The sequence below is a fragment of the Chenopodium quinoa genome, unplaced genomic scaffold (assembly GCF_001683475.1).
Source record: "Chenopodium quinoa cultivar QQ74 unplaced genomic scaffold, ASM168347v1, whole genome shotgun sequence".
Lineage (NCBI taxonomy): Eukaryota > Viridiplantae > Streptophyta > Magnoliopsida > Caryophyllales > Amaranthaceae > Chenopodium > Chenopodium quinoa.
This window is the reverse complement of record NW_018743252.1, coordinates 8,246,619-8,390,797: the sequence shown is the minus strand read 5'-3', so window position 1 is coordinate 8,390,797 and position 144,179 is coordinate 8,246,619. Positions and strand designations below refer to the sequence as shown.

General features: G+C 38.3%; 3 protein-coding genes and 2 pseudogenes across 10 annotated transcripts in view; 3 read left to right on the top strand and 2 right to left on the bottom strand.

The window, feature by feature from the left end:
• The first annotated feature begins 31,299 nt into the window (after positions 1-31,299).
• On the top strand, positions 31,300-45,867 carry LOC110735169. 5 transcript variants are annotated; one of them, XM_021915341.1, is made up of 10 exons: positions 31,300-31,605; positions 31,954-32,188; positions 32,351-32,437; positions 32,577-32,746; positions 33,992-34,128; positions 38,805-38,982; positions 39,149-39,752; positions 40,984-41,096; positions 41,884-42,127; positions 45,469-45,867. In XM_021915341.1, exons 1-10 carry the CDS (start codon positions 31,457-31,459, stop codon positions 45,499-45,501), a joined length of 1,950 nt encoding a protein of 649 aa, XP_021771033.1. In that variant the 5' UTR covers positions 31,300-31,456; the 3' UTR covers positions 45,502-45,867. The 5 variants fall into 5 exon arrangements, with proteins under 5 accessions (XP_021771033.1, XP_021771032.1, XP_021771034.1 ...); XM_021915340.1 differs by lacking the exon at positions 45,469-45,867 and adding an exon at positions 43,522-44,115 and having other exon boundaries at positions 31,301-31,605; XM_021915342.1 differs by lacking the exons at positions 31,954-32,188; positions 45,469-45,867 and adding an exon at positions 43,522-44,115 and having other exon boundaries at positions 31,512-31,605.
• Positions 45,868-45,883: 16 nt separating this feature from the next.
• Positions 45,884-48,548, bottom strand: LOC110735171 (annotated as a pseudogene).
• A 1,132-nt stretch (positions 48,549-49,680) lies between these two features.
• Positions 49,681-61,672, bottom strand: LOC110735168 (SART-1 family protein DOT2-like). Of its 4 annotated transcripts, none has more exons than XM_021915337.1 (14): positions 61,533-61,651; positions 60,441-60,679; positions 57,026-57,996; positions 56,704-56,845; positions 56,541-56,595; positions 56,199-56,312; positions 55,997-56,093; positions 55,356-55,422; positions 55,196-55,255; positions 54,468-55,083; positions 53,160-53,569; positions 52,453-52,673; positions 52,060-52,144; positions 49,681-50,022 (listed from the first exon to the last, which is right to left on the bottom strand). In XM_021915337.1, the coding sequence occupies exons 3-14, from the start codon at positions 57,937-57,939 to the stop codon at positions 49,948-49,950; spliced, it is 2,856 nt and encodes a 951-aa protein (XP_021771029.1). In that variant the 5' UTR covers positions 57,940-57,996; positions 60,441-60,679; positions 61,533-61,651; the 3' UTR covers positions 49,681-49,947. The 4 variants fall into 4 exon arrangements, with proteins under 4 accessions (XP_021771029.1, XP_021771030.1, XP_021771028.1 ...); XM_021915338.1 differs by having other exon boundaries at positions 60,441-60,566; XM_021915336.1 differs by lacking the exon at positions 60,441-60,679 and having other exon boundaries at positions 61,533-61,672.
• A 16,542-nt stretch (positions 61,673-78,214) lies between these two features.
• Positions 78,215-96,690, top strand: LOC110734923 (annotated as a pseudogene).
• Positions 96,691-136,900: 40,210 nt separating this feature from the next.
• LOC110735167 (cystinosin homolog) overlaps positions 136,901-144,179 on the top strand; it is an 11,028-nt gene continuing 3,749 nt past the window's right edge. The window contains exons 1-4 of the mRNA XM_021915334.1: positions 136,901-137,154; positions 137,278-137,410; positions 140,720-140,809; positions 140,924-141,048. Of these exons, the coding sequence (XP_021771026.1) occupies positions 137,039-137,154; positions 137,278-137,410; positions 140,720-140,809; positions 140,924-141,048 (464 nt within the window). The 5' untranslated portion in view covers positions 136,901-137,038. The remainder of the gene's footprint in view (positions 137,155-137,277; positions 137,411-140,719; positions 140,810-140,923; positions 141,049-144,179) is intronic.

The following is a 144,179-nucleotide window of genomic DNA, read 5'->3' as shown; positions in this document are numbered from 1 at the left end:
CTGGTATATTTAGGCCTCAGTTGAGAAGCAATATGGATCTATGGCTGTGAAAACTCTTGTTCCAAGGCATACTTGTGGAAGAGTCCCTAAAGTGAAGAAAATAAAGGCTAAGTGGGTTGTTGGGTTGCTGAGAACTATCACACAAAGTTCAAAGTTAATCCTTACCTTAGATGTCAAGAGATTATTGACACAATTTGGAGTGAATTTGGGATTAAGGTGAGTCTCTGGTTGGCACTCAAAGCTAGGAAAATAGGTAAGAAACTCATCTTAGGGGAGTACAAACAACAGTACTCACTTCTGTACAGATATGCAGAAGAAATCTAAAGAGCAAACCCTTTGAACACAATCAAGTTTGGACTCAACCAGGGCCAGTTTCAAAGGCTGTATATTTGCTTTGATTCAATCAAGGGCTTCTTAGCAGGTTGCAGACCTTTTTTTTTTGGGATTGATGGTTGTTTTTTTGAAAGGGCCCTATGGTGGCCAACTACTTGTAGTTGTGGGAAGGGATGGAAATAATCAGATGTTTCCTATAGCATGGGCTTGTGTGGAGATGGAAAATACAGACAGTTAGGAATGGTTTTTGGAGCTGCTAGCAATTAACTTAGGGACAATGAATGGATATGGCCACACAATTATGAGTGATCAACAAAAAGGTTTGCTAAAGGTTGTATCAACAGTGTGGCCCTGTGCAGAAACAAGACTTTGTGCTAGACATGTTTATTGCAATTTTAGGAGCAAATTGGAGGGGGGAGGGGCTTGAATATAGAAGGGGCTTTTGGAAGGTTGCAAAGAGTACTACATAGAATGATTTCAATGCTAATATGGAAACAATTTATAAGATAAATGCTGAAGCTGGTGAAGATTTGCTGAACATGAACTACAAGAAATGGGTAAGGGCTTACCAGACACAACATGAATGAGGTATTCTATGCATACATTCTCTCATCTAGGCATAAACCTATAATAGCCATGTTAGAGGACATAAGGGAGGGGATTATGGAAAGATTGCATAAGAAAAGAGAATTCATGATTAGAAAAGATATCCCTATTTGCCCTAGAATCTAAAAGGCATTAGAGAAAGCAAAGGTGGCTGCTAGGGGGTGGGTGGCATACTAGGATGGTAACTTCTCATATGGTGCTAGGGAGGAGGGCACACAAACTAGGTATGTGGTGAGTTTACTTGACAGATCATTTAGTTGCAATGCATGGAAACTTAGTGGGATTCCATTAGACCTGGCAAATGGGTCATTCGGGTCGGGTCTGGATCGGGTCACTTTCGAGTCGAGTCATTTCGGGTCAGCTAACATTCGGGTCGGGTATGGGTCGGGTCGATTCGAGTTTCGGGTTAACTGTAGGTCAAGTTCGGGTCGGGTCAATTTTGAGTCAAGTATGTTCGGGTCATATTCGGGTCAGGTCAAAATCTGGTCGGGTCATGTTGGGGTTATTTCATTTGTGAATCAAGCTCAAATGAATAATTTTATACGGAGTATATATTTTGTTATTGTTATAATAAGAACTATCAATTCAGTTTATGAGCTTAGCTACGGTTGAAGATGAACAATTTGAGTTACTTTTGGTACAAGACATTTTAAGTTCAATTATATGGTAATTTTAGTTCGGGACATTTCGGGTATCGGGTCTGTTCGGGTCAATTTTGGGTATCGGGTCTGTTCGGATCAAACACTTCGGGTCAAATTTGGGTCGGGTCAGTTCGGGTGTCGGGTCAGGATCGGGTCAACTCCATTTTCGGGTCGGGTATGGGTCAGGTCGGGTCAATTTCGGGTTTCGGGTCATTTTCGCGTCAATGTTTTTGGGTCAATTTTGGGTCATGGGTCAGGTCATTCAGGTCGGGTCATCGGGTCTGGTCAGGATTGCCAAGTCTAGATTTCATGCAAGCATGATGTCACTGCTATATGGAAGGCTATGGAGGTCCCTGAACACTATGTGAGCCACTAATACAGTAAGGACACCTATTTGAAGGCTTATGAGTATCCCCTAGAGCCTTTGAATGGTCCAAATGAATGGCCAAAATCAAATTATCCACCTACAACACCTCCTCGCTTCAAAAAAAAATGAAACATAGGCCAAAGCAAAAGAGGAGACAACCAGTTGTTGAGGCTCAAGGAGAAAGGTTCACAACACAAGGGCAGTAGCATAAGTGCAGCATTTGCAGACAAACAGGCCACAACAAGAAGACCTGCCCTCAGGCATCTACATCAGGCTCAAAAAACACAAGCAGGCTGGAAAACCATGTGTATCAGCAAGCAATAACTACTCAAACACATGACTCCTCTGCACACCAGCATAATGCCACTCAGCAATCACAGACCACCATACCAATGCATAACAGGGGGATTGGGATGTATACATACCCCAATGGTTATTAAAGAATGGCAGTGGTAAGCAAAATCAATTAAACATACTCACATATGCACTAGTTTTAAAATACTAACTGTTTCGGGGTTTTTTGGATGTCCTGCGGGAGAGTTACAACACCAAGACTGGATCCACGCGACTGTACCTGCAAAACAACGGAGACTCCCGGGGGTGGGATTTCCGCCTCCGATGATCAAGTTAGAATGTGTATGAGGAGTAAAGTGCGGAATGTAAATGGGATCAGGCTCCTCTTAGGAGAGGAGTGATCATCCGGTTGTCTGAGACGAGCCTCAATATCTGAGTGTTTCACTCTCTGATTTGTGAGGATTCAATGTGTATTCAATTGAATTTCCTTCAACTGATGTAAATGATCAGTATTTATAGAGTTTTTGGGACAGGTGCCTTTTAGGTTATTTAACCTAATTTGATGGGCTTCCACCATTTTTACGGTTTCTAAGGTTATGGGCTTAAAGCCCGTTTTCCCCTTTGAATGACACGTGTCATACTCTAATTGGCTCATTGAACGCTAAGCTTAGGGACACGTGTTGCATTAGCATAGGTCCATCTGTTAGGGGTATTTTTACCCCAAACATTAGCCCCTCGGAAGGAGTAATCTCTCTTTTAAGAGGGATTGTTCCTTTCGAATATGAGACCCCTTATGCCTCTTTGGTCGGCATTTGTCTAGTTCAATGAAAGAGGGACTTGATTAACTTGGAAAATTTTGATACCTTGAACGGTATGACATTTTCAAAGTTAATCAATCATAATAATGATTGTCGCTGAACTAGACAGGTGTCAACTAGCTGCTAAGTTTTGGACTTAGCTTATGTTTGTTCATGTTTGGAGCGGACGGTTCTAAATAAAATCCGGCCATTGGCCTCATAGAGTTGTTCTAAAATGAACAACAGTTAGCCGCTAAGTTTTTGGACTTAGCTTATATCCTCAAATTTAGCCGACGGTATTGCTTTTGAGCAATAGCAGGCGACATCTGACCAAGATAGTAACTGGGTACCACTGGTATTTAACAGCCAGCAGTTTTGTTACCTTAGTCTCATTTGATCAATTCAAACGGCAGCGAGCTTGCCTTTTTTGACAGTCGGTAGGGCCATTTGTTTTAAGTTTATAGAGCAATGTGCCACCCGAATGGGAGATGTTCTCTGCGATGAATTCACCCAAATGGATGTCGTCGGACGCCTCCTCATGTTGGAGCAGACGGATTATTTAAGTTAATAAGATCATCCGGCCATTGGCCTCAAGCTGATCATCCGGCCATTGGCCTCAATTTGATCACCCGACCATTGGCCTCAAGTTGATCTTCTGGCCATTGGCCTCAAGCTGATCTTCCTGACATTGGCCTCATTTGGTTGTTCTAAAAGAAACAACACATAGCCGCTAAGTTGTTTAGACTTAGCTTATATCTACTCATGTTGGAGCAGATGGTTGATTTAAATTTTGCCGCCTACACATTGCACAGGCGGTGGTTCTACTTAAGCCAGTTCAACATACTTTTAGACCTTTTTCGGTCGGTATGCTGCCCTTGAGGGAGACTTAAACCAAAATTAAATGCTTTGAAAAAATCAAGTAGGATGCGGTATTAAAACTCAATCAATAATAACAAGGAAGCACACAATACTCATACTGAGTTATTAGAATGGTACCTTTTGATGGAGGATTTTTGTCAATATGTTGGACGACATTGAGATGCCTCCTACTTGATTCATGGTACCGAGCTCTTCAAATGGTGACAGGCGGCCATGAGACGCCGAGTTACTGAGCTCGAGAAACGAATTTGCTCTCAGATTATAAGATGCCTCTTTTTTTTTTTTTTTTAATTTGATCAACCATTATTTCAATCATAATAATGATTCTCATAACAATGATTATAGAAGAGCCGGTGTTTTCAAGTACCAAAAAACGACATAGGTACTTAAACTTTACAAATTGAAGCAAATGATAAGTAAAAGTAAAAATCAGAAGGCTGAGCCCCTTGATAACCACCACATAAAGACCGTCTCACTCATGGATGGTAATACCGATTGCTCCATGCTTAACCCGTATAAACACAACCGGTTTAATCATGCCGGATGCGTGTTTCAACTGACCATGGCGTTGTACATAGGCACCCACAGCCAGCATTAATGGTGCAATGCATACATGCACCACCTATCGAACAACTCACGGCTCATCTCACAATCCTACAACCGGCTTAGCATTTGGCCGGATGGTTATAAGTCAACCATATGCTTGGGCATACTGACTGATTGAGGGGCCGCTTGGGTGCGTAGCACCGCCTGTCTCTTGTACTCACAAGGTTTCATTATGCCGCTTGTAAATTTCTCAAGGACGAATGGCTTTCTTTATTGAGCTTATGCATACAGGCGGTGCCGCCAATGTAATATGATTACATATATTCATTAATATGTGATAGTCTCAATCATAATATTGCCACCACTCTCATTATGCCGACCCACTGCAGTAATTGGGTGAATAAGTCCTCGAGCTGATCTTGAGCCGCCTGTATAAGCTCATGCGAGTATAAGCCTTATTCGTTTTTGCCAAGCCACTAAATTGCAAGAACTTTCGACGGCATTATTGCCACTCGTACTCTTGAATTTTATCGTGTACAATCATGGACGAGCTTGGCAAGGATTCCTTTGTTTGCTGGCTTTGTCATCTAAATATAAAAAGATGGCTTGGTTTCTTCCAAGTCTCATATGGAACTTGGTCATTTGTATGCTACTCATATTCGTAACGTGAGTATAAATAAATATATGTACAAAAATTGTATTTACATACATGGCATAGTAGTTGTTTCGGGGTTTTCTGATGTCCTGCGGGAGAGTTACAACACCGAGACTGGAACCGGCCGCCTGTACCTGCAAAATAACGGAGACTCCTGGGAGCTCCGCCTCCAACGGTCAAGTTAGTACTTGTTTAAGGAGTAATAAGTGCGGAAATTAAAGTGATTGTCTCTCTAGGTGAGAGTGTTTAATGTATAATCCGTGTGTTATTCGAGTTCTTTTTCTTAATGAGGATTAAGAGGAGTATTTATATCCTCGGGAAGCGTGCCAGTATCTAGGTTTAGGGTAAACCTAGGACTGACTGGGCCTCATAACAGGATTGGGCCTTGGTGGCCGGTTTTCCCATTTGGCATGGGTGGACACGTGGCGTGTCTCAATTGGTCCGTAGAGGACGTATCTGTGATTGACACGTGGCAAGCTCCTATTGGCCTACGTGAAGGACACGTGGCGGAACCTGGTTGGTCCACTTGTCAGACGGTGATTGGTGGATAAAAATCCCCTAATCATTTGCCCCTCACAGGTGGCACGTGACTGGTCACGTGTCACCTGTGACAGGTGCCGCACGATGACAGGCGACGGCCTGCTACAGGTGTCACCTTGCAAATGGCCGAGAGATTTTCCCGCCCAAATTTTGAATTTGGAAGCGACCCTTCGCCTTCTCACTTTGCCTATATAAGGAGGTGCTGACTTCGGTCATTTTCACATTTGAGAACTTTGCGAAAACATTCGGACCCCTGAACTTGCTCTAACACTTTTGTTGCCTACCGCCTGCTCTGACAAGCCGTTTGCAAGGGATTTCAGAACTTCATCAGTCGTCACTCGTTCAGGTAACCGTCGGTTCTCTTATTCTTAATTTTTTTTCTTATTATTATTTTTTGAAATGGCACCATGGAAGCACACGACACGACCTAAGTTAGTGATCAGCCGGTCACCGGGGACGGCTGAATCTAGGACTAGGAGTGCCGCCTGCCCTTTTCTGGACCCATCTTTGCCCTTTATACAAAGTCCGACTGTATCTGTGTCTATGCAGAACGTGATGGCCAGAACAAAGAAGACTGCTAGGATCTCAAACTCGGACGGCTCCTCCCAAAGGGTGCCCATTAGTGAAACATCTGACCAAGCGCCAGATGTAGAAAGGAAACAAGGCGGCTGCCAAGCCGACAGTTCTGTGGGAGGGGGCAAGGCGGTCCCTTCCCGTTTTACCGTTGATATGTCTAACTTTTCTCCCGCTCCTTCTAAGGGAGATGAGGCGGGCCCCTCTGGGAGAGGGGAGGAGTCGTCCTCTTCGGACTCGTCAGAGGATGAGTCCGAGTCCAGCTCTTCTGGCCACGATTCTCCAGGCTCGGAAGAAAGAAACAGCCGCCTACAAGAGGCGAGGCTTTCTCATGCAGTTGAGAAGGGGAGCAATTGGGCGGAGCCGTCCGCCTCTTACAGAGAGGAAAACACCCCCTACTACTGCACGGTACCCCGGGGCCGGATCGCGGCCATGAAAGACAAAGTGGAGAGCTTTATAGCTAACCACAGAATGGGCCCCGGATTTTTACTGTTCGTGCCGGATCCAGAAGACACTGTCGTCTGGCCGGCTGGTACCAGCTATGATGGCGGCTGCTTTGGCTGCTATGAGGCGGCCATCAAAGCTGGACTGCGCTTCCCATTACATCCGGCTGTTCAGCGGATTTTAGATGGGTATGATTTGGGGTTATGGCAGTTAGCCCCCAACTCTTGGGTAAACGTACTCGGCTATGTGGCCGGGTGCGAAATGTACGGGGTGGAGCCAAACTTTGAGGCTTTCGCCCACATGAACTATCTCAGCCGGACCCCTAAGTCGGGAGGTACCGGCTGGTATCAATTAACAAGCTATAGGGGCTACCTCATGACGAGAGGTAAGGCGAACAAATGGAAGGATTGGCGGAACACCTTCCTTATCATCGAGGGTTCAGACACGGAGCTGAACAAACGCTTTAACAAGTGGAATAGGGATCCGCCTCTTCTCGCAGGCGGCCGCAGCATGCCGCCTGTTCCCCCAAAGGCTAAAAAAGAGATCCTAGACAAAGGACTCTTCAAAGTAGAGACTAGGGTGAACTCTACTTCAGGGGTACGAGAGCAAGTACCCCTGAACTGCGTCCCGAGCTTCAAGTGGCTCTATGACGAGTACTTTTTGGCCGCCTGTGGCCTCAGCAGTCGGTGCTCTAGAGGTAGCCGGCCTGACAAATACTGTTTTTTCACGCCTTGTTTACTTGGGATTTTTACTAACTTTGCTGTTTATTTTTTGCAGCTGACGCCATGAGTAAAATAACAGCATCCAAGACTGCGGCGGCCATGTTGCGGGCCTCTCTCATGCAACAGTCCTGTACCGACTCCCCCAACAAGGGGGCACCCTTGGTAGGCCTCGAAACTCTTCCTCTTTTTTTTTCTTTTTTTTTTTTTTTTTCAGTCGGGCACTCCAAGAGCTTCTTCCTCGCAACAGCCGGACCCCAAGGCCCGGAGGACAAATGTTGCAAGCTCTCCTGGGTCTTCCAGGAAAACAGTGGCGGCTGAGAAGCAGCCGGCCACTTCTTCTAAAACTCCGGCGGGGCCGCCTAGAAGTATGAACAATTACTTGTAAAAACTCACTTGCTTCCTTCTTGAGTAGGTCTAACTTGCTTTTTTACGCTTGATGCAGCCGGCCCTCAGGAGCCTGACTTGGTAGAGGTAGCCAAGTCCATGATCAAAGCAGTTCCTCCTTCTGAAAAGGAGGCGGTCAGGGGTGTCGGCACCCTTGACCTTGATGGGATTGCAGGGGTCCTTGCTGAGGTATACTTGGCATATTTTTGAGTATTTGAATTACAGGACGCCTGTCATCTTTTTTGTTTGGAAACTGACGCCTATTTTTTTACTTAGGCCATGCTCCGAGTTAACGGCCTTCGCAAGCCGATTGATCGGAAGAACAAGGAGGTAAAGGCTGCAAAAGCTATGGCCGCCTCTAACTGTGATAAGGCAATGTTTCAAATTGCCCAAAATGAAGTACTGACCATTGATATTCTTTATTATCAGGCGCAGGCTACCGCCGCTGTTCGGGCTCAGTTAGAGGCGGCCCAGAAGAGGAACAGCGAGCTGGAGGCGACCGTCTCCAACCTCAAGGCCGAGCTTAAACCTCTCCGCCAAAAGATACTCTCATACGATGCCATGGAGAAACCCTTGGCTAATGTGAAGGAACGCCTGGTGACCCAGGAGAAGAGTCTAACTAAAGAGCTCTCGGAGAAGGCTGAGCAAGAGAAGAGAGAGCTCGTCCGAGAGATGATTGAAGACTCTTCCCAGATCCAGCGCATGACCTGGAGCCGCCTCTTCCCCAGTGCCGACTTTGCCTCTTGGGAAAGAACGTACCGCCAGTGTTCGGAAACATATAATCAAGAGATCCTGGCGGCTGCTGAAGAAGAGGCGTTGGGAGAAGCGTTGGAGGAGGAGGAGGAACCAGTTGTGGCGCTTGTGCCACTTGGGGGTAAGGCATCAAAAAAGGATGCAGCTGAAGCCGAGTCTAGCAAGAAGAGTGCTGACCAGGCGGCAGCTGCTAATACCGAACTGCCCCCTTCTTAAGCTTAATGTATTCTTTCCAAGGCCTGCGTGCCGTTTGCTTTGTATTTACCCGGCCAGGGGGCCGGGGTTCTGAATATTTTTAACTTCATTAATGAAATCATTTTTTGCTTGAAATTTGTATAGGCTTTGAATATTTGATATTGCATTGTACACTATATCGACTGTTTTGCATGGCCGATTGTAGACAGGTACGGATGGTCCGCCTATGCCCCTGGACGACTGGTTGTCTGTTTCTAAGCTGGGCGATCAGTCGGCCATTTATTCAATCGGTATTGTTCCCGTTTAAAAGATTGGATTACCTTTAGGCAGGCGGTCCTGTTATTAGTAAAATTAACCAAAGGGTTTTCTTACTTAGACTTGTAGGCAGTCTATGACTGGATTACCCTTAGGCAGGCGGTCCTAATCGCCGAGTGATTGAGTAGTAGAGGTATCAAGCGGTGGGCACCGTTTGTTCCCCTTTATTCGCCAATGTTTGTTGGTTATTAACTCGAAGGGAAACCTAGTAGGAATAGTAGTTTGAATGCCCTTGTTTGCCAAAAAACAGGTGGTCTATTCAAACTTTTTAGGTTCCATACCAAGTTTGGGAGAGAGACTGTAAGTTAACGTTGGTGTTACTCAGTCGTCCTCATTCTAGATTGAGTAGTAGAGGTATCAAGCGGCAGATGCCGGCTGGACCCCTTGATTCGCCAATGTTTGTTGGCTATTAACTCAAAAGTTGTTAACCTAGCAGGAGTAGTGGTTGAGAGCCCCTGTTTGCTAGAAACAGGCGGACGACTCATACCTTTTAGGCTCCATACTAAGTTTGAGAGAGTGACTATGAGTTAACTTTGGTGTTACTCAGTCGCCGTCACTCCTGCTTGAGTAGTAAAGGTACCAGGCGGCGGAGGCCGGCTGAACCTTTTGATTCGCCAATGTTTGTTGGCTATTAACTCAAGAGGTACCCCCTGCATTTATCCCAAGTAATACAGGCGGTAATCCGACTCAGATGTCAACTGTTGCCACAAGTTTGGTTAGTGATAAAGTTATCCTTGTCTCAAAAACGGCTACGTGGTTGCCCTTGGGGACAGTCGTATAGGTGCCGTGTAATTAGTTTATAGAACAATGTTCCACCCAAAAGGGAGTTGCTCTCTGCGACGAATTTCATCCGAAGGGATGCCGTCGGACGCCTGCTATGATGTTGGGACAGGTCGTATTAGTTTTGTAGATTTGATCAGTTGGCTTGGCGCCTGGTCTGATCATTTGGCCTGTGTCCTTGGTAAGTTCTTGGTGAACGTAGGTGCTAAGTAAAAGAAGGGTAGCCGCCTGTTAGGCACAGGGTCGGCCAGGCCCTAATCTTTTTAGCTAAGTATTAGGGGGGTGGCTATGTGCTTGGAACCAGTCGGCCATCTTCTTATGGAGAGTAGCCGACTATATGTCCAGGCGACATGCCCCTATTGTGAGTGAAATATTCAATGGAGAGTAGTCGACTGTAAAGGTACAGACGGCATGCCCCTCTGAAGATAGAGTGTAAAACTCAATGGAGAGTAGCCGACCGTAAAGGTACAGACGGCATGCCCCTCTTTAAATAAAAATGTAAAAATGGAGAGTAGCCGACTGTTGGTCAGTTGGCATGCCCCTCTTAAAATAAAAATGAATATAAAAATGGAGAGTAGCCGACTATTGGTCAGTTGGCATGCCCCTCTTGATACAAGATTGAATATTAGTCCTTGACTTTACATTTTTTCAAAAGAAATATTTCTTAAGATTATCTATGTTCCAAGTTCGAGGTAACGGCTGGCCGTCTGGTGTTTCCAGACGATAGGTACCGTCCCTGACTTCCTCATAGATTCGGTAGGGTCCTTCCCAGTTTGGAGTTAGTTTGCCAGACTCATTAGCCCTACCAACTCCTTCCATTTTTCTAAGTACAAAGTCCCCTACTTTGAGTGGACGCCTGTGTACTTTTTTGTTGTATGATCTAGTCATTCTCAGGCGGTAAATCTCATGGCGTAAGACAGCATTGCCTCTCTTTTCAGGGAGGGAGTCTAACGCCAGGCGCATGGCTTCCCAGTTTGCCTCTTCGTCATATAGCATTACTCGAAGAGTCGGCTCGTAGTGCTCTATTGGAAGAACAACTTCCGCACCATAAGTTAGGAGGAATGGAGTTTCTCCAGTCGCTCCTTTTTCAGTCGTCCTAATGGACCAGAGAACATGTGGTAGTTCATCCGCCCATAGGCCGCCTGCTCGTTCAATCTTTTTCTTGAGACCGTCTGAGATGATTTTATTAAAGGCTTCTACCTGGCCGTTTGCTTGTGGACGGCCGACAGATGCAAAGTAGCTTGCAATTCCTTGGTCACCCAACCAGCTTTTGAGAACAGGCGTCTCAAATTGGGGACCATTATCAAAAACCATAGACATGGGAACCCCGAACCGAGTGATGACATTTTTCCAAATGAATGAAATTACATCTTTCGTCTTGATTCCCTTTACAGCCTCCGCCTCTACCCATTTAGTGAAGTAGTCGACGGCAACAAGTATGTACCTCCTGCCGCCTGTAGCAGGCGTATATGGACCCAGAATGTCCATGCCCCACTTAGCAAACGGTAGTGGGCTGTGAATAGTAGTGAGGTCAGTAGCCGGACGGTGAATTAGTTTGCCAAACCTTTGGCACTTGTCACACTTTTTCACCATCTCCATAGCATCAGCTTCTAAGGTAGGCCAGAAGTAGCCCTGGCGCCTTGCCCGTTGAGCAAGCGTCCTTCCACCTATATGTGAAGCACAGTAACCAGAGTGGAGATCGTCTAGTATCTCTCGTCCCTTTTCTGGAGTAACGCACTTTAAGAAGGGTTGTAGGTACCCCCTTTTGTGAAGTTCTCCCTTTATCATTTCAAAATTGGTGGCTCGTCTTTTCAGAACGGCCGCCTGTTGATGATCATCCGGCAGGGTACCGTTTGTCAGATATGCCAGAAGTAGCCCTGGCGCCTTGCCCGTTGAGCAAGCGTCCTTCCACCTATATGTGAAGCACAGTAACCAGAGTGGAGATCGTCTAGTATCTCTCGTCCCTTTTCTGGAGTAACGCACTTTAAGAAGGGTTGTAGGTACCCCCTTTTGTGAAGTTCTCCCTTTATCATTTCAAAATTGGTGGCTCGTCTTTTCAGAACGGCCGCCTGTTGATGATCATCCGGCAGGGTACCGTTTGTCAGATATGCCCTGATTGGATCCATCCAGGTTGGGCTTCTGTCTAAGATTCCAATAGGGTCTCCCTCAATGCTTCTCTTCTCCACTACTTCCCAAAAAACGGTTCGAGGAGTATCACAGGAGGCGGATGATGCTAATTTTGAAAGTGCATCCGCTTGGTTATTCTCTGATCTCGGCACTTGGGCCAGATGGAAATCCTCAAGGGAGCCGACTGCTTGACGGACCGCCTGTAAATACTTGATCATGGCCGGATGGGTCGCTTCGTATTCGCCATTGTACTGACTCACTATTAATTGTGAATCGGAACAGGCGTCTATTTTTCTTGCCCCTGCCGCCTTGCACATGCGGATTCCAGCTAGTAAAGCTTCATATTCTGCCTCATTGTTTGAAGCCTGAAAACTGAAGCGTAGAGCATACTCGTACCTGTCGCCTTCTGGCGACTGACATATGACGCCTGCTCCACAACCATTTGAAGTAGAGCTTCCGTCCACATATACCTTCCAGACTTGGTCTGGAACATGAGAGTCAGGAGGACGAGTCATCTCAACAATAAAGTCAGCAAAGGCTTGCCCCTTCACTGCTTTTCTAGGCTCGAAGGTAACTTCGAGGCTCTGTATTTCTATAGCCCATTTGATCATTCGGCCTGACGACTCCATGATGGTCAGTGGTCGCTTGATAGGTTGGTCTGTATACACGACGACTGCATGTGCCAAAAAGTAGGGCTTCAATTTTTTAACAGCCATGAAGAGTGCAAGACCAAATTTCTCCACTAGGGGATACCTCAACTCGGCATTTTTCAGTACGTGACTGACAAAGTAGACCGGGAGCTGACAGCCGTCTCTCTCAGCAAGGAGAACAGCGCTTAACGCATGATCAGAGACGGCCAGGTACATGTATAGTACTTCTTTGGGCAAAGGGCTGACCAGCCTCGGCAAGGAATGCAAGTGAATTTTCAATTTCTGGAAGGCGGCCTCAGCATCCGTCCCCCATTCAAACCTCGCCTTTTTCTTGATTGCCTGGAAAAAGTATAGGCATTTGTCGCCTGATCGGCTTAGAAATCTTCCTAAGGCCGCCAGACAACCTGTTAACTTCTGAACCTCTCGGATGGTACGAGGCGACTGCATGTCAATGACCGCCTGCACCTTCTCAGGGTTCGCCTCTATTCCTCTCTGATTGATAAGGAATCCGAGAAATTTCCCAGACTCAACTCCAAATACACATTTCTTGGGATTGAGCATGACATGGTGCCGCCTGAGTGTGGCGAAAGTTTCTCGGAGGTCCGACAGATGATCTTTCTGAAGTTTAGTCTTGACAATCATATCATCAATGTATGCCTCGACGTTTCTCCCAATCTGATCAAAGAACACAGTGTTTATCATTCGCTGGAAGGTAGCCGGGGCATTCTTATGACCAAACGGCATGACCGTGTAACAGTATAACCCCTGATCAGTGACGAAGGCCGTCTTTTCCTGATCTTTCTTCCATAAAGGAATTTGATGGAAACCAGAGTAGGCGTCCATAAAGCTCATCAAAGCATGGCCGGCTGTTGAGTCGACCAGGCTGTTGCCGAACAGGCGGTGCGCCTGCCGGCTCGCTTCCTGTTTGAAGATGCTCCCGTTCCCTCCTTTCGGTATGACGGGTACGTCGGGCCCTTAGGGTCCCGTCTGAAGCTGTATGAGTTTCAACTTCAAATTCACTTTCGGTGTCATGGTCCGACTGAACTTGAGGGTCGTTTACGGGACGCCTCTCTTCAGGAGTCGGTACAGACTTGGATGCCATCTCTGAAGTACTCTCCCCACAGACGGCGCCAAATGTTTCGGGGTTTTCTGATGTCCTGCGGGAGAGTTACAACACCGAGACTGGAACCGGCCGCCTGTACCTGCAAAATAACGGAGACTCCTGGGAGCTCCGCCTCCAACGGTCAAGTTAGTACTTGTTTAAGGAGTAATAAGTGCGGAAATTAAAGTGATTGTCTCTCTAGGTGAGAGTGTTTAATGTATAATCCGTGTGTTATTCGAGTTCTTTTTCTTAATGAGGATTAAGAGGAGTATTTATATCCTCGGGAAGCGTGCCAGTATCTAGGTTTAGGGTAAACCTAGGACTGACTGGGCCTCATAACAGGATTGGGCCTTGGTGGCCGGTTTTCCCATTTGGCATGGGTGGACACGTGGCGTGTCTCAATTGGTCCGTAGAGGACGTATCTGTGATTGACACGTGGCAAGCTCCTATTGGCCTACGTGAAGGACACGTGGCGGAACCTGGTTGGTCCACTTGTCAGACGGTGATTGGTGGATAAAAATCCCCTAATCAGTAGCTGGGCGGCATGAAGAGTATCGGCTAACCCCATTGATAACAATAGCATAGCCTTCGCTTGGGGTAGCATGGCGCTTGAATAGTTTGTTAACCGGCTGTATGTATCACCTCAAGCCTCTTGTCTTATGCTTACAAGAGAGCTCTTGGACTCCTAAGGGTACCAAGCAGCCCCCCTCCTCACGCATGAGAGCCGGTGGCACGTAGACGGGCTACCATGCCGGCTGACCCTTGCTTATAATGACGCATGTCTTGTGCTCATGCAATGAGTTACTTTTGTTGCCGTGCAAATAAGTGTAGGTGAGCAAAGAAGTTGGACGGGCTTCAATTAAATAGGATGCCGCCTATATCAAAGAAGTGCTTAGCTCACAAGCACATTCATTCCGGACAGCTCATGGCCTAGCTTGCATACATACAGCCGGATGCTCGGTGGCTGGGCTTGTATGACGCATCACATCATAGCCGGCTACATTGTAAGTGCCAACTGGAGCTAGGTGCCGGCTGACCCCATTAGCTCAACCAAGGTGCTTGACCGGCTGCATGCTCTCAAACGGAGCCAGAGGTCTCACAATTTGTATCTCTATGCGGCATCGTTTGGGACATGCGTAATCCACCCCTTGAGATGCTCCTTCAACAGGAGTCCGCTTGTGATTTACGCCTACAAGGATTTGCTTGATAGCCTTGGACATCCGGACCCTTCGTGGCTGCTTTGCCTATATACAGCTGGCATAGGGCCCTGGCCGGATGCTTTGAATAGCTCAAGCTTGGGTTGGTGCTAGCTAGTGACGGTTGACCGCGTTAAACTCAATGGCATGCCTACCTTAGAAAAGTGTCGCTTGTCCCTTTGAGCTAAATAGCATGCTCTCTTTATGGTAGTGCCGGTTGACTCTTGCGTATATGCTCTTGGTGCCTCAAATTCATGCCAACCGGTTCACCACGCAAATAGCACAACCGGACTTGCACAGCCGGCCAAGCATAGTGCCGGCTGTATGCCAGTCTTACTTTGGCTACTGGTCTGGTGTCATTGCTCTTTGCTCATTGCACCTGCAGCCAGTTTCAAGACCGCCTTCTCATGCATCACAATGCTGGTTGGGTGTTTGTATTTGGGTTTATTAGCCGGATGCCGGTTGTACCCATTGAGTGTCACGCTGGTTGCATGTAGCTTATCCCATATATATGTTAGGGTTTACAATGATTCTACACAACAAGAATCAATTAAAATTGGTGGAACAAACCCTAAAATGTGTATAAATTTCAATGAAACATACAACACCAAATACTTCAAGTAGTATTACAAACCAAGCACTAAATTAACAAAGTAATTCAGAAATTACAACAAAGTAACACTAATGTGAAAGTTTCTTAAACTTGCCTCACTCCAAGCCGAACACCACCAAGAACATGAGAAATTCAATGACCACGTGAGTCTTCTTTACCGGATACTTGTCTAAGGCGTGTATACACTTTCCTAAAGTGATAATTTCCCCCACCACGGTGCTTGGGTTGTGACCGGAAACTCACTTTGAGATACAATAGACAACACCACACACTTAGCACAAAGATGTGTGATAAGATGGTTAAATTCTCAATGAAATAACTTAATTGATAGAGTATTTCAAGAAGAGATTGCAAGTTTCTTGATGAAATTATGAAGAAAAGAGAAAAGACTTGGAGAGGAAAAACCAGAGAGAGCAAAAGAATTCTCCCGTGTTTCTCTTTAATTTCGCAATTAAAAGAATAAACGAAACCGCAACTGCTAGGAGGAGCGGGCGCTCCACCAGAAGGAGCGGGCGCTCCACCAAAGGAGTGGGCGCTCCTACTTTTAGGAGCGGGCGCTCCTAATGGCCCCGCGGGCGCGGACGGGGAAATCACAGATTTCGCCAAACTTTATGGAGATGCCTGGCCGCGCCCATGCCGCGGGCGCGGCTTTCCGTGGCTTCCAACCGCGGCCTCTCCATTTGAGGTGAGGGCTCTCTTCTACCACACTCTAAATTTCCAACAATATACACAGCCAGTGTGGTTAGAGTTGGCCGGCTGCTTATGACGCTGCCTATTGCTGACATGTAAGCTTGGGCATGGATTATGCCGGCTGCCCCTATAGAGTGTAATTGCATGCTCTTGTTAGGGAGAGTGTCGGCTGTATGGTATGCTTACAAGGGAGTTTATGGACGACTGTGTATTAAGCAGCCCATGCTCACACGCATGGACATACCCATTGGACTCAGCATTGAGGCCGCCTGCATATACCTGGGCTTCAAAAGTATTTGAACTTTGTTTCATTGATCAGCTTAACTGCCGCTTGGTGACATAATGTCGCCTGTCTAAGCATAGGACATTCTGACCTAATGATGCCTGTAGCACTTGACATTTGGCCTCATGATGCCTGTTGTGCTTCACAGTTGGCCTGATGACACCTGTATTACTTGGCCGTCTAACGCTTTCGCACCAGAAGGTTATTTCCTTGGAGAACATAGAAGGTTTGTTTAGTTTTTGCAGATGGAGCTGCCTGTCCACAGGTTGGACGCTTTGTGCCACCTGCATTCACGGTTGTCCATGCGGCATGTATGGCTGTTGAGGCGCATATTGTGCCGAATGGATTATCTGAGGGCCAGAATGAACGGACAAGCCGCCTGTTTGACCCCCTCGGTTTGATTGTGAATACCTCATTGGGGTATTCTGGAAGCTGTCTGGGAAGGTTGACATTGAAGTCGACTCAGACATTTTGGATGGGGAGGAGGCACCCAGTCTTTGACCTTGATCGTAGGCCGCCTCCTATCAGCAGGCGGTACAGACTGTTGTGAAGCCATCTCAGTAGTACTCTCCCCACAGACGGCGCCAAATGTTTCGGGGTTTTTTGGATGTCCTGCGGGAGAGTTACAACACCAAGACTGGATCCATGCGACTGTGCCTGCAAAATAAAGGAGACTCCCGGGGGTGGGAGTTCCGCATCCAACAATCAAGTTAGAACGTGTATCAGGAGTAAAGTGCGGAATGTAAATGGGATCAGGCTCCTCTTAGGAGAGGAGTGATCATCCGGCTGTCAGAGACGAGCCTCAATATCTTAGTGTTTCACTCTCTGATTTGTGAGGATTCAATGTGTATTCAATTGAATTTCCTTGAACTGATATAAATGATCAGTATTTATATAGTTTTTGGAACAGGTGCCTCTTAGGTTATTTAACCTAATTTGATGGGCTTCCACCGTTTTTACGGTTTCTAGGGTTATGGGCTTAAAGCCCATTTTCCCCTTTGAATGACACGTGTCATGCTCTAATTGGCTCATTGAACGCTAAGCTTAGGGACACGTGTCGCATTAACATAGATCCATCTATCAGGGGTATTTGGTAGGACGTCGTCAACCTATCAAGAAATAAGACCTAACTCGATCCTACTCAACTAGTAGCAAGGGCAAGAAAGGGTCGAACCCATGAGAGGCGTTGAATCAACCACCAAATGTTATTGTTTAAACAAGCTAGATTAAGTCGGGGGTTTTAAGTTGGTATTACGTCACACTATTCTAATTCAAATCAACTAATTCTAAGAGGTGATTAACAATATTAAGAAGGCCTAGGGCATGGGTTACACCACTCAACTTCATCACGGACCACAAGTAGCATGCATAGAAATGGTGATTTAGGGGATAAATTAGGGGAAGTTATCAAATGCACCCAACTACTCTCTCAAGCTAGAGGGATTACTTGACATCAAAACCATAACCTACTCTCGTGATTATGGGCAAGAAACAAGTGTTAAAACATCCTCACGATAACATGCAAATTCCCTTGACTAGAAATTCCTATTCTCATGGCAAATCAAGTCAATCAAGCATAAGGGAGCTTCCTCAAGTTCATCTCTCGATCCTTCGTTGAGGAAGCTAGATAAATAATTCAAGCAATGGCCAATTACAAGAATTAACAATGAAACCTCTTAAGCTCAACTAATTAACACCCCACAATTAACAAATTAGTACATGCAACAAGTGTTGGTGATTACATTGAGGGTTCACCCAAACCCTAGAAATTAGACTACTCACAATCCATGGAAGTTAAAGCAATTAAAGATTTCAAGGAATTCATGAACAAATTAAAACTAAGAATTAAGTAAAATCTAACAATTAAACATGCAAAGAACAACCAAACAATTAATAAAAAGCAAGAACTAAAGATAGAAGAGAGAAAGAAAGAGTAAGAAAAATTACTAGAAGCTTCAATAATTGACTAACAATGGTGGAACTTGTCTTCTACAATGATTGGATTGGAAAACCTTCAAAACAAGAACTAAAATCTATGCTAATTTGAGGATTTTTGTGTTTCAAAACCAAGAGGAGTATGAAAATCTGGAAAAATTGGGAACCCCCCTAAAATGGTCCAAAGGGGCTATTTATATTACCCCCTAAAATAAGAGGACGGTGAAAACAAGAAACGGGTAAACTGTAGGTCTGCACGGACGTGTTGAAGTTGGCACGTCCGTGCAGACCAAGGCAGAAACTCAGTTTAAGACGACCTGCTGCAGCACGGGCGTGCACCTTTGGCACGTCCGTGCTGCATCATCTGCACGGACGTGCAAATTTGGCACGTCCGTGCAGGCCTTGGCAGAAATATGGCTTCAGGTCTGCACTCCTGCACGGACGTGCAACATCTTGCACGGCCGTGCTGCCTCATAATCACGGAAGCACGTCCGTGCTGCATCATCTGCACGGACGTGCAATATTTGGCACGTCCGTGCAGGCCTTGGCAGAAAGATGGCTTCAGGTCTGCACTCCTGCACGGACGTGCAACATCTTGCACGGCCGTGCAGGGTCTTCTGGGCCCTTTTCTTCGTGTTTTCTTCTACGATGCTCTTGTACTTGGATTCTTTCCATCATTTCCTTGCTTCTAACCTCGGTTTGGTAACCATGGGCTTTATTTGGTCGTCTTTGGACCTAAAATCTCAACAAAAATACTAACAACCCGTGAAGCATAAGATACACAAAAATTGCATAATAATAGGGTAAAAGTGAACCAAAACACAAATTTGTTCAGGTAAACTAGGTTCAAATACGCCCTAAAACCGCATAAAATAGCAAGTTATCAAATCCCCCCAAGCTAAGCTTTTGCTCGTCCTCGAGCAAACTAGGCATGACAAAACAAATAGAGGGAACTAACTTGTTATAGAAGGTTGAAGCAAAAGTTAAACCAAGAAAGGGTAGGCATACACAATAAACCGAACGATCACTTTTAGCAAAAGTGAGAAGCCGTTTAAACCTACAAGTCGCCTAGTAGGACGAGTCCATCTCTCGTGAGGGTTTCCAAATAGAATCACCTACAACTCCCACAAACACAACACACGATTTGTTTTTTTTTTTATAGCCCAAGTCAACTCATCGGGATGTGATTCAAAAGCAAGACAAGTGAACAACTTTCAACAATTACCAATCATACAAATGTACACATGAGTTGGGGGTAGAGAGGAGAACTAAACAAGGTCGCACCAGGATACTTCCTTTGGCCTTTTACTATTTCATTAGAGCACACCTAGATATTCCAAAGTTGTAACAAGCCCTCTTTCGGTTATAAAATCTCAAAATGCTAGTCCACCTCCCAAAATGCACACCCAAGGCCCCTTAACTACACTCTAACTCGGGAATTTCATAAGAAACAACAATGCAAACAAGGTGTGGGAGGCATCCATGAGTTGACCTCTAAAGAAGAGAATTTTTTTTTTTTTTTAGAAGTTTTGGGGTAGTTTTTGTTCTCCCCTTTTTTTATGCTCTTCTTTTTTTTCAATTTTCAATGCCCTCGCCTCTTTTAACTGTGAGCGGCTCTTTCTTTATTGAGAACGTGTGGCTTATTACGCCACTTATTACACATGATACAAGTAGAACCAATTCCCTAATAGAGTTTCATTTCGGGGAGGAAAGGGGACACATCAAGGGCACAAGGGACCACAAATTTATTCAAACATATCCTACTTGAGCAAATTAGACAATATCTTATACTAGGCGTGCAATTGAGCATTCATTGGCTTTCATTTCATATACTCCAATGCAATCAAGATTAATAGACCTCTAAATGACCCCCAACTCGTGCACACACTCTTCTAAAAAAAACTTTTACTCATCACTCAAGAGTCAAGCAAGCAAAACATATAATCGTCATATGAGTTTCATCCTTGGGCACTTTTTCATCATTTTTTTTTTTTTTTAGGCATAAAATAACTATACATCTAAATAAGGGATAGGAGAAGTATTCACAATGTAAGGGATTTGGATTTCAAAGGAAGCAATTTGGATTCAAAGGGTTTGGATGTTAGGGAAATGGGAATAAGGGCATGCAAATCAACATATACGTACGAGAACACAGCACGAACCAATGGTAAATGAGAAAATACTCCCCCCCCCCCAAGCTATCATAAACATTGTCCCCAATGTTGAAACAATATAAGCACAAAGAGAAGGGGAAAGAGATACTAACTCATTGGTTCGGGCCCCCTTGGGAGCTCGAACCCCCGGGGTAGAGATGGTGATATACATTGCGGAAGTCGCCCAATTCCGTTCGAAGACCTTCAAAGCTTGACCTCATTCCGTCAAAAGAAGTCCTCAAGTCTTCATTTGACTTCCTCATGGTCTCAAACTCGGAAGTCATGCGGGCGAAGTTCGCATTCATATTAGCCATCTGCTGCTCGAAGGTGAGGAATGGGTTGCCTTCACCCATGTCCTGACCTTGGTACCCCTCTTGGTACCCTTGTTGGAACTCGTACTGCTGCTGAAATTCTGGTTGTTGCTGAAATTGTTGTTGTTGATGATGTTGTTGTTGCTCTTGCTTCTCTTGCCCTTGTTCCTCTCCCTCTTGACCGGGAGCCCAAGGGAAGTCCCTCTCAAAGATCCAGTTCGCCTGGTTGTAGATGGCGGTGGCCTCGGGGTCGGGTAAGTAGGCATAGGGGCGCCTACTCACCAACCACAAATAGGGGTGGTTCCCCTCTACATCCGTGAGCCATTTCATGGCTCTCAGCGACTGCATATCCAACTGTGTTGGACCTGGAACAACCTGCTCTTCTGCAAAATCAAGGTTAAGAGCAGCAGCAATTATAGTAATCATACCACCTATGGTGATGTTGCCTGATCCTGTGGCAACATCTTCTAGGTGGTCCATAAACCAAGACCCCACATTTAAACTCGTACTACCCTCACTCAGATGCCATAAAAAGTAAAGCTCTCGAGTAGACACGACCCCTGAACTGTCTCCCCTAGCAAAAACTGTGTTCGCTATGGTACGCTGGGCGATCCTAAAGGCAGGGTGAATAATGGCTGTGGCCTTATCAGTTCTAGGGTTATACCCAAACAGCCCTGTGATTCTTCTCCAAAATTCACCCGCCATATAGTTACGGGGTTGCCTATCCTTAGGCCCCATAGTTCCAGAAACAGGCCACCCGAAAGCTTGGTTAACTCTCGCTACGGACATTCTATGTTGCGCATTCATGAGCTGGAAGGTCATGTAACGGGGGGATCTTGTGGTGTCACGGTGCACACAAAGGGAGGAGAGGAATTCTAGGGTCAGTCTCCTATAGGTTAAGGCATGTAACTCTAGCCAAGAACCTAGGTCGGCTCCCTCGAATAACATTGTGATGTCAGCTCCTACCCCTAAGGCGTCCGCCACCTCACTATCATAGAATTTGGTGGGCTTGACCCGCCTCCTACTGATTTTAAGGAAATTGGCCGAAAAGGCCTGGTCAGCGAAAACTATTCCCATTGTGTCCACTTGCGGTGGATCAACGGGAGGAGGAGGCGATGGGTTCCTAAATCTAAGGGAAGAGGTGTTTCGGGATTGGTTTCTTCTTGGCATGGTTGTTTTTATTTTGTTTTATTTAGAATGACTAAACCCGCCACACAAAGAGATCAAGACACTAAACCAATTCACCAAGTAATTTTAAGGTCAAAAACCCAAGACTTAGCCACACCAAAGGACACCACAAAGAATAATCCACACAATCACAAAAACTCACAAAACCTAAACAATTAATCCTCACAAAATTCAATTAAACCCATAATGCTTTACATAAAAGCATAAATACTCAACAACTATCAATTCAACCAAGATTGCAAGCAAAAATAAGCACAAAACAACAAGTTTCAAGTATGGAAATAGTAAGTGGAAGGAACGATTATACCGAGCTTAACGTGGGTGTAAAACCCGCAAATGAACCTTCCTAGCCTTCCTTTCCCTTGCTTGAACCTTTTCCTTCAACCAATTGTTAAAATTTCAATCCAAAAGAAAACCCCCAAATTGATTTTTTTCTTCTTAGTGTTTCGGTTAATGGGTGATTTTTGGGTTGAAGATTGGAGAAAGGAGTAGTATTTTGCGTTTTTGTTGAAAAGGAGTGTTGATTATGGTGGAAAATTTTGAATTTTGGGTGAGAATTTGAGTGTTTGAGGGTTGAGAGGAGGAGAAAGAGGGGTTAGAGAGAAGAAGGAGAACCGTGGGTTTGAGAGGAAGAACAAAAAATTGTGGCTTTTTTTCTTTTTTTCGAGCAGTTTCGGCCTTAAATACTTGGTATGCACGGACGTGCAGCATTGGCACGGACGTGCAGCTCAAGTCAGAACGTGCTTAACTTTCTGCCTGTAAAAGCACGGACGTGCCATTATCGGCACGGACGTGCTGCTTTTGGCACGGACGTGCTGCTTTTGGCACGGACGTGCTTAACTTGGCAGAATACTTCTCAACTTTCTGCCTGTAAAAGCACGGACGTGCCATTATCGGCACGGACGTGCTGCTTTTGGCACGGACGTGCTTAACTTGGCAGAATACTTCTCAACTTTCTGCCTTCCTAAACACGGACGTGCCATTTTCAGCACGTCCGTGCTGATTGGCAGGCACGTTTACTCTCCATTTTTTTTTTTTTTTTTTTGAGTAAAATTACTAAAATACTCGGGTTGCCTCCCGGAAGCGCTTCTTTATTGTCACTAGCTTGACCATATTACGTTTTCAATCACGAGGGATATCAAATTCATCTAAATGAACTACCTTTGTTTCTTCTTGCACGAAACCATCGAAGTATGCTTTCAACCTTTGGCCATTAACTTTGAATGGTTCACCTTTGTCGTTGGAAATATCAATGGCGCCATATGGGAATACCTTTGTAATGGTGAAAGGGCCACTCCATCTTGATTTTAGCTTTCCCGGAAACAACTTCAACCGGGAGTTAAATAGCAAGACCTTGTCACCCTCCTTGAACTCTCTCTTGTTGATGTGCTTGTCGTGCCATGCTTTGGTCTTCTCCTTGTAGATCTTTGCACTCTCATATGCATCTAACCTCAACTCTTCCAAGGCATGGAGGTCAAGCATCCTCTTTTCTCCGGCGGATTGGATATCAAAATTCAAGGTTTTGATAGCCCAGTGCGCACGATGTTCCAGTTCCACCGGTAGATGGCATGATTTCCCATAAACGAGCTTGTAAGGGGTGGTGCCAATAGGAGTCTTGAAGGCGGTGCGGTAGGCCCATAGAGCATCATCCAACCTTGATGACCAATCCTTCCTTGACCTATTCACCGTCTTCTCTAGTATCAACTTAATCTCCCTATTTGAAATTTCAGCTTGACCACTTGTTTGAGGGTGGTAAGCCAATGACACCTTGTGCCTCACTCCGTATTTTTCAAGGAGAGCCTTGAAAGATCGCTTTGCAAAGTGCGATCCTCCATCACTTATTACGGCACGTGGCACACCAAACCTAGGGAAAATGACTTTCTTGAACAACTTGACCACTACCTTAGCATCATTTGTAGGAGATGCAACCGCTTCAACCCACTTTGATACATAGTCGACGGCCACCAAAATGTATTTGTTCCCAAAAGAGGATGGGAAAGGTCCCATAAAATCTATTCCCCACACATCGAAAATTTCCAGCTCTAAAATGTTATTCAAAGGCATTTCATTCTTTCTTGACAAATTACCGGTCCTTTGACACCGGTCACAAGCTTTGACAACTCCCCATACGTCCTTGAACATAGAGGGCCAATAGAAACCGCATTGCAATATTCTCGCCAATGTCTTGTTAGCACTCATATGTCCTCCACAAGGTGAGGAGTGACACATTGTGATAACTTCATGAATTTCATCGTCGGGGACACACCTTCTAAAAAGACCATCAACACCTTGTTTGAAGAGCAAGGGGTCATCCCAAAAGTATTGGCGGACATCATGGAGGAACTTCCGCTTTTGTTGATAGGTGAGGTCGGGAGGAAGGATGGAGCAAGCCAAGTAATTTACAATATCCGCAAACCATGGGGCCGGGGCTTGAATGATTGCGAATAATTGATCATCCGGGAATGAATCATCAATTGGCAAAGCTTCAATTTCACCTTCTATGATCGGTAGCCGTGAGAGATGATCGGCTACTACATTCTCGGCACCCTTCTTGTCCCGAATTTCTATATCGTAGTCTTGTAAGAGCAAGACCCACCTAATCAACCTTGGTTTAGCGTCCTTCTTGGACAGCAAGTACTTCAAAGCCGCATGGTCGGTGAAGACTATAACTTTGGAGCCCACCAAGTAAGACCTAAACTTTTCGATAGCATGGACGATGGCTAGGAGCTCTTTTTCAGTCGTTGTGTAGTTTCTTTGTGCTTCATCAAGAGTTTTGCTAGTGTAATAGATGGCATGGAGCTTTTTATCCTTCCTTTGCCCAAGCACAGATCCAACGGCATAGTCCGAAGCATCACACATGAGTTCAAAAGGGAGCTCCCAATTCGGTGGTTGAATGATGGGAGCCGTGATCAAAGCTTCCTTCAACCTATCAAAGGCTAGCAAACAATCATTAGAAAACACAAAAGGGGCATCCTTTACCAACAATTGAGTGAGCGGCTTAGCGATTTTGGAAAAATCTTTAATGAACCGGCGGTAAAAACCCGCGTGTCCAAGAAAACCCCTTATACCCTTCACATTAGTGGGGGGAGGGAGGCGCTCAATAACCTCAATTTTGGCACGATCAACCTCAATGCCCCTACTAGAAACAACATGTCCCAACACAATACCCTCTTCAACCATGAAATGACATTTTTCCCAATTAAGCACAAGGTTCACTTCTTGACATCTTTTTAACACTTTAATCAAATTACTTAGGCAAGTGTCAAAAGATGAACCGCAAACAGAAAAGTCATCCATAAATACCTCGATTGATGATTCAAGCATGTCGGAAAAGATAGACATCATACACCTTTGAAATGTAGAAGGTGCATTACATAATCCAAATGGCATCCTTCGATAAGCAAAGGTGCCAAAAGGGCATGTGAATGTAGTCTTCTCTTGATCCTCGGGTAGGATAGGGATTTGGAGGAATCCCGAATACCCATCCAAGAAGCAATAGTGACTATGTGATGCCAACCTTTCCAAGATTTGATCGATAAAGGGGAGAGGGAAGTGGTCCTTCCGAGTGGATTTGTTCAATTTTCGATAGTCTATGCACATTCTCCACCCGGTGACCGACCTTGTAGAAATGGTCTCACCCTTATCGTTCTTGATAATGGTCATGCCCCCTTTTTTTGGAACAACTTGAACCGGGCTAACCCACTTGCTATCGGAGATAGGGTAGATTATGCCCGCTTCAAGAAGTTTCAAAACCTCTTTTTTAACAACTTCTTTCATGTTGGGGTTGAGCCTTCTTTGGTGCTCAATTGAGGAGTCATGATCATTATCAAGCAAAATCTTGTGCATGCATATCGTGGGACTTATCCCCTTAATGTCATCAATGGCATACCCAATGACACTTCTATACTCCCTCAACACAACTAGGAGTTTCTCAAGGGAAGTGCCATCAAGGTTGGTATTGACAATAACGGGATAAGTCTCATTATCATCAAGAAAAACGTATTTAAGTGAAGGGGGAAGGGGTTTAAGTTCAACCTTAGGAGGAGGCGTAGACCTCTCCTCTTTTACCTCCACCTTAAGTGCTTCAAACTCCCTTGCCTTGCCATGTAGGGGTTGGTCTAGCAACAACTTGTACCCCTTAGCTTCATCATCATCATTGTACAAACTTTCCGTGAGGATCGCTTGTAGAGTATCTTTGCTATTGTTCATTATCTTCAATTCCTCCACTTCTCGGTCAAGAGTATCGATTCTATTGATATCCTCATACATAGGCTTCCTCATGGCTTGCGAGAATGAGAAAGAAATTTTCTCATCTCCCACATTCAATGTTAGCTTGCCTTGTTTCATATCAATTACCACTCCCGCCGTGTTCAAGAACGGCCTTCCCAAAATGAGAGGAACCTTGTTGTCCTCCTCCATTTCCATCACCACAAAGTCACAAGGTACAAAAACTCTTCCCACTTGTACCGGTACATCTTCAAGTATTCCCATTGGTAATCTAACCGAACGATCGGCTAATTGTATTGAGATTCTTGTTGGCTTCATCTCACCAACTTTTAAATTTTTCGCAATTGAGAAGGGAATCAAGCTTACACTTGCCCCAAGATCACAAAGAGCATCCATGGCTTCCATATCTCCAATCTTCACCGGAATTGCATAGCTACCCGGGTCACCAAGCTTTCGGGGAAGCTTGTTTTGAATGATTGCGCTCACCTCCATTGGAAGGGAGATGGTTGCACTCTCTTCAAGCCTACTTTTGTTGGACAAGAGATCTTTTAAAAATTTCGCATATGTAGGCATTTGTGACATAGCATGAAGAAAGGGAATGTTCACTTGGAGCCCTCTCATGACCTCAAGGAACTTTGAAAACTTCTCATTCAATTTTTTCTCTACCAACCTATGAAGGAAAGGAATAGGTGGCTTGTAGACTCTCATTGGGGGTTTCTCCATTTCAACTTCAACTCCCTCTCCTTTCTTTGTGTCTCCCTCAACACTCTTTTCTTTTTCTTTTCTCTCAACTTCTACCACCTCATTTTCAACATCATTCTCACTTCTCACCTCCACACCCTCATCTCTCTTTTGTGGCACATCTTCACTCATTACCGGACCTTCATACCCTCTCCCGGACCTCAATGTGATAGCCTTGACATGCTCCTTTGGGTTCACAACCGTTGAGCTTGGAAATTGACCACTAGCATTGGAGGTAGAACTCCCAACTTGTTGTGCAATTTGAGCTAGTTGATTCTCAATTATTTTGTTGTGCGCTTGAAGTTGTTGGATGTTGGAGCTCATTTCTGCATTGCTCTTCCCTTGTTGATTTATGAAAGACTCAAGAGCGGCCTCAAGGGAAGTCTTTTGGGGTGGAGGAGGTTGTTGGTTGAATTGCTGTCTTTGTTGGTTTGGATGGCGGTATGGGGCTTGGTGATTTTGTTGATTTTGGTTGTAGATGTTTTGAGGAGGGTTGTTGTAGTTGGATTGTTGGTTTTGATTGGGTTGTCTCCACCCTTGGTTTTGTTGCCTCCAACCTTGATTGAAAGGTTGCTCATTTCTTTGGTTCATGGCCGCAACTTGCTCATTAGTAGCATTGCAATATGAAGCCATGTAATCATTACCCCCACAAGTCTCACAAGACATGACTTGTGGTTGTGGTTGTGAAGAGGAGGTACCGCTTGAGGAGGTTGCTTGGTCTAGCTTGTGAGCTAGCATATCAAACTTTGAGGCAATGAGATCTATTGCACTCAACTCATGCATACCTTTCTTCTTCGGTTGACTTTCTCTTCTATCATATCTATAGGCGTAATGCCTTGCAACTTCTTCAATCATATTCTCGGCTTCTTCCACCGGTAGCTTTTTAAGACTACCACCGGCTCCGTTGTCAAGATTGGCCCTTGAGGTAGGAGTGAGACCGTCGTAGAAGCTTAGAATAATCATCCATAAAGGCAACCCATGGTGTGGACACTTCCTCTTTAGATCCTTGAATCTTTCCCATGCTTCACCTAAGGTTTCATCATCCTCTTGAGTGAAGCTTGTAATCTTCCTTCTCAATTCCGCGGTCTTTTCGGGCGGACAAAACTTCCCAAGAAATGCTTTGGTAACCTCTTCCCATGTTGTTAAGGATCCTTCTTTCACGGACCTCAACCAACACTTAGCCTTGTCCCTAAGAGAGAACCGAAACATATGCATCCAAATGAATTCCTCCGTGAGGTTGTTTTGCTTGATGGTAGTGCACAACTCAAGGAAGTTGTCTAAATGAGCTAGAGGGCACTCATTTGCACTCCCCCCGAACTGTTCACTTTGGATCATCCTTATGAGTTGAGGAGAGAACTCATAGTTGTTTGCATTGGTGGTGGGAAGAAGTATGCCACTCCGAAGTTGGAATGCATCGGGGTGGTCATAGTCTTGTAGAAGTGGAGGAGGCGGTGGGTTGGCCATCTCTTGCTCGTTGTCAAGATTATCCTCCGACTCGGAATCCGTATAAGCTAGAGAAAATTCCGGCGTGCCTTGTAGGAGCCTTCTTACGTTCCTCAAAGTTCTATTTAACTCCGGATCTACTGGGATAAGCGGTGATTGCTTACTCCTCCGTGTCATGCACAGTCAAACAAAGCTAAGGAAAACGTTAGCAATGACTATCACAAAGTAAACACGCTTAAACAAAAACAAAATAAGAAGATTATATACATATACACAAATCTAGACTCATTCAACAATAACTTATTCAATGTGACTTTGCCTCCCCGGCAACGGCGCCAAAACTTGGTAGGACGTCGTCAACCTATCAAGAAATAAGACCTAACTCGATCCTACTCAACTAGTAGCAAGGGCAAGAAAGGGTCGAACCCATGAGAGGCGTTGAATCAACCACCAAATGTTATTGTTTAAACAAGCTAGATTAAGTCGGGGGTTTTAAGTTGGTATTACGTCACACTATTCTAATTCAAATCAACTAATTCTAAGAGGTGATTAACAATATTAAGAAGGCCTAGGGCATGGGTTACACCACTCAACTTCATCACGGACCACAAGTAGCATGCATAGAAATGGTGATTTAGGGGATAAATTAGGGGAAGTTATCAAATGCACCCAACTACTCTCTCAAGCTAGAGGGATTACTTGACATCAAAACCATAACCTACTCTCGTGATTATGGGCAAGAAACAAGTGTTAAAACATCCTCACGATAACATGCAAATTCCCTTGACTAGAAATTCCTATTCTCATGGCAAATCAAGTCAATCAAGCATAAGGGAGCTTCCTCAAGTTCATCTCTCGATCCTTCGTTGAGGAAGCTAGATAAATAATTCAAGCAATGGCCAATTACAAGAATTAACAATGAAACCTCTTAAGCTCAACTAATTAACACCCCACAATTAACAAATTAGTACATGCAACAAGTGTTGGTGATTACATTGAGGGTTCACCCAAACCCTAGAAATTAGACTACTCACAATCCATGGAAGTTAAAGCAATTAAAGATTTCAAGGAATTCATGAACAAATTAAAACTAAGAATTAAGTAAAATCTAACAATTAAACATGCAAAGAACAACCAAACAATTAATAAAAATCAAGAACTAAAGATAGAAGAGAGAAAGAAAGAGTAAGAAAAATTACTAGAAGCTTCAATAATTGACTAACAATGGTGGAACTTGTCTTCTACAATGATTGGATTGGAAAACCTTCAAAACAAGAACTAAAATCTATGCTAATTTGAGGATTTTTGTGTTTCAAAACCAAGAGGAGTATGAAAATCTGGAAAAATTGGGAACCCCCCTAAAATGGTCCAAAGGGGCTATTTATATTACCCCCTAAAATAAGAGGACGGTGAAAACAAGAAACGGGTAAACTGTAGGTCTGCACGGACGTGCTGAAGTTGGCACGTCCGTGCAGATCAAGGCAGAAACTCAGTTTAAGACGACCTGCTGCAGCACGGGCGTGCACCTTTGGCACGTCCGTGCTGCATCATCTGCACGGACGTGCAAAATTTGGCACGTCCGTGCAGGCCTTGGCAGAAAGATGGCTTCAGGTCTGCACTCCTGCACGGACGTGCAACATCTTGCACGGCCGTGCAGGGTCTTCTGGGCCCTTTTCTTCGTGTTTTCTTCTACGATGCTCTTGTACTTGGATTCTTTCCATCATTTCCTTGCTTCTAACCTCGGTTTGGTAACCATGGGCTTTATTTGGTCGTCTTTGGACCTAAAATCTCAACAAAAATACTAACAACCCGTGAAGCATAAGATACACAAAAATTGCATAATAATAGGGTAAAAGTGAACCAAAACACAAATTTGTTCAGGTAAACTAGGTTCAAATACGCCCTAAAACCGCATAAAATAGCAAGTTATCAGTATTTTTACCCCAAACACTAACATTTTTATTTCTTTGAAAATTTCAGTACATGAATGAGAATCAAAGACATGGTGGGACTTGATGAACCTGATCTACTTCATTACTTAAATAGTACTACAACAACCAAGGTAACTATTAAAAATAAAATTACAGCACTCTGAATATTACATTTCTTCTTAATTTCAGTAGTTTCTTCTTCCAATTCCATATTCCTCTTCAGCATGATGATAAATTCATATGCAATTTCTGGTTCATGTTGGTTGTCAATCCGTCTATAAAAATTACAGCCATCAATTTGGTTGTATTTGGGACAAATCAGAAATCTCATGAATGGATGTATGACAGTCCTTGATACTCTTTGTACAGGCCTTCTATTGCAATGATAGAAAATATTCGATCTTTCCATAACCTGTTTTGGTTTATGTTGTTCTTGCAGGATTAAAAAAATAAAAAAAATTGAAGGTTGTGCTACTGGATTTGTTGTGAAATGATGAAGCTTTGCAATGGAAGTTTGGACGAGTTGTTTTGTGATTATCTTCTCTTTCTGTTAGAAAGTGGGATAAATACATTTTGTAATTTAAACCCAAATGACTAGTTTTTTTCGAAAAAAACAAATTTCATAAATAATTCCAAACTTATTTATGACAGGTGATTATGTTTTTTGGGAGGTGATTAAGTTTTGGTGTGGTTAAAGGTGAGTTAAATATAATTCAGGTGATTTAATTTGCCGGAAAGTTGACCTCCATCACCAAAATACAATACAAAAAAAATTTGATCACTAAAAAGTGAAAACGGTGAAAACTTGATCACCAAATGTTATCCTAAGTCCAATAATATCGAATGGGGGCAATTTTGTTTAGAATATTGTTTTTAGCTTATTAAAAGAGAAATAACGGGGGAAGACGCAAGAGACAGCGCATATTATTATTGTGGGTTACTTGCAGTTAGAGGATCGAATAGCGCGAAACCCTCCATCCATATCTCCCACAAAGGCGGCAGCAGCGGCAGCAACTCACTCACATTTCAGCAGGCAGCAGCAATGGAGAATAAGCCCAGAATGTTCGACAACTTTATGACGCTTTTTCAGCGCCGGATTTCCAGTCCTCGTTCTCCTTCCTCCTCCGATGCTCCCAATCCTATTCCCTTTCTCTCTCCTATTGCTAATTCTGTTGTCGCTCGATGTTCCAAGTAAATTATCTTACCCCTCCTTTTTTTTATTTTTATTATTATTGATTTTGATTTCTTATTATCAATGTAAACTCAAATTGCTCTCGATTTTTGCTTATATTAATTTTGATTTTGTTGATTGCTATTTATGTTCAAACTAACAACTAATAACTGTATTTTATTTTTTTTAAAAAAAATAAAAATTGTAGAGTAATTTAATTACTATTGATTAGACCTGCATTTAGTGGACTTTAGGTTGTTAAGTGCCATTTTATGATACTACTAGCTATTTTCCCCAATTATGGAGGATTCGCCTTGTTGGATTGGTCCTGATCAGATAAATTGCTACTACGCCGTATTTGTGTACAGGATTTTGAATATGTCTACGGAAGATTTGTGCAGTTGTTTCGACGTAGAGACCGGTGAAAGTGGCAACAAACCAATCACGTATGCTAGACATTTGTTAGAATTTTGCTGCTACAGGGCATTTAATGTTTTGACCGCTCGTGCTGATTATTTGAGCGATAAGGAATTCCGTCGTTTGACATATGACATGATGCTTGCGTGGGAGGCTCCCGGTGTTGATGGTGAAACTTTATACAAAGTGAGACAGCAAATTGCTTGTTGATCTTTGTAAGATACCTTGGTATTATAAGTAGCATTTGTCAAGGAATTTGCATGATGGTTAATATTTTTGATGCACAAAAACTTAGTGTTTGCCTTCACCATCTGGACTTACCAACCTTGTTATGTGGTAACCTTGCAGGAAAGCGCTTCTCCCAGTAGGATGCAGAGCGAAGATGATGATGGATGGTCTTTATTTTATTCAAGCTCTACTGCGACGGCTGTTCAGGTCATTCACATGGTTTCATGCCCTAAGGAGTTTGTCAATTATTGTCTATTTAATTGCTTTATGCTCGAATGGTATTTGATACTTTTTTGGCAGTTCTTTTGGTTTTTGTATTCATTTTTGTTGTCTTGTTAATCGATAGGTTGATAATGAGAACACTGTTGGCCCTGAAGCCTTCGCACGAATAGCTCCTGCTTGTGCAGTTATCGCTGATGTAGCAACTGTACAAAATCTTTTTGATGCACTGACAATCACTTCTGGAAATAGACTTCATTTTCTCATTTATGATAAGTACCTTCAGAGCCTTGATAGGTGTGTTTCCGGATCTTAAACTGGTTGACATCTGCAAGTCATCAATAGTTTTTATGTTTTCTACAAAGTATTATTTGTAAATAAGTAAAGTGATTCCTTTTTTTTTTTGGTATTTTTTGAGCTCAATATAACATGCTAATTATTATTTACAATAACTACTTATTCATAACTATATGGTGTTGTCACTTATTTACATGTAACTATAATTATTAGGTTACCTTTGTTAAAGCTAACTTGTTTTTACCTTGTTTATACCCTCTTTGTTAAGTTATAATAGTATACAAAGTGTTTTTTGTTACCACATATGTGCATGCACGCTCCTATTTTGGTTTGAGAGGTTGAGTCTGAGAAAATATGTTGTTTTTGGGTCATATTTTGCTTATGAAAAGCTTAGGTGCCATCCTAGATATTCTGTTTGTGTTGTTGAGTTGAAGCCTGAAGGAGTTCCAAAAGGAAAAATTAAAGCTCTTCTGACTTAGTAGTTGATCTGATTCCCTAAGGTGAGTTCTATGATTTAAACTTTGGATCGCATCTCCTATAGGTGCTTGGAAGATGGCTTCTCCGCCTAAACCATCTATCATAACCAATTATTATATTGGTCTAAGCCCTGGGTGCTATATACTATATCTCATTTTTGTTCAGTTATGCCGCTACTTTTAGTGGCTCCCCCTCCTGTCATATCAAAGATGGCACTTTTTCATCCCACAGTGGTTGCCTCTTGTTCACAGATCCAACTTTCTCTACAGGGACATGTTGTGCTTGTTAGTGATTGTAGAATTTTTTTTGTATCTGGTAAACTGATAAATCTTTCAGAATAGTTTAAGATTTCAAAGATAAAATGAATGGATATGTCCAGTGGATAATCTGTGAGATGCTAGAAAGAGACTAGTTATTTGGTAAGGAGTGTTTTTAATATGTTTTGTTTTACTCTTAATGTTGACCATCTTGCGTGAGGCACCATTTGATCCTCTAAATTGTGATACCTTTTAATATTCTAAATATTCGTACTTAAACAAGCTTTGGGGTCCTATCCATCTCTCGATTTTATTCAACATGAGGAAACTTTGATGAATTTCTTGTTTGTTAGATTTGTGATCTAGTGTAGTTCATTGCTGCTTATGCATGATGTACTGTAGAATTTTTTGTCAGGGTTGATGGTTTGTATTTCTTTTATCCTTGCTGGTGCAGGAAAACGAATGGAACTTCTCTTGATAAGGAACTTTGTTGGTGATCTATCTTTTGCAGGGTGATCAGGAGCGCAAAAAATGTGTCATCGGTTTCATCAAATCTTGAAATTGTTGATGGGGAGATCATTGTAGATGTTGACGGTACTGTCCCTACCCAGCCAATTCTCCAGCATATTGGAATCTCCGCATGGCCTGGTAAGTCATTTCCTTCCTGGGAAACATACTGTATTATTTGAGTTAGATGATCTTTACATGATTAATTTAAGACTTGTTTATTTAGAATTAGGGTTGAGAATTTTATTTAGTTAACAGAATGTCAAGTTTATAGATTAACCATCAGTGGTCATTAGTCTTCTTTTTCAAAGGAGGATATCTATATGAGATTGACTACTCCCTCTGTGTTTTTTTAAGTGTTGCACTTACCAAATGTGATCATGTTTTTGTAAGTGTTACACCTCCTTTTTTGTTGGCAAAAAGCAAGTACATTTTAAATTATATCTCTCTCTTCTCTCATGTTCCCCACCCAAACTCACAACTACTTTTTTATTTCATTTTATTTATTTTTATTATTTCTTTCCTCTCACATTGATTATTTTAACTATTAACCTCACTATCTTTCTCTTACAATTTTGTAAAACTCCTACTACCTCACTATCCTCTTATTTTATTTAAGTCACTTAAATTGCCTAAAACTATGTGCCATTAGAGTGTAACACTTAAAAAAACACGGAGGGAGTATCTTGTATTAGTGGAAATTGGGATAGTTGGAATTAGTGGAAGATCTCATGGGTGTTGGGTAACCCGCAAAGCATTATAAATAATAAATTCTACAACAAAAACAAACACAACATATATATATATATATATATATATAGGGATCCGGTGAGAATAGGTACATATGTGAGATTTCATACTTATATGAGAACTGTTCTAAAATTTAGAACATGTGAGTAATAATTTAGAACATCTAATTTACGAATTAGAACATGTGAGTAAAAATTTAGAAAATCTGCTTTATGAAATTTAGAACATATAAGTAAAATTTAGAACATCTAATTTAAAATTTAGAACACGTGGTATAAAATATAGAAAATGTGAGTAAAAATTAAGAACATACGAGTATAAATTGGAATATATGCTTTCAAATCTAGAACATATAGCTAAAAATCTTAGAACATACGTTTTAAAATTTAGAACATATAAGTTAACTAATTTATGGTTTAGAACATGTGAGTACTAATTTAGAGCATCAGATTTAAAATTTAGAATATATGAGTAAAAATTTAGAACGTAAAAAGTATTCTCACATAAGATGAGTTCTCATATAAGAAGAGTTCTCACATAAAGAAGGGGGTTCTCTTGAGAGCCATATATATATATATATATGACACGTCCACAATGTGAATTTTCTCCCTCCACTTTGCTCTATTGAACACCTTATTTTCAACAATCCTCAAAGTACACGATAAAAATTTAAATTCTATTGCAAATAAAACCTTTTATATACATGACTTTATGAGTTACAAATTTTCTAATCAATTAATTAACATCCATAGTAATTTTGTAAATTGATTGGAATTTTGTATTTTACCTTCCCAAAAAGCACACCTTTTGATTTAACCACCTTTTTTCGTTTATTTTAAAATATACTACCTACAAAAACGTAAAAGAATATATATATATATATATATATACATATATATATATATATATGTATATATATATATATGTATATATATATATATGTATATATATATATATATATATATATATATATATATATATATATATATATATATATATATTTCACCACTGCTTAACGGTTTATGTAACCATTAAGTTTCATTTTATTTAAAAAAAAAAATCATCAATCTTTGAGCCGAAACTTGCTTTGTTAAGGTTTTGGGGTCATTTTGGTTTTTTAGGGTTCGATTTGAGGTCAAAATTGACAAAAAATATTGGAAATGTCTCGTTTTATGTGCTAAAATTACTTAGGTTTGCGTGATACACAAAAGAGATATTTTCGATAATTTTTTGTTAGTATTGACCTTAAATCGGATCCTAAAGGGCCAAAATGACCCTAGAACATGATAATAGGTGATTTTTTTCATTAATTAAAATATAAAAATGGAACTTTGATACCTTTTGACAATTTTTGGTGTTTATTGATAAATTTTGTTATATTTGGTGATTTTTATGTTTCACTTATTGAAACGGATTTTAGTGACGGTATTTATTGAAACCAAGCACTGTAAAATGCTAAGTAGAGGAAGTGTGGAAACAAAGTGAAAGAAGATACTTTTAGGAATAACAAAATTAAAGATACCTTTGGGGTAATAATGGCAAACAGTTAGTTTATATGGTTAATGGTTAATTGTGCAGGAAACGTGTTCAAAAGTCTCATCGACTGACCTCTTCTTTCTTAGCTTTTGAGTCTCCAACTCCTAGAAGGTTTTAAAGTGAATTTTTTGTAAAGGTCAATTACACTGTTAATTGAAAAGGCTGTAATTGTTAAATTCACCTACATAAAAGGTTGTAACCGACAATTTTTACTTTATAATAAGGTGGATTTTGATTAGATTATAAACATCTTTTAACCATACTTTACTAATTAGTAAATAACCAGTAAGATGTTTCAAAAGGATTTCTTTAATTTTTTTTTTATATATAATTTTTTTTTTATGACGGATTATATAAATATAAAAGTATTACAAACTACGAGCCTAACTAGCTCCTTTTTTACAAAGAGAACATAATAAATTAAAATACATCTTTCGTGTTTGATCTTGCTGGTTTGAATAATCAGCCATTTGCCTTCAAGCATGTGACGAGGTATACAACATTCTATTTCTGTATCCTACTGTCCTTTGAACTTGAAGAATGCATAGGAGGATGACGAACAAACAAATTCTGGCATACATTTTAACGAGCTGGAAAGGACATCAAGTGCTTATTCCCTTAGTCCCCCAAAATTGACATTGACACGGTCACTTTGCACACATGCTGATGCACTAGTTTGACTTTCTTTTTATATAATTTAATATTAATGAAAATTATTTTAAAAATTATGTAATGAAACTTCATATATATACGTATCTAACAACATATTTAATGATAAAATATGTTTTTATTATGTTAGTAAAAAATTATGGTCAAAACCAATATTTGAATAGTGAAAAAGTCCAACGTCCCATTCAAGTGAACCAAGTAAATGAGGCGGGAAAACAAAGTGGTCGGCGCTTAACATCACAAATTGAATCACCCATTCAAGTGATTCGATACCCTTTACTGCGGGTACTATTGATCCCTTCTCTAAAGAAGAGACCATTGACATACTATAAACCCCCAAAGTTGTCTTTCGAAGGCCCCCAAACATCTCATTTTGGGAAGCAGTGTTAAAATTGGTATTTTCAAAGCAATAGAGAAAATCCATAACTAAGCTAAAACAAAGGACTTTTAGGGATAACCTTGCATGTATGCTACCTAACGTTTTTTATTTATTTAAATATATTAGGTATCTTATCCCATTAGTGGAATTTGTTAAATGTTAATGGAGATTTGAAGTGTGAAAAGAGTATATTCCGCAATGAATTATGTGAAGAAAAAGCTGTATAATATGGGTGATTGAAGGAATATTTGTCACTTGTAGCCTTTTGTATAGGCCATTTTAGCAATTACTACCTTTTTAGATAATAAATAAAATCAAATTGGATTTTACAACTCTGCATTCACGTTTTCATCAAATTTGATACCTTTTGCACCTTTTGATGTCTTGAAAAGTCGTCATAAATGTTAATCCTACATTTTTACCACATTATTCCATTTGATTGAATTATTGGTTAAATTAAAACTTAAGTCAAAATTTAAAAAGTCATGATGAATTTCGTAAACGTATCAAATAATCAAATTTAAATGAAAGTTGCTATTTAGGCTGTACATACATATTTATTTATTTTTAATATAGAAAAGGCTGTAATTTCATGGTAGTCTATACAGAAGGTTGTAAGTGACAATTCAGATTTTAATGAATTATATATTAGTAACATTCATATAGAGAGACCTTTTTATTTTTCTCAACTTTCAAGTGTGTTATTAATTATTAACACTTGCTGGGTACTTTCCTTGAATAATGTAATCCCGTCCCCTTATAATCGTCGTAATTAATTGTTGATTGAGTTTTGACAATGGGCTTTGTGGTATTTAATAAGTTGATTTATCTTATCTGTGTTCATTTTTAAAATCTGATCCTCTGCTTGATATTTTTGCAGAACACCTTCACTTTGTCCTTTTTTTGTGTGCATTGGAGGTGTATGCATGGTTAGGGAATGTGTTTTGTGTATGTGTTTAGTGCATGTGAGTGCGTTGTGTCAGGTGTATCTGGTCCTGTGCTTGGCCTGTTTGCTATGATATGTATGGTTTCATTTCAGCCTAAAGTACCCATGTTGGGTATTGACTAATAGCTTTTATGATAATTCATATTGGTCTGCAAAAAAAATTGTCTTGAAAAGTGGAGTATTATTTTGGACTTGTATTTGTGTTTGATATGTGTTGCTAGCTTGCCACTAGCCAAGTCCATGTAAACATTGTGTGTTTCCGTGAACAAGAAGGGTTGTGGGAGGAATAGCAAAGACATCAATATTATTTACATTCATTTATGCTTATTTGCTCTGGTAATGGCGCCATGGGATTGCTGTGGAAGTTAATATAATAACAAAACACCCTGGCTCACTCCACCTGTGCGTCAGGGCAACATGACAGTCCTATCTGTGTCACTGTAGATTCTCTCCTAGCTTATTCTCATGATATTTTTTATCGTCAATTTTTTTCTACACATTTTTTTGGGCTTCAATTTTTTTTGTTCTTTCTTACAGGTAGGTTGACCCTAAGCAGTAAAGCTTTGTATTTTGAGTCATTGGGAGTGGGGCAGTATGATAAAGCTGCACGATATGATCTTTCTACGGATTTGAAGCAGGTCATTAAGCCTGAATTGACTGGGCCACTTGGTGCTCGGCTGTTTGACAAAGCTGTGATGTATCGATCAGTAACACTGTATGTATTTTTAGGTGTTAATATTTGAATTAGACCTCCATAGTGTTATACACTTTTACAATTTACATAGCCAAGTCTGTGTTTTTATGTAGTAATGTAAAGTTATACGAAATATAATGTTATAGAGTATATCCTACATTCAGCTGCTAACTTTTTTCATTTACAGAGCAGAGCCCATATTCCTGGAGTTCCCTGAATTCAAAGGAAGTTCACGGCGGGACTACTGGTTGGATGTCACTCTGGAGATATTGCTTGCTCACAGATTTGTCAGGAAATATCATCTAAAGGGAATCCAGGAATCCGAAGCAGTTTCTAGGGCTATTCTCGGCATATTTCGGTGTCGTGCAGTAAGAGAGGGTTTCTATTTTTTCTCATCACAATATAAAACATTGCTTCTATTTAACCTTGCCGAGAATCTTCCTGGTGGAGATACAATTTTAGAAACTCTATCAAGTTGTTTAGCGCTTTTGAGAACGAGTAGTAATCAAGCAGATTCATATTCATCTGGGAGTGTTAGTACAGAGAAACAGCATATGGTATACCCAGTTTCGCTTCTAGCACTAAGAAGATTTGGATTAATTCTTCAGGAAGATGTAGAATTTGATGAGGAAGCCACATATGGTAGCGGATATATACATGTGGGTGAAGTAGATCTTTTGGAAGCAGCAGTAAAACAATCAAAAGTGGATACAGGGAAGGCTGTAGCAGCACAGGAGACTGTCAACCAAGTTAAAGTAGACGGGATTGATGCAAATATAGCAATCATGAAGGTAATTGAATGTTTGAATATTTTGTATCTTTTGGTTCTTCTTTAACTATCTCTCTGCAGGATCGAAGAGCTGAAGAAGTTTTTTGTTGTTGAGATTTGAGTGACATTATAGTTTCTAAATCCTATCTTTATGCCTAAGAAATACTTGAAATTATGACATTGTGACCAAGTGAAATTTACATGCTTTTAACTCCTATTATACTACTGGTGCAGTTTTAGTTAGTCTGTTGATGTATAGGATATAAACGTGTTTTTAAAATTACTTATCTCCTTAACTTTGGAAGTAGTTTCTCTGTTGCTCTTGATTGGTCAGAGGTAAGGGGTTCTTGAGTTTGTTACCACCGAAAATCACTAACTTGAATTTCATTTTTCACACTATCTTTACAGTTGAACCACCAGCATCCTCTTAGTAAAAAAACTTCCAAAATTGTCAAGAGAAATGTGTGGACTAAGCTGATGAACCTGCCAAAGGCCCCAATTAATCAAGTATATGTGAGTTGCAACTTGCAACAAGGGTGCTTTGGACAAACCATCTTGAGTTGTTTACAAGAACAGAGTGACGTGGGAAAAAGTTGGTTACAAGAGAGAAATTTATTAGGATATATGTAAAATTGATTAGGGAAGTGAGCGTATTCATTTTACAGTAGCCTTTTATTAAAGTGTGTTGATATATTTCCTAGTATACATGATAAGTCACCCAATTCTATATTTTTTTTTCCTTTTGCTTTTGATTATACGTCATAAACTTTGACATTACCCTTATGTCTGTAAAGACTAAAGAGGAGTGGACATAAGCTTTTTTTTTTTTTTTTTTTTTTTTTTTTAATTTACCTAAATTGGCTTTTCATTTAAAATCTAATGGAGGTATGCTTCTTTAGTATACAATAGCACTCATGTAAGCCAAAACATTAAGAAGCACTAATAGTTTATTCAGACATTTTGATCCAGTCCATCATAATCTAAACTTTAAAAAAAAAAATGAATCACTTGGCTAGTGGGCTGCATTGATAATGATGAATTACTTTATATGACTTGATCTAGAAAGTATGGCTTTTTTTCAGCTTGAAATTTTGTGCATTTATGTATGGGGGACTCATCTCTATATTGCTCTTGATGTATCCTCTATCATGGACTCATGGTTAAATTTGCATAGTAATTTGTTCGTTTGTCTTTTGCATCGATCCTTCTTCCCTAATCAAGCAAGCTAGTGATAGATTTGATCCTTCTGCCAGGAGTTGCTTTTTCCACTGATTGTACTAGCTAGGCGTGTTCAATTTTTGGCTTCGTGGGAGGAACCTTTCAAATCATCAGTATTCCTGGTGCTAATGTGCTACTTGTTTGTGAGGTACTCTTGATCTTACTAGAGCTCTACAAGATTGAAATCATTGAATGCTTTTTTTCGTTCTCGTAATTTTTGGAATGCTTGTTTTTAAATCTCCTTATTTTTTTGATTAGTTGGATAATAAATGTAATATATTTAGCTATATTTCTTTTAAGCAGAAATGGGCTCTAAAAGTGTTTGGAACTTGGTTTTGGTATCCATATGTGAGAGATAAGCAAGCTTCAAGACATGCCAAATAAAGTTAGAGACTTAGAGTCGGGTTTTAAGAGCCTTTTTCAGATTTGAAATCTTGAATTCACACCTTTCATGATGATTGTCATACTCATAATGTGTTAGAACCTAATCATTTTTAATGTCTGTGTGCTTAAGCCTTAAGACATAGTTGAAGGGAATCGTCATCAACCTACTTATGAAACACAGGTTGCCATGTGGGGCCTTAATAGGATATTAGGACCTTTAATATCTCATTATGCTATAGATTCTCTCAGGATCTTGAGAATGTTTAGATTGCAATGAATACTTAATTAGAACACAAACTCGTTTTTTTGTAGACGTAGACTTTAAAATGTTAAAGCTTATTTGTGGGATGCGAGTATAACTCCCATCGTTTTTTGAATGAGATTGCCACGGATGCTTATTAGAATATAAGCCCATTTTATGTGGATGTAGATCACAGAGGCACAAAGTTTTAAAGCTTATCATTGGGATGTGGCCGACTGGTTGTGTTATCTATACCCTTTTATTTTTCTTTTGTCCTCCCAGATGTTTGACTCATCATTTTGTTTTTCAGTGGATGGTTTAAGTTTGTGTTGCCATTCATTCTTGTTTTCCTTGCGGTGCTTATGCTTTGGCACCGTTTGGCCAACAAAGGGAAGCTGGTAGATGCCTTCAGAATCATAGCGCCCCCCAATAAGAATGCTGTGGAGCAGCTGATTACATTGCAGGAAGCAATTTCTCAGGTAGAAACGCTGGTCCAGGCTGTGAATATTGTTCTCCTGAAGATGAGAGCCCTTCTATTGGCTGTACTTCCAGAGGTATCTCTCCCATCCGAATAACTGAACTTAACTTCTGTTTTTTGCTTTTTTGTCCAGCTCTATGAACTTTTTGTTCTGTATTTTCTGCTAATTACAACTTACTATATATAGATATCTGAATGTGTATTTTTCAATAATATTTAATTGCTAGACATGAGAAAGATTAATATCACAAATGTATATTGAAATTTAAGAAATCTCTTAAACGAAAGAAAGCTTATACTTTTTGGAATGAGACTCCTATGTGAAGTAGGAAACAACTCTTTTTGTGTGTGTGTGTGTGTGTGTTGGTGGGGGTGGGGGGGGGGGGGGAGGGGTAAGTTCTGCAATGAAAACTGGAATTTCATACTACGCACTATATCCATCAAGGAGTTTAGTCTGATTTGACATTTGTCTTCATCTACTCTTCTGGATTATGAGTTTATGTATTAATACTTATGCCCATCATTTAGTTTCTTTGTGCATGTGAGAAGAGTATTTCCTTTGTTGATGGGATGCTCAGAAACAAGATTTGTCATGCCTGATGATTTGATAGAGATAGCTTTTGAAGTTTATTAGCAATGCTTAAAAGACATACAAATGGATGCATAAACTTCTGTACTTTGTGCCTGAAATGTTTTGAGAAAGACACCTTTTTACCTTAATAGCTGTCTTCTAGAAACTTGAGTATCCTTGCTTCTTAAATATTTATTTGTGAGATTTACTATAACACCCCATATTTTCCCACAAGCCTAATGAGAACAAGGCATAACGGAAAGAATAGAATCCAACCTTCCTTTTCTCACTTTATACTTTCTAGGACTTTTTGTTATCAGTTTCCAAGGCTTTGGATTGTTTCGTCACCCACTTTAAAGCACCCCAAAACCACTACAGTCCTGTAGCAACTCAATTTTCTCATTGTCGGTCCTTTATAATCTTATATGTGTGCTACTCACTTAAAAGGGCCCAAAAGGGCCCAAATCAACCCTCGTCTTTGCTCTTAGGCAAGTGTCCCTTTCAAAATCAGATGCCTGCTTGTATCTCTCTGCAATATCGCCTATCTGCACAATCCCCTCCCCCCCCCCCCCTCTTTCCCCACGAGGCTTGAACCCTTGCCAACAAATAGCAAGAGTGCACCATTATGGTGCCAAAACACCCAGATCATGACGCCTTGGCAAGGGTTTTATGTCTGATCCCCCTTCAATTGCATGGTATATGACTCACCTTGGCAGTGGCTGCCCTTGCTCACTCTCCCCTATAAAATTAAGCATAAATCAAGGCATAGCTATGTTTGTACTAGCTCCATTTAAAGCTTTCCATGATCCTCAGTTCTGAAGTTTGAATCCTCCTACTACCTTTTTCATTTTGATTTCCTTATTTTTGTGTCTTAACCTTTTTTTTCTTCTGCTCTTCAGGCCACATACAGGGTTTCCATCTTTTTACTTCTTACAGCGGCATTGTTCATACTAGTGCCTTTCAGAATTATAATCCTGTTTGTTCTAATGGAGCCCTACACTAGGGAAATGCCTTTGAGAAGGGAAAGCAGCTACAGGTGGTTGAGGAGACTAAGAGAGTGGTGGTTTGGGATACCTGCTGCTCCAGTTCAGCTCATCAAGCATGAGGACAGTAAAAAAAATAAATAACCCCTCGGTTGTGACACGAATTTGCAAAAGTGGATGGCAAGACTGTTTTCGCTGCTGTAAGAAGCCTGTCTATTTAACTTATATGACAGCAAAAGCACCTGCTGCATCACTTTTTTAAGCTATGTTAGGAGGATGAATTTTTTTTTTTTTCTTTTTTTTTTTTTTTTAATTTAAGCTGTTTGTTGTACACTTTGTACCTAATACATCAATATAAAGTTATAAACTGTGAACTAGTGTGTGCTTCAGGTTTGGCTACATTGAATATCATACTGTATTATTTGAGTTCCTAAAAATGAACTGCTTTATAAATTTTGTAAAGCATGCATTTTTAATTTTAGGCTTTTGCTGGAAAAATTGGGTATGTTATCTTTGCTGGGTTTCTTTTCTATTGTTTCTTTTTAGGGAAATTTTCTTTGGTAATATCATGTTTTTTAATTTTCTCAGTGGTAAACACTAAACAATGAAAATTTTGATTATCATTGGTAACACTATATTATTGTATTAAGTTAATTATAACATTAATGATTAATTTTTATTAAAATTTTAACTTTAGTTAGAGGTTTTTGGTTAATTATTTAATTGTTTATTAAGTTATTTATCACAAAGATTATTTTTTTTTTAAATAAAAACCCAACCCCTTCCAGTTCCCACCCACCCAGCCACCAGCCCAACCCCTCCCCTTGGCAGTGCCTAGCCTCCACCACTCTGCCGGCGACGCCAGGTTCCCCCATATCCGCCGGCAATCCTTGTACTAACACCGACGCCCCATCCAACGCCCCAAATCGAAAAACACCCAAATCCGCCAGCAACCCCTGTCCTCACCCCGACGCCCCACCCAACGCCATACCCATTTCTCTCCTCAAATCTGCCGCCAGAAAAACACCCAAATCCGATGCAACTCGCCCGTAAGTCAGCCCCGCGAAGTTTCTGGATTTAATCGTCCGCCATTGTTACAGAAATTCGAGGTCGCCATAACCTGTTTGTTAAGCTTCAATCGACGATATTCGACACTTCAAGCAGAAATTAGGGTTTTTCGGCATGAAAGACTTTGGATCAATTCAACTCCTTAACAAGATTTCTACATGAATTGCTATACCTTATCAATTTCTTCGCGTTCAACTTCCGGCCGATTCAATTACTTCAGAGAGGTTTCACGAGCTTGATATGAATCGGGGTGAGGAAGGTGTTTGATTCTTATTCCATCGATTGTGAATAAGCATGGGAGGGGTTGAGACTTGAGAGTCGAGGTGGGGGAAGGAGGGAGTGAGGTCGCCTCTGGGCTGCCGGCGCACGGTTTGGAGGATGGTCAGCCGGTACGGGGCTGGCACCGGTAGGGGAGTGGGAGGGGGCTGCCGCCGGCAGGATTTGGGCTGGTTGGTGTGATTTTTTTTTTTTAAAAAAAATTATTTTTAAAATAATTTAATTATTAAAAAAATAAAAAACTACTCATGGTTAAAGAATTTAACTAGAGTTAAACTCATAATTACGTATAATCATCATTAATGTCACCATTGGATTAGTAATAACAAATTTCCCTTCTTTTTAATTTTACTATTTTTCCAGATCTATATGAAGTATATGTATATCATTGTATTATTGTTGACTTTTACAAATTATCAACTAATTGTAGTCAGAAGTTCAAATACTGTGTATCCAATAGATTCATGTATTAGTGAAATCAGAAATCCCCTGTAACTTAAATATCACTGGCAATTGCAGGAATTTTTCGTTCGTCCATCAACATGTATGTAGGAAACCAACAATGAACTGCATTCTGCGGAATTTAGGAAACCAACAAAAAAAAAATTAAAAAAAAAAAAAAACTGCATTCACAGAATTTACCACTTTCAGAAAAATGGAGATATTGTGTATTAAGAATTGATGGAATACCTACCAAGAATGCGTATTTGAAGTCGAAGCTAAAGCAATACTGTCCTTTCAGTAATTGGTAACAATTGTTCGATTGTTAGCAGAAATCAGTTATTCCTCACAATCACTGAAAATCATGCGTAGGAAAAAAGAAGAAATTTTAAAAATACAAAAAACTGCAATGACCAAGAAAAGTGTATCACAGTACGCTTTCTGAGCATTATAATAACGTTTTCCTAAAGAAAAGCATAAACCCCTGTGGAAATATATGGATAGAACTATAGTAAGTTCTAGCATTATTGTATCTATTTTCACAAGTGAAGATTTCAAAATTACAGCTAGGGTAGAGGCTCAAACAAAAATACTGCATATGAACACATATTGATAGAACATGGAAACAAAAACAAAATTCAGTGAAAACACCTGTCACCTAACAGGCTACAACACTTCCTGAAAGATCTATCTTACAAGTCAATTTCCATCATCATACATGTTCTCTCTACGTTTGGGGAAAGCAGAAGAGTCGAGATTAGAACCTCTGAATTTCAGCTCCGAGGTTGCTCTATAATTGGGATCAACAGATAACGGTCTGGAGCTAGTGTCCACAGCACTTGGCCTAAAAGAGCTGCCTCCTCCACCAGGATATCGGGATGGAGAAGTATACCTTCTTGAAGGACCTCGCAAACCATTACTCCTCATATCCATGATGTCAGCATTTCTTGATGACAAATCAGTAAAAGATCTTTCTCCTGGCCCAGACCCTAATGAGGCTCCTCCACTCGTGACCAAGGTGGAATTAAAAGGATCGTCTGGGCCCCATGATGTAAGTGCTTCCTTCTTCTTGGCAAAGAACTGCCACGCTCCAAAGAGGAAGAGTATGAAGAACAATACAGGACTTGTCCAGAGTACTGTGCTGGACTCTCCTCTGGTAATTGGAAGTTTTGAACGGTACATTCCCACATACCCTCCTCCAAGACCAAGAATAACAAGCTTTTCACGTTCACTAGCTATTAGTGGTATCGCTTTTTCCTTCCCGCTCTCATCCACAGCTTGACCAGGTAAAAATGATGATTTGATCTCCTCTATACCAGCAGAAAATGTTAGACGAGGAGCACCAGACCTATAGTGTTGAGTTGAAACATTATACACATAGATCTTTTCTTGGCCTATGATTAATAAGTATCCCTTGATTGCCTGAAATGCAAGAGGATCATCCATGTCAAACTTTTTCCTGCATCTAACCCTGCATTTGAAGTTCGTCACATCACCTAATAATAATAGATGAATCAATTCGCCAGATGATGTAAACCCATATGCCTTTGACCGCTCAGTAGCATCAAACACATAGTTAGACACTGTAGAATCATTCAGACCTTCACATTCAGTCTCCCTAATCTTCATAGTCCTCAAGTCCAAAGATCCGGCACCCTTCTCCATCAAGAACAAAAGCCTTTGTTTCAGGAAAGCCAGGGGGCGGCTCGTTGGCACAGCCAACCCATACAAAGTACCATTCTCTCTAAAAACCTTGATTTTCCCCTTCCCTTCCACTGACAAAATGTATCTAGATCTAGCAACATGATGGACTTCCAAGATTGAGACTGGGGCGCCAATCGACCCAACTTCCCCCGTATCCAATGCCACATGATTCTCCATGTGAAGGGAACTCAAATCCTCAGCAAGCGACGTCTCCCAAAGCCTATGAGCCAAAATAACCCCATTACTATGACCTGTAACCAACACGCTCTCGTTCATATAAGCCGACATATAAGAAAGCATAGCAGTAACAGGTGAATCAGTCAAGGTACTGAACTCAACCAAAACATCCCCATTCCTCAAAAAGACATAAACTCGGCCGCTATCATCGCCAACCGCGATGTACTTACTAGCACCTCGTAATCTCGAAAGGGTAAAACATTAACACTAGTAGCAACTGAATCCAAACTCACAGCCGACATAAACTGAAATTTCTCAGACCAAAAAGGGCTGTACTTTGTGATGGAACCCGCTTTCAATCGATTCCCTGGCGCAGCAGCAGCAGCCTCACCTTTAGAGCCTTCATCATGAATTCCAACATCTCTGCCCACAATATGAGCTGATCTATCACCCTTCTCTTTGTTATTAACATAGTTTTTTGAATCATCAAATTTGGACTCTAATCTTGTAACTAGCTCACTCAAATTCTTCACTAGTTGTTCAAGCTTATCAATTTGAGATTGGTGTTGATTGTGCAGAAAAGGGTCACCATTATTATCGTCATTGTTAGTGGTATCTTTATCAATATTATTATCATTGCAATTAGGAAGGAGCTGATTATTAGGTAAAAGGGACATAAAACCCATCAAAATTTTCAAAGATTATGAAAAAAGAAATGCAAAAAACAAGAAAAGGGACATAAAACTTGCCTTCCATAGAAGTATTATTGAACATAGGATTTTTCTGAGAAGAAATAAAAAAGCTTCTCCTTGAATTTTGTAGCTGCTAGCTGATCATCCGAATCAAAGATAGAAAACAAAATCTGGAATTTGCAGATTGATGAATAAAATTGATGGGGATTTGAGAGAAAGAGTGAGTAAGAGAGAGAGAGAGATTGCGGGTGTTTTCCAAAGTTACGGGCAGAAAGGAGTGAGTTGCCGGTTGACTGAAGTGAAGGCGGTTTCAAAGGAGGTCTTTAATCTTTTTACTCTCCCTATAGGCCTAGATTGGGTTTTGTTGTCCCAACAATTTCATGCCCACTCATTTTTACTTTTTTTTTTTTTTTTTTTTTTTTAATTCACTCTATTGTTTTAAGACATACTAATTCTACCCTTTTTTTTAATTTTCGGGTGCAATGATATACTTTTCATACGAGGTACTCCGTATTCTTTATGCCCCGTTATTTTTTCAAATTTTTCTACTTGGATAATCCAAAATGATTGTTCCATTTTGTTTTTTTTAAGCATTTATGCTTGTTGTTCATGAAACAATCACAACCAACTACCCAAATATTAAAAAGACCCAACTATTCTTCTCATTTTAATAATAACCACCAACAAATTTTATTTTTTTTAAAAATTTTTTTTACCACTTACTATTTCTTAAACCCTTAAATTTTTCCACCAAAAATTCCCCAATCCTTCATGTATGACGTCATTGTGGTGTTCATCTCCCTCGAGGCCTTGATTCTCATGTTCGATTGCAACTTTTTGGTTTTTTTTTTTCAGACATTAAAATTGGGTTAAAGCATTTAGCAATCGATTCAACATAATTAAGGTCGCATGAAGATAATCAACTTACTAAACATATATCAAGTATATCAATTTTTCAAATTTCTTGGGTCAAAACAACTCTCAAATCTTGAAAAACAAGCCGAACGGGTCATTTGGGATCCACCAAAGTGTCAAAAACCCATCTCTCTATCTTTCCCAACCTTTTCCCGCCTTTTGGAACTGTTCCCCCAAATTTTTTTGTTGTTGCCTATTACGGAGTACTGCTTTTTTTTTTTAATAGTATTTTCCCTTTTCTCCACCATGTTGCGTTTGTGAAAAAATAGAGTAATCACTATAACACCGACAAAGTAACCCCTATTATACTTACATATTAACTCCTTATTATACTTATAGAGTTACCCTTAAATAACAAAATAACTCTTGCAACACTAACAGAGTAACCCTTACATTATTAATAAGTAACCCATATAGCACCAACCGACCGTAACTGAATACCCCATGGTGGCGGGTCACACGATGTGATCAGTCACCTAAAAATTAGGGTAAGTAACAGTGTTATTTCTGCACTTTCACAAGTCTTGAGCCACTACTTGGACAGAAATTTCGACCATTGACCTCAAGATGTAAAGGATAGAAAGAAAAGACAAGTCTACTTTCGACCGCAATTCTACACAGTAAACACAGCTAAAGCGCCATAACAAACTCAAGAGTTGATACAACCAAAGAAGTTCCAATCTTAACGTGCCTTGAGAACATAATCTGAAGACAGCAAAAAAATAAATGAGCAATACCAAAGATTTGCTCAAATATCATTTGGTTGACTGATTACAAATGATTTGCACAAGACATAAAAAAATCAGACAAAAATCAAAGGCATAAGTCATCTTCAGAACCAATTAACCTGCTATTAAACATCAAAATTCAAAAACCTTATCACCCAAAACTAGATCGTAAGATTATCACCCAAAACTAGAACGTGCTATCGTTTTTATATACAGTACACAAGTCAGAACATGAGCAAAAATCTTCACTAGCCCTATGATGATGGATTTAAAGTGGAGCCTTTCCAATTTGAAAACCTCCAAAGTAAAAATTACAATTTTTCAATCATTGGACCAAAGAATCAAGTTCTAGGCTTCTTTGGCGTGCCATTAGATCCAGGTTCAGCTTTCCGCTTGATTCCCAAAAAGTGCTCTACCTGAAAGACACAATTAAACTTAAAAATTGGCATGTACAAAAGGGAAAAACACAAATACATCAGAGCGCTTTATAAAGTGACCTACAAAGCTCACAAATTCACAATCAATGTTACCTACACAGTTCAATATATTTTAGGCACCTGTGTCGGGTACTACAAATTTATGTACTAAACACTCCTATATGAGTATAAAATATGTGCCTGACAACTTATGCCCCATTTGGAAAGTGGTAATGGTCTAATGGATATGAATTTGCACATAAATCTATATCAGAAACTGAAGTCTGTTTACATGATAAACTAATGATAGTTTACCCTCAAATTACTTTTCTTCACAAATTTTCATGACCATCCATTACCATTAAGTGTCATTGGGTGAAAATGGACTTTTATGAAGGAAAAATAAAAGTTTGGGAACAAGATTGCATTACTATGGATATTAAGATGTGTTATAATGCTTGCCAAATTACATTTACATTCTTCCATTACCACTACCTATAAACTAAAAAATACCGTTAGTTTTTATTACAACGCCGTAATTATCTTAGGCCACTTCAAGAGAAATAAATAAATAACAAAATATTGGGCTATGCTTACAAATGGGCATGAGATGTTAACAGGATCTATAATGTGGATATGGATGCACTTTTTTAAGATGAACAGCAAGTATTATAGTATTGGTCTTTCAAAATAGTATTCTAGTATCGGGAATATGTTTAAAGATTGTCATGTCTGGATTTCCCAACACTTAGGTCGCGACATCCCATAACAAATGGACCCAAACACAAAATCATCTGACTAGAACCTGACCAATGACCCATTTTATAAGTCCAGTCACCACAAGTCTCTTACGAAACACCTCCTTTATGTGAGAAGACTCTCCATGTTACAAATTTTTACTCATATGTTCTAAATTTTACACCAGGTGTTCAAAATTTTTATTTACATGTTCTAAATCTTAGATGGGTTAAATCAAATGTTCAAAATTATTAAACACATATTATAAATCTTAAATAAGTTGTCCGAAATTTTAAATTGTTTATTCTAAGATCTTTAATCATATGTTCTAGATTTTAAATCGTATGTTCTAAATTTTACTCTTATATTCTAAATTTACACATATTTCTAAATTTTAAATTAGGTGTTCTAAATTTTTAATAACATGTTCAATCTTAAATCAGACAAGTTTTCTAAATTTTACTTACATGTTTAGAACTTAAATCAGATGTTCTAAATTACTACTTACGCACATTTTCTTAATTTTACTCATATGTACTAAATTTTGAATCATATGTTCTAAATTTTGAATCATATTTTCTATGTGAAAACACTTTCTTATGTTAGAACACACTCTAAGTTCCAAATTTTTAGTTGTATGTTCTAAATTTTAAATCAGCTTAGATCGTGTGTTCTAAGATTTTTAATCATATTTTCTAGAATTTAAATCAAATATTCTAAAATTTTACTCGAATGTTCTAAGCTTTTACTCAAACATTCTAAATATTATCGTTCTAAATTTTAAATCAGGTATTCTAAATTCTTACTTACATGTTTAAATCTTAAATTAGATATGCCAAAATTTACTCATACTCCCTCCGTTTTTAATTACTTGCTCCACTTTTCATTTTCGGCCGTTTTTAATTACTAGCTCCATTTCCTTATTTGAAAAGCTTTTACAATAGTTAATTCATTTCTCTCAACTAGTGGATCCAACATAAATCATATTTTATTAATTTCATATTCTCTCAACTACTTTTGCTTTTTACAATTTTTTATTCTTCCACCAACCCCACTACCTCCATATTTTCTTACTTCTCCAATTTCTCCTAAAACTCCGCGCATGGAGAAATAAAACAAGTAAAAAACACATATGCTTTACTCCCATGCTCTAATTCTCAAATTAGATGTTTTAAATTATTACTCACACATATGTTCTTAATTTTGCTCATATGTTCTAAAATTTTGAATCATGTATTCTAAATTTTTATCATGTGTATTGTATATATATATAAAGCAATAAGCAAAATGAGAGCTAACCTTTTTATCGCCAAGCATAGGTGTCAAGCTTCCAGGGACATCCTTCTCAACAGTTGCAAAACCACTCCTAGGATCACTAGTTTGCCTGAGTAAAGGTGGCAACAGGACACAGAGTACATCAAAATTTAATTAATATATTTAAAAATATATTCCAGAGACAACAAAGAGGCATCAAACAGATGATAGGTATTAAGCAAAAACTATAACTGCCTAAGATGCGATAACATAGCAAAACAGAAAAAGCAAAGTAGGAATATCTCCTTCACAGTTGTAATTATTGCAAATGTTTCCAAGAAGTGCATCACTTTTCTTTTTTGGTCATTGAGGGTCACTTTCTCAAAGCTAAACTCATGTTGAGAAATACTGATACAAGTAAAAAAGCAAAGTACTAACCCAGGTTTAACATTCCCACTGAGAACAAGATAGGGTGTTTTCAATTGAGCTTGAGCCTCTCTCATTCTATCCACAGACTGTGGAATCACATCTGTGGAAGTCATCTGCTTCTGCTTCAGTTCATCGTGGTACTGTTTCATCCGTTTTTCCTGTTTCATTTTCCCCGGCCCTTTTCCATGAAATTTATGAGAAAGCAAGCGAAAGGCTTGTTTTGGAGTCAGCTGCAAAACAAAATACAAAGGATCTAAGAATGTTTCAAAGCTAACATATTTAAAGCTCAAGTCTGCGCCCTAAAGTAAATTTGATGCAGATACATTAATTAACTAAAATAATTTAAAGACTAATGCACAAATATATCAAGTACACTCCCATGCATATTCATCTTTAATTCACTCGGACAGATAAATAATTGTCTAGAAAATTCCACATATCAATACCATCTAATTTATAATAAATAATATAATTAATTAATTAATTAAAAATTAATTAATTAGTCCAGAAACTAAAAGTGCTTTCTGAAAAAAAAGGCAAATTCACAACTTTTGGATTCAAATCCACCCTAATACCTAATCCTCGTCACAAGTGACATGCAAAAATATTGTTTTCAAAACAAAACTTGAATAAATAAACTGTGGGGCCTTAAATTGCAAGAAACAATAGTACAAAATTACTAAACAAAAGGCAAGAGTACAAGAGAATCAACTTACAACTCTGCCGAATTCATCCAAACGCTCCAGATTTATCTCCTTAGGAACTTCATCAACCAGCTTACCCTTTTTCTTGTCCATACGTATCTGCTTAGGTCCTTCTTCTTCATGGATGCCAACCAACTTACTCTTTTTTTTGTCCATGTTTCTTCCACCCCATTCGATAGTTTCTTTGAGTGTGCCTCGTTCTTTAAGCATCTTAAGCACACCAGACAACCCTTTACCAACAGGAGCTTCATGAAGCGTCTCATCTGGAACTACATCCTCTTCATCTTCACTCTTGAGCTGTTCATCCTTTCCAGAATCCACAACCTCTGACCAACCACTAGTCTCATCTTTTTTCTCCTCAACAGCTTTTGGCACTTCATCTTCCTCCATAAATACATCTTCATCGTATGGCCTTTGAGCCTCTGCATATGCAGATAAGCAAGTTAATATGAGAAATAATTAGCTAAGTCTTGTGTCTTTTTTACCACCTTAACAGTAGTCAACAACTTTCAAATTTAGATCTTAAAACCAAAAATTCTAATAGCTATCAAACAATATAGTTCAAAATATCCTAAACGATATAAATTCACATTTTAGACAAACATGCAAGAAGAATTGTTGGACAGTGACCATAAAAACTAATATTCTTAAAATCATAAAAGTAAACAGGAAATAAGGATAAGCTACGTTACGGTTCAGTTATTAACATAGGATACAAATATAGATCTAGTTGTCATCCTCAATCATTTTATGAAAATTCTGAGTATGTAGTTATAGACTTATTATAGTCCAAGCTGAAGGTTTAATGTCCATACCGCTTTCATTATGTCAAGGATCCAACACAGGCGCTAGGGTTGAAAAAAGTAACATACTAATTGGATTATGAATTTGCATAGTGGCGAAACAATATTAAGTTTCAGTTCATCTAAGGCATACAAATCTAGAGAAAGAGCTAGCAGCCTGGCACATACATATACACTTGATCAGTTGATCTACCATAAGAACATCTATCACGCACATCTAACGAAATAAAAACTAAATCAACAATCTTTTAAGTAGTTTGATTGTTTCTAGGCCAGCAAACTGCAAAAAAATTGATAAGGCATCACACGTTGCATACCACATTACAGGAACTACATCACAGCTATATAATCCACAGAAAAATAGAGTCGTATTTCGGTTTAAGTTATGAATTAAAAGTAGCATATGCTCGATTTATTAATTTCTCTGATTGCCTATTTTTCTTTTCTTTTTTTTTTCCAGATGATTTTCGTAAAAAGGTTGTGTTTACATGGAGATAAAAGAGGTAAAGGAACAAACCTTCATTTAGCTGAAGACCCCAGACAAACTCCTCCATCTCAGTAAAGATAACCTTATTATCTGAACCATCCTCGAGAGCTGAATTTTGGGCATCTGTAGCCTTATTGTTGACAGCTAAAGATGCAAGCCGTGCAACTGCCTCTGGCCCAAAAAGGGTTTTCTCATTTTGTTTTTTTAAAGCTAGTTTTCTAGTTCTTTCCAACGACATCTGCAGATCCTCAGCATCATCTGCAAAAACAAGGGTATCATCTTCCTCCTCAGCAGGAGTAACAACTTGCTCCATGCGGAGAGCCCTAGATGCTTCATCCGCTTTTGAAAATGCAGTTTGGTAAGCACTCTTTCGCCTCTCAGCCTCATTTCTTTCTTCTTCCTCTTTAGCAGCCTGTCTTTTGTTATCACTACGGGAACCAAGATCTGAAGCACCTAAACCAGTAATCCTTGCCTCTGCTTCAAGAGCATCTAAGTCAAGTTTCTCCCTTTTACGCAAAGATTTCTTTTTCTTGGGTTTCTTGAACTTAAGCATTTCCTCAGGGGTAAAGTAATCTGATGATATTTTTACAGATGCATTCAGATCCTCAGCTTGATTGTTTGTAGGACCCTGAAGCCTTCTACGAAGCTGATAAGTGAAGATAAAAGTAAAGTAAATAATATGCACGAGAAAGGTTCAGACTCGGACATGGATATTTTCTCTTAAAGGCATTCAAATTTAGCTAAATATTTGCTCTTACCTCTTCCAACTTCTTTTCTGCTTCACCAGTGAACCGCCCTGCAGCATCTAAAACAACCCCCTGGAAAAAGAACCCAAAAGAAGCAAAGTTAACAAGCAAAAAAAAACTATAACACATTTGACCAAATTGAATACATGGCTTCTTCAATCATTGAAATTACCTCCTCCACAGCTGGATCATCATACTGTGAAAGCATCTTCTTCTCTTCCCCAGGCTCATCATTGAACCTAGACAATCAAATAAAAATAAGTCAGACATCAAACACACACAAAGAAATTATTTCACCAACAAACACTTAAAAAGTTAAAAACATGTCCTATTAATTAAAAAAAAACACTGCACGTGATTTTTTGCTAGAAGCCACCTGACATCTATGATCAACATTTATAGATAGAAGCCATCCCTATCTCTTTATTTTAGACCAAAGTTCTTGTTATTGGGACATTTTTCAGCATTCTGCAAACAAGAAGAAAGTACCTGAAATAATCAAAATCAGAAACTCTCTCTCTCTTGACAACACCACTTTCATAAGCCCCACTCCCACGGATATTCTTCTGGCTCTCATTTCATAAGAATATCGATTGTAAGGTGTGCTTTAACTAGACTTATAATAGCAATAGACCATCATTGTACTAAGTCAACGAAGTCGATGTGTCTTAAGTGACATACTGACATGCCATTTGTGGCTCATATGAATAATAAGCTCTGTAATATGGGGCAATTTATACAAAAATTCTTACATGTATCGAAATCTCAATGTGATTAAGTTGGGAGGGGGGGGGAGGGGGAGGGGATACTCACTTGTCGACATATATGCCGGAAGTCTTCTTTGCTGCTTTGTAAGCTTCAGCCCTCCGCTTCTGCTCACCAATTTCCACATTTTCAAGCATATCAACATCTGGTACCACCAAAGATATTAAATAAAATTCTAATGCCTTGTCACGGTATTGAATTACAGCACACAAAATAACTGTCACTCTGACACTTGTCACAACGAACATACCTTCATTCAAGTCACCATTGGCAAGTATGTCCTGGTCTTTCAGAGTCAAAACAACTGAGCCTCCTTCAAGAACTTTGTCAACCCCATGTAGAACCTTGACTCCTGCCAAAGAATCTGCAGAGGAATGTTCAGAAAACAAAACTAGCATAGACACATAAGCCTTTTTTTTTTTAAGAAAAAAAAAAGTAAATCAACCCATCAGAAGGAAAACATATTCATAGCATCAGAAGTATAACATATTTACAGACCAATAAAAAATTAAAAAAAAAACAAAAAAAAAAACAAAAAAAAAAAAAAAAACAAAAAAAAAAAAGTAAGCCTAATGCATTATAGGTTACATACCTGTAATCTCGGTAGCTTTATTGTCAACTTCATAGTCATCTTCATCCAGATTATCCTGACAGATACAAACAAAAGCATAGAATCATAACTATCAGGACAATCAGACAGTGACAAAGAAAAAAGAGCAAGTAACAAAGCAAGGGCAAAACTCTTAGAAAGGAACCTGCTCCTCAAAAATCTTAGACCTCCGCAAAGCTTTCTCCTTTTCCAAATTACTCTTCTCCTCAAGTTTACGACTTTTATGTACCCATGATAAAATTTCAGAAGTGCCTTCCGATGTCTTTTTCATTCTTTCTTCTTTCATCCTAGTAGATGAATCAAAGTTAATAAAAACAAGGAATCTATGTAACTGAGGTCACCTAATCTTGAAGCCAGATTCTATCTCATTAACTTGTCAAGGTTCAAAAGCTACTGACAGTTCATCGTTTCCTTAAACTGAGCCAATAGAATCACACAAATATAATCATATAAATGCCTACACTAACCTTAAGATGCGCTCTGCAACTTCCATTCGAGACTGACTTGGGTCCACTGATGAATGTGTGACATAATCCCCTTGCTTGATGGGACCTACGCCTTCCTCGTCAGAAGGTGTGGTTTCCAGCTCAATGGACGCCCTCTCCTTGTTGTAATCGCTAGCTTTTTTAGTCTTAGTGTCTCTTCCACCATCCTTACTGTGATCTTGATCCTCTCGTCCTCTTCTGCCACCTTTTTCTTTGTCCCTGGATCGCTCCTTTTCATAATCTATCTCCCTCTCTCTTTCTCTACTAATATCCTTTACTTGCTCCCTTTCTACCATATCTCTACCTTTGTTCTTTTCATGATCTCTTTCTCTCTCTCGGTCTCTAGTCCTCTCTCTCTCCTTATCCCTATCCCTATCTTTTGCTTTCTCCTTATCCTTCTCCTCTTTTTCCTTGCTCTTTTCTTTTCCTCTATCCTTCTCCCGCCCTCTCTCTGGTTCATTATCTCGGTCTCTTTCACGATCTTTTTTTCTCCCTCGATCCTTTTCATCTCTATCTCTATCAAGATCTTTCACTCTATGCTTATCCCTGTCATTATCCTTCTCCCTGCCTTTATCTTTAGTCCTATCCTCTTCCTTCTCTTCTTTCCTCTTTTCCTTGACAGAAATTCTTTCTTTTTCCAAATCCTTTTCAGTTTCTTTTTCTTTCAACTCATCCTTTAGCTTTGAACGATCTCTGTCTTTGCTTCTGTAATCCTTATCCTCTCTCCGGGTTTTCTTCTTATCCTTGCTTCTGTGTTTGGTCGATTCTCTAGATCTATCTTTATCATTTTCTTCTGAATCATCAAAAGTACCTTTAGTAGACTCTCTTACGGGAGAGCCAGCTCGATACCTTTCTTCACTTCTATCATGCCTTGATCCAAATCGGTCAGCATCCATGAAGACAATAATCAAAATATTGAGCTCACGTCACAAAGAAAATTACCAATTTGCAACCTAAATTAAGAAGAAAAAAAGTTTACCATCAGCATAGCTGATTCTAATCAGAGAAAATTTGAGTTTGAATTTTTATATCAATATGTGTAAATTGAATAACTTTTTACACACAATATGAAAAACTATAATCTACATACATTAAAATTTAAAAATCATGAAATACACTTTCAAACAAGATACGTTGCATATGTTTTGATCCAACTTCCATTTTATGCACACATGCTAATAAAAGCTACATTCATTTTAAGTACGTCTAATGAGAGCATAATAAGGAGTGCCAACTGAAATAATTTATTTTAATTTGTGAGCAATAAGTTGTGGTTGAAATAAGCAGTATAAAACATGAAGATTGAACAATTTTCATTTATGATTTATGTTGATTGTTGAATAAAAAAACTTATAAATAAATAATGACTATTGGATAGTGTTATGCAAGGAGAGTTTGGATATCCCTAATGCATAATTATTCTTTCTTACCAGGGCCAAATAAAAAAAAAAGCAAAAATATTTCATGTGAACACAAGCATACCAAATAAGAAAATGGTGCAATTAATATGCAACTTCCCAAAAAAGGAAAATGGTGAAATTACACACACACAAATTACAAACCGTGCATTGCAAACTACAAAGGTAACACATGGGTTCAATAAATATGATGATGTTTTCCATTTCCTCCATTTTTTTTATTTAACATCTCTCTACTCTATTCAAGCATAATAGTCCCCACATTCTCTCACCACAATTGAGAATTTAAAGATCTCAAAATGGAAGAACGAGTTCTTTTGCTGGCCCCTCTCTCTAAAGGGGCGTAAGCACTTTACTCGCATCGCACCATTCCTTTTGTGCTGTAACGCAGTTGATGCGCTCTGCCTCACGGTTTTATGTTCGTCATTCTTTGTCGATTCTTCCCCTCTTATATCAGGATTTATATTCTTTACGGCGTCAACCATAATTTGGTAACATCGCCTTCAGTTCGAGCTGGGTGATGAAAAATTTTATAAACAATAGCACGAACCTAAACAAAAAATACCCACCACCTTACATTTTATTCACTTATATTCGACAAAATAATGCCTTGTAGAAATGAGACGTCATCAGTGGGGAGGAGTAAAGTTTAGCTTAACACTCATACCCTAATTATAACTTTCTTTGTTTTTTTATTATTGCATCATTTGGATTTTTACACTATTCACAAGCTCCACTTTGATCAGCTTTTGTTATCTATACTTAAGGATGATTACGGTCAAGTGGAACCTTGTCAAATCTCTCATTAAATGCTTTAAAATTCACTTTTTATAATATTTAATCAATATAATTAAAGACATTAACAGTATATTTGTGCATTGGTGAATGTGAAACTTATAATGATGCAATTGAATAAGAATGGAGGAAGTACTAATTAAGGTTTAATTTACCAAAGAGCTATCACCATTCGTTCTTATAACCACCACTAATCATAAAACAATTACACAACTAAATTCCAAAAAAAAAATGTTCACCATCACACAAATAGAAGTGTTCTGCATAGGGATGGCAATTCAATCCGAGTTTGATTCAAATCCAACCCGATCCGAAGAAAAAAGTCCAATCCGAATCCGTTTAAAAATAGTCCGAATCCGATAAAATAGATCAGAATCCGAATAGGAGGCGGATAGGACTTGGACCCTGCGCAAAGTCCGACCAAGTCCGACCCGAGACAATATGATATAAGAAATAAAGTACATTAGGAACAATACAAGCAATTATAGGTTCACACATTACAAAAAAAAAAAAAAAAAAAAAAAAAAAAAAAAAAGAGAGAGAGTATTCGGATCATTCGGAAATCCGAATAAACGGGTCGGATTCCGATCCTAAAATTACGAGTCGGACTTTGTGGATACAGATTCGGATTCAAATCTGAGTCCGAAGTCCATTTAGTAAACGGATCGGATTTGGATTTAGCCGCATCCAACCCGAATCCGACCCGTTGCCATTCCTAGTTCTGCGATTAAAAGAAAAAAAAAGTGACCATATAACACAAACAATCAAATAACAAAGAATAACCAAATTTAGGTACAAAAAACATAGATTAGTCTTTGGATTGCCCCTTGTAAAATTGGTCAGCATTATGATAAAGAGCTATAAAAGTATAATATCAAGAACATCTATTTCGTATACTGCATTATTGTCATAACCCAATCATTTTAATTCTAGTTGTGAATACCCACTAAATAAACACAAGCTTCTTCTCAAATGACATAAAGCCCAAATTAGCAAAACATATATAATGAAACATAGGATGAGCATTAAACAATGCAAGTTACTATTCATTTACTAACCTCACAATGCTCATTTCTAGTACATCTGCATCCACGTTTTTCAATCATAAAGTAATATTAAAATATTTGCAATATGTAAGAGGAAAAGGAAGAGAATAGCTGAGCCTAAGAGTAGGAAGAAAATACCAAAGGCTTCTCCTAAATTTCCCTTTCCATTGCCACAGCCCACTCCTCACCACAAGACCAACACCGGCATCTACGCACAGCAGGTCCACAACACCATGTCCGCAAGCAATACCACACTAGAAGAGTCTTGAGAATAAACAGTAGAGAAGGTGAAGTTATTGCTAAGGCCTGAGTGACGTCATCCCCAAATAGCTCCTCTTAGACACCCACCAAAAAAAATCATGAAGAGAAACTACAGGCTGATTGAGAAAATTAAGAGTGAAAGGGATGAGAATGGAGCGTGAGAAGGAAATTGAAAAGGGTATTGCTTTTTTTATATAACAACATTTAAAGGTTTTCTTTTATCTAGGAGTGAGGTAGTGTGTATCACCCATGCTATATCAAATAAAAGGTTTTGCATCCATTAACATCTATATATATATATAGCACTGTGAGTTTGTGAGTATAGCACTACAACCTACATCTAACCCATTAGACTAGAGAGAGGATACTATGAATAATGGATAAATCCATGAACAAGCAGACAGACAAGTCGGAAAATTGAGATACATCTAATCAAATGACTATCAAAAGAACTGCCAAATTGTCCATAAAACAAAATATCAACACAAAACTTTGATACTAAGCTTTGGCTAACCCATAATCTGAATTTTAGTTTCCTTAAGCCAAAATTTGACATTTCCTCATTCTATTTATGACCAAATACCTATAACTGACTCTCTTATAATATTATGTTTTGATTTATCAGAAGAAAGAAGAGGGAGTGCACAGATGTTTTGAGTAATCCTAACTCCTCATAGCATGCAACAAACAGGCCCGTCCCTGAGGCAGGGCAGGAGGGGCGGTCGCCCTAGGCCCAGGGAAAAGAGATTTGATTTCATATTGAATTATCTCGAAAAATACATAATTTTAGGGATATTTGATTCAATAATCAAATTACGCTCATAATTTTCTTTTCTTTCGGATATGATGTTCATAATCTAAGAATTTACGAACCCTAAACTTAAAGCACTGATAATTAAATTAGATTAGATCAAATATAAACCCTAGATGGTGAAATTGATATGATGATAACAACAACAAACAACTTACCTTAGAAGCTGCTTCAATGGGGGATACAAGAATTAGATTCAACGGAGAACGCTTCAATGGAGAACGTTGAGTGCACTTCAATGTAATAACTCACAGAGGTAGGAAATAGGAATGGAGGCCTTTAAAAGCCATGACCCGCCATAGTTATAATATGGGTTAGATCCGTTTGATAAATAAATGAGACGGGTCTTTATATGATCGTCTAATTATGAGACAGGTGGGTTTTATAAAGGTTTTATGTAAACATGTTTTAAATATTTCCATACACCAAAGCTTCTATCAATTCTTTGTAAGTTTTTAAGATTTTTTTTTTAAAAAACAGCTAAAATTACATTAATTAAATTGGCTTACCACAAACAAAAGGACAATAAGTAACATAAGTTACTATTGGCATAAGAAGCCCTTACACAATATCAATTAAGGTCATTAACGATATTTACCTTTTAGCTATTACAACGAGTGAGGACAACGCATATAAGGCTTACCAATATACATTTAAACATGCGATGGGACTATTGATAGAACGAGTGAAATTGGTGATGATGTTTCGTGTTGTGCAAGGTATTTTCTAACATACAATTAAAAGTCTATGAATGTTACTGAAATGACGGAGACAACCCAAAATCAGTATGTCTTACCCTAAGGGACCCCAATAATTCAAATGGATAACATCCTTTTGAGATCTATGCTTCATACATGTCAATCACATTTCTTTGTGATCTGACAAAACATATCTTATACTCCCTCCATCCCATAATATAGTTCCTATTGTTTTTTTTTTTCACGGTATTTAAGAAATGGGAGGAGAAGTGGGAAAAATCTAGACAAAAGTTAGACAAAAGTATAAGGTAGGTGGATAATTTAAGGGGAAAAAGTGAAAAGTACAATTATAAATAAAAGTTAGAGAGAGAAAGTGAAAAAAGTACAATGTAAGTGGATAAGTTAAGAGTAAATTAGGAAGTTCAATGAATAAAGTAAAAAATAAGGGTATAATGGTCTTTACATACTATTCAAAAATAGAAACGGAAACAACATTTTGGGTCTCTAAAATAGGAAAACAGAAACTATATTGTGGGACAGAGGGAGTATATATTTTCATACAAGGTCATGATGTTTTAATGACTTTTACCGATATCACATACAAATGGGTTTAACAATACCTACTACGGGTTTATGTAAATCTGAAATTGAAATTTTGCTACATCTCCCAACAAACATAAGTAACACCACTTCCATTAAAAGAACACATTTTTATTAAAACTAAAGAGATTAAAAAGAGCAATTCCAAGAGTCAAACGACTCCATTTCATCCTCCAATTAACCCTGAATTCGACTTGTCTTTGCTTTTCGATCTATTATATTGGGTGCTTCCAAAATCTAAGTTTTATTTTTTAGAAAAATTCACTTTAATTTATTAATCCGAACTTTCAGCGATTTACTCTAAATAATCCCAACTTACACTTATTAGGGAGTATTATGAACTTTTGGGTTGATTTTCTTCCACTAGGTCGATGTACCAGTGACTTAAAGAAAAGGTGATTTTTATTTTGTAAAAGTCATGTGTGATGTGTCGCAACATAATTGGTCCAAATTCTTTTTTGTAAAAAAAGAAAAAAAAATTAAAAACCCTTCCCAGCCAGCCACCATCCTTCCTCCCCTTAGCCCCAACCCCCAACCCGACCGAAATTCGACCGCCCGCCTCCCTTAGCAACCGATAACAGCCGCTCGGCCCTTCCCTACCCCTAAAAACACTCGGGCGATCCACCTACACTATCGAAACCACCCCCCTTCCCCTATCCCTAAAATAGCCCCTCCCTTCTCAGGTCGATGAAACTACCCCTCATCCCTTCCCTTGTCGTTGAAACAACCGATTTTTTAGCACCCTCAATTGGAGATTATTGCCAAGAAATTAAATGTAGTTATGTTACTCAAGGTTTTTGTGGTAGATTTTTTTAGATTTTTTTTTTTACAAAAAAAATAAATAAATAAGTGGTAGTTAGATGTTCTCAACGTAGTCATTATAATGGTAGTTGTTGGTAAAAAAAAATTTAAATTTTCACAAAATTACCCTATATCTAAAGTATAATACTCCCTTCTTCACTTTTTATTGGATACGTTTTGACTTTACACGTTTGTCAATACACCTATTTGATTATTATTCATTACATACTTTTTAAAATTATAACGATTGAATATTAATAGAGCATTCATTGAGACGAATCAAATATGATATCACATGACTCTTTTAATTTTGTGAGTAAATTTGAAGATTATCTAATACTACCTCTATCCCAGAATACATGACACAGTCAACATTGCATACATGTCAATGTACTACTTTAAATTTATTTGTATATAATTAAATATTATGAAAATTATTTTTAAAATTATATTTTGAAACTTTATATATATACCTATTTAACAATATTTTATGATAAAATATATTTTTACTATGTTAGTAAAAAATTATGATCAAAACTAATACATGAATAGTGAAAAAAGTCCAACGTCTCATATATTTTGGGACGGAGGGAGTATTATGAATAATGATTAAAATCTAAACATAACCAATAAAAATAAACGGAGGAAGTATTATGAATAATATTTAAAATCTGATAGTTACCAATAAAAAGAAACGGAGGGGTACCCTACAAAATTAATCAACCTAAAGTTTTTGTAAAAAAAAAAAGGGAAATTCTATATGGTGGCCTCATGGTTTTAAGTTTTCTACATCGAAGACGAAGTTTTTTTCAGCTCTCTTTAGTGGCACCAAGGTTTAGAAAAATTGACCATAGTGACCTTTTTTAGGTTTATTATCCAACACCATTGATTGCGGCACACCAAAGCGCGTGATTATGTTCTTCCAAATGAAGGCAAATACATCTCTCCATTTAATTCCACGGACGGCCTCAGCTTCTACCCACTTCGTAAAGTAGTCAACTGCTGCTAACACGTACCGCCTCTGCCCGGATGCAGGAGTATACGGCCCCATGATGTCCATGCCTCATTTTACAAAGGGAAGTGGACTACTTATGGCCGACAAGCTGTTTGCCGGGCGGTGAATAAGGGTTGCAAATCTCTGGCACTTGTCACATTTTTTCACCATTCCCATGGCATCTGAATTCATGCTCGGCCAGTAGTACCCCAGGTGGGTAACTTTCTTAGCTAAGGCCCGTCCACCTATGTGTGATCCGCAATGCCCCTGGTGGAGGTAGTTTAACACCTCATGCCCCCTCTTGGGCATAACACACATTAAGTAGGGCTTTACAAATGATCTTTTGAACATGTCCTCTCCCTTCGTCTCAAACCATGGCGCCTTTTTCTTTATCAGCCAACTCTCCTTTGTGTCGTCCGTAAGAACTCCATCTTTGAGATAGGAGACTATTCCGTCCATTCATGTGGAGCTTCTGTCAATTATTTGTACAGGCTCAACATCGATACTCCTCTATTCCTTGACCTCCCAGAATACAAATCTCGAAGTATTACATGATGTCGAGGAGGCTAGCTTAGATAGGGAGTCCGTTTGATGATTCTCGGACCGAGACACTTGTTGCAGCGTGAAATGTTCTAGGCTCTCGGCCTCATCTTTCACCATTTGTAAATACTTCATCATTGTTGGTATCCTAGCCTCGTAGTCACCATTCACTTAGCTGACTATCAGTTGAGAGTCCGCACAGGCATCAATCTTTGTTGAACCGGCCACCTTACACATTCTAAGGCCGACCAGAAGGGCTTCATACTCAGCCTCGTTGTTAGAGGCTTAAAACTGAAATTTCAAAGCAGATTCAAACTTATCTCCTTCGGGAGATAAATATATTATACCAGCGCCACACGTGGTCGATGTTGCATTTCCATCTACAAAAACCTTCCAAATTTGAACCGTTGCCGACTGTAAATCTGCCCGTGTCATTTCAGCCAAGAAATATGCAAAGGCTTGGCCCTTGATTGCTTTTCGGGGTTCGAATGTGATATCAAATCCTCCCAATTCTAAGGCCTATTTGAGCATTCAGCTGCTGGGCTCCAATGTCATGAACGACTTCTTCAATTTTAATTTGGTCCGTGTAGACCACAATTGAATGAGCAAGAAAGTGTGGCCTTAGCTTTTTTGATTCCATGAACACTGCCAGGCCGAACTTTTCCATGGGTGGATACCTAAGCTTGGCATTTGATGAGAGTGGATTAGGTTAGGTCGTTGGACTAACTATCCCTCTACCAAACAATATTTATATACCTAAACCTACACTAGACAAGTCTAATGGTAAGTAAAGGGTCGATCCGCAGAGACGACTAAGCTATCATCACACTACCACGCATCAACTAAGCTAGGTCAAAGAGATATGAGGAGAGAGAACTAAGAGTAAAAGGGAAGACTAACAATTAAGGAAAACTAAGAGTAAAAGGGAAGACTAACAACTAAGGAATTAGAAACTAAGAGATAAAGTCACTAGGGAAGGGGAATCAAGCATAATTAATGTGACGAGCACAAGCATAGCAATTAGCATGGACATTCTCAATAAAATGCAAGGGGCAAATCTTAATCATCTAGGTCTCTCCCGAGCACGCTACACAATCAAGCACCCAATCCCGGCTGAGGCTCGTGATCAACTCAAGGGGTTCACTTCTACCTAAATATCTCTTTTCCAAGCAACTAAATAGGGTAGCAATTAGATCATGCATTCAATTAGCCAAAGTGAAAGCAAGCATTAAACACACCTCAATGAGCACATCCAAATCACCAAGAAATAACCATACACATCACTATACTAGCATAAATCAAACGCAAACAAACACTATCGATTATCTAATCGGTCAAGTAGATGAAATTGGAGAATTGCCTAACAACCTGGGTCACTCCCGCACACACTAGGCCATTAAAGTCTCAACCCCGCCTATGAGGTCGTGGTCAACTAAGAGACAAAATTCTTCTATTAAACTAGCTCACTCCCGCACAACTAGCATAATAGCGATTAAATCATGATATCGATTGGCTAAAAAGACACCAAGCATTAAGTACTTCATTCTTAGTTCAATACACCAACAATCCCAATCAAAACATCAATAAAGTGTTCATTTTGCACATTAATAAACAATCATCCCTAAACCTAGCTAGGAAACTAATATAAACTAACATGACTAAATAAACAAGACAATGAAACTAACACAAACTAAACTAACATGAACAACTAACATTAACCAATAAAGAAAAACAATGAAGAAACTAAGAACAAGAACAATGAAGAATAAGGGAAAAGAAACAAAGAGGAACTATTGAAATAATCAACTACTCTAAACATTCAATAAACCGAACAAAGCAATAAGCAAAGAAAGCAATAAAATTGAGATAGAGTTTAGAATGCTCATTGAATTGTTGAGGAGAAATTAAACACAATGTCACATTTGCATCTTCATCTCTTCAAAAACCCATTGAAGTTCTTCACTTTCTCTCTCTAAACTACTCTAATCTACATTAAAAACCACAAACAAAGATTAAAACTAGATCTAAGCCCTAATTTAATTGATGAAAATGATAGAGGAAGCAAAGGGTTTCATCCACTCCAAGAGTAGAGAGAGAGCACGCCCCAAGCTGCTACCCTCTGTTTTATTTTTTGAGCTCCCATGAAAATTCAAGCCAAAGACTATTTATAGTCTCTTGATAAAACAAAGAAACCGGGTGAGGGAGAGGCCTCTCCAGCAAGCTGCCGCGCCCTCTCCGCTTTGGGTACGAAGTTGGGAAAACCGAGCTCGCCGCGCCCGCGGCCATCTGGGTCGTGCCCTCTACAAGCCTTCTCCCAGCCATATCTAGAAACTGGTGTTCAGCTCAGGACCTTCCTTTCCGCGCCCGCAACATTGGAACTCGCGCCCGCGGCTTGTTGTGGCAGCACGCCCTCACCTTTAGGCATCTCCTCTTCTTGGAATAAGCCACCCTAGCAACTTCAGCTCCGTTAAGGAACATAAATTCCACCTACGAGGGCCAGGAGCTATCAAAACAAACAAACAAACAAAAGATAAAAAAAAGCAAAAGAAAAGATAAGAAAAGGAAAAACACGAGAAAGAACAAAAGTAACTAAAACAAAAGTAAAAACGGTAAGAAGAGGTACAAACAAGTGACAAATGAGGGAAATTCATTAGTGAAAAATAGTGAAATAGTGGTGTAAACGCCACTCATCAACATTGTACATAACGTGGCTAATGAAAAATACCGAGATCTGATGGTCGTCCCTTTAGGCAAGCAAGACGACGCTTAAGGAATGATCTGAAATAACAAAATACATGTATAACTTCTCATCTTTGAGGGGACTGATGAGCCGAGGAATGGTATGCAAATGATTCTTTCAACTGTACGAAGGCTTTCTCGGCCTCCTCTGTCCACTCGAACATTGCCTTTTTGTTGATCTTCAAGAAAAAATAGTGGCACCTATCCTCTAATCTTGATAGAAATCGTTCGAGTGAAGCTAAGCAACCGGTCAATCTTTGAACTTCCTCTATGGTTCTGGGCGATTTCATGTCTAAGATTGCTTGGATCTTTTCAGGGTTGTCCTCAATGCCGCGGTGATCATTTAAAAATCTGAGAAATTTGCTAGACTTAACACCAAAGACACACTTCTTTGGATTTAGCATCATATTATGCCGCTTGAGTTCAGTAAACGTTTCTCGAAGGTCACTCAGATGGTCGGCCGACCTCTTTGATTTAACCATCATATCATTAATATAAGCCTCCATGTTCCGACCGATCTGATCTCTGATGATCGTATTCACAAGTCTCTGAAAGGTGGCAGGGGCATTCTTCAGGCCGAACGGCATGACTTTGTTGCATTATAGCCCCTGCTCGGTCACTAATGATGTTTTTACCTTGTCTTCTTCCCACAAAGGGAGATGGAATCCGGAGTATGCGTCCGTAAAGCTCATTAGGACATGCCCGACCGTTGAATTAACCAAGCGGTCAACTTTAGGCAAGGGAAAACTATCCTTAGGGAATACCTTGTTGAGGTCAGTGTAATCCACGCACATCCTCCAAGTTCCATTCGACTTTTTGACAAGAACTACATCGGCCACCCAGTTAGGGTAGTAACATTGTCGAATGAAACTGGCGTCTAGCAGCTTCTTTACTTCGGCTGTGGCTGCCTGATTCCTTTCTTCACCATGGTTCCTCTTTCTGTAACGGATAGGTTTCATAGTAGGATTCACAGCTAGCTTATGACTGCTAAGTCTGAGCTGATACCAGGCATCTCATGAACCTCAAACGCAAACACCTCTCTGAACTCTCTTAATAGTTTCACCAAGTCGTGTCCAAGCAAGCCCATGGCTATAGTGACCAATTTATCCGTCCGAACAGGCTGGTCTACATCAAGCACTATGTCCATATGTTCGTCGTCCGGCTGTGGCCTCAACTCTTCTGGCCGACCCACTGGCAGTAGCTGCTATGCTTGCTCTTTCTTGATCGACTTACGCCTTTTGCCGACCTGGTATGCTTGGAGTGACCCTTCTTTAGAATTTTTCTCAGACGATTTTCCCTGTCCATGCGCAGTTGGTTTTACAACTAAATTACATTCTTTGGCCATCTTTTGATTTCCTTGAATGGAACCTATCTTACCATCCGGCCGCTTAAACTTCATCAGCATCAAATGAGGGACTATTACTGCCTTTTTTATTGTCAATGTTGGGCGGCCGATGATAACATTGTAGCCGGTGAGCTCCTTAACAATTAGGAAGCGGAAGACCATGTCCCTTCCTTCTCCCTTTGCCTAAATCGGACGGGCAAGTTTAAGCGTTCGACATGGTGGATAATGCTCCCACCGAACCCAACCAACGGATAGGAGATATCATTTAGGGCATCCTCTAGAAACTTCAGATTCTTCAAACAAGCTATACTTATTATATCGGACGAGCTACATGTGTCTATTAGCACTCGTCCGACCTTCAAATTGGCGACTTTCAAGATGAACACCATGGGGTCATTATGGGGGGCTTTGATTTTGCCTCGCTTAGCCTCACAGACTGTCACCTCTGGAAAGGGCTCGGCCTTCACCCCTTCGGTGTGCATGACATTCCCCAAGTTCTAAGCATCTTGCCTGATTCCCTTCATGGTTAGACCGCCTGTAGTAAAGCCGCCTGATATGAAGACCACGAACCTTGAGTTTGTGCTATTTCCATTGTCATTATTTTCTTTTTCTTTCTTCTTCTCGGACTTGTTGTCTGTCCGAAAGTAGGTGAACTTGGACTTCAGAACATATGAGTTGAGTATATCCTTCTCGGCCAGCTTATCCAGCAACATCTTTAAATTGTTGCCATCGTTCGTGTCATTCCCCACATCTTTGTGGTAGTGGCAGTACTTGTTCTTGTTTCTGTATTGCTCCGGCCCTCATAAAGGCTGGGGCTTCTCAAACTCGAACTTATTTTTTATTTCCATCAAAATTGAGTAATAATATTTGTTGTACTCGTACTGCGGATCATACGTCTTGGCTTTCTTTGACTTTGTCTGTTGGTAGTCGGCCACCCAGATCTCTTTTCTTTTGTTGTTTCCTTCCTTCTTTTTGTTGGCCGAGTCTTGCTGAGAAGATTGTTTCTTCTCAGCACCTTGGTCGGCTCTTCTGTTTTTGTAAGAGTACATAAATCAGTTGCCTCAATATATGATTTGGCCTCCCACAGAACAACTGCGTATGTGCAAATCTTTTTTTTAATTAGATCAAATTTAAAACCATTGTTCCTTAATCCTCATAGAAACTCCGAGTAGGCCATTTCATCTGGCAGATTCTGAATTTGTGCCTTCTCCATATTGAACCTCTGTACGTACAAACGCAGCCCGTCTTTCTTCCTTTGGACGATGGTTGCCAAGTTAAGACTAGTCTTGCGGGTTGGTATATTGTAGAAGAAGTTTCCAACGAACAATAAGCTGAGATTTGTGAAGAAGTTGATGCGTCCGGCTAGCATACTATTGAACCAGTCTTGAGCCATACCATTAAGGGTGGCTGGGAAGCATTTGCACCAGGTGGTATCATCCACACTTTGCAAGTACATCAAATTTATGTACGAGGAGATGTGTTCTTCTGGGTTGCCCGTACCGTCATAAGCACCCACAAGTACACTCTTCACTTTAGCTAGATGAGGAGAGTTGAGAATTTCTTAAGAAAACGGAGGCGGCTTATCACCATGGTTCAACAAGCGCATTTACCAATCAATAGGCCGAGGTTGTGTGTCCAGTCCGCCTAGGTACGTGGCCTAGTTACACGGCAGGCCGTATTTCCCATACTACTCGTATGCTGGGGTTATAAGCGGCAATACTGCACCATAATCATAGGGCATTTGAAACTGAAGTTGTTGTGTTAAAGGAACTGGAGTTGGAGTACGATGAGGTTGACTTCTACTGGTCGTGGCCGAGTTGGTATGCTTGAAGAGAGTGTGGTTGGGAATTCATCAGGCATGGTAGGAGTGGAGGCAATTTCGAGTAGTGTGCATGCTCCTGCCGCTTGTGCCAAAGATAGCCTCTAGCATCTTTCCAACGCTAGGACGGCTCGAGCAGTCTGCCCCCCAGCCAACTGTGTTTTCTCAAGCAGCCTGGACTAGTTCATCTGGGGCACCCTTGGTGACCTTGCATGTCTCCCGAACGGAGTATTCCCGGCGTCCTCCCTATTGGCCGTCTTGCCCTTGGGTTTCTTTCATACACCCTCTCCTTCTCTTCTGGACGACTGTCTAGAAGAAGAGGAGATCTTACCCTCAAGCTCCTTTTAGAACTTTTCCAAGGCGGCCTTTAAGAAAATAGCCATGACAGGTGGATCATCTGCCTCATGAAATGAAGCGGTCAAAGGATCGCTAGTGTTGATTGTTGCATTAAGATTCTCTCCATGGCCGTCCTGACCGGGACCAAGTGTTTGACCATCTTTATCCATTTTAGACGTGTATCCCCACAGACGGCGCCAGATGTTTCGGGGTTTATTGGAATCCCTCGGGATATAGGTCATGAATATAGCCGGATGGTCTTGGACACCTACAAAACAACGAATATTCCGTTTGACGGAATATTCGCCTTTGACGATTAAGTTAGTGACCGAAAACCAAAGTAATTTAGAGAGAGAAAGTAGAGAGAAGTTAGAGAAATTTATTACTCTAGAATGATATGTCTTAATCCACCCCTCCCATCATAAATGATTGGGGTATTTATAGGGGTGGGAATGTGTGCCACTTTAGGGTTAGTACCCTAAAAAGGCGGGCTCTAATTGGTGGCGCAATCAGGAGAGGACAAATGTCCTTCTAGGGGCGTCGTTTTTGCGGCTTTTCTTGGGAATTGGGCCTCCTGATGTAAGGAGGCCTTTCTCTCATTCAGATGCTCTTAGGGTTGCCACGTGTCATCTTCTTATAAGGACACATGTCGCCCTTTTATTGGGCCACATGTCACTATGGGATTAGACCACGTGTTGGGGTATTTTTTTACCCTGAACAGCAGTGGCAAAGGTGCTACCTATTAAGGAAACATCCTCATCCTCAACTCTAACATCAATATTACACAATTCTAACATAATAGTATTCAATCGATCTAGGTTTCTCTAAGGGATGTACCTGATGAGTGCCATTTATGGCACTCATTTGATGAGTTTTTAGGTTGTTTTAACTTCTTTTTATAGCTTTCTTACTTAATAAATGCTTAGTTTTATCCTTTTCTCTTTAGTTTCCTTATTCTCTCTGATTTTGTGTTTTTGTGGATTTTCTAGTGTTTCTCCTTCTTTTGTTCTCTTTTCGTGGTTGTAGGTATTGTATGAGGTTCGGGTATTGATATTGGTGGCTTACTAAATTGGAAGATGCCTTTGGAGCAAGCTTATAGCATTGGGAAAGCTCAAGAAGTAAGAAAGTGGCATGCTCCAATATCTAGCTCTTGCGTTCTTAAGCTGCGCTCTCATGAGATCATGGTGTTGAACCCACTGTTAAGTCCATTTAAATCTTCCATGCTTAGTGACTATCATGAAGACATTGCGTGCGCACACGAGACACTACTTGCAAGCGCATGAAGCTACGAGTAACTCGAAGAAACCTGGAAGAGCGCAGGCGCGCAGCCCGTGCGCGGGCGCGTCTCCCTAGTTTCTCAATTTTATCGATTTCGATTTCTCGCCTTTTATAAATACCTATTATAACCGATTTTTTAAAGTTTGGGGAAGGACATTATTTTCCTCATAATTTTAGCTTAGGTGAGAGTTTCTTTCTCTAGTTTTAAGTTTAGTTTTAGGATTAGATTTAGAGGGACAAAGTGATAGATTTCAATGGTGATTTGAGAGATTGATGATGCAAGGGTGACAATTGTATTGAAGATCTTCTCAATTATCAATGATCATTTCTAACTCTATCTCATTTTATTACTTTGTTTAATTTCATGTTTGTTTGATATGGTTTTGATGATTGAATCTTGATTAATGTAGTTGTTCTTCATATTTGTTGATTCTTGATTTCATTTACTTGCTTGTTGATTAGATGATGATTCTTGAGTAGTTGTTTTTCTAGGGTTTGGGTGAAACTTGTATGAGTGATTGTTTATGATGGATTTGGAAATTATGTTGATTGATTGTTGAGATTAAAGTGATTAATGTAAGTTTGCATGTGTATATTTTGATTAGGCCTTGAGAACGATGCTAGATTGCATTGTGATTCCTAATGACGTGACCACTTGATTTAGGGATTTACAATTGTTGATTGGTTTGGATTGTGATTCTCCTAGTTTGTTATTCATAGAGGAAACCTAGCTTAACGATTAGGAGATAGCTCTTTGATTCCAATTGATAGCTCTTATCATTAGTCTTCACAAACATTAATTTGCATGACCTTCCCAAGTTATTACAATTGTCATGATTACATGTTAATCCCCATTCCCTAGTGTTTCATTGGTTTGCTTCTTTGTTTTGGTAGTTGAATAGTGTTACCTTATCACCTTTGACTTCGACTTAGCTTAGGCGTTAATTGGAAACACTTGAGCATAATCGTTCCTAGTGGTTCAACCCTTGACTTACCTCTATACTTGTATTTAGGTTTGTTGAGTGATTATAAATTTTCTTTGGCTCTAGGGAGGATTAGTCAACGAACCTAGTTTTCCCTACATCAGTACCTTCATACATTCGCAATCCAAATAGACATTGCTTCAAAAGCAAATTGTTAGGTTAAATACTTCGTCTAGTATAGACTCTCTAGCTTTAACCATATACCCAATGCAGTTTCCTCCGTCGCAACCTCGGTGATAATATCGTGTACCAGATACAACATGATTGTTGAGTATGCTTTTTCCTCCTAGATATCAAACTTAGTGGTTTCTAGATCCAATGACATCTTATTCAATGGTGCCCTTAACCCTTGTTGCCTTAACAAAACATGTATCTTGATCTGCCACACACTAAAACTATTCCTCCCTGTGAACTTGTCAATTTACAAACTCAAAGAAGTCATATTTCTCACCAGACTTAAACCCTAGGCTTTAAACCAAAGCTTTTGATACCAATTTGTAATAACGGATGCAAGAAAGGACAAATATAGAATGTTAAATTAAAAAGAAAAACACACACAGATTTAAGTGGTTCACCAACAACGAATTGGCTACACCCCCAGTACGCAAGAGGAACAATTTTATGGATCTTGGGGAAAGCAAATTACATATTTAGAACATATTTGAGATCAATCATGGATAACATATTGATTGTCTCTCGGATTTCTAATGTTATCTCTCTCATAACTCACAAATAAGAAATACATGAAGATTCACATATTTTTGAATAATTACTCAATTAATGATCATTAAGGCTAAGAAATGACCTAGAGGTATTTATAAGAAGCCCCTAGACTAAGAAAGATGGGCCATAATAAAGGAATTAAATCCCACTAACAAACCGACTAAAATCAACAAAAAACCCCCAAGCATGGGCGTGGTGCACAAGGCATGGGTGTGCAACCTAATTAGTAGCAAAGTAGGAACTCTAACTCGAACTGACACATGCATTATATCCCTATGCTACACCTAGACCTGGCAATCCTGACCCAAACCCGATGACCCGACTCGAATAACCCGACCCATGACCCGAAATTGACCCAAAAACAGTGATCCGAAATTGACCCGAAACCCGAAATTAACCCGACCCAAAGTGGAATTGACCTGACCTTGACCCGATACCCGAATACCCGACCCGAAACGACTCGACATGAAATGACCCGACCCGAACTTGACCCGAGACCCGAAGTGACCCGAGACCGAAGTTGTCCCGACCCGAAGTTGACCGGATACTAAAATTACCTTATACGTGAAATGACCAGAATCTATTTAAGCTAACGATTTGACCTGAGGGAACCGAAATAAAAAAAATAACCGCAATCAAGCTGACTTAATTTTTTTTTATTAATTTGTAATGTGTAACAGTGTAAGTATTTTACATAATTCGAGATTCTGGGAATACAAAATCTTCTAGGCCACTGGAGTAATAAGCGCTTCAATGGTAAATGAGATGAAGTGTGTAGAGATTAGAGAAGAGTGAAGACAAAATAGAGAGCTTGGACTCCTAATTTGCAATTTTGCAGTAAATATAATACAAAGAAATTATTACAATAGTGAACAGTGAAAATGGTAATAAGAGTATTTAAACTAAGGTCAATAAGAGAGTGAGGTATAACTCAATTAGTTAGAGCATCCCTCTTAGTTTCAGGAGATCCTGAAATTGATTCTCAATCTAAACACCAAAAAAAAAAACAAGGTCAATAAAAGTCTAACAATTACTATATTCCATGAAAAAGTAGCCTTAATAAATATAGTGAGTTTCTCGTCAATAAATAAATAAATATATGTACAGAGTTGAATATGATCCGACCCGAAGTTTACTTGACTCGAAGTTGATCCGAAATTTGCACCCGAAAATTGACCTGACTCGAACTGACCCGACCCGAAATGACCCGACCCAAACTCAACCCAACCCGAACTCGACCCGAAAAAATAACTAGGTATTCATGTGCTACCTCATAAATTCCCCTTCTCCTTATGGTACATTATGTCTTCTTTGACTAATATATATGTTGCTAATGGTTCCTGTGGCTATGAATGATATTGCATTTTCCATACACGGTGTTTTGTTAGCTATGAGGTAAGAATTATCGCCTTTGAGGAGTTCAAAATTTTTTTTTTTTTTTTTTGAAAGATATCCCTATAACTTGTTATCCAATCTGATATTTGAATATATTCTCTCTGTAGCGTTGAATCTAGAAAGTCTCAAAGACTTCATTAGTGCTAGTTATTGTTGCATGATGTATTGCTAAAGTTTATGTATTTATTGCTTTGACAAGACATTCTAGGCTTTGGCTGATCACTGTCTTCAAGTAATTGATGAAGTTTATGTATTTATTGCTTTGACAAGCCATTCCAGGCTTTGGTTGATCACCTTCTTCAAGTAAGAATTTTTTTTATTATGTGAATATATTCTGATGTATATGTTTGCTTTTATCGTATGTAAATTAAGAAGCGGTAATATTAGATGAGTTGTAATTCTTTTTTAAGCCTAAGATATATGGCTAATAAAAAAAAATTAAAAATAACATAGCTGAAAAAACAAAGCAAAGTAGATTAATAATGAATAATGATCATCAATTTAGTTGGGGTTTAATTGTTAATAAGTTATCATCAAATTATGGTTATTTTCTCTATTAATTCATGGAGGTGGGATAAGAAATTTATTAAAATAATATAGATACAACTTTACCGCATACGAAGTGTAATCGGGATTTTACGCGCACAAATGCCAACGTGAATAGCATATGGATGACGGAATTTGCCTACAGGTTGGCCCGCCTTGTCGTACTCCAGGACCATGGGACCGACGGGTTTCTTGAAATTTGTCGTCGGACCCCTCACCTTTTTCTTAGCCAGTGCCCTCACCCCTCCTCCACTTTGTCCTTGGCTTTGATTGTGGGAAGTAGCGTTCTCACCAACCGTCTCAGAAATTGCATTTTCAATAGGAGGCGCTTGTTCAGCCTCCATTTCAAATGCATCCAGCCTACGCTCCAACTCATCCTGAGCCTGATCTTCTGCCTCACCCAAATCAGGCTCCTTGTTCACATCATACAACTCATCACCATCCTCAGATAAGTCATCATCATCATCCTCTACAACCTCGACACAAACACGGTCCTGATCGTCCGCCATGAGATGTAATCACCTGCCATAACAATCATAACAAGTATAGTCAGAAACAATTCTAAAAACATCCTAGTTTAGGAAACTGAACAAGGAGTGTAACACACCAATGATATAATGTTCCATTAATTATGGATACTTTTTTCACAAACAGAGGTATCACTCTGAACAATTGTAGTCAGAAACAAGTGTTATTATGCATTCAAGTTTTAACTAATCGAAACCTTGATTTATTTAGAATACAATCCCTATCCTTACCAACCAAGACCTTGATTAATCTAGAACACAACTCCTTACTAAGCTAGCCAATGCAAGCACGTACTTGATGTTTCTATATTTTGATATCTACACATCAAACCATGGCTTCTATTGAATCTTCAAAGAACCAAAATAGAATAATAAAACAAAAACAAAAGCAAAGAAAATGCATTGCCCTTCTTGAGATAGAAAGGAAAGAAGAGAGAATATGCTAAATAAAAGTATAAAGTTGACAAAGCCCTAGGTATATAGGTACATAATTTATAGAAAATTTCAAAAACAATTTTTGTCATAGAGTTCTCTTAAGTACTTTCGATCCATTAGCCACATGCTTTAAAGTGGGCTAAAGAAGGCTTGTTACTGTGGAAGAAAGAAAGGTTAAGTTTATAGTCCATAAGAAACAAACAAAAGAGACAGACACTACTCCAACCCTATAAAACACATCAACCCAAAATCAATAATCCAAAACAGTAACAGTAGAATTATACAAGGAACTATCTAAGCAATAAATGAAACATGTCCACAAAGATAGTGTTAATCACCTTCACTTATGGTTCATAATTTGATGAACTTCAAGTCTTGATTAATGATCGGTTTCTTTTTCTCTCAAATTAACAGAGAAGGGAGGATAGGTTCATTACATTAAAAAAAAGATATGGAAATTTGCCATAAATAATTGAAGTAATTGAGCGTGAGACCCAAATGAATTGAAAGATTCAAGTTTGGTTTGGGAAGGGATCTTGAATGTTTTGAAATGAATGGAAAGATAATCCACTTTCATTAAACCAAAATACACTGAAACCCATAATGTTCGACTTCCCGTCCTACATGTTTGACTTTCATAATGTAGTAAGTGCTTCAATTCAATCCCAGACCCACACAGCCATGCAAACCCAGACCACAACAAAAAACAGGCCCACACAGCCACACACCCTCTACACCCCTGCTTCAATTCAATCCCTACCACCATCAACAGCCACCTCAACAGCCACCAACATCAGCCACCATCAACAACCACCATCACATATAATAATAATAATAATAATAATAATAATAATAATAATAATAATAATAATAATATTAATAATAATAATAATAATAATAGTAAAATTACAAAAAAAAAAAAACGAAAATCAAACGTCAATTGTATAAACGAAGAATTCAAATATGAAATTGAAAATAAATCAACGAATAACCCTAGAATGCGAAGGATTCATATGGATTAAGAACAAACATTACCTCGACGCTGCTTCAATGGAGGTGAGAAAACTCAAATTCGGCTTCAATGGAGGCGAGAAAGCTCAGATTCGACTTCAATGGAGGCGGAGATGCTGCTTCAAATGAGTGCGAAGGCGAAGGTGTTGCATGCTTCAATGGAGTGAGAAGGCAAAGGTGCTGCTTCAATGGAGTGAGAAAGCTAGGGCAAAGACGAAAGAAAGAAAGAATAGAACAGGGAAAAGGAGAGGGAAAATTAGAATAGAACAGGGAAAACACGAAAGAAAGAAAGAAAGAAGAAGGAAAATACCGGGTTTTTTTTTTAAAATTTGCCACCGGTTTGAACCGGTTCGAAAAACACATTCCCCACCGGTTTGGTCTGAAACCGGTGCGAAATCCCTACCACCGCTTTTTTTTTTATTATTTTATTTTAATTCAGTAATTGCCACCGGTTTGAACCGGTGCGAAATATATGATTTGGCAACGGTTAAACAGGAACCGGTGGGAAAAGTATTTTCCCCAATCCCACCCATATCTTTTCCCACCGATTTTCAAGAACCGGTGGGAAAAGTGCGCTGCGGAATTCATTTTTTCTACTAGTGACTTGTGCCTTCGCTAATTGGCCGACAAACTTATTTATTGTGAAAGAATGTGTCTTGCAAAGATTGATAGAGACTTAGGATGGACTTTTTGTTATTGTTTGTTCTTTTATAAATTGGTTGACAATAATTTTTGTCTTAATTGATTTTTACGACCTATTATAGATAACTTAAGGTTCTTAATTATAAATTTTCCTTTTCTTGGTATGTTATGTCTCCAAAAATATTTCACCTTCCATATTCTCTTTTTAGGGTGTTTCCTTGATGTGTTATTGATGTTGAAATCCTTTTGTTTGGATTTTTTGATTTGACTAGGTAAAGTTTATGCAAGGGCCAGGGATAGAAGAAATAACTAGAAATAGAAGGGTTTATCGCTTCTTAATGAGTACGTGTTTCTCTTAAGAATTGAGAAGTTTGTTTTCGCTTTAGTAAATCGGCTTTGTGAAAGAGAAAAGTCTCTTAAACACTTGGCAACCAAATCTTTACAATTATGCATTTTTCATTTTAACAATCAAGATTAGCATTTAAAGTTTTTGAATGTTTTTGTCAATTATGTTACATGGACTCGGGAAGAAGAGTCGTTTATGGGTACGAATATGAGTGTCATATGGTAACTATAAAAATTGGTGACACAAGGACTTTGTCCGAGCATTTAAAATGTTCAATCAGATTTTAAAAGTTTCATTTGTGTAAAAAAAGATAAAATTGAGAAGATATTTAGTATTTCTTTTTCTTTTTTTTGTTAAAAAAATAAAATTGACAATATATTTTTATAATAATAATAAGGTGTAATAGGTGGAAAGATGTTTTGTTAGATACATGTAACTAACTGGCTAGCATACATTTGAAAAGATTGAAAGAAACATAACTTATTTTATTTGAGAATGAGTGATAGCTCTTGGTTTGAGTAGGCTTAGAGCTTCCCCCCCGATTTCAGAGGATCTTGGAATTAATTCTTATCACCTGTTCTTGTGGGTCTCTAAACACCAAAATAACAATCCACTTATTTTTTTTATCTCAAACATTTTCCCTCCTCACTCAAAACCCATTCTCTATTGCTAATTGACATATATATCTGCTCCTCTATTTTCCCGACCAGCGACCACCATTTACTCTACATTCGGCCAATTTCTAACTTTCGGAAATAGATTATTATATTATAATGGGAATCGGCATACTGCAACGATTAAAGTCCCAATGTTTTACAATGTTTCTCATCATTAATAAATGTTTTAGTTTGAAGATCTAAAGTAGGTTTTCATAACCTAAGATTATAAGTTATCATTTTCGAGAGAAACCTTCTAACTCTAACCAAGATTTTGTTCCCTTTTCTAGGGTTGTGTCTTATCGACATTGTACTTGATGAAATCTACCAAATATATGTACCAAAGTTTGTCAATATGTTAGTTCACAAGCTTATCCGTAATGAAGGGTAGATTTGAAATTGCACAATAAATATGTTAACATATGATAGGCTAGCCAAATAAACTAATCATTAAAGGAAAAAATAATTTAGAAGGAGAGGAATAAGGAAGTTTATGCAAATAGAGGAGGTTACAAAAAAAAAAGGGATTATAAGAAGTTTATTTTTGTTTTACATAGCTTTTTTGTATGATAGACTATTCTCTCCAATACTTACAATTCATCTTTAATTTTCCTTTATATTCACTTAATTAAATTAAAACCGCCAATTCTAGGTTTCATCTTTTCATCAATATGTTTGTTTAAAAAAGCTTACCAACAATGTCTTGGAGGGTGCACCCGTTAATAAACTATGATTATCTTGTAGAACAACTCCTCATGGGCTTAACATACACAAGAACTTGTGAAAGGTTCATTTGCTTCTTAATAAACAATGCTTCCCCCCCCCCCCAGGACCTTTCTTTTTACTTATTTTAGGTTAGTTATTGGACGTTTGACCTTCTTGTAAGGATGAGTTTGCTATTTGAGACTATTTCAGTTTCTATAAAAAAAAGCTTCACTTTTAATTAGGTCATATTTTATGTACCACATTGAGGATGATATAGACTAGTATGAAAAACTAAATATGACCAAAATTAATTTTATTTCATGTTATATAATGTATATTACCAGCAGACCATGGACAAACAATCTTTCATATCACAATATGATTTTCCCTTGACACTCTTTTTTAAGCAAGATCGAATAAAAGAGATGAGAGACACTCTCATTATCAGTTAGACAATAGAAGCAAATCGAATCACAAGGACCATTGATCCTTTGTGACTAATTTGTTCATGAGATCAAGCCATGTAATAAAAAGGCTATTTGGAGTAGCCTTATTATTACAAATAATCCTTTTCCAATTCCATATAAGGACCCGAAGGTCCAATCTTATCATAGAGTTTAGTAATACTCAATTTGACATTTTGAATAACAGTTACCAACCACCAATATCATCAATGATAACTCTACATTTCAAGATTTTCTTCAAAACCCACAAGCACTTTTCAGGGATATTTTGCATACTATAATTACTTTTTACTAAAGTAGAACATATGCAACAATTTGATCCACATGTTATCTGTCTTATGAGTCAGATCCCACAAAATTTTGCTGACAACAACCTTATTCCAGTCTCCTAAAGAGGTAATTTTCCAACTCTCACACACTTTAGGGAGAGACATCCGCTTCAAAGAAACAAGAGCTTCCCTGAACCTTACCTGTCCAAAGAAAGATTATGAATATGGCTTTAACTTCTTTCAAAATCAATTTGGGCAAAATGAAGATTTGAGCCCAATAAATTTAAATTCCAAATTAAAGAAAACACTCTTGATCTATTGCAATCTGCAAACATAGGAAAGATTTCTAGAAGTCCATCATTCAATTGTAGCAATAATTCTCTACTAGAGGTCTACATTGAACAACTATAAGTTGCTTAGAGAAGAGGTGTACTACAACATATCTAAAAGGAGGATTACCTCTGCCAACCCCTAAAATCATTTGCAACTTATCTTTATCAGTCTCACATCAAAAATACCACCAAAGTGCACCTCACTCTTATTGAGATTTTTAGCAAGGCCAAAATCATGTGAAATTTTTTAAAAGGATTTAAAAAGAAGCATAATAGAGAATAAATTAGCTTTGGCAAAAAGCAGCAAGTCATCTACAGACATCAAGTGAGTAATACTTAGTTTTCACATCTAGGATGAAATTTAAAATCAGGATTAGTGGTTATTTCCTGCAAGCATATAGATAAATACTCCGTGCATATTGGAAAATAAGAGTTATGAACCTATGAGTATAGCCCTTTATGAGCTTAGTGGAAAGTAAGATGTTAACATCGATGTGCTTGCCTGGAATAACATTAATGATATTACCCACCACCTTTGCAAGCTTACCTATAATAACTTTATTGATCAATTTATACACCATAGAACAACAAACAATATGCTTATACTCCTTAACATAAGAAGGGTTTTGCACATTGGGAATTAGACTAACAGTGGTACAATTCCATTACTTGATAAACTTACCATGCTTAAAGAAATCCAGGACAATAATATAAATATCATATTTAGTATTGTGCCAAGATTTCTTAAAAATAGATAGCATTAAAGCCATCATATACAGGCTAGGTACCTTGTCATCACCAATTCCATGCAAAGCTTTATAAATTTTAGCAATAGTAACCTTAGCAAAAAGCACATCAATGGCATCCACATCAAGCTACTTCCTGCTCTCATAGTCAACAGATCAACAATAGGAAGAGAATTAGCTCTAGAGCCCAGTAACTTATTAATTATTAAAGTTCACAATCTCATATAAAATAAGATTAGGATCCTTAAAAAAGAGTATAAGTTTCAGTATAGATAGAGTCTATCATGTTCCTGCTCCGTGCTTTATAACAGCGAAGAAATAGTGAGAGTTGGAATCTCCAAGCTTAATCTATCAAACTCTAAGCTTTTGCTTATAAATTCTTTCTTGAATGTTCATCCAGCAACTAACCCTCTACATAGCCTCAGCTTCTTGAGAATGCAAAGAAGCACTAAAATGATCATCATCAAGCTTATTCTAAATCTAAGCCAAAGAACTCTATTCCTAATTTAAATTCTCAACAACTTTAGCAAAGTGCTTAATATTTAGACTCTTTAGCCCTTGCTTGACATACTTGAGTATTTATTAAACACTATGCATAGGAGAACCAACTCCATTCTAGTTCGAGCTTTTCTCAACAATATTACAAAAATCAGCATGCTCAGCAAGGTAATTAAGAAATTCAAAAGGAATGTCTTTATCCGAGTGATTAAAGTGAACCTTAAAATAAGAGATTATGATTAGAAAGAGAGGGAGGTAAGTCATAGCCTCAACATGATTGTACTATTGCATCCTAGTAGTGATTTTGTCAACAACATGCCTAATATTTGGCAAAAAGTAAAAGGAGCCTTTACTCTTAATCTCAATTAAATCCATCTTCTCAACAAACTCCTTAAAATGCCTCACTTCATAGTCAGGTAAAGTGCTTCCATTATATCTATCATCAGCACGTAGTATAGAATTTTAATCCCCTACAAGGAGCCAAGGAATACTAGTAATCCCCTGCTTATATCTTTCAAGATTGGTACCCTATCTTGAATACAATAAACCATAAACAAAAGTACAAGCAACTTGATGCTGAAAGTCTTTACTACTAATCATAGAGTGAACTAAAAATGTTCATGTGAACTCTGAACATCCAAATCACCTTATCACCTTGCCACCTAATCCAAAGTCTACCTTTATGAGAGTGATCATAATCGCAAAACCTAGACCAAGATTTCCCAAATTTTCTTCTGAATGGATAAATGTTTATGAACCTTTGTCTCAAAGTAACATGAACATGGTGTTCAAGAAGTAGCTTCTTCACATAACCACTTTATTAGGGTCATTAAGACCCCTAATGTTCTAAATGAGAATAATCATGACATTAGGGGGGAATTACCCTCACCCTCGATAGGGTTCAAGTCATTTGCACCCTCACTAGGATCACCATCCACCTCTACCTAATTTTCAAGCTGGACCATGTAAGAGTCTAAATTTGCAATACCTAAAGTAGTTTTCTTGGTTCCTTGTCCCTTAGTTTTCCTGCCCACATACAAGTAGTCGAAGTTAAGGTAATGACAATAGAACTGTAATACCCCTCATGATTGCTTTATAGGGATTTAATATACTACTCATACCAACAAGATGCATCTTCCTTTTAGGGAGCTCATATGCTAAGATACTTCTCAGTTAAGTCTGCTTGGCTGAGAGTAGTCTTAGGATGGGTGACCTCCTGGGAAATTTTCCGGGGGTATGAATGAGTGAGGACAAAATGTGCTGGTTTGTGAGGACAGTTATTGGCCCTTGGTGCCTATTTCGTGACCATAGGCCCCTCCCTAAATTGTTTGGGGTCGGGGTGTTACAAGAACCATGAACATTAGGATTAGTTCTAACAAAAGTAACAGCAAGAACAGAAGTAACAATATTCTATTTAGGCTTCCAAATTTGTTATTGCTTCTCAAGTCCATCTTACTACATGCTTTTTAGGCCAGTCTTGAGTTTTCTTAGTAGGAACTGAACAGTCATGCCCAACCTTATTTCACTTAGTACTTAGAGGAGGGGTCTCAAAAACAACCTTAAGTTCAACCAGCTCGATCACCAGTTGGACTTCAAACACTGACACTGCTAGGCAAAGCCTTAAGTCACATCAATTTCAATTAAGAGCCTTGCAAATGAGAACCTTAGCTACCTTAAGGTACACTCGCTGACACAAATAGGGACTCCCAAAAGGCTTCATATCTTGCTGAGAGTGTTAGTTCCCTTGCAATTAAGAGGCAGGTTAGGAAATTTGACTCGTAAAGAAACAATTCTTAAAATTTAGAGTGGAAATTAAACTTCTCAGACCATAGTTTAACAGTTTCAAGTTTACCATATAAAATATAAGGATCAAAACACATAATAGTGGTAATTAACATCCTCAATATAGTGCAAATTTATTATCAAATACACATTGTCATGCCAAAAAATATCAAGTTCTTCATTATTGGCCTATAAATATATGCACCAAAACAATGGTTGGATAATAAACCACAACATAGAAAACTATTGCATTACACCATTTTGCAATACCTGCCTTAAGCTTAGAAGTTTGCAATAGAGCCACCGCTTTCCCATTCTAAACTGTTGGAGAAATAGAACACATGGAAGAACCTTTAGCAATTAATTTCCCTTTGAATATCCAGACCAAGCACCAGCATTATCATTAGGATCAGTTGGGGCATCAAAATTTGGAGCATAGTTCAAAACAGGAATAGGGTCCATTGGAACTATAATCAGGGAAACCTTAGTTACTATTTCATTGGACTTTTGAGGAATCCATCCAAAGTTAACTTCATGGAAGCTGGAAATAGTCTCCACTTCACCTCAAGGAATCTTTCTATGCAAATGATAAACAATAGCTGGAGTTAGGGTAACTAGTTCATCCACTTCCTCAATCGAGGTTGGATTGAAAGTAGACCTAGAGTGTCTCAAGTTCTGCAAAATTGCATCAAATGGTTCATGGATTTGATTTTAAGTAGTTTTATTTGGGAAGAGTTCTTTGTCTCTTCTTACGCACCATGAAAATCAAGGTTGGTAAAGATATGGAACCAGACAAACTCAATTACCATGGAAGGAGAAAGAAGAGAGAAAAGTGAAACTCTTGATTCAGTTAAGCATGGGTTGTTAAAGTACTTATTTTCTTATTTAAATTTGCATTTACTAAAATGCTAGGAGACTAGAAATTTAGGTGTAGATTTGAATTGTTTACATTGCCACTTCACTGTTGAATGATTTGGAAATTTTCATTGAACTCTATAATAGGCAGCAATGTTAATTACTTTAAACACATTATACATGTATACCATATTCGTTCGTTTCATGGGCTAAATACTAAAAGCATTTTTTTAACAATAACTTTATACAATTTCTCTAATTTATTCAAATCATGATTAACTTTTTTTTTATATAATATTGCAGCACTATTCAAATTATCATGACTATCAATAAATATATTCCCCAGGTTGGTGTTGGCTTCTTAAAATTGTCTTGTATTTCCATTGCTTATTTCTTGATGTTCAACTTCATGGATTGTTATTGCCCTTTATTTAAATTGTGATGCTAAAAGTATGAGAATAACAAGATGTCCAATCACACTAGCATGTGTTAGAAAAGAATTAAAGGTAATACAGGTATTAATATGCTTGTGTCTTGGTAGTAGAGAAAGGTAGCTAGTTACGTTTAAGCTATCCTTTTAAAAAATTTGCTACAACCAAATTTAAATAATCTACTCTATTATATATTGTAACCATTCATGCATATGTTGCATCAAAAATTTGAGTTACTAACTTTTCCACATAGTGAAATAACGTGATAATATTAACCTCCAACCATATAGTGTTGTCAGACATGTTATTGTTTAACATTGATACGGACGACCCACATGATTATTTTCTTCACTACTACACTTTATTTTAATGTCTTTTTAGAGGTGCACTTTTAACCATTGTGATGGCAATTCAATAACGAGTTGAAAAGAGTATTTCTACATTTATAACGGAACAACAATAGCACTTGCAAATTGGTAAAATTAGTGTTAGATAAAGTCTTTGTGTAATTTATTTGATATGACATTAATTTATATAATTCTTATGTTTGTTTATCTTATTTGAAAGGGTACTCAATGATTTATGTTTTTGAAATTTAGGTATTTATGAACTTATATAGGAAAAGTACAATACTGAAGGATTTAAAATATTTTACTTGATTTTCTTGGTGGGGTGACAAACTCTGGACAAATGACTACTCAGTCTATTGATCAGGGTGCATTCCTTTTATAGGAATATATTGCAAATCTAAATTTATTTTGTAAAGTTGTCAATATACATCTGAATCATTGTTTTTGTTTGTAGGTTCTTGGGTCAATTTTTATGGAAATATAGGGAAGACACTCTTTTTTTTTTAGATCCATTTGCTTTCATGCCTTCTATTTATTAACTTACCGCTCTTAGATTAAAGTGGTTTTCTAATGTCAAATTATCATGCAGGTGTCTATCTTCTTTGATATTCTATTTATGGTGCAACATTATGTGCTATATCGCAGTAAGCCAACCCATTATCCTTCTAAGTAGGACAAGACAAACAATGAGACACTTTTGAAAAACTTTGATTTATCAATATCTGACCTTCTTTAACACACAAACATGGATGTACCGCTGCATCAATCAAATTACAAGTATGTTAAATATAACGGACCTCGCATTCAAACGAGAACAAACTCATGGTCTATCTATGGGAGAGATTTCTAAGGAAAACGATTTTCCAAAATGTATTCATATCGACACTTCTTCATATTATTCAAGGAACTTTCATTCCAATTTCAAGTAAGCAATTTAAAATTTAATGCACATTCATGAGTTTTAATATATTATTACGTATTATACTTAAAGTAAAGTTTATGTATGTAAGATATTTAATCAGCTAATCCATTAATGATTTGGCTATAGAAAATCCAACACATACATGACATTTGATAATTAATTAGGCACCTTATAATCATGGATAAGTTCCTCTATTTATAATATTTGTGTGGATGAAATTTATTTGAGGAAACATAGATGATTGCTAGGAGAATATAGTGTCTTTCTACCTATACACCTTTTTATTTTCAATACTATTTATTTAACGTAAAAAATAATATTAATTAAATACTAATTTCATGCAGTTTATTTCATTTCAGATTTATGACCTAGCATTACGATACAACTAAAAGAATTTGAGAATTTTTAGTGCTAAGTTTGTATAAGTTATTTAGAGACTTTATAAAACTGTTATGGAAAAATGGAATCAATGCAGATACAATTTTACTATATTGTGTTCATAATATATTTAGAAATAGTTCCAGTTTATTTTTTTGCTTGCACCTCATAGCAAATTATATGTTGTAGATTGTAGGATGTCAATTTGACAAATATTAGTAAGAACACACGTCAACATGCTCCCTTTAAAATGAACCTAAAGAATCACAAAAATAATTATTGTACCAAGTTTACAAATTGTCATATAGTTTATTAAATATAAGAATTCTTTTTTTCGCTTTATTACTTTTTAGCATGTCCTAGTAAGTTATATTCTGTAAATCATAGAATGTCAAAATTACTCGATAAATCCAGTTTTCTTAACACCACATGCCAATGTGTTTTCTTAAAAGAGTACAAAATCATCGTATTAATTGTAATATTTCATATGAAGGTTATCAATATGTTTTGGAAAATCTTACAACCAACTCTCTATATATACATTAAATACTCTGGAGGGGTAATCCTAAACACACTATTTAGTCTCAAATTCCCCTCACAATAACACTCACCCCAAAAGTACAATTATATTCCTCCCTATGGATAATATGTAACTACTTTTGTTAAACAAATCAATTAATAATTAAAAAGAAAACACTCACACATGGAGGAAACATTTTTTTCTAATAGGAGGGGCAGGTCCTTCGGGACTAGGCATTGCTACATGCTTAACCAAAAAATCTATTCCCTACATTGTTCTTGAAAAGGAAGATTGTTGTGGTTCTCTTTGGAAGAAACTCGCATATGATCGATGCCATCTTCATCTAGCAAAAAAAAATTTGCTCATTACCCCATAAGCCCCATGCACCACAAGCCAAGAAATATATGAGTAAGAATGATTTCATAGATTACATTGATGATTATGTTTTCAACTTTAATATTAGGCCGCGATACTTGACACGGTTGAATCTGCATTGTTTGATGAAGCCAAAGAAAATGGCTAGTGTAGGGTTTTTTTCAATCTCAACCTTTTGAGCCCCACTATATTCATGCTTTTAGGCATGGCGGCGCTCCAAGGGAAGGAAGCTAGTGATAGAAGAGTCGCCAACAAGTTTTAGGAACTTGTAAACCATTCATAGGTGCGAAGGTTACACCTCATTCACGATCAGGGAGATCGCTAACTTAATAGTGGTCCAAAACCATGACTGGATATTCGGGGATGATGGTACGAATTCAACCTAAAAGAGATTGAACCCGCCCTAAATCGACCTCTACTTAATTCTTATGATATTCATGTGCGCTTTCCGATCAACATACATACATCAAGTTAGCCCTAAACCTGTTTAATCTACGTTGGTTGATTATTAATGCACAATCAAATCTAATATTGGTGACCACTTGAATTAAAATCATATTAGCCTAAATCAAATTATTAATCATCTTATTAGGCGTGATTTAAAGTACAAATTCCCTTTAAACCTGCAAAAAGGGGCGTGATCAAGCAATAACAATCAATCATGAATAACCAAGCAATGTATTATTAATTGACACAACAATCATCATCATAATCAAAATCATCAAAACACGATTAGTAAGATCCTAGGCATGATACTAAACGGATTAATAACAAATCCTAGCATGTCACTAAAAATCATAATCAAAGCATTAACCTAATGATACTAGAAATCATAAAAAGTATCCTAAATAAGATACTAGGAATCATAAAAACATCCTAACATGATACTAGGAATTATAATAATATTCTAAGCATGATTCTACTCCAAACTTAAGGATTAAGTAATTGAATTACTTACGTTGATATTCCTCCCTTCTTGTTATTAATACAATAAACACGTTAGTAACTTCAAGAAATGTTAAATCAACAAAGTAAATAAATCAAAATAATAATTGAAATATAGATTTGGACCAAACCTTCAGAACTATCAACCTTTCCCGTCGAGGTCGAAGGCAATGTCGAGAAGGGCAAGGAGTATTCAAATCTCGCAAAGGAGGTATTGTGACTGATTGGGGAGTGTATCAAGGATGTGTTTAGGCTAAGCTAAGAATATGAAGAATCAAGAGAGATAGAGGATATTAGAAAAGGTATTGATGACGATTGTTGGTGATTGAAAATGGGGTGATATGACCTCTAATTATAAGGATAAAAAAGAGGGTTGAAGGATAAAAAAAAAGAATCACAATTCAAATCGGACAAAAACAAGTCTCATCGCAGCGACAGGTTCATCGCGACGCGATGGTTCTATCGTTCTGCGATGGTTTTGAAAAGATAAGAATTCGTACAGAGTTTGATTCCCAATCGGATTGGGTTAACCAAATATTCGTACATATTCTATTTTGACCAAGATTAGGATCATCAAAAAAGAGATGTTTTATTCAATATAAAATTCTTAAATCTTTATCTTTCGAAAACAGGATAAATTAGAATCTTCTAGAGGATTTTAGAAGCTCATAATAAATCCTAACGGATTTAGGATTAAAAAAACTTTCTAGTGGATTCTAGAAGCTCATAATAAATCCTAATTGGTTTAGGAATGGGATTAAGGTAATTGGACCCTCCACATGATCATTGGGCCGTAGGTAAGACTTGGTTCGGGCTCAGCTTAGTATTTTGGCCATAACTTACTCGTTATAAGTCGGATATGTGCTTATAATATATCGTTGGAAATATCTTTTCAAGCCCCATCCAACTAAACAATAGTTGGACCAGTATCATGGACCAATATATATACTGGTTTGGACGTTTTCATGAGTTGGACACGAAATAAATGAGTTTGAGAGATACGAAATAAATGATTTTGGGTTTAAAATATTTAAGGAAAGGTTAGGAATATGGTCAAAGCTAAGGAAAATTCACGAGACTCTTCAACTCTTCACCTAACTCGATAATCAAAGACGTGAAAGGTACTCATCACTGGGTTTGGTTTTTGGGGAGACACAATCAGGTGTCTACAAAAGCCCCCACTTTGACTAAGTTTGGAGAAACGTAAGTTTCGAAAACGCTAGTCAAAATAGATCGATAGGGACGGAGAATGATTCCGAATGTTCTGCGATCCTAAATCATTCTTTTTAATGACAATAGCTGCGGAAAACGTCAGTTCTAAAGGAGTTAAGGGAAAGAAATGCGTTTCTTGCACTGTCGGGTACACGCCTCAGGGTGACATCTTGTCGAATCAAAGTTGTTTTGTTTGACAACATTCACATTCTCAAGGAGCGTCGTCGAAGACCGCTACATCTCGTGCCATCTTCTCAAATCAAGTGACAACCTCCACATTCTTAGGGAGCGCCGTCGAAGACCGTTACATTTCGTGCCATCTTCTCAAATTAGGTTACAACCTCCACATTCTCAGGGAGTGTGCTATCGAAGACCGCTATATCTCGTGCCATCTTCTCAAATCAGGTGACAACCTCCACATTCCCAGGGAGCGCTATCGAAGACAGTTACATCAGGTGACAACCTCCACATTCTCAGGGAGCGCCGTCGAGACCGCTACATCTCGTGTCATCTTCTCAAATCAGGTGACAACCTCCACATTCTCAGGGAGCGTCGTCGAAGACCGTTACATCTCGTTCCATCTTCTCACATCAGGTGACAACCTCCACATTCTAATTAAGGGAGTGCCATCAAAGACCGCTACATCTTGAGCCGTCTTTAAAATCTTCTCGTAGAAATCCTCTATCTTAAGAAATTCGTGATTATAATCAATCACTACTCAAATGTGCTCAATCAATACTGAAATGTGTTCAATCAATAGGTAATCAGTAATGTGATCGTCATCAAGTTGATTGATAAGTGACTTTTATGTCACTTTTAAGGGTATTTCTAGGCTCATTTTTAGGTTTGTTTTCCAATAAGCTCCCTGAATTTCTTATTTTCTTTGTTTAATATTAATTTCGTGTAATTTTGGTAGATTTTAATAGTTTTTTAGTTTATTTTCGTAATTTTAGTTAATAATTTCGCACTTGTCTCATTTTCGTATTTATTTTAAGTTCATTTTAATTAACTATGTTTTTTTTTTATATGTCATACTACTCTCGTATTTGGTTTTGTTTGTAGGTATATGTTCGGGTTGAGGCACATGTCCGAATTTGAAGCCATTTTCGGTGTCTCGGGTCCGAAACATCTCAATTAAGCACCCAACACTCCCCTCATCCCCTGCTTTATCCACAACTCCCTTGCTCCATCTCCTTGTGAGCTCACTAATTGCAATCACCACCACAGCCAAATTCACACGATAAGCAGCCCACAAATTACTCCCTATCAACCCTCACTCACACCAGCCACCAACCTAATTACCACCGTCACCCACCATCTCCAACCTCCTCCAACCACCGTCCACAATAACAACCACAACTCACAGCCACCCAACACCGCAAGCAGCCGCGCACCACCAAATCACCATTCAGCAGCACCCCACGCTGCTCCTAACCACCGCACCACCATTACTCACCCTCGACCTCCACCATCACTCACCGCAACCAGCAGCTCGCCACCAACAGAAGTTCCTCACGGCAGCACTAATTGCAAAAGAGACCAGCCCACTTCAATTAGCAGCAACCCGTTAATTTTAGCATACAAAGCCCCAATTCAAATTTCATTTAGAGCGGGCGCTCAGTTTTACAAAGCGGTCGGTCACAATTGGTTCGATATGTTCAATTTGAGGAAGAATGTATATAGCGATCGCTCCTATGGGTTCGCGCGGCAGCTCCATTTTCACGGGTCCAACTGTACGGGATTAATGAGCTTCAACGATTGAGATTAATTAATTCAAGATAAGTGCAATGATTTGTTCATGATTGAAGGTGAAGTATTAGAAGCCGTTTGATGGAGATGATGCGATGATGATGATGAGAGGGGAGCAGCAAAAATGAATCGAAGAGGAGAGGGGACCAGGGAGTCTTATGTTTTGGGGATTTCTTATTCTTTTATTTTCTTTTATCTCCTTTTTCTACTTCTTTTATTTATTTATTGGATGGAAGCCCGTGCGATGCACAGTTTTTTTATACATAAATCTCATGAAAAGATTATTTTCTTAATTTAACCCTATAATTTTTTTATTATTATTTTGCTTGTTAGAAAACGGATTATTTGTTTTATTTTTATACAACTTATAATGTGACCTTAATTTACTAATATTAGTTATATGAAAATTATAAATATGATAGATATTAGAATAAAATCATAATCTTGTTCGTATTTTTTTAACCTATGATTTGTTTGTATAACGAAAACACGTTGTTCCACTATACATATATAGTTATAGAATCACTATTTTTCTTTCACAAATAATGACTTAGACCACCCTTATTCTTTTACTCCGTATCAACTTTATACAATGAAAAATTAATAAACTAAACCCAAAACTACAGGTTAAAATAAAGACGGTGTGAGTAATAGTAAAAGATATGACTTTATAAATTTTTAAATAGTTAAATGAAATATATATATACTACCAAGAGTGTTGCATTACTAAAATTAATCTAATTGAATAAAATTAAATCTTTACAATGAAATTTCATTATCATATGTCTTAATAATAGAGTTATATGTATATTATACTACAATGATTTTTACAATAATAATATAGATATTCTACCGGAAATTATAATACACAAAAAATCAAAATTATCAGAGACATCTTTTACAATCTTTAATTTTTTCCCTACTATTGTAACATTATAGTTGACCTAAGGCCTGTTCTGATTTACTAAATTGAGCTGAAGTGAACTAAACTGAACTGATTGAAGCTTAACTGAACTGAATATTTTATGAGAGAAGGAAATTAGGAACTGAACTGAACTAAACTAAATTGAACTGAAAATAAGCTGAAGAGAACAGGCTCTTACTTTTCCAATCACACATTTCTCTTTTGGATTTATAAGTGCTTGAAGAAATTTCTTTCAATTGGCTCATAGACATAATCCCTTCAAATAAAAAATAATTAATATTAAATTACAATTAAGTTGTTTAACAAAATTTAATACGATAAGTAACATAATTAGATTAGGTAAAATAAAACAAAACATACATCTTATAAAATAATGAATAACAATCAATTTATTTTGTTTACCATCAGAAAACCTTGATATACTTACATTATTTCCAATATTTTTTGTTAATCAACGAATTAGACCTGAAAAAAATTCACACCATGAAAAAGTGTAGATAAATAATATTCACATGTTTACGTTTCTGTATAGTATGTATATATATTGTCTACTTACAATTGAAAAAAAAATCAAAATTATATTTTTGAGAGGATGTATACAAATCTTTAATATCATCATATCTTATATATTTGTGGAGTAGCAAATCAATCTCTTATAAAAAACTTTATCTAATCATGAAATGGGTTGCTATAAAAATTGAACATTATTGTTTTTTTTTTTTCATATCTTTTTTTTGAAGAATATAGTTAAAGATTGAACGTTATTTTTTTTGAAGAATATTGATTTTTTTTTAAAACAAATTGAAGAATATTAGTTAATTATTAATAACTTATATTTATTTTAAAATATTTTTTTTTTTAAAAAAAATTGATTGAACGTTTTCTTAAAAACAAAATGAACATATATTTTTCTTTTTCAAATATTTAATTTTAAAGTGTTTGTATAAAATAATTGTATAATTTATAGTTTTTTTTTTTAATTTAAATCCTAATATCAAGAGATCATCTTTTTAAAAAGATAATTTTAGTTTTAAAATAATTTAAATCTTAATAAATCATTATTCGTCGTTTTTACCTACGTGGAAAAATTTTTAAATGTCATTCGTCACTTTTGCTTATGTGGCGAGTGAATTTTTTAATTATAAAAAAATTACAAATCTAACTTTTAATTGGTCGAAATAATAACGTGCGATGCATGATTTTTCATACATATATCTCAAGAAAAGATATTTTCCGATATACTTTAATTTTTTTTTATATATATATATATATATATATATATATATATATATAATTATTTGATTTATTTTATGATTTAATAATTTTACACAAAAAAAACAAATAATAATTTAATTTAAATGATATTGCCAATTACAAAAGTATAATTTTTTTAATGTAATTTATAATGCGACTTAATTTATTGTTGTTTTGTATTTTATTCATTGTTGTTAGTTATATGAAAATAATATGATATCTTTCAAAAAAAAAATTGTAAATATGATATTTCATTGATTACATATTAGGATAAAATCTTTAATGTGAAAAGATAATAATTTTTTATTTTTAAAATAATTTAATTTCTAAATCATTATTCGTTGCTTTTTACACTTGAAATTAAAATCTCATATCTATATATAATTTTGTATATTTCTTGTGATCTCTTGATCTCTAACAAATTCTCTATCTTTTCAAATTTTTAGACATAAAATGTTTAAAGATAGTAAAGTTTTTTTTTATTGCGTTATAAGTTTTAAATTTATTTTATGAAAAAAACATCTTATTGATCGGGTATTTAGATAATACCATTAATTTCATAAGATAATATTTATTTTTTTAATAATTTAAATATTAGTATCCCACGGTTTTTTATACATAAAATCTCATAAAAATAATTTATGAGAATGGCAAGGGTTACATCCCTAATATCCCCGATTTGACGGAATTTAAGGGAGATATAATGCATCCTAGTGAATATAAGTCTGGTCGAGAGTTTCAAGACAAAGATGTTTTAGTCGTTGGTTGTGGTAATTCTAGGATGGAAATCAGTTATGACTTATGTGATTCAGGAGCCAACACTTCAATTATTATTAGAAATCTGGTTAGTTTTTTATCACATTATTTTTCATCATTTTGCAAATATAGCAAACAATAATAAAGTGTACTTATGTATTATTTTTATTAATGGCTCGTTCATATAGGTTCATGTGGTTTCAAGAGAAATGATCTTTTTAGGGATGCACTTGCTAAAGCACTTTAGTTTATCAACAGTGGACGCTCTAATCACTCATGCTAGCAAATTGAAATATGGGAAGTTATCAAAGTATGGAATTTATCGTCCAAATGAAGGCCCCTTTTTACTTAAGGCAACAAAGGGAAGAAGCCCTGTTAATCTGTTATTGAGGTAGGAACTATAGCCAAAATACAATATGGAGATATTAAGGTAAATTACTTTTAATTATTATTTGTTAATATATCTTTGTCTATTAAATTTTATTTAATATATAGTAGTAATCAATTTATAAAAAATTTATTTCATCCTTAAATAATTTGTTGTTTCATTGTATGGGGACAAAATGGACAATCCTAAATAACAATATTATGATCAATTACTATGTACCATGAATCTCTCCATAGAAAAAAAAACCCATTAAACTTATCATTTGATACTCGTGTTTTATATACAATTTCTTACTAGTCTTTTTTATTTGCAAATTCTATAGGTTTTACCGGGAATTGAGATAATTAACAAGAGCAAAGTCATATTCGAAGATCAAGTTGAATTAAGCTTTGATGCAATAATAATTTCAACTGAATTCAAAAGCACAGCTTGTGAATAGCTTAAGGTATGTACATTACCTCAAGTTTATGTAACTTAAATAATAATCCAATCTAAGTATTACACACACACACATGCGCACATATAGAGATTAATCATATTATTTATGCATTATTTTCTTTTGGGTTTATGTTAACAATAAATGTAATATATTAGTATAACATAGACAATTAATGAAATTTCTTTTTTATTTTTTGGATTATGATTTTATACTAAAAAACAATGGATTCTCAAATAATCGTTTCCTAAATCACTGGAAAGGAAAGAATAAATTGTATTGTGCTGGATTATCAAGAATAGGACTACAAGGTGTTTCCAAGGATGACATAGCCATTGCTAATGATATTGAGATGATTTTAAGAAATATGCTCCATTCCTGAAGAAATTTAAGTTATTACATTAATAATCTTAGTGGTTATTGTTGAATCTTTCAGAGTGATTTTTTCTACTTTTATCTTTAAGCTACTACGTATGTTGTAATGATGTTTACATAGTTTTGATTTTTTTATAGTGCTGTCTTGTTCATGCTTCTATGTACATAGAATCAAATGTTTCAAAATTTCTAAAATAATACATTTTGCAATCAAGTGTCATCGTCTAACTTATGCTTTAGAATTATTATAATTATTGTTGATGAAGAAGCTTAATATATACTAAAGTATAAGCCACCTTTTCAATAATGTTTTAAAGACAAAGGTGGATGTAGAGCTATATTTACTTCAATGTTTTCAAGTTGAAATTTGCCTGATAATGAATTGATTATTAGATCAAGTTATATCAAACCACATTATGCTAACTTGATACAGTCATTTTATTTGCGCTTATTTGCTAAAGAGAAAGAGAAATAATAAGGAAGCATTGTACTCTCTCGTCTCTAATTTTTCCCTTATTACTTGGCTTTTCACAATCTCGAAGATACACTTTAAAACGAATATATATATCCATTTTTATTCACGTGAAAGTTAGAAAAACTCGATACACCCTTCATTTTTTTTAAGTGAAACTTTTTGACTTTTTGCATTATTCATTTAATTCGCTTTCACTAATATTAGTAATTTATACATAAGAAAATATATAGTCTTGTGGAGTTGTGGCCCTTATGGGTATATCTTTGAATCGTCTCAATGAATAATTAATTTATTATAATTTTTTCTTGATATAAAAAATATAATTGGTCAAAATTTTGTATTGACATACGTGTCAAGGAGAAACATTTTACTTAAAAAATGGAGTGAGTATTAATAAAATAGACAATGAGATGTATATAACTAGATCTCACATAACTATATAATCTCTTATATATTAACAAGACTTTGTAGTCAAATATTCTGTAATTTGACCCAAAAATCTAAACAATGAGGGGAAAATAAAGACGAAAGGAGTAATAATTATTTTCTTAGTTTTATATAAGTGTAACAATTTGACTTTTTTTTACTATTCACCTAGTCCACTTTGACTGGTATTAATGATCATACGAAAAATATTTAGTCTTGTGGGTACTTTTTGATTCAATTGTAACAGTTTTTATTAATTCAATTCTTATAATTTTTACTTATTGATAATAAAAATATTTTTTATTTTTTTGGCAATTAATAATAGGCTTTATTAATAACTAAGAAACTTGCTTAAAGAAATAAGACATTACAGCACAACCACTAAACAAAAGAGACTATACCAGCCACTTTCTCATCTCACCATCACATCTACAAGCTATAGTAAACAAAATGCGTTTTACAATGGTATCCTGTCTTCAGCTTTTTGCCTTACAACATTCCTTTGACTCCAGACGTGATAAATACTGTCTCAGCAAAACTCATAGTGTAGACCATAGCTTGAGCAGTAGTTCTGATTAGGGGATTTTTCCCCACCAATCACCATCTGACAAGTGGACCAATCAGGTTCCGCCATGTGTCCATCACATGGGCCAATAGGAGCCTGCCACGTGTCAAGCAATGATCCGTCCACTATGGACCAATTACGACACGACACGTGTCCTTCCCATGACACCTGGGATAACCGGTCACCTAGGCCCAACTTCCGTGGGAAGCCCAATCAGCCCAAGGTTAACCTAAACCTAGATTGGCACGTTTCCCGAGGTTATAAATACCTCCCTTAATCCTCATTAAGAGAGATTACCCAGATTACACACATTAAACTTTCTCACCTAGAGAGACCCAATCACTTTAATTTCCGCATTAATTACTCCTTAATCAAGTACTAACTTGACCGTCGGAGGCGGATCTCCAATCATCCGGAGCATCCGTTTGTTTTGCAGGTACAGGCGCCCGGTTCCAGTCTCGGAATTGTAACTCTCCCGCAGGACATCAGAAAACCCCGAAACATCTTGGCGCCGTCTGTGGGGAAAATACTTCTGAGATGGCATCCACGTTTGTACCGGCTCCTGAAGAGAGACGTCCCCTGGACGACCCTCTAGTTCAGTCGGACCACGATACTGAGAATGAATTTGAAGTTGAAGCTCACACAGCTTCAGACGGGACCCTAAGGGCCCGACGTACCCGTCATACCGAAAGGAGGAAACGGGAACATCTTCATACAGGAAGCGAGCCAGCAGGCGCACCGCCTGTTCGGCAGCAGCCGACTGATGGGTCTGCTCCCATCACAAGGAACGAACTCATGACCTTCATGAGGGACTTCAAGGGAGAAATTCAAGAGTTGATCAACAAGAAGCCGCCTGCTCTGGACAAGGAGCAGTCGGCTAAGAAACCCTCCACTTCACGGAAGAGGAAGTCAGTTCAAGGGCGAGAGGCGACCCCTCATCCTAAATCTATGAAGTGGGAGCCACCTGCCCTTGATTTCACAAAATACCGTTTTCCTACTCCAGGAAATAGGAAACCTGTTCGTCATATTCAGGCGGACGGGTCGAGGAAAACATACAAAGACGCTCGGCTACTTCTGGAGCAGAAGAAGGGTGACCGATTGTCAGAGTCGGCCTCTACTTCAAACTTCCAAGACAGTTTGCGAAATACCTCGATGAGGCATACTCAGTCGTATCATGAGAGTCAGTCAGGCGGCACCTCCCGTCAGTCTGGCTATCATAGCGACCAGGCGGTACCAAACTTACCGTTTGTACCGCAACAACAGTATTTTTTACAGCCACCTCCGTTTGGTGGACATGCAGCAAAAAATGTCCAACCTATGGACTGGCAGCTACGGTTGCTTAGACTTGGTGAACAGCCGTCGGCCTTCTCCAAGAAAATTACTGAAGCCGCTCAGCCGGCCAAAGTGAAAAATGTATTAGTAGGCGCCTATGACGGCACTACTAACCCAGAAGACCATCTGATGGCATTCACCAACCTGATGTACCTTCAAGGGTTGGATGATCCCACTTGGTGCAAGTGTTTCCCAGCGACTCTCAAAGGAATTGCACAACAATGGTTCGGCAACCTGTCGACTGGTTGTGTAAATAACTTCAAGACGCTTGCTTACTTATTCACCTCCAACTTCGCCATGAACATCCCTGCGAAGAAGACGACCCTTGATTTAGGAACAATTCAGCAGGGCGAGAAGGAGGGGATTCGTTCTTACATCAGGCGGTTTAACCTGATGAGAATACAAATTCAAGGGTTACCGGATGAAGTAGCCTATACTGACTTTTTCAGAGGTCTCAAAGACGGGTCGACCTTCAAATTTGATTTGGTCCGAAAGAGGGTGGCGACTCTTCAAGAGGCCTTGATTGAAGCGGAAGCTTATATACAGGCGACTGATCTTTGTAGTACGGTAAAACAGTCAGACGGGAGAAGGTCCGACAAAAGAGAAGGACGACAGAAACAGTCGTCAAACAAAGACTAGAAGAGAAAAGAGGTCTGGGCGGCTGATTCCTCTAAACAGCCGGCCCAGAAAAAGAAAAAAGAATTCAAACCATACTCCCCAAAGTATGCGTTTAACAAGGATAGCCAATTTATCCTAAAGGAAATCAAGGGACGGATCTCAATTGAGAAGCCGGTCCCCATGAAGGGTTCTGCAAACAACCGGAACCAAGAAAAATTCTGTGATTATCATGAAGATGTTGGTCATCACACCAATGAATGCATCAGTCTCATGCGGTATCTGGACCGCCTGGCTGAGCAAGGTGATCTTGACACTTATGTCAAGAAATCTACGGGGAACACTTCCTCGAAAAAGCAGTCGGCCAAAAAGAATCAACAGGCCGACAGTTCCGATACAGATGATGCAGTCGTCTACACCATTGCAGGCGGCTTCTCAGGAGGCGGCCCCACTATTAGGGGCAACAAAGACAATATCCAACGGTTAGATGTAAATTTCATTCACCAAGAACGGCCCTCCAAATATTCATTTCCTGAGATTGTCATCACTGAAGAAGATCTAGGAGGGGTAAGAGGGCCGCATGACGACCTATCGTTATTGAATGTAAAGTGGCCTACCAGAGAGTTGGCCGAATCCTCATAGATACCGGAAGCTCCTCAGATCTCATCAGTAGCAAATGTCTGTCGAAACTAAAATATCAGACTGATTGCATACATCCGGCATCCCACCCTTTAGTAGGGTTTGGAGGAGGAGTCGTCCACCCAGTTGGACGAGTGGATTTACCCATCCGCCTGGGTGAAAAAGGGGAAGGACGACACATGGTAGTCCGGTTCCTGGTAGTAGAAGAACTCTCGGCCTACAACATGATTCTGGGACGACCAACCCTGAATAATTCCAAGGCTGTTATAATCCCATCTCTTATGTTGCTCAAGTTTGAGAGGGATAATGGAACAGTCGGGTCCCTAAGGGGAGATCAGAGGATGGCCCGAGAGTGCTATCTCTCGGATGTCAAGCCCACTGTTATGGCCACTATGTCGAGCGGTGGAAAAATAGACCTTGACAATGTCAAGGAGAGTGCGCCTGTTCAAGAAGCAGGCGGCAAGAAGAGAAAGGCATCCCAGACAGGGGCCGCAAGAAAAGACAGAAAATAGCAATCATTGGCAGAGGAGCGGTCGGATGAATTCCGCCCTCAGCCAGCTGGTGAGCATACGGACCTGATGTTAGATGAATCGCGTCCTGACAGAACAATCAAGGTTGGGACGACTGCTCTAAGGGACCTGGGTGACGACTTTCACAAACTATTGAAAGAATACAAGGACATCTTTGCATTCGAAGTCCATGAAATGCCAGGCATTAGTCCTGATCTGGCGGTACATAAAATTTCCGTGGATCCGAAAAAGAAGCCGGTACGGCAGAAGAAGCGGAACCATGGCGAAGAAAGAAGTCAGGCGGCAGCCGCCGAAGTTAAAAAATTACTTGATGCAGGGTTCATCCGGCAATGTTACTTCCCAGACTGGGTTGCAAATGTGGTGCTTGTTAAAAAGCCGAATGACACCTGGCGAATGTGTGTAGACTACACAGAATTAAACAAGGCGTGCCCCAAAGACAGTTACCCTCTGCCTAAAATTGATAACCTGGTCGACTCAACAGCCGGCCTTGCTTTGATGAGCTTTATGGACGCCTACTCTGGTTTCCATCAAATTCCTTTATGGGAGAAAGATCAGGAGAAGACGGCCTTCGTCACTGATCAGGGGTTATACTGTTACACGGTCATGCCGTTTGGTCTTAAGAATGCCCCGGCCACTTTCCAGCGAATGATAAACACTGTGTTCTTTGATCAGATTGGGAGAAATGTCGAGGTATATATTGATGATATGATTGTCAAGTCTAAACTTCAGAAATATCATCTGTCGGACCTCCGAGAAACTTTCGCCACACTCAGGCGGCACCATGTCATGCTCAATCCCAAGAAATGTGTCTTTGGAGTTGAGTTTGGGAAATTTCTCGGATTCCTTATCAATCAGAGAGGAATAGAGGCGAACCCTGAGAAGGTGCAGGCGGTCATCGACATGCAGTCGTCTCGTACCATCCGAGAGGTTCAGAAGTTAACAGGTTGTCTGGCGGCCTTGGGAAGATTTCTAAGCCGATCAGGCGACAAATGCCTATACTTTTTCCAGGCAATTAAGAAAAAGGCAAGGTTTGAATGGGGGCCGAATGCTGAGGCGGCCTTCCAGAAATTGAAAGTTCACTTGCATTCCTTGCCGAGGCTGGTCAGCCCTTTGCCCAAAGAAGTACTCTACATGTACCTGGTCGTCTCTGATCATGCGTTAAGCGCTGTTCTCCTTGCTGAAAGAGACGGCTGTCAGCTCCCGGTCTACTTTGTCAGTCACGTACTGAAAAATGCCGAGTTGAGGTATCCCTTAGTGGAGAAATTTGGTCTTGCACTCTTCATGGCTGTTAAAAAATTGAAGCCCTACTTTTTGGCACATGCAGTCGTCGTGTATACAGACCAACCTATCAAGCGGCCACTGACCATCATGGAGTCGTCAGGCCGAATGATCAAATGGGCCATAGAAATACAGAGCCTCGAAGTTACTTTCGAGCCTAGAAAAGCAGTGAAGGGGCAAGCCTTTGCTGACTTTATTATTGAGATGACTCGTCCTCCTGACTCTCAAGTTACAGACCAAGTCTGGAAGGTATATGTGGACGGAAGCTCTACTTCAAATGGTTGTGGAGCAGACGTCATATGTCAGTCGCCAGAGGGCGACAGGTACGAGTATGCTCTATGCTTCAGTTTTCAGGCCTCAAACAATGAGGCAGAATATGAAGCTTTACTAGCCGGAATCCGCATGTGCAAGGCGGCAGGGGCAAGAAAAATAGACGCCTGTTCCGATTCACAATTGATAGTGAGTCAGTACAATGGCGAATACGAAGCAACCCATCCGGCCATGATCAAGTATTTACAGGCGGTCCGACAAGCAGTCAGCTCCCTTGAGGATTTCCATCTGACCCAAGTGCCGAGATCAGAAAACAACCAGGCGGATGCACTGTCAAAATTAGCATCATCCGCCTCCTGTGATACTCCTCGAACTGTTTTTTGGGAAGTAATGGAGAAGAGAAGCATCGAGGAAGACCCTATTGGAATCCTAGACAGAAGCTCAACCTGGATGGATCCAATCAGGGCATATCTAACAAACGGTACCCTGCCGGATGATCATCAACAGGCGGCAGCACTGAAAAGACGAGCAACCAGTTTTGAAATAATAAAGGGAGAACTTCACAAAAGGGGGTACCTTCAACCCTTCTTAAAGTGTGTTACTCCAGAAAAGGGACGAGAGATACTAGACGATCTTCACTCTGGTTACTGTGCTTCCCATATAGGCGGTAGGACGCTTGCTCAACGGGCAAGGCGGCAGGGCTACTTTTGGCCTACTTTAGAAGCAGATGCAATGGAGATGGTGAAAAAATGTGACAAGTGCCAAAGGTTTGGCAAGCTAATTCACCGTCCGATTACTGACCTCACTACCATTCATAGCCCACTACCGTTTGCTAAGTGGGGCATGGATATTCTGGGTCCATATACGCCTGCTACAGGCGGAAGGAGGTACATACTTGTTGCCGTCGACTACTTCACTAAATGGGTAGAGGCGGAGGCTGTAAAGGGAATCAAGACGAAGGATGTAATTTCATTCATTTGGATAAATGTCATCACTCAGTTCGGGGTTCCCATGTCTATGGTTTTTGATAATGGTCCCCAATTTGAGACGCCTGTTCTCAAAAGCTGGTTGGGTGACCAAGGAATTGCACACTACTTTGCATCTGTCGGCCGTCCACAAGCAAATGGCCAGGTAGAAGCCTTTAATAAAATCATCTCAGACGGTCTCAAGAAAAAGATTGAACGAGCAGGCGGCCTATGGGCGGATGAATTACCACATGTTCTCTGGGCCATTAGGACGACTGAAAAAGGGGCGACTAAAGAAACTCCATTCCTCCTAACTTATGGTGCGGAAGCTGTTCTTCCAATAGAACACTACGAGCCGACTCTTCGAGTAATGCTATATGACGAAGAGGCAAACTGGGAAGCCATGCGCCTGGCATTAGACTCACTTCCTGAAAGGAGGGGCAATGCTGTCTTGCGCCATGAAATTTACCGCCTGAGAATGACTAGATCATACAACAAAAAAGTACACAGGCGTCCACTCAAAGTGGGGGACTTTGTACTTGAAAAATGGAAGCAGTTGGAAGGGCTAATGAGTCTGGCAAACTAACTCCCAACTGGGAAGGACCCTACCGAATCTGTGAAGAGGTCAGGGACGGTACCTACCGTCTGGAAACACCAGACGGCCAACCGTTGCCTCGAACTTGGAATGCAGATAATCTTAAGAAATATTTCTTTTGAATGATATAAATAGTCAAGTGCTACTTAATAAAAGTTTGCATACTTAATATTCAATTTTGTACTAAGAGGGGCACGCCTACTAACAAACAGTCGGCTACTCTCCATACTCAGTTTTCATTTTTATTTAAGAGGGGCATGCCTACTGACAAACAGTCGGCTGCTCTCCATGTTTAATTTTTATTCTTATCGGCTACCCTCCTCTTACTTAGCACCTACGTTCACCAAGAACTAACCAATTCCACAAGCCGAATGATCAGTCCAGGCGCCAAGCCAACTGATCCAATCTTTAAACTAATACGACCGGTCCCAACATCATAGAAGGCGTCCGGCGGCATCCCTCCGGATGAAATTCGTCGCAGAGAGCAGCTCCCTTTTGGGTGGAACATTGCTCTATAAACTAATTACACGGCACCTATACGATTGTCCCCAAGGGCAACCACGTAGCCGTTTTTGAGACAAGGATAACTCTATCACTAACCAAACCAGCGGTAGCAGTTGGCATCTGAGTCAGATGACCGCCTGTATTACTTGGGATAAATGCAGGGGGTACCTCTTGAGTTAATAGCCAACAAACATTGGCGAATCAAAAGGTTCAGCCGGCCTCCGCCGCCTGGTACCTTTACTACTCAAGCAGGAGTGACGGCGACTGAGTAACACCAAAGTTAACTCATAGTCACTATCTCAAACTTAGTATGGAGCCTAAAAGGTATGAGTCGTCCGCCTGTTTTTAGCAAACAGGGGCTCTCAACAACTACTCCTGCTTGGTTAACAACCTATGAGTTAAAAGCCAACAAACATTGGCGAATAAAGGGGAACAACCGGTACCCACCGCTTGATACCTCTACTACTCAGTTACTTGGCGACTAGGTAAAAATCATGTTTACTTGGTCACTCCTTAAAAATTTTAGTATGAAACTAAAAAGGTGTTCATACAGCACCTGTTCACACTAGATTTAATATGGCGGGAAACAGTCGGCCTAGACGGCCTAAAGTCTCTAGCCTAAAAGCATGACAAGTAGGAAACAACTTTCCTACTTGGTTAATTTTACAAATGACAGGACCGCCTGCCTAAAGGGGATTCAGTCTTTAAAATGGTTCGAATACCGATTGGATAAATGGCCGACTGATCGTCTAGCCTGGAAACAGACAACCAGTCGTATAGGGGCATAGGCGGCGTGACTAACTATCCGTACCTGTCTGCAACTATCGGCCATGTAAAACAGTCGGTATAGTGTACAATTGGATATCAGAATAATTCAATACTTGAACAAATTTGAATCAAAACAAAAAAAAAATCATTAAAAAGAAGCCGGTCATTAAAGACCGGCAAAATATTCAGAGCCCCGGCCCCCTGGCCGGGTAACTATAAACAAACGGCACGCAGGTCGTGGAAAGAAGACATAAAGCTTAAGAAGGGGGAAGATCTTCAATATTAGCAGCTGCCGCCTGGTCATCACTCTTCTTGCTGGACTCGGCTTCAGCTGCATCCTTCATTGATGCAATACCCCCAAGCGGCACAAGCGCCACTACCGGCTGCTCCTCCTCCTCCAACGCCTCTTCCTCAGCAGCCGCCAGGATCTCTTGATTATATCTATCAGAACACTGGCGGTACGTTTTTTCCATGAGGCAAAGTCGGCATTGGGGAAGAGGCGACCCCAAGTCATGTGCTGGATTTGAGCAGAGTCTTCCATCATCTCCCGGACCAGCTCTTTCTTTTCTTGCTCGGCCTTTTCCGAGAGCTCCTGAGTAAGACTCTTCTCCTGGGTCACCAGGCGTACCTTTACGCTTGCCAAGGATTTCTCCAAGGTTTCGTATGAGGACATCTTTTGGCGAAGAGGTCTCAGCTCGGCTTTGAGGTTGTTGATGGTCGCCTCCAGCTCGCTATTCCTCTTCTGGGCCGCCTCTAACTGAGCCCGGATAGCGGCGGTAGCCTGCGCCTGATAATAAAGAATATCAATGGTCAGAACTTCATTTTGGGAAATTTGAAACATTGCCTTATCACAGTCAGAGGCGGCCATAGCTTTTGCAGCCTTTACCTCTTTGTTCTTCCGGTCAAGCGGCTTGCGAAGGCCGTTCACTCGGAGCAGGGCCTAAGTAAAAAGGGGAACAGGCGTCAGTTTCCAAACAAAAAAGAAAACAGGCGTCCTGGAATTCAAATACTCAAAAATATGCTAAGTATACCTCAGCAAGGACCCCTGCAATCCCGTCTAGGTCAAGGGTGCCGACACCCCTGACCGCCTCCCTTTCAGCTGGAGGAACGGCCTTGATCATAGACTTGGCCACCTCGACCAAGTCAGGCTCCTGAGGGCCGGCTGCATCAAGCATAAACAAACGGATTAGACCTAGTAAAAAAGGGAGCAATTCTAAAATTTACAAGGATAATTTCATACTTCTAGGTGGCCCAGCTAGAGTTTTAGAAGAAGTGACCGGCTGCTTCTCAGCCGCCACATGTTTCCTGGCAGAACCAGGAGAGCTCGCAACAGTCGTCCTCCGGGCCTTGGGGTCCGGCTGTTGGGAAGAAGAAGCTCTTGGAGCGCCCGTCTAAAAAAGAAGAAAAGAGTCAGTATATGCATAAACACAACTCCAAAAAGAGGGTGAAAGGTTCGAAGCCCACCAAGGGTGCCCCCTTGTTGGGGGAGTCGGTTGAAGACTATTGCATGATGGAGGCCCGCAACATGGCCGCCGCAGTCTTGGAGGCGGTAATTTTGCTCATGGCGTCCGCTGCAAAAACAAATAGCAAAGTTAATAAAAGTCATAACAAGAAATGCATGGAACAACAGAGTATTCGACAGGCCGGCTACCTCTTGAGCACCGACTGCTGAGGCCACAGGCGGCCAAAAAGTACTCGTCGTAGAGCCATTTGAAGCTCGGGACGCAGTGCAGGGGTACTTGCTCTCGTACCCCTGAAGTAGAGTTCACCTTCGACTCTACTTTGAAGAGTCCTTTATCTAGGATCTCTTTCTTAGCCTTGGGGGGAACAGGCGGCATGTTGTGGCCGCCTGCAAGAAGGGGCGGATTCCTGTTCCACCTGTTGAAGCGCTTGTTCAGCTCTGTGTCTGAAATCTCAATGATAAGGAAGGTGCTCCGCCAGTCCTTCTATTTGTTTGCTTTACCTCTCGTCATGAGGTAGCCCCTGTGGCTCGTCAATTGATACCAGCCGGTACCGCCTGCCTTAGGGGTCCGGCTGAGGTAGTTCATGTGGGCGAAAGCCTCGAAGTTCGGCTCCACCCCGTGTAGTTCGCACCCGGCCACATAGCCGAGTACGTTGACCCAGGAGTTCGGGGCTAACTGCCATAACCCCAACTCATACCCATCCAAGATCCGCTGAACAGCCGAATGTAGTGGGAAGCGCAGCCCAGCCTTGATGGCCGCCTCGTAGCAGCCAAAGCAGGCGCCATCATAACTGGTACCAGCCGGCCAGACGACTGTGTCTTCTGGATCCGGCACGAACACTAAAAAGCCGGGGCCCATTGTGTGGTTTGCGATAAAGCTCTCCACTTTCTCTTGCATGGCTGTGATCCGGCCCCGAGGTACCGTGCAGTAGTAGGGGGTATTTTGCTCTCGGTGAGAGGCGGATGGCTCCGCCCAATCGTCCCCCTTCTCAACTGCGTGAGAAAGCCTCGCCTCTTGTAGGCGACTGTTTTTCTCTTCTGTGTCCAGAGAAGCATGGCCAGAAGAGCTAGACTCGGAATCGTCCTCTGACGAGTCCGAAGAGGACGACTCCTCCCCTCTCTCGGAGGGGCCCGCCTCCTCTCCTTTAAAAGGAGCAGGAGAGAATGTAGAATTGTCAACTGTAAAATGGGAAGGGGTCACTTTGACTCCTCCCTCAGAACTGCCGGCTTTCAAGCCGCTTTGTTTCACTTCCACATCTGGCGCCTGGTCAGATGTTTCACTAATCGGCACCCTGTGGGAGGAGCCGTCTGAGTTTGAGATCCTGGCAGTCTTTTTTGTTCTGGCCATCATGCTCTGCATAAACACATATACAGTCGGACTTTGTATAAAGGGCAAAGATGGGTCCAGAAAAGGGCAGGCGACACTCCTAGTCCTAGATTCAGCCGTCCCCGGTGACCGGCTGATCACTAACCTAGGTCGTGTCGTTTGCTTCCGTGGTGCCATTTCAAAAAAAGAATAAAGTAAAGAGAAAATTAAGAGTAAGAGAACCGACGGTTACCTGAACGAGTGACGATTGATGAAGTTCTGAAAATCCTTTGCAGTCGGCTTGTCAGAGCAGGCGGTAGGCAGAAAGGGTCCAAAATGTCAGAGCAAGTTCAGGGGTCCGAATGTTCTCTCACAAAGTTTTCAAGTGTGAAAATGACCGAAGTCAACACTCCTTTATATAGGCGAAGTGAGAAGGCGAAGGGTCACTTCCAGAATTCAAAATTTTGGCGGGAGAATCTCTCGGCCTCTCGCCGAGTGACACCTGTAGCAGGCCGTCGCCTGTTACAGGGTGATACCTGTCACAGGTAACACGCGACCAGTCACGTGCCACCTGTGAGGGGCAAATGATTAGGGGATTTTTCCCCACCAATCACCATCTGACAAGTGGACCAATCAGGTTCCGCCATGTGTCCGTCACATGGGCCAATAGGAGCCTGCCACGTGTCAAGCAATGATCCGTCCACTATGGACCAATTACGACACGACACGTGTCCTTCCCATGACACCTGGGATAATCGGTCACCTAGGCCCAACTTCCGTGGGAAGCCCAATCAGCCCAAGGTTAACCTAAACCTAGATTAGCACGTTTCCCGAGGTTATAAATACCTCCCTTAATCCTCATTAAGAGAGATTACGCAGATTACACACATTAAACTCTCTCACCTAGAGAGACCCAATCACTTTAATTTCCGCATTAATTATTCCTTAATCAAGTACTAACTTGACCGTCGGAGGCGGATCTCCAATCATCCGGAGCATCCGTTTGTTTTGCAGGTACAGGCGCCCGGTTCCAGTCTCGGAATTGTAACTCTCCCGTAGGACATCAGAAAACCCCGAAACAAGTTCCTCCTCATATTCATAGCAAAAAGGAGCACTTCTTGGAAACTAAGACTATTGCTCTGAATTCTGATACACTGCAACATTCTTTGCCATGTATAAGCAGCAAAATCACACTTGAAAAACAAATGATTAGAAGGCTCGGGAATACCAGACTGACAGAGAACACAATTAGTTGAGCATTGAACACCCCAACTACTAATCCAATTAGTAGTAGCAAGTCTGTTTTGAACAGTTAACCAAAGAATAAAAACACTCTTTGGACTAGCCTTAGAGTTACAGATCACCCTCCTCCAAGGTACTTTCTCAAAGGTTCCCTGCATCTATTTATACATTTTACCAATAGGGAATTTAACTTTGACCATAACAAAGTCCCAATTAGCACTGTTTTGAATAAGACATCTAGTCTGCAGAATCTTTCTCAAATCCCAAGAATAGGATTGAGGAATAAAAAGAGTAAATAGATTTCTATCGTTAGTGTAGTAGCTTAAACCCATCTAGCCTAGAGTTTATCCTTTTTATGAGTAAGAGCCCACAGAAGCTTTGTTATGGCAGCTTTGTTTTAAAGATGAATATCCTTAACATTTCACCTACCAGCAACCTTAAGAAGAATCACCTTCTCCCAGGCTACAAGAGCTCTTTTAGACATTTCAACATCACCAGTCTACAAAAAAATTCTGCAATATGATTTGGTAATGATCTTTTTTGGCATGACAAAAAATTGACACCAAAATGTCTGCATACCCTACAGAATAGACTTAATAAGCTGCAATCTTCCAGTATAACTCAAAAATTTGCTAGTCAGAGACTTGGCTCTAGCAATGATCCTTTCCACAACTGGCTTACACTGAGAGTAGCTAAGGCTTTTAGAAGACAAAGCCACTCCCAAGTCTCTAAAGGGCAGCTCACCAATAGGAACATTAATAGGTATTAGAATATCCTCCTTAACAATATTAGAGATACTTGAAAAATAAATGTTGCTCTCCTCTAAATTTGCTTCTAGGCCTGAAGCTTAAGTAATTTCATGAAAGCCAACGTTAGTAGTCTTACAAACTCGGTATCAGCACGAGCAAACATAATAGGTCCTCTGCAAACATCATGTGGGTCAAGTTGAGCCTTTCACACCTAAGGTGTTGATTAAAATCAGAAGTTTTAGATAACTGATCCATACATCGAGAAAGGTACTCCATTCTAATAGCTAATAAGAATGAAGACATAGGATCTCCCTGACACAAACCTTTTTTTGCCAACAAAGGTTTACAAGGAAAACCATCAATCAAAATCGAGTAAGAGACAGTAGCCAGACACTCCTACCCAGCCAATAAATTGTAGAGGAAAACCTAACTCTTGTAAAACAATCATAAAAAAGCCCCACTCTATAGAGTCATATGCCTTCTTTAAGTTCACTTCTATCATACACTTGGTAAATTATGAGCTCTACCATAGCCCTTAATCAGCTCAATGGCAAGAAGGATATTGTTTGTTATATGCTTGGAGCAAACCTAGCCTGACAGTCTCACACCACCTCAATAATCACTCTCTGAAGCCTATTAGTGCTAATTTTAGAAATTATCTTATAGATAACATAGCAGCAAGTAATTAGCCTAAAGATTTCACATGAGAAGCATTCTCAATCTTTTGAACAAGAGTGACTATTGTGATATTAATATTACGAGCCATTTGACTAGTAGCAAAGAAATCCAATACAACAATATAAACATCATGATTAATGATATGCCACGTCTTTTTAAAGAAGACAGAATTATATCCATCAAGCCCAAGAGCTTTAGTGTTGTCAAAGTTTTTGACAACATTCTCAATTTCAGCAATAGAGACAGGAGCACAAAGAGTAGAGTCAGCTGCAACTTTAGAAAGTCTTGACATAGGGTGAAACTAGGGTCGTTAAGCTAGTCATCCCAAGCCAAAAAAATTTATAACCAAACCTACTCCTAGTATAGGGGCAAGTCCAAGTCGATCCATGAGGAATTGAGGGTCAATTACTATAGTCTATGTGTTAAGCTACTTTGAAAAGAGTGTAGGAGTGTATAATCAAGTAAGCTAATCAAACAAAACAAGTAATAGAGGTAAATCAATCACAAAGATTCTAGGGATTAGGTTTTACATGAAATCATGATAGAGGTGCTAAATTGGGGTAGATTGAACCAACAAGTGTTGCAAGAACCAATGATAATTGCATTCAAAGTGTTCAAAAGGCTATCAAGACTAATTGCTCAAGCTAGGTTTCCTCTATGGATGACAAATTAGTTGAATCACAAATCAAACAAGATGAAAATTAACAATCTCAAATCAATTGGTCATGTCATTAAGATTATCAATGCAATCAAGCTTAGAACTCAAGGTTGATCAATCCTCTTATGCTAAACACATGCACAAATTATCAATCAATTTAATTACAACAATCTATTGATCAAAATCCCCAAATCAACATCAAATTACCAATCAAACATGCTTCCCCTTCACCCTAGCTAAGAAATCTACTCACTAATCATCATGAATTCAAGAAACATAACAAAGCTAATCATCATCATATTCATAGTTGCAAATCAAATAAAAAAATCTAATTAATCAAGCTAATGAAGTTCAAATAAGCAAAATCAAATTGAAATTTCATTAACAACAAGAATTAAAAGCCATGATTAAAAGCAAGAAGTAAAGAAATCTTACAAACTTGATGATCAATAGAGAATCAAACTTGAAATGGATTGAATTGAAGATCAAATGATGGAGTTTACACACTCTCTCACTAGTTTCTCTCTATAATTAGCCTAACTTATCTCTTTCTAAAATTGCTAAGAATGCGTGCTCCCAAAATTAGGAAGTCTGTACATATATATAGTTATATGAGAAAAAGAGAGAAAATGGGCTAAAATCGCAAAACAGGGGTGCTTGAGCATGCAGGTCTGCTCAGCCAAGCAAGCAGTGTATGCCCAAGAATACCCTCACATTACTTGCCCGAGCACATCTTGCTTGCCCGAGCTGCTACTTGCGCGCGAGGAAGACTTAGATGGCTGCTTTCTTGGGCATACATGGGCCGCTTGCCCGAGCAACTTATGTATGCCCGGTACAAATTCAAAACTTCTACTCCAATGCTTGGGCATGCAATCTTTGCCCAAGCGGTTTTCCCAAGCAACCTTGAATTGACTTCTAACTTGGTTTGCTTGCTCTATAACTTCTAGGACTTGGTTTGGTTGACTTCCAAAGCTTGTGTTAGGCTTCCTCCTCGACATTTGAACCTCGGAAGATCCCGACACACCTACAAAATAAATCAAACCAAACGAAAAGCAAGAGATTAGCAAAAAAAAATGCATAAAAAAGGATAATAAAGTCGATAAAAACATGCATTTCTCTATATTAACACACAAGCACGCGAAGCAAGCATTATTACCTAAAAACATGACATAAAAGGCCAATAATGAGCATAAAACTACGAAGGAAACTATCCTATGAGTGCCATAAATGACACTCATCAAATTCCCCTAAGCTAGACTTTGCTCGTCCTCGAGCAAAGCAAAAGCGAGAAAAACAAAAAAGAAAGCGAATGACACTCATACGATAGCTTATTCAAATAAAGAAAAGAAAGAAAGGGGGTTAGGAACATACACTAACTCACTAAAGTAGGAATCACGGTTGTTTTTAGCTACAACAAGCCATTTAAACCCCTAGATCACCCTAGAGGACAAGTAATGATCTCGTAAGGGTTTCCAAAAAGCTTAACCCATAACTCTCAAAGTAAAACGAGGCAAAGCTTAAAAGGAAAATGAAATCAAAAATAAAAGAACACAAATTCTTTTTGAAATGGACCTTTGCAAATAGACAAGCAAATAGATATAAAGCTTTCTAAACAAGCAAGGGATTGCACGTTCCAAGATATCCAAGGTTGATTGAAACATAAAATATGCTAAGCATAGAGAACTAACAAAACACAATTCACCTTAATCTCAAAAAATCATACCGTGTTCTCCCTATTAGTTTCAAATCCACCTCAAGTGAGCATCTGATTTCTCGAAGGTACCGGTAAAGAAAAGATTTAGGGCTACTCGACATCTTGACTATGCAAACTCGCTCCATAGGCTTGACTCGTATCTCCCTCCACCGACTTGTGACTCAACCATAAGGGTCAAAAGGGATTTGGAGGGTTGTAACGTAAGGGCAAAAAAGGATAAGGTAGGCTAAAATTTGAAATTTGGTGGTATACCTAAATTGTGAAGCAAAGATGGCCAATTATTAGTACCATAACCAAGGTATCATCCAAAATTCAAACAAAAATACCAACACCCACAAGCTTATTCAACGCCACATCATAAAACTATATACAAAAAGTGTAGGCACGCTTCCCGCAAGTTTGAAAGGAGCATTGTCCTCAATGCACTAAACGAAGGCTAAAGCAACTACATGAAAATCTTTTTGAGGAATTCATTCTTTTTCTCTTGGCTTTTGTACTTTTCCAAAGCATTTGCTATTCCACCTTTTTTTTAATTTATTGCTTTGTCCTTGCCTTTTATAACTTTGGACGACTTTTTTTTTTTACATTACATTTGCCTTTATTCACAAATTATGTACAATACAAACTTGCTCTTCAAAAGAATCAAACATCCATACATAAACCTCCTTAAACACCAACAAACCATGGACCAAATGCTTCACAAAACCAAAATGGGAAAGAAAATGAAACAAATGGCTATAGAGCTAGAGGTATGGCTAGAAAAGAAAGGATAAGGCTCAAAAGGTTAGCAAGGTGGAAAATGTAAACCGAAAACCAAAAATGATAGAACTAGACCTAGAAAAGAAAAATAAACACCCCGAAAAGTTGCCTTTGTCCTTCCCAAATGGTTCGGTCGCGATCTCGGGAGACAAAAGTCAAGTTCTAGATAAGAGTAAGCGGTAGTCAAGGATCCATGCCACTCAAACAAGATAGATAGAAGGCTAAACCTCACATGGTTGTAGCAAAAATTCACTATTGGCTTCAAATTCCCTATAGGAAGCAACACCTACTTACCACAAACAAGTATATTAGGGCTTCAAGGTCCTGAAAGTTCATAACAAACTACCTTAGCATACCCTATCCTAGAATCAACTGAGCATACGCTCAAACCGTGCAAACCATTATCGTTTAGGAAGGTTAGCATCCAAAAATGCAAGTCTGAAAGCTACTAAATCCAAGGAAAAAGCAAATACAAAATACAAAGAAAACCCTGCCTCAAATGAAAATCTTTTTATATTTAAAATTTTTATATATTTTCAAAAGAAAAGGTTAAAAAGAAAGAATAGAAAAGGAAGAGAAAAGAAAAGAAAAAGAGAGAAGAAGAGGTCAAAGGTGTAAGCTAAAATAAATAATTCCCAATCGACAAACAATGGCCATTTGACAACAACGCCAACGGCCCCAAACACCCTCAAGGTGTTAATAGCATACAACCTCGAATCGTTCGACTTCTCCTAGTCTAAATTAAAGCAACACTATGCACACAAGAAAATAAAAGGAGAAAATAAAATGGAAAGATCTCACCACGCGATCCAAAGCTAAAAGAACAAGTGCAACAAGGAAGCTCTCACCAATTTCCCATGCGACAAATGCTCCGAATAAAGGACCTACAAGATGAGAAAACAAAAGAAAAGAAACTATACAGAAAAGGATGTTAGTAACTTCAAGAAAAACAAGGAAAGAAAAATAAAACAATATATACAAAGTTTGGATTATAAGGAGGAAGGACAAAGAAAGTCCTAAAATGACACCATCATCATCAACATATCATATCAAAAACAAACCAATAAGATACCAACAAAGAAACACCATCATAGCATCAAATTATCATCACCAACATCACCAAAGGATATCTTAAAAAGCTTAAAACTCAAAGCTCATCATCACAAAAACTCAAGCGAAACATCGACAACAAAAGCAAACCTCCCACAAACCCCCATATGCCAAGATACCTCCCCCAAGCTTGCCTAATAATGTCCCTAAGAAGAAAAGGAAGAAGAAAGTAAAACATAGGGACGGGGGAAAGAGGCCATGGAATCAATCAAGATCGGCAATGTGGGGAGTGACAACTCCACCCACATTAAGAAACTCATTAACCATCTGATCCTCTTTTTCCTTTTGGGTCCGCTCCCTAGCAAGCTTGGCCGCCTTGTCCGCCTCGAAGTAATGAGACCAATCGCTATATTCCGGGGGACCCGAAAGACCCCATGTTCCGAAAGTCTTGGGGTTAGGAAAAAGAGTCGGGTTCCCCGGATCATAAGTATAATCACAACCCCCAGGGTGCCTATAATCATAGGTCTCTAGGGTGGTCCCCACTCGTGCATGAGGTGGGATGTTGGCACTTTCCCAATAAGGATATGAGAGACGAGGGCCCTCATTAGGGTTCCAAGGCTCCCACTGAGGCACAAGGCCTTGTTGAACCGGGAAGTAGGGATAGTTGACATATGGTTCAATATCCCCTCGTTGAACATGCATGGCATAAATTTGATTATCACAAAAGGCATGGCTATCCAAAAAGGCTTGGTTGCTAGAGGCAACTTCTTGTCCTCTAACAATCGAGTCCAATTAGGATCGTAGAGTTGTGAAATCGAAAGACGGTGGCACATTATCATGCAATGTAAGTATAAAAGGGATAGAAGAGGAAGGCTCACCAACCTCATGGGATGAGGGGATATCATGATGTTGTTGTTGTTGGCGAGTAGAGATAGGAGGAGCTTGAGTAATGGATCTACGAGGGCCTTGCTTGAAGGCGGAAGGAATTTCTTGTTCCTCGGTTCTAAATGGGTATTCGAGCTCATGGTGAACAACGACATTTTCTTGGTTAAGGAAAAGACACCAATCAAAGTCTTGAGCAACCTTCCAAATGTAGATCGAAGAGTTTGCGGTTTTGTTAAGAAATTTAGCCTTGATCTTTGCCTTTGTGTGAAAGAATATGGCACCGATGCCATTATCACCCCGATCTTCAACATGAGGCATATTAGCGAGCATGGAAGCAAAAAACATCATTGTCATTAACGTTAAGAAATTTATGTGATCGTCCGAACCCTTTGGCTTGGAAGCCATCCACAACCAAGCTAACTCCTCATGTGAAGGAGGACTGATGGACCATTTAGAGTGGAAAGCATAAAGTAGAATCTGTGAGAAGTAATGAAGCACCATGTGTAAAATGGAGGAGGCCTTTGAATTCCGTGATTGAAAATTATTCTTCATCATAATCGACCTCCACCAAAGGGTTTCATCATACCACGCTTCTCCCTCAAATATTCGGCCACGGGGAACTTTGAATTCTTATGATGAGTCAAGTTGAACTAGCAATGTCGATTTATCTATGCAATGGTCGGTGTTGAAGACTTGGAATGAAAGGTACTCGATCGATCGTTTTCCTTCAAGAAAATTTTGGATGCTAAAAGAGGCTAAGAACTCATAAGGGATTCGCTTGTAGGTGAGGGCATGCTTGGATAAAAAGCCGTCCAAGCCAATATTTGAAGCCAAAAGCTTAACCTCTTTGTCGATGAAGAATTTCTTAGACGTCGCATCACAATAGAATCTTGTGGGACGCACACTTCTTTCATAAAGCTTCTCATATAAATTCCACTGTTTCGTAGTAGTGAATTTAATGCCCATAGTTTCTTTAACGGAAGGAGGTGGAGGCACAACCGGACTTGCATTAGAGGATTTAGCTTCATGACGAGGTCGCTTGCCACGTGGTGCCATCTACAAATCAAACAACAAAGTAGGGTTGGTAAATAGCTAAAATGGTGAATAATAGCAAGCACTTACTAAGTTGACTAGTTTATAAGCACCATAACCATGGCATAAGAGGTTCACAAATCCAACCAAACTTGAAATAAATTTGCAAATGAACAATCATAGTACGGTGAAATAGCATTCTTAATCAACAAAATCATACCAATTATATCAACAACAAGCATGCTAGTGAATATAGTCATTAGCAACATCCTCCATGAAGAACAAGAATATATGACAATGGTGAATTCATGAAAATCAAGCAATAATCCAAACTAAGTATGAAAATCATATAAAAATCATCATCAAACATCAATATTATCAATAACCAAGCAAAAGGAATTCACAAATAAAACATACTGGAAATTGCAAAAACTAGGGTTCTAAGTAGTAAGGTAGTATCATGAAAAATTCAAAGAGAGTGAACAAATCATACCTTAATCAAGCAATAGAACCTTAAAAATTCAAATATAGTAGATAGAAAATCCCCAAATGCAAGTCTTGAACAAGAATTTCACCAAAATTAAAAACCCCAAATTTTTCAAAAGTATGAAAAATTTGCAAATTTATGAAAAATAGAGTGAAATTTGTTGTTAAAGATGATAAAAATGATGTAAAATGATGAATTATAAATGAAATAACAAAGTGAAAACAATCATAATGATAATTGGAGTGAAAGAGTAAAGGTTAGAGTGAGAAAGAGGTGCGAAATAGGGGGGCAAAAACAACAGCAGGTGCGTTAAAATGGACTGAAAATTCGGGCAGCAACTCTAATATTGCGTTAGGTATGCTCGAGCAAAGCAAGCAGCTCAGCAGAGCAACGCGTGCCGCATATTGCGTCAGGTATGCTCCGGCAGCAGTTGTTGGTGAAATTCTGCCCGAGCATACAATGGTGCGGCACGCGTGCCGAGCAACTGCAGCCCGAGCACACCTGACGAAACAACTGTCGCAACAGGGCAACGCGTGCCGCACCACGGCAGTGGCTGCCACACCGCGATGGCTTTCCCATGCCACGGCAGTTGCCAGATGTTGCTGCTACTCGATGCTTGTTGTGAGGGGTTGCTTGGACATGAGGGGTTGGTTGGCCAAGCAGAAAAAGTATGCCCAGTACATATTAAATCTTGAAAATTTGAAACTTGGGCAAGTTCGCAATATGCCCAAGTTGCTTGCCCAAACTTCCAATTTTGCAACTTAGCCAATTTTCGCAATTTTTAACCAATTTAAATCGTCACCAACACCTTATAACTCCAAAATTCACCCTACAAAAATCAAAAGAAACCATTAATCATGGAAAAATGCCAAAATAATAGAAAAGAAAATAAAAGAAAATCGAAGAAAAAGGTTAGGAATTCGGGTTGCTTCCCGGGAAGCGCTTTTTTTAACGTCATTAGCTTGACACTTCCTCCAAATCATGGAGGGTCAAAGAAGACCACCTTATCCAAAGTGGTGGAGACAACAAAATCATTGCTAAGCTTAGGAAAAAACTCATCACAAGACTTATCATGGTGGGACAATAGAGTTGAATCAAGGATATTGGTCTTCAATTTCTTCTTTTTCTTCTTTTCTTATTCCTTGGGGTGAGCGACTTCTCATTATCAACACTTGGAGAACCATGCTCATCATCCGTCAACAAAAGCTTAAACCATAAAGGTATTTCAAACTCGTCCTCATCCTCAAGCTTTGAGGGCTCCTTGACAACTTTACTAACTAACTTGCTTTCAACACTTAAAGGAACATCATCACAAGCTACAATAATGTCGTTAGTAGAAGATACAAACATGCAAGCATTATCACTCAAAGGAAGTGAATTTATGCACATGATTCCTTGCACGTAAGATAGAGACTCATGCATTGACTTAAACTTGAAATAGGCTTACTATTACCAACACACAAAGTAATGATGTCTCCTTTCACATCAATCAAGGCACCTGACGTGGCTAAGAAAGGTCTCTCTAACATGATAGGAATATTGTCATCTACCCCAATCTCAAGCATAGTGAAATCAACGGGGATGGTAAACTCTCCTATCTAGAGGGGGACATCCTCAATCCTAGCCTTGGGAATCTTAATGGAACGATCGGCTAATTATAGGGTCATTTTGGTATGAAGTAGCTCTACTAGTTTAAGCTTCTTGAAAATGGAGTATGGCATGATGCAAATTATAGACACCTGATTATGTCTCCCCAAAAACCAAACCTAGTGATGAGTACCTTTCACGTCTTTGATGATCGAGTTAGGTGAAGAGTTGAAGAGTCACGTGAAGTTCCCTTTAACCTTGGCCATTTATAACCTTTACTTAAATGTTTTAAGCCAAAATCATCTGTTTTGTGTCCTTAAACCCAAAATCATTCATTTCGTGTCTTTTAAAATCATTTATTTAGTGTCCTCTTTATTAAAACGTTCTAACCAGTTTATTTTTGTCCATAATCCTGATCCAATTATTTCTTAGTTGGATGGGACTTGAAAAGAAATTTCCAACGATATATTATAAGCCCAAATTTAACTTAAAACGAATAAGTTATGGCCAAAATACTAAACCAATCCCAAAATGAACCTAGGTCCACCTTACCTACGACCCAATGATCATGTGGAGGGTCCATTAAACTTAATACCATTTCTAAACCAATTAGGATTCATTAGGAACTTCTAGAAGCTTGTAGAAGGTTCTAATATGTCCTATTTGAAAGATAAAGATTAAAGAGTTTGAAATTGAATAAAACTCCTCTTTTTGAAAGTCCTTGTTCTATTCGAATTCAAAGATGTTCAGATATTATTTTCTTGCCTCATAATTTTTATCCAAATATTAGATTTTTGGATATCCCTTGAAATTATATATCATTATCCCAATTCCGAGCTATAACGAAAAAGATATAAACAAAGTACCAAACTCTATCCAAAATTGACACTATCTCACTATTTCGGCCATATCTTTTATTTTACAAAAGATATTAATCTGATTCTAATTGGGTTGGAAAGTAAACTTCCAGATCTTTCCAACTATATATTATTTATCTTATTCCTATTTCTGGATCAAAAGTTATGATAAAAACAAAAACCGCAAAAAACTGTTGTCTATCGCGCCGCGATGGAGCCAGCGCACCGCAACATTCTTATCGCGCTGCGATATTCCTATCGCGCCGTGATGGATCCTGTTTTACTCCGAATCAAATTGTGACTCTTTTTTGATTTTCGAATTTCTTTTTTCTTTTGAATAGAGGTCGTTTTCCCCCGTTTTCAATCATCAACAAGCTTGATCAACAACAATCATCATCTTAATCCCTCACTAAGCTATAAGCTTCTCTCTCTCTCTTTCTTAGCCTTAGCCTAAACATATCCCAACACCATACGTCCTTTGCGAGACTTGACTAATCCATGCCCTTCTCTTAGTTGCCATCGACCTCGACGTGAAAGGTTGATATTTCTGGGTTTGGTCCCTAATCTATATTTCAATTCTTGGTTGATTTATTTGTTTGATTTAGTCTTTCTTGAAGTTACTAACATGTGTATTGTTTTGATAGAAAAAGATACGAGGCATCAAAGTGAGTAATTTGATCTCCCTAATATTTATTCTTTTGATATAGAAATCATTCCTAGAATATTATTCTAATTCCTAGTATCATGTTAGGATGTCTTTTTGCTTTCTACACTACACGAAAAAAGGAAATTGGCAACGGTTCAAACCCCCCCAAAGGCAACGGTTTTGAACCGTTGAGTATTTGAGGGTTGCCAAATCGCAAATAAATTGGCAACGGTTCAAAACCGTTGCCAACTCAACCAATTGGCAACGGTTAACCGTTGCCATTAACCACGCCTCCTTTTTTTTTGTTTTTAAAAGTAATTGGCAACGGTTAACCGTTGCCAAAGCCAATGGCGCGCCTTTTTTTTTTTTTTTTTTTTTTAAACATTGGCAACGGTTAACCGTTGCCAATGATCTGTATTGGTTTTTTTTTTTTGCTGCACTAATATTGACCTGTTTTTTGTTTTTTTTTTGCTGCATTAATATTGACCTGTTTTTTTTTTTTTTTTGCTGCAATATTATTATTATTATTATTATTATTATTATTATTATATTAATAATAATAATTATTATTAATATTATAATAGTAATAATAATAATACTTATTATTATTATATATGATAATAGTAAAAATAATTAGTAACATTAATAACAAAACATAAATAATTAATAATAACAATCGCAAGAGATGATATAAATTAGAAAAATATTTCATGTATAGTACATAATTAATAAGATAAGCCTAGGATTGATGAAGAGATGATATAGTACAAAAATGTATGACGATATTTACAAATTAAATGTGATGTAGGTCGCCAACATCTCCCGAATTACATGGAGTTCCTCGCTCGTGTATGGAAGTCCCGTTTGCCCCTTGCAAAACTTAGAATACACAAAACGTGAGTTAGTAGAAGTGAAATAATAATAATTGGGGTTAGTTATAGGTGACTAATGCTTGAGATTACAAGAAAAGAGCAAGTAAGAGGTTTTGGGACGCAATTTCAACCAAAATGGCTCAAGTAAGGCCATTTTGGCTACTAGGATGCCTATTTTCTATATTTCTTGTCTATTGAACTCATAACTAGTTAAAACATGTCATTATCACTTAGTTATAGGTGAATAATGCTTGAGATTACAAGAAAAGAGCAAGTAAGTGGTTTTGGGACGCAATTTCAACCAAAATGGCTCAAGTAAGGCCATTTTGGCTTCTACGATGCCTATTTTCTACAATTCTTGTCTATTGAACTCATAACTAGTTAAAACATGTCATTATCACTTAGTTAAATGTGACTAATGCTTGAGATTACAAGAAAAGAGCAAGTAAGTGGTTTTGGGACGCAATTTCAACCAAAATGGCTCAAGGAAGGCCATTTTGGCTACTATGATGCCTATTTTCTATAATTCTTGTCTATTGAACTCATAACTAGTTAAAACATGTCATTATTACTTATTTATAGGTGAATAATGGTTGAGATTACAAGAAAAGAGCAAGTAAGAGGTTTTGGGACGCAATTTCAACCAAAATGGCTCAAGTAAGGCCATTTTGGCTACTACGATGCCTATTTTCTACAATTCTTGTCTATTGAACTCATAACTAGTTAAACATGTCATTATCACTTAGTTAAACATGCCAACATCTCCGAATTACATGGAGTTCCTCGCTCGTGTATGGAAGTCCCGTTTGCCCCTTGCAAAACTTAGAATACACAAAACGTGAGTTAGTAGAAGTGAAATAATAATAATTGGGGTTAGTTATAGGTGACTAATGCTTGAGATTACAAGAAAAGAGCAAGTAAGAGGTTATGGGACGCAATTTCAACCAAAATGGCTCAAGTAAGGCCATTTTGGCTACTACGATGCCTAATTTCTACAATTCTTGTCTATTGAACTCATAACTAGTTAAAACATGTCATTATCACTTAGTTAAATGTGACTAATGCTTGAGATTACAAGAAAAGAGCAAGTAAGAGGTTTTGGGACGCAATTTCAACCAAAATGGCTCAAGTAAGGCCATTTTGGCTACTATGATGCCTATTTTCTATAATTCTTGTCTATTGAACTCATAACTAGTTAAAAGATGTCATTATCACTTATTTATAGGTGACTAATGCTTGAGATTACAAGAAAAGAGCAAGTAAGAGGTTATGGGACGCAATTTCAACCAAAATGGCTCAAGTAAGGCCACTTGAGCTAAATTAATGTGTAGTCTTCAAACTTAACTAGCTTCAACTTCAATTCACATATGAACCTATAAAAACGCAAAAAGAAAAAACAAAACAAAAAACAAATTAAAAGTTAGTAAGTACGTATGAGATATGGATAATAAATACAAATAGGGACATTAGTACATACTTGCATCACTAAAGCATGCATGGAGTGTCAAGTTGCCACAAACGACAAAAACTATTAAATAATGACCCGATACATTACAATTAGACAAACTATTAAAAGCAACAATATTACTCGTATTAACACAAGTCTCACATTTACCACTGAACTAACCACTTGCAAGAACACACTACACCACAACCATACACCAGTCCATCTCATCCCCCGCCTGCCCTGGCCCCCTTGGCCCCTCCCTGCTCTCCTACAATGAACTAGACCTAGCTTGCCCATCGATCCCATGATATTGATGGCAATGCCATTATCTACCAGCTTTATAAAACAATCAAAGGGGCACTCAAGATTTACCAACAGCCACATCTCCCTACTGAATTAGACTCTACCACTCTTCCATATTTTATCACCCAAAGTTTAAAACAGCAATGAGGAACCGATTTTTCTCATCTTAATCATCACAAAAGCCTAGGCAGGAGACAAGTTCACCCCAATCACCAATATTACTAGCACTAAACAAATCTGTACACAAGCCTATGTATAATCTATCAGCAATACAAAACAATTAAATTGTATGTCATGAATAATGGGTTTCGAACAACTACTTGAAAGGGCGCCATACACCTAATTGCTACATTGTAAAACCTAATTACTACATTGTATACATTGTAAAGAAAATCCACCAAAAAGTCCAAGGAATTCATCAATGGAGGGATATAAGTTAAACCTAATTGCTACTTACCTTAGGTTGAAGACAATGGAGGGAGTTATTGACGGAGTACGACGCGAATACGGTCTTCAATGGAGGTGAGAAAGCTCGCAACACTTAGCTTCAATGGAGGAATGACGAAGAGGGGAGCTGAGTTGAATGAAGCAGCGTGCTAAGGAGAAGAGAGGAGGGGAAATTGTCTTCAATGGAGGCCACTTCAATGGAGGAACAAAGAGGGGACCGAGTTGAATGAAGAAGGAAGAGGGAAAACGCAGTACAATTGAATGAATGAATGAATGAAGACGTTGATGAACAGTGAGAGTAGGGAACAAAACCCGCAATTTTTTTTAAAATTTGGCAACGGTTAACCGTTGCCAAACCTTTACCTTTTATTTTATTTTTATTTTTTTTTTAAAAAAAACGCAATTGGCAACGGTTAACCGTTGCCAATGTATAACAATTTTTTTTAAAAAAAAAAAAATTGGCAACGGTTAACCGTTGCCAACTCTGATATTTAAAATGGCGCTCAATTTACTTGGCAACGGTTTTCATGAACCATTGCCATAGGGGGGTTGCCTATTTCTTTTTTTCTACTAGTGCTAGTATCATGTTAGGGTGTTATTTTAATATTTCTAATATCATGTTAGGGTGTTACTTTAATATTTCTAATAACAAGCTTCCTGTTCCTCCAGCCGGTAAGAAGACTGAGTGATGATAAGCACAAAGCACGAGGCGGGCTTCAATGACAAGATTTCATGATCTCTTTTCTTATTTTTGTTTTTCCCTTCCCCGATAAGTCTAGCATAGGCACCCATCTTTTTTCTTAGATTTATTTCATGAGTTTGATTTTTTCTTACCCTTTCCATTTCTAATAAAATGAGCATTTTATTTTCTTACATATGATCATTGCATTTCAAAAAAAAAAAAAACCAAAAAATCTACACCGAACTAAGCACAAGGTATACCTATGATTTGAGGCACCCATTGTAGCCACATCATGTCACCTTCATCATTTGAATTACAATCTTTTCTTGATAAACCACTTTGAGCCTCGTCTAACGATAGACCTTTTATTTTTTCAACCCACATTTATCTAACCTTGGGATGGGACGGTGTGTAACTTACACAATTATCAAAGCCAAATACAAAAGCTTGAGCGACATTTACCAAACTTTTGAAAGTTCAAAAAAAAAAAAAGGGTTCAAAAAGCAATAAAAGGTACAAAAGGGCAAGTGTTCCAATGTCTTTGATATGAACACGTCTCGGATTGCGTCTCTTATCGAGTGCTCGGCACAGTGCCTGAGAAACATGAATGCTAAGTGAGTGATACACCGCATAATCGGGATTGCCCACATTTATACAAGAGAAAATTCAAATACAAAACTGAAATGCAAAAGCAAAGAAAAAGAGAGAAAAAATAAACAAAAGAGAGTTTAAAAGTGAGAAAACCTCAAGCATACAAATATCAAGATTCAAATGAAAGGTTGAACACCTTGGGGGCTTATCTAGGGTCTTCAGCCTTTATCCCTTCTTCTTCAACCTTTAGCCTAACACCATCACAACCCTTTAAAGACCACTTTGAGGTGTACACACAATTGTGCGAGGTTCGGCTAGAGCTACGTTCGGCCTGATTCCTAACGGATACGTAGGCAACCTCACATTGGGGTGCGGTCGTAATAAAAATGCATTCATTCATCCACATTCACATTCATGCACGATCATATCAAGGGATCTCCAATACTCATCCTTATCCATTTAGAGCTAGACTTGGGGGCTTGATCCCTAATTTATTAGCCTACCCAGCATAAGAGTCACCATCATTTGGCTCTTCTCAAAATATTTTTCTACACCCTTAGCCTTTGCAGCCTAACTTTTGTGTCACTTTCACACACGTCACAAATACGTAGCCAAATAATCCTTCCCTTATGAACCCTTTGTCATGAAGTCCTGATACAACTCTGAAGCATGCCTTGTCATCTTCGAATCACTCATAATCATCATTGCATTACAAAGTATGAAGTACTTAGCCTCCGCGCCTAAGTTACCCACATACTTTCACTATCGAGTCATCAAACTTTGCACCATGAGATACAACATCAACGCATACACTTGATTAAGCTCATTCAACGTGCACCCTCGCTTGATTCATCCTTTTCCTTTTGGGAAAGTTCAAAAACTTCATTTTTCACTCTACACTTCATCCTTTTTTCACGTCTTTCTTTCTAGGAGAAAGTCGGTACCCTCCACAAAAATGATGAAATTTTTTTGCTTTTTTTGCATTTTCGAGTGCACGAGCACAATCACAATACAATGCACACACAAGTCATACACATTAAGTCATGTCAAATCATATCACATCGAGTTTGAGTCTGCACACACGTGTCAAAATACATTAAGTCGAATTGATTTAAACACATTAAGTCGAGTTGATTTAAACACATTGAGTCACACAATGAGTCAAGTACACCAAGCCTTGGGTGAACCTCAAGTCAACCAACCACGATGAGTCAAACACACCAAGTCTTGGGTCAACCCCTAGAAAACCACCGACAAAGTCCTTTGGCAATCTTTGATTTTATAGGATAAACCTATTCATCGAAGCTTCTGTTCGGAGACAATCAAGCAATCTCAACATTCATCGAAGCTCCTGTTCGTAGTCAATCGAATTCCTACACCATTCTTTTGAAGCTCCTCTTCGTAGCCAACCGAACAATATCAACAAGCGTTGAAGCTCCTGCTCGCAGCCAATCGAACACTTTCATTTCAAGCTCTTTTGCTCAGATACGTGTGGGCATCCTTTTTTAAAGCTCTTTTTTTCAGAGACGTGTGGACATTATATTCAAAGCTCTTTTGTTTAGAGACGCGTGGACATTATTTAAAGCTCTTTTTCTTAGAGACGCGTGGGAATTCCTTTCAAGCTCTTTTGTTCAGAGACGCGTGGACATTTTATTCGAAGCTCTTTTGCTTAGGGACGCGTGGGCATTCCTTTCAAGCTCTTTTGTTCAGAGACGTGTGGACTATCCTTTCCAAAGCTCCCTTATTCAAAGACGAGTGAACATTTCATCCAAAGCTCCCTTGTTTAGAGACGAGTGAACATTTCATCCAAAGCTCTTTTTTTCTAGAGACACGTGAACATTCTTTCAAAAGCTCTTTTGTTCAGAGACGAGTGGACATCGACGCACTTCCTGAGAATGTGGAGGTTATCAAAACAGAATAAATTGGATCCGACATGATGTCACCCAGAAGCGTGTACCCGACAGTGCAAGATACGCGTTTCTAACTCCTTTATTTGTAGAACTGACGTTTTTCTGCAGGTATCAGCGTAAAAAAAATGGTTTAGGATCACAGAACGTTCATAATCATTCTCCGTCCCTATCGGTCTACTTTGACTTTTGTTTTTGAAACTTACGTTTCTCTGAACTTAGTCAAAGTGGAGGCTTCTGTAGACACCTGATTGTGTCTCCCCAAAAACAAAACCCAGTGATGAGTACCTTTCACGTCTTTGATTATCGAGTTAGTTGAAGAGTCTCGTGAAGTTCCATTTAGCCTTGACCATTTATAACCTTTCCTTAAATTTTTAATCCAAAATCATTTGTTTCGTGTCCTTAAACCCAAAATCATTCATTTCGTGTCTTTTAAAATCATTCATTTCGTGTCCTCTTTATTAAAACGTCCTAATCAGTTTATTTTGGTCCACAATCCTAGTCAAATTATTGCTTAGTTGTATGGGATTTGAAAAGAGCTTTCCAACGATATATTACAAGCCCAAATCCGACTTAAAACGAATAAGTTATGGCCAAAATACTAAACCAAGCCCAAAACGAACCTAGTTCCACCTTACCTACGACCCAATGATCATGTGGAGGGTTCATTAACCTTAATACCATTTTTAAACCAATTAGGATTCATTAGGAACTTCTAGAAGCCTGTAGCAGGTTCTAATATATCCTTTTTGAAAGATAAAGATCAAAAAGTTTGAAATTGAATAAAACTCTTCTTTTTTAAAGTCCTTGTTCTATTTGAATTCAAAGATGTTCAGATATATGATTTTCTTGCCTCATAATTTTTATTCAAATATTAGATGATTAGATATCCCTTGAAATTATATTTCCAATGATATATCATTATCCCAATTTCGAGCTATAAAGAAAAAGATATGAACGAAATACCAAACTCTATCCAATACTATTACTATCCCACTATTTCGGCCATATCTTTTAATTTACAAAAGATACTAATCTGATTCTAATTGGGTTGGAAATTAAACTTCCAGATCTTTCCAACTATATATCATTTATTGTATTCCAATTTTTGGATCAAAAGTTATGATAAAAACAAAAACCGTAAAAAACTGTTGTCTATATATCGCGTTGCGATGGAGCCAGTGCGCCGCGATATTCTTATCGCGCTGCGATATTCCTATCACGCCGTGATATTCCTATCGCGCCGTGATGGATCTTGTTTTACTCCGAATCAAATTCTGATTCTTTTTTGATATTTCAACCTTGTTTTTTCTTTTAAATAGAGGTCGTTTTCCACCGTTTTCAATCATCAACAAGCTTGATCACCAACAATCATCATCTTAATCCCTCTATAAGCTATAAGCTTCTCTCTCTCTATTTCTTAGACTTAGCCTAAACACATCCCAACTCCATACGTCCTTTGCGAGACTTGAATATTCCAAGCCCTTCTCGTAGTTGCCTTCGACCTCGACGTGGGGGTTGATATTTCTGAGGGTTTGGTCCCTAATCTATATTTCAATTCTTGGTTGATTTATTTGTTTCATTTAATCTTTCTTGAAGTTACTAACGTGTGTATTGTTTTGATAGAAAGAGATAAGATGCATCAAAGTGAGTAATTTGATCTCCCTAATATTTATTCTTGTAATATAGAAATCATGCTTAGAATATTATTTTAATTCCTAGTATCATGTTAGGATGTTTTTATGATTTCTAGTATCATGTTAGAATGTTTTTAATTCCTAGTATCATGTTAGGATGTCTTTTTGCTTTCTAGTATCATGTTAGGATGTTTTTAATTCCTAGTATCATGTTAGGATGTCTTTTTGCTTTCTAGTAATGTTAGGGTGTTACTTTAATATTTCTAATATCATGTTTTCTAATATCATGTTTAGGATAAAGCTTTGATTTTATTGTTTAGTGACATGCTAGGGTTTGTTGTTAATACGTCTAGTATCATGCCTAGGATCTTGCTAATATTATGATGATTATGATGATGATATTTTGTGTCAATTAATAATTATTATGTTGCTTGATTATTCATGATTTATTGTTATTGCTTGATCACGCTCTTTCTTGCAGGTTTAAAGGAAATTTGTACTTGAAATCACGCCTAATAAGCTAATAAACAATTTGATTTAGGTTAATATGATTTTAATTCAAGTGATCGCCAATAATAGATTTATTTGTGCATTAATAATCAACCAATGTAGATTAAACAGGTTTAGGGCTAACTTGTTGGATGTATGTTGATCGGGAAGCGCCATGAATATCATAAGAATTAACTAGAGGCCGATTTAGGGCGGGTTCAATCTCTTTTAGGTTAGATTCGTACCATCATCCCCGAATATCCAGTCATGGTTCCGGACCACTATGGAGTTAGTGATCTCCGTGATCATTAATGGGATGTAACCTTCACACCCGTGAACTGTTTACAAGTTCCTAAAACTTGTTGGCGACTCTTTTATCTCTAGCTTATTTCCCTTTGGACGCCACCATGCTTAAATGCATGATCACAGTGGGGCTCAAAGTTGATGTTTGAAATATTCCCTTCACTAATACAAGCACCCAAATCATATTGCCATTGATATTTCAAGGGATGGAGATATTCCCCGGGTCTTTCATCTTTGGGGGTAGGTCATTATGGATAAAAGTGCTACAACATTCCCCAACACTCACCGAATCAACCACATTGCACTCTCTCTTGCCACTCAAAATGTCCTTAAGGAACTTAGAATAGTTTGGCATTTGTTGCAAAGCATCGGTGAGAGGAATAGAAAGATGAAGTTGCTTAAGCATCTCGATGAATTTCCCGAATTGTTCGTCAAAGCTATGCCTCAAGAATTTTTGGGGGTAGGGAAGTTTGGGTTTGATAACCTCATCTTGCATTCTCTCTTTCTCCTTGGCCTTCTCATTGGAACTCTCACTCTTCTTGCTAGGCACATCATGCTCATCATCATCAAATGAATCACTCACCTTCTTCTTCTCTTGACTCCTCTTAGCAACTCTCTCCTCTAGAACTTTTCCACTTCTAGTGGTGATAGAATAGACCGGTTTCTTAGGGTCAAGACCTTGGGAGTGTAGAGAAGAAGGGCTAGCACTCTCTTTCAAATTATTGGCTAGTTGAGTGATTTAGGTCTCCAACAACTTGTTATGGGTCATCATTTTATTGAATTTCTTATCACTAACCGCCATGTATGTGTTCAAAATCTTAGTTTGATTTTCAATTATCTCTTCTAAATTAAACCTAGAAGAAGAAGAGGGTTGAGCATAAGAATTATCACCTTGACCTTGGGTCTTTGGAACAAAACCCCGAGGGGGACCTCTTTCAGCATTGTTTTGAAAGTTTCCCCTATTTTGATTATTCCAATTACCCCTATTTTGATTTTGATTTCCAAAACCATGATTATGGTTACTATAACCTTGGTTATGATGACCATAACCTTGGCTTTGATTTTGTCTACTATGACCTTGGTCGTTATAGTTACCTCGGAAACCTTGGTTTCCTTGGTTCCAATAACCACCACCTTGGTTATAGTTGTCAAAATTGTGTTGGTTGTGATAATTCCTTTTCCCTTGGCCTCTTTAATTATCAAACTTGGTTCATTATTGTTAGACACAAAGTTCACATATCATGCTTCTATACATTACCATCAAATCATCACATCCATCCACAAATGAATGAGGGCACAGAAGAATCATGCTCATATGAACCACATACATCATAAAACAAGCATCCACTAGGCATGTTATTGGTAGAGGAAGAAGGAGAAGTAGAGTTAGAAGATGTACCTCTCCCCTTAAATTGGGAGGGAAGATTTGGAGCTTGGGAGGTAGAACTCTCCAATTTAGCTTTGATCGAAGACATCTCTTTCCCTAGGCTTGTTATTTGTGAAGACAAATTGTTGATGGCGTTTAGATGATCAACGGAGTACATCGAGAAGCTACTCTTGCTTGTTGACTCCCTCTCACCATCTTGCCAATCCATGTAGTGCCTCACTACATCTTCAATGATGTCCACAACTTCTTCCTCCGTTCTATTCATAATGGGGCCTCCGGCGCCCGCATCAAGACAATACTTTCCTTGAGGGATCAAGCCTCCATAGAAGATTTGAATTATTTGATAAGTTGGGATTCCATGATGAGGACACTCTCTTTGGTACTCCTTGTACCTCTCCCAAGCGTCATAGAGATTCTCATTAGACCTTTGCTTGAAGCTTTGGATAAGAGCCCTAGCTTCCGCCGTCTTCTTTTGGGAGTAGAATCGAGATAGGAACTCTTTAGTGACCTCATCCCAAGTCCTTAGAGAATTCGGCTTCACCTCCTTATCCAACCATTCTAAAGCCCTCACTATGAGTGAGAAAGGGAAGAACTTTAGGCGAATGAGCTCTTGATTCACACCATTGACCTTGATTGTGTTGCAATACTTCTCAAATTCCTTAAGATGATTTAGGGGGCTCTCATGCTTAGCTCCACTAAATTGTCTTCTTTTAATCAACGTTATCATGGCCGATCGAATTTCAAAATCATTGGCCGGTGTGGTAGGTGGTGCAATGCCACTTTCAAACCTATAGGCTCTGGGTATCCCTAACTCCTTCAAGGCTACTCTTGGGTTTTCTCCCATGCTTGCTTGTTCTTCTTATCTTGGAGGACTAGAACTCAAAGAACGTCTAGCAACTCGTATTCTAGTAATTGTCCTCTCTATCTCCGGATCAAATGGCACAAGAGAACGACCACTTTCTCTATGCATACAATCAAAAGAAAAAATTAGCAGCACGGCTACGAATGTGGCCTAAAAGGGAAAATTATTTTTGTGTTTTTCAAATAAGATGAAATAGACTCAATAACTATAGCAAACAACTACGCCATTCCCCGGCAACGGCGCCATTTGACATAGGGTGAAACTAGGGTCGTTAGGCTAGTCTTCCCAAGTCAACAAAATTTATAACCAAACCTACTCCTAATATAAGGGCAAGTCCAAGTCGATCCATGAGGAATGGAGGGTCAATTACTATAGTCTATGTGTTAAGCTACTTTGAAAAGAGTGTAGAAGTGTGTAATCAAGTAAGCTAATCAAACAAAACAAGTAATAGAGGTAAATCAATCACAAAGATGCTAGGGATTAGGTTCCACATGAAATCATGATAGAGGTACTAAATTGGGGTAAATTGAACCAACAAGTGTTGCAAGGACCAATGATAATTGCATTCAAAGTGTTCAAAAGGCTATCTAGACTAATTGCCAAGATAGGTTTCCTATACGGATGACAAACTAGTAGAATCACAAAGCAAACAAAATGAAAATTAACAATCTCAAATCAATTGGTCATGTCATCAAGATTATCAATGCAATCAAGTTTAGAATTCAAGGTTCATTAATCCTCTTATGCTATGCACAAATTCATCAATTAATTTAATTACAACAATCTATTGATCAAAATCCCCAAATCAACATCAAATTACCAATCAAACATGCTTCCCATTCACCCTAGCTAGGAAATCTACTCACTAATCATGATGAATTCAAGAAACAAAATAAAGCTAATCATCATCATATTCATAGTTGCAAATCAAATCAAAAATCTAATTAATCAATCTAATCAAGTTCAAACAAGCAAAATCAAATTGAAATTTCATCAACAACAAGAATTAAAAGCCATAATTAGAAGCAAGAAGTAAAGAAATCTTACAAACTTGAAGATCAAAAGAGAATCAAACTTGAAATGGATTGAATTAAAGATCAAATGATGGAATTTACACTTTCTCTCTGTAGTTTCTCTCTCTAATTAGCCTAACTTATCTCTTTCTAAAAATGCTAAGAATGCGTGTTCTTAAAATTAGGAAATCCGTACATATATATGGTTATAGGAGAAAAAGAGAGAAAATGGGCTAAAATCGCAAAACAGGGGTGCTTGGGCGTGCAGGTCTGCTCGGCCGAGCAAGCAATGTATGCCCAAGAATACCCACACGTTGCTTGCCTGAGCACATCTTGCTTGCCCGAGCTGCTGCTTGCGCGTGAGGGAGACTTGGATGGCTGCTTGCTTGGGCATATATGGGTCGCTTGCCCGAGCTGCTGCTTGCGCGCGAGGGAGACTTGAATGGCTGCTTGCTTGGGCATACATGGGCCGCTTGCCCGAGCAACTTATGTATGCCCGGTACAGATTCAAAACTTCTACTCCAATGCTTGGGCATGCAATCTTTGCCCAAGCAACCTTGAATTGACTTCTAACTTGGTTTGCTTGCTCTATGACTTCCCGGACTTGGTTTGGTTGACTTCCAAATCTTGTTTTGGGCTTCCTCCTCGACATTTGAACCTCAGAAGATCCCGACACACCTACAAAACAAATCAAACAAAATGGAAAGCAAGAGAATAGCAAAGAAATGCATAAAAAAGGATAATAAAGCCGATAAAAACATGCATTTCTCTAGATTAACACATAAGCACGCGAAGCAAGCATTATTACCTAAAAACATGACATAAAAGGACAAAAATGAGCATAAAACTATGAAGGAAACTACCCTATGAGTGCCATAAATGACACTCATCAAGTCTGGATCCTAAACGAAGGACAAAAAGATCAAGCATAGGGATAGCAGCAGATGAGCCTAGAAGCTTCTTATAGATGCCAACAATTTCATCTGAGATGCTAACAGGATGAGAGAGAAAAGTACCAGAATCATTATACAGAGCTAAAATCCTGTTAATATGCCATCTTTGCTTCACATAAGGAAAAAAGAACTTGCTATTAGAATCTCCTGAAGCAAGCCATCTTTTCGAGATTTTTGTCTCCAAGCATATTCATCAATAGACATCCATATCTTCAGATTCTCAAGACATAGTTTCTCCTGAACATGCAGATTTTTCAGAGTTAGGAAGCATAATGAGTTGACTTTGAATACCATCCAAATCCCGCTAAGCTTGAGAAATTCTCATTTCAATATTAGCAAATTCTATTTTATGCAAATCTTCTAAAGGCTTCTGCAATCTCTTCAATTTAGCCCAAATCTTCTAGAGATGAGAGCTTGCACAATCTTCATTCCAGCTAGCAATACAATTTGCTCAAAACTATGGTGCTCACACATAGAATTGAAGGAATTATAAGGTCTTTCACTAATACGAATCTCAACTCCACAATCAATGAGCAAAGGAGAATGATATGAAACTAAAGGGTTAAGATAGTTAACCTTAACACTTTCCATCTCTTGCATCTAGAAAACATTCCCTAAAGCCCTATCAATCCTGCTCTTAACTCTTGTACTTCCCAAACCTTTACTAGTCCAAGAGAAATAATGGCCAACGCTTTGAAGCTCAGCTGACCTAGTAGAGGTAAGAAATAGATCAAAATAACAAGTCTCAGCATTAGAAACAGGATTGCCACTAACTATATCATAAAAGTGTAACACAACTTTAAAATACCCACACATAAGCCATGTAGCATCACTACAAGTAGCATCAAAACTCCTCAGAACAGTCCATAGAGACTTCCTAGTGTCTATAGTATGCAAGCCATAAACAACAGAGAAAAAGTGCAAAACCATCCCATTCTGATCAAACACTTCACAATGAATGAATTGCTCATGTATTTAAACACATTTAACATCCATTCTCCCGGGCATCCATCCAAGCCATGTTCTACCTCTAGGACTGAAATTATAGTTGTTAATCCAACACCAATCTGTACTGAATTTATTTCTAATTTTCTGCTTATTTTTTTCTTTAACCTGAGTCTCCAAAATAGCAAGCACATCTATGTTATATTGAGTCATTAAATTCTTTACTCCACTAACTTTAGAGGGATCATTTAGCCCTCAAATGTTCCAAGCACAAATAGTCATTTAACTGTAAAATCATCATAAACATCCTCATGCACCATATCTTCTTCCTTATCCTCTTCATCATCAACTTCAGTATCAGACACTACATTTTCTTCATTATGTAGGATGGCAAAGTTATTCTGAATTAGAGTCTCAACTACAACTTCTTTATCCATACGAACCTCTTTTGTTTTCCCAATCACTTTCCAGCCCACGTCATCATTAGAATGTACAACTAAAGTTGTATCAACAAGAGTGACATTCTGCTGGACAGTAGGAACTTCAACTGGTTTTTTCTTTGGAACCCCTTTCTAAACCACCTTAGGTGGAGGAGGAGCTTTCTCTAGCTTCCAGAAATTACAATTATGGCCAACCATATTACATTTCACTCAAACGAGGGTTGCCAATCATAAACAACTTTTTGCTCAAATTCCACACCATCTAGATCAGCAACCTTCACACATTTAGGTAGAGGTCGAGTAACATCCATTTCAATAAGAACTCTAGCAAAAGAAACACGAAATTGCTGAGATGTGCATTCATCAGCATACATTGGAACACCAAGAGCACTACTGATTCTACTAACAGAATCAGTACCCCAGCAATTTAAAGGTAAACTAGGGAATTTCACCCATATTGGAATCACCTTTAATATCTCACCATGAAAGTCAAAATTTGCAGACCACTGCTTAATAATTGCTGGTTTTCCATAAAAGAAGTGTGGCCCTGCATATAGAATTGAATTCCTATCCTCAACATACTCAAAACGAATCACAAAGTACCCATCATTGTGTTGAAAAATAGAGGGTTATGTTACCCTTTTCCATTCCGAAGCCGATTAATCGATGCAATAATAGGGGTCTCACCTCTAACATACATCACTATTGCATTCAACCACTTTTCAGTACATTTATCAACCTCATCCTTCTGCAGCTACGCAACATGAGTACCATTCTTAACCATGGGAGAAACAAAAGTTAAGAACATACCCTTTTGCAGCAAGCTTGTTGTTCTGAACCTTCCCACCCCAACTATCATTGTTACCAAATGGTTCAAAATTTGCATTCCCCATATTCAGCTTTCTATACATTGATAGTTCGAGATGAAGAGGAATAAAGGTTACCTGCAATTTCTCCAGCATCCCATAGAGGAGGTGGTAGAAGAGAAGATTCAATTGCTTAATCGCTTCCACTAATCGAACTGGCACCGGACCAGCGCTGGGATGGACAAGTGAAGGATCTGAAATGACCATAGGTTCTGGATCTTCCCCAAACTCAGTTCTCACTAATGGAACAATGTTCGACGAACTAGGTTCCACCTTATTTCCTTTCCCTGCAAATCTTGAGACCCTAGTACCGTAGATGACATATGAGGTGATTTCCTATTATTCGATGAGATTACCACTAGATTAGCCTTCTTCTTCTTCCCCATCAATGGAGATGGCATACAATAGCGAAACACCTTATCATGCGCTGCTCACCATAGAGAGAGAGAGAAAATTTATTGGAATCACTAACTTTGCAAGGCTACAAAGTTTCTATAATTCAATCAAATTTTATCGATAATACAGATATTACTTCCTCCGTTTTTTAAAGCTAGAGTGCTTCACTTTTCTTTTGTAGTCGTATTTTTAAAAAGTGGTCCAATTCTTTTTTGGAAAATTATAACAATATTTTATTAATTTCTTCCCCCGCTAGTGATATCCATATCATATTTTAATCTCGGCAAAAGTTAACGAATGCCCAAGGCGTTGGATAAGATAACTAAAAGTAGAAATATTTAACTAAAATGAATATTAATTACATCGATCAACGCGTGATTTTGGCATGCATTCCCAAATTAATATTACTTTAGGAAGTATTTTAAATGCTTATGTAACGTCCCGGGACATTCGTTAGCAAGATCCATCAATCTCTATAGATTCTCTCTCCTCCTTACTTATATCTAGTTTTGACTTTTCAGTTTTTAAAATTCTTTAACGTATTCCACTTCACTTATAAAATAATACTTTCAATAATCCTTTTAAAACTACATACTCGAAGAAAAGTGGTTAACTACATACTCGAAGAAAAGAACACTTTTTAAAATACGGAAGAAGTACACTTTTTAAAAGATAGGAGTTGTATTTAAATGAACCAAACCATGTACTAATCCTTGTTCAAAATGTATGTCATAAAATTCGTGAAATGAACAAACCCATTTACCCGTCCAAGTTCCATATGCTGACTTTATTACTTACCAAAGTGGTGGCCCATAATTATTGGTCATCCCCTACAGCATCCCCATTTCTCAATCCATAGATTAGATTCCTATAAAACGGCAAACACAATCAGAAGCAACAACAACAAACAACACTTTTGTACTTTAAACAAATTCTATTTTCAGATTCAAAAGCAGTAAAAATTTAATTATGGCATGGAATTCATTTCCCTTGGAAATCATTTACCAGATATTTGGATGGATTGCTTTCTTCTCTTGGTCTATCAGTTTCTACCCTCAAGTTATTCTCAATTACCGTCGTAAAAGGTTTGTGATTCCTCTTTTTGTTTCTTGTATAATCATGTTTAATTGATTTGGGCAGTGATGTAAACGAGATTTGATCCCACGTCTTTGACGACATTTGGTTAATCGTTTAAACTTATGGTGCAGTGTGGTGGGGTTAAACTTTGATTTTGTGGTGCTGAATTTGACAAAGCATAGCACGTATCTTATTTACAATGCCACCCTTTACTTCAGCTCGGTTGTTCAGAGGCAATACCGCGACAAGTATGGCCGTGACGAGGTGATAAGTTGATAATTCTTTCTCTCTTACTCATTTTGATTCCGGCATGGTTGATTCATCATTTACATCTAATGCCAGTTGGGTGTCAATTCGGGTAATGGTTCAGTTTGGGGTTAGGTTTATCGGTTTCGGGTTATAATAGGTCGGTCGGGTGACCACTCTTTCTCTCTTGTTAAATTGCGGCATGGTTCATTGTAGTTGTTAAATTGCATCATTCAAGTAATCAAACATTTCCCCCAAAAATTTATAACGAATAGAAAAGCATATATAAAAAAAAGTAAAAAATTAAAGACTTACGGTTAAATACGGGTTTGGGCTACCACAAATTAAGAGAGAGAGTCCATCCCAGAACCATATGGCAATAGGAGGTTTAGCCGGTTAGTCTTACAAAGTGTTTAACTCTTTTTTATTTTATCAATGTGGGACTCTTACATGTGTTATTTGGTGGGATATACTTGAACACTTACCTTTACTTTTCAGAGGAGAAGTGAATTTGGTAGTAGTTTGGAAGTGACAAGATGAATCAATAACGACAGTGAATCTAGGATTAGTGGTATAATTTGGAATTTTAGATAATTTTGTAGTTTATGCCAATTTTTGCAATTGAATATTAGATAGTCTTGTAGCTTACGCCGGCAGCTTTCTTTACACTTGCATAAAAAAAAAAAAAATTATAATCTGTTTAAGGATATGCTCAAAGGTAGGGGTGCTAATCCAGCGAGGCAAGCCCGAGCTATGGTCAACTCGGCTTCATTTAAGTTTGTTCAAACTTGAGCCGAGCTCGAAACTTTAAGAGTTGAGCTTTGGCCAAAGCGTTGACTGAGCTGAACTCGAAGAATTCACGAAAATACTAAATTATAAAATTTTGCGACGAGTCTATTTTTCAATAATCAAAATACTAACTTATTACAACGTGTTTTTTGTGTGGCTGGTCATATCGTGTAGTCGGCTAACACACACCAAAACACGGGTAACTCCGAGAGTAATGCTTGACCAAGTAACCTTTAACCAAGTAATCCCTGACCGATTGAGTAACCCCTCACCAATTAATGCCGACGATACGGTGTGGCTAGCCATATGAAACTTTGTGAACTTATTATTGTGCAATATTTAGAATAAATATATTTATGTTGATATACATACATGGAAAAGATTAATTGAGCTTATTCACGAACTTTTGAAGCCGAGCTTTGTATAACTCAACTCAACTTATTAAGATCGAGAGCCGAACTCAAACCTGAGCCAAGCCACCACGGATCGAGCTTTAACCTTGAACGAGTTGAGCTCGAACCGGTTATGAACAGGTAGGCTCATTATCACCCCTAGTCAAAAGGTTTACAGAAAACCATAGGATGGGGTCAAAATGAAAATTTTATACTTATCTAGAATAGTTCGAACAATGTTGTAGTGTGTTATATGGTAAGTCGTTGAGATATTATCAATTATTTCTTAAGATATGAGATAATAGAGTGTTATTTCATTGAAAAAATAGATGTGACATAAGATAGTTGGGTATTACTTTTATTGAATTAGAGATAGTGGAGCCCGGACTTTTTGGTAGTGAAGTATTAGTATTTATTTGAGACAAATGAAAATGGAAAGTGTTTGAATGATTTATAGTAGCACAACAACCTACCCCCTCCTTTACAAAAGAAAATAGAGGAAATAGATGGACAACTTATCTGTAGTACTATATATAAAGAGAAACGGTTTTTTGGGTGATAAATTTGGCTTTTTCTAAAATGCCCTTCTCAATTTCCAAATTTACTAATTCACATATTTTTTTTAGATAACACTTTATTTTGTTCATTTTTTTCCCTCTATAGAAAAAAAAAAAATTGTTATTTAAAAAAAAAAAATCTTAACTACTCATAACTGAGCATTTTTTTTTTTTAACATTTCACAATATATTCTTTTTCCAAAAATTCATGCTCTTTATTTTTTTTGTTTTTAATGTTTTACAGTAAAAAAAAATGTTGGGTAAATTTTATCTTTTATTCTTTATGGTAAATCAAAAATTTATAAAAGTACTTCTAAAATTCTGTTAAATTTTACTATAATAATCATTGTTGAAAAAAAAAAAAAATCCAAGACATGAGTACCAACAATTTCTTTTTAATCTTTAATTTGTTGGGATCGCGAGAGGTAGGGGAAGACCTTAAAATACTTAGAAGAGGGTGATTGAGAGTGACATGAGTGCTTTCAGGAAAATATAGTGTGTTGGATAGGGTGGTGTCGAGCTTAGGGAGAAAATTCACATCAACGACATATCGTAATTACATGTATACTTTCTAATTTTTGGTATTTATTTTTATTAATTTATCCCACTAATGTTTTATGAACTGATATCCTTTGATAAAGTTTTCTCAAACCTTTATGTTTTTTACTCCAATGTTTTAACCACTCCTTGAAAACTTTCTTAAATATTATTATTGGTTCTCTTTTAAAACTTCCTTAATAGTTTTTTCTCACTTTACTCACCTTTTTTCAAACTTTTTCAAATAATTATGTTGTTATGTCCTTTTCTTTATATCGTGCGGTTTTTTATGACGATTCATGTTAGCTGACCCCAAATTATTTTGGGAGTAAGGCTTTGTTGTTATTGTTCTTGTCCTTGTGCCAAAAACAGGTTTTGGATCGATCTTCCCTATAAAAAAAAAAAAAAAAGGTTTTGGTTCGATCTTGTTTTCCTCTTGATGATTATAAGCAATAGCATGTTTGTTTACTTTCATAATTTGAACCTTAGCTAAAATATAATATTAAGCCTAAAATTCTCAATGGTTGTGATTTTATTAAAAAGTGTGGCTTAATACTACTTTTTATTTTGGAATTGGACTTGTGCTAGACGACAATGAAATGCTTCATCTTATACTCGTACAACTAACACTCAATTCCAATGTTTGTTCTTTTATGTGACAATTCCCTTTTATTTCTTCTAAACATTTATGAACTTATTATCCCTTATGACTCTTACTTGTAATTATTGGCCCTTAGTTGAACTTAATTTAGTTGTGAATTCTCGCTACAACCTATATTAGTTTTTACACTAATCATGACACATAATTTTAGGTAATAAGTTGTTTGATTAGAGATAGTGAGTGTTGTGTTGTCGAAAAGTAGATGTGACAAAAGATAATGAAGTATCTATTTATTGAATGTGGAGTAATAGTTGTAGTGCCGGAAAAACCAAATATTGACTTTTAAATATATAACTAGATCCTGTATGTGATTCCTTGTAAATGTAATTTTGTTTTTGTCCCTCCACCTTGTCATCTATAGTGTGATCTTTGGCTAATACACATGTTGCAGATGATTCCTGTAGCTGCGAATGATGTTGCATTCTCCATACATGCTGTTCTATTGACAGCATTTACATTGTTCCAGATCTTTATCTATGAGGTAAGTAGCATCTTCTGCATGTTTAAATTTTCATGATAGATTCTTTTTTGAGTTACTACCATGTTTTCTATAATATATTTTCGAATTTAATATTTGTGCCTATTCTCTCTATAGCGTGGAATCCAGAAAGTCTCAAAGATCTCATTTACACTGGTTATTGCTGCATGGGGTATTGCTGCAGTGTGTGTATTTATTGCTTTACCAAGCCATTCTTGGCTTTGGCTGATCACCGTCTTCAAGTAAGAATTTTTTTTTTTTAATTATGTGAATATGTCCTGCTGTATATGCTTGCTTTTATCTTATGTAAACTTAAAAGGGTGATATCAGATAAGCAGGTAATTATTTTCTAGCCAAGAAATATATTGGTTTTAAAAAATTATATTAGGATGAAACACGGCAATAGCAAGGAATATATTGGTTTAAAAAATATATATTGCGTTCAAAGAAAGCATGCCAATCAATCTGGGACATTAGTACAAATAGAAACATATACCAAAGGAGTCTACTTTGGTTGGCTCCAGAAGTTCATAATACTTAAAATCTAGCATTTAACAGAATTTCTTAATTGAAATGTTTATGTAGTTTGTTGGAGGGGTTTAATTGTTATTAATTTATAATTAAGTGGTAAGCTTTTCTAATAATTTCTTGAGGAAGAACATAGCAAGAGAATTTTGTTTTACCTACATAGATACAAATTCTGCGTTTATGCCTTTATTCCTGAGTGATAAATTTCTTACTTAAATGAAAAATGTCTTGCACATCATGGATGTCTTTGAGTAACTTTTTGTTTTTATTTTTTATTTTTTATTTTTTTTTTTATAATTTTATATATTCATTGAAAATAGTGTTGTTCCGCTGAATTTTTCTGAATATTATTTGAAGGACCTAGTAATGTAGTTAGCTTAAGGTTCCAAATTATGATGTCATTTTCTTGGTATGTCATGTCTCCATAAAAATTTCACCTTCCATTTAGAGCCATAGCAATGATTTTGGGGCCATGTTCCAAATCGAAAAAGGGGCCCTTAATAATTTGAAAATTATACATTTTTTTTTATCAATAATTTAGGCAATGCACAATTTCCCTATATATACATTACAAAATGAAAATGCTTTCGTATAACAATGATATATTTAATTACGCAAAATCAAATTTGGATATTTTATTCATATTGATAATAGCAACTAAATATAACTCAAAGCTTATATCAACTCGACTTATATTAACTTCTATTTATATAAAAAGTAATATTCTTCTAACGCTCTTTGAGGCAAAATCATCAATCAAGTCTTCATATTCCACTTTCTCTAGAAGATCACTCTCAATTGCTATCATCGCCAATCTATTTAGTCTTTCTTGTAGCATTGTAGAACGAAGATATGACTTTAATAGCTTCAACCTTGAAAAACTTCTGTTTTCAGTTGCAACTGTCTTGAAAATCTATTTTTAGGACATTTCACAAGCCAATCCCTATCATATTTCTCACTCTTAGATAGAACTCTAGTATACAAAATAGCCATAAATCGTCTTGAAAATCTATCTTTAGGACCTTTCACAATGGAATTATCTTTTCTAAGACCATTTTTCACTAATAAATCAATCATATTAGAATCAAGACCATCCCAAACTCTTGGATCATATATATTAGGCATATAACTAGTTTCATAATGATCAACACTATCATTATCAAAACGCATATCATCAATATTTTTAGCATTATTATCATTCTCAATAGGCACATCATTAACATTGCAATTAACACTAGGCAAATCATCAAAATATTACCCACATCATCAACATTCTCGCAATAGGCCTATTAATAATGTTGACGGTGATGATATTGATAATGTTAATGTTGATCTTGTTAGTGATATGCCTATTGCGGAGAATGTTGATGATGTGGATAATATTTTTGATGATGTGCCTAGTGCTAATTGCAATGTTAATGTTGTGCCTATTGAGAATGATAATAATGCTGAAAATATTGATGATATGCCTTCTGTTAATGACAATGTTGATCATTATGAAACTAGTTATATGCTTAATATATATGATCTAAGAGTTTGGGATGGTCTTGATTCTAAAATGATTGATTTAATAGTGAAAAATGGTCCTAAAAGAGATAATTTTGTTGTGAAAGGTTCTAAAGATAGATTTTCAAGACGATTTACGGCTAACTTGTATACTAGAGTTCTATTAAACGCTGAGAAATGTGATAGGGATTGGCTTGTGAAAGGTACTAAAGATAAATTTTTAAGACAGTTGCAACTGAGAAAGAAGTTTTTCAAAGTTAAAGCTATTGAAGTCATATCTTCGTTCTACAATGCTATAAGAAAGACTTAATGGATTGGCGATGATAGGCAATTGAGAATGATCTTCTAGAGAAAGTGGAATAAGAAGACTTGATTGATGATTTTGCCTCAAAGAGTGTTTGAAGAATATCACTTTTTAAATATATATAAATTAGCTTTGCATTGTATTTAGTTGCTAGTATCAACATGAATAAAATATCCGAATTTGATTTTGCGTAATTGAATATATCATTGTTATACCAAAGCATTTTCATTTTGTAATGTGTATATAGGGAAATTGTACATTTCCTAAATCATAGATAAAAAAAAAATTGTATAATTTTCACATTATTAAGGGCCCCTTTTTCGATTTGGAATAGGGCCCCAAAATCATTGCTACAGCCCTGAAGGGGCAGGATTAGGACTAGGGACTAGGGCAATCACTGGAAGTATTGAGTTTCGTTAACCCTTGATGAGTGATTCATCCTGCTTGTCATGCATGTCATCCTATGTGGCTAAGATTGTCTTCTAGTGATTAAAGCTAGTGAAGAATTAGATCTAGATGTTTTAAATGATATGTGAGGATTTAATTGGGAAATGCAATGGTTGATGTGGAGAATCACTTGATATTTTAATTAATTTTGAAGAATATACCATTTATCTTTGTAAAACAAGGGCAAGATGAAATGCTAAATCAAGGTTTAAAAGTAAGACTTTGGTGTTGTTTTTTTTGGTTCTTGGATTTATATGAAACTGAGGAGTTTTATGAACTTGCGTAATGAACCAGCCTTATGATGGGTATAATTGGAACTGTACAATGAATCTTGAGAAAAAAGGTATCAGTTAGAGGGAAAGGGAAATCAGGAAGTCTAAATTAATAGGTTCTTCGGTTAAATTAACCATTTTAACAAAACTATTTCTCAATATAACTACTTTTAAATTCTAATACCTTTTCTTATCAAAATATTGACATGGGGAGCAGTTGAATATTTCATTGACTGCATTTTTTTTTTTTTTTTCATGTTGAATTGGCTTGGTTTTTATTTATTTATTTATTTTTCGATACTACCAAACTTCCACT

Excerpts from the sequence above, each read along its gene's own strand:
- LOC110735169 (XM_021915340.1), top strand. The coding sequence starts at position 31,457 with ATGGAGAATAAGCCCAGAATGTTCGACAACTTTATGACGCTTTTTCAG. Across the intron at positions 31,606-31,953 it reads GTTGTCGCTCGATGTTCCAA|GATTTTGAATATGTCTACGG; the intron begins GTAAATTATCTT and ends ATTTGTGTACAG. Across the intron at positions 34,129-38,804 it reads TGGAATCTCCGCATGGCCTG|GTAGGTTGACCCTAAGCAGT; the intron begins GTAAGTCATTTC and ends TCTTTCTTACAG.
- LOC110735168 (XM_021915336.1), bottom strand. The coding sequence starts at position 57,939 with ATGGATGCTGACCGATTTGGATCAAGGCATGATAGAAGTGAAGAAAGG. Across the intron at positions 53,570-54,467 it reads GGGTCTTCAGCTAAATGAAG|AGGCTCAAAGGCCATACGAT; the intron begins GTTTGTTCCTTT and ends CTGCATATGCAG. Across the intron at positions 52,145-52,452 it reads AGTGGGAATGTTAAACCTGG|GCAAACTAGTGATCCTAGGA; the intron begins GTTAGTACTTTG and ends ACCTTTACTCAG.